This window comes from Lepisma saccharinum, chromosome 26, assembly GCF_977018435.1.
Source record: "Lepisma saccharinum chromosome 26, izLepSacc3.1, whole genome shotgun sequence".
NCBI classification, from domain to species: domain Eukaryota; kingdom Metazoa; phylum Arthropoda; class Insecta; order Zygentoma; family Lepismatidae; genus Lepisma; species Lepisma saccharinum.
The window spans coordinates 6,552,479-6,696,657 of record NC_139254.1 but is presented as its reverse complement, the minus strand read 5'-3'; the positions used below and the strand labels follow the sequence as shown (position 1 = coordinate 6,696,657).

Genomic DNA, 144,179 nt, shown 5'->3' with positions numbered 1-144,179 from the left:
CATGTAGTTCCCCCTCGTCCTTTCATCTGTATATGTCGCTGGTATCTGCAAGAAAAAAAAATAGTTGCAATGAATTTTGCCCCAACCCTCGTATTATTAATCCTGTGTTATTATTAAACCAGCCTGCCTCTTTGGAGAAAGAACTGCAACGTTATGTTTACATATTTCTCCTGCACAAGCTTTGTAAATACAGGTGAATTGCTTTATTTTCAAATCACTTCCGAGAGCCCCAGTTACAACCTGAGGTGCAGATGAAACAGCACTGCTTTGAAGAACCATTAGTTCCGTCTGCGTTTTCCGTTGTTATTTTTGCCTATCATAATTAAATGTTTCGTTCTCAGCACAGCTTCACCTTCATCGCATTCGAAATATTTAAAAATATCGCGTTATTTAAACGCGGGGTGCGGGGATTTTGCGCCGCGTAGAATTTGCGCGGGAATGGATTTTGCGTTAAGTGTTGCCAATCCCACTAACACTCCTGTATCTGTTCTACTCATTTTTTTTTCTACGAATACAATAGAACTACTACATCTTTCACTTTCCCTGCGAATAGAAAAACAGCTGTCACTTTTCCATACGAATAGAAATACACCTTTCACTTTTCCTACGAATAGAACTTTCGACAGTTATCCAAAACAATTCACTCAGTTGTACACTATTCACGTAGATGCAGTGAGTACTGACGAGGTGACTTGTGTTATACCAGCAGTGTACGCTCTTATTCCAGATAAGAAACTTTGCACTTATCTAGTCAAAGGGTGGTGTCCTGGATTTAATCCCAAGACCATAATGATGGACTTCGAATCTGCAGCATTTTCCACAGCACAGGATGCTTTGGTCTGCAGTGGATATAGAGGGATGTAATTTCCACTTCAACCAATCGCTGTGGAGGGCAGTTCAGAGAGTGGGTCTAAGCGGAGAGTACACCGAGAACGAAGATATCAAGATGTGCGCTGCATTGTCACACCTCCCAGTTACTCATGTCGAAGCTGGGTTCCTTGTAATTATGGAGGATTCGATGCAAAGCGACAAGATTACACAGTTCAACGATTCTTTAGTTGATACATGGCTTGACAAACATAAAATTCCTCTGTGGAATTGCCACAACCAACGCCACAGAACTAACAAGTGTTGAGGGGGATGGCATCAAAGGTTAAATTCTTCCATTGGTAGGAGACAGCCTAACTTCTTTCTTTTCCTCTGTAAGTTAAAAGAAGATTCATGCCGTTAGACGACTGTACTGAAGGACATTGAGTTAGGAGGAGTTCGTGGAAAGCGACGAAAGTGTGCCTCAGTTTGGATCAAAGGATATGGAACATTCTACAGGATTATGAGAAATCAGGGGTATTGAGGAGATGTCTTCGAAGCTTGGGGTATGTTCAAAGACTTGGATAATGTTTGTCATGTGTTTCATATTGTACTTTCTGTATAATGTAGAATGTAATGTACTTTCTGTAATTGTAGAATGACCAATGTTATGTAACTAAATTATGTCAACAATTATGATTTCTAATGTATGTAACTTGGAAATATAAGCAACAAGTATGATTCCGCATTGGTAGGCTATGTGTTTATTTATTATCCTCGACGATTTGGGGTATTTGATTTCAGGTTGGCAACAATGCGTCCTCAGCACAACTTCCCCATCCATAACGGTATTTCCACGGTTTTTCTTGTCAGCTGAAGTTACACCGGCGCAAGTTCCTGCGCATACTCCTCGATCGTCACGACAACTTTATAGCATATTGCTGAGCCCGGAATGCACATTTTCGTTGTGTTTAAATCTCCATGAAGTTTAGAATAAAATTCCTGTTATTTAATGACTTGCCCTCGTACAAAACCTGACACGACCAAGCTCAGCTCTGTTTACTGCGTAGCTCGTGACTTAACGAGTAGAGTAACACTCTTTGTGATTAAAAATCTAAAATTACACCAGGTTCGTACTTCTTTAAGACCAGATTCAACCTTCGGGCAAGTGAAATTCCAGAAAATGTTTATCTTTAATCAATTGTTCTTCCCGCTCAACTTGAATTTGGACCAGTTTTGCGAAGCTGCTCATAAAATATTCAGGCTACAGAGATATCTGAAGCGAGACCCGAACGGGAATTGAATACGGTATTATACACTAATTTGAATTTCAAATTCTTAGCCTGCTTCTCTGCGGGATACAGACTCTCCATTTGCTGTTGTAAAATTGAATATAAAATTCCCCTCTTTTTCCAGGTTGTAATACTGTACCGAAAAACGTCACGCCAGTATTTAACGGGTTTGTTTTGCAACCATTGTCTGTTTTTTCCACAGTTCGCAGCAATTTGCGGTTTTATCTTGTGTGAGGTTATCGGCCACACAGTTCTGTAAGCCTTCTCCAGTTCAATGGCGTTCTCTGCAAATGTGATGTTATGCCTTGTTCAGGGCATTACCACTGCTGTAGGTGGCGACTCGGGGAAATAAAATCAGTTGAATCGCAGTAAGAGCTGTGTTGCCAACAGCAGTCGTTCTTGGGATTTGTGATTTCATGTTGCTACCTGCAGTGAATTATCCTACATGCTTGTAATAGTATGTGCTTGTAAAAGTTAAGCATTATGGCGTTATCAAGTATTGCCAAGTGCCCGACCCTGTGGCCGAGTGGTTAGCACATCGCGCTGCGAACGCCAAGGGTCCCGGGTTCGAATCCCGGTCGGGCTTGGTTGTTTGTGAATGTCCATTCATCAATTTCATCATTTCATCACTCATCCCCATCTTCGCAAATTAGCCAAGAGGCACAAAACGCGAAGTAAAATAAACTAAATCAATCAATCAAAGTATTGCCAAGCAAACTGTCTACCACTAAATTGAATATCTTTCTTTTACGCAGAAAGAGTTTCAACGAATTGAAGCAAAACCTACAGAAGCTGCTAACAACCCCTGCTCAGGCATACGTAAAAATTAATTCCTTAAGATCACGGGAAAAATTAATGAAAATAGTGTGGGCAATTTGTGGTGCAATGCTTGTGCATCACACTGTACGAATGTCGCTTGCTTACCACAGATTACTCTACTCTCCTCCTGCGACGTTGTTTCAACATACTGTATGTGGTACAATTTGTCCAGCACTGAAAACAGCTACATAATTACCAAGTTTGGTTTGTTGCAAGCGGATACAATGCTGCGGCGCGATTCACGAACTGTTAGTAGTCCGATATGTAGTCTAATATGTAGCCACGTCAGGCTTGTAGTCAAATTTGTAGTCATTTCCTGAATTTGCGATTCTTGAAACTGTCTACAGCGGTCTACAGGCTACAGTCGACTACATATCGGGCTACAGTTGTAGACAGTTCTTGTAGGACCCTTTTTAACCCTCCTAGAGCGGGCTACAGCGAACTACATTCGTCATATTCTGTGTTTATGTATGACATCCAACTTCAAAGAAGAAAATAGAGCTACCAAAATGGCCCATAATCTGTGTTTTCACGTTTTCGAAAAGCAGAAGGAAATGACAGTGGGCATTTGCGTGTACTTAAAACACATCTTAGAGATATCGGAAATCCTTTTTCTGTTTCGAAAATATCTTCATAGTAATTTGTCACTGAACAGGAGGTGCCGGATTGATCAAAATTGTGGAACCTCATTTTCCCAACAAAAGGATTGTTTCTCTCAACCTCCTGTAATCGTAATCCAAGTTAGTAATAATAATAATTAACCATATCTTGCACTAATTTATATGAAAATACACTTCCACGAGCAGATTAAGTTTGGTAGGCATAATTTGTTGGCACCTCTTTGCAGGCATTCCTGCTCGTGCACAATACATTTCAAAACATAATTTATCTTGTAATTAATACTTTGTGCAACTTTAAACTGTGCTAATTAGTTTCTCCAAGTTTCTAACTTACTCCTAAATCATTTCCAGTTTTGTAAACACTTCCTAATACTCCTATAAAATTTGTGAAAAATCATGAAACATTCGGAACCGTTACCTAGGATTTCATGCGATTTAAAAACAGCAATTTCATCTTCTACAGACCATAAATAATAACCACTCATTTTGAATCTTATGCATCCCATAAGCCATGCCAAAATCGTAATTATACGGAAGTCAAGCCCCAACAGTATGCAGTTTGGTTTTGCACGAACGTGCTTGCAGGCAGACGGATGAGAAGAAGCAGCACAAACTTAAGTGAAAAAAAATGTGCATAGGTTATCGATGGCTGTAACAGGACAAAAGTAAATAGTGAAAACATTTCTGAAAAAAAATGAAAACTCTTGATAGGCTACTTAAGGTTGCTAAATCATACAAACGCATGCATCGAAAATGTTCACAGTACACACACCACTTATCATAGCAGCCTATATTTTTGCCAGGGTACTACTTTACTATACCTGAGACACCTGGGAATCATTTCTTTCGCACTTTTTTACATTGCTAACGTACTATTTTGCATTCCGGAACACTTATTTAGGTGAAATAATTGAATTTGTTAGGAAAGTAATGTATATTTCTTACATTTACGAGTACTTACTGTTGTTGTTTATTTCCACACACAACATGGCGATAGCTTACCGTTGATCGTTCCTTGAGGCAGAAAAACCATTGACGTTAGCCCAAAAATTCACGATAGCCCCACAAACCATCACGGGGATGAGGTATGCCTACTAGGTTAGGTTAGGCCTGTTAGGTTTGGTTCCATTAGCACTCCTTTCGTTCAATTTAGCATATACGGACAATACGAGAGCGTATTGTGCTCTCATGCAGGAAATAAATGGCGGCAGCAGCAATAGCACGTCGGAAATAGATTTTCGTACAAAACCACATGCATTTGCATTAAAATGAATCAAAATTACATTCCCGAACATCAACAACGCTACAGAAAATGATTTGCGTAAGTACTTTCTCCTGTAAATTTGAAGAAATCTGTCTCAGGTATAGTAAAGTGTTACCTTTGCCAGTTATGTACAATCGTTGTGATGATGTTTTTATTATTATTTATCCATGCCATTTCATTCGCCTTCTCAATTGCCAGCGATGTGGTTAGCACATCGTGCTATGATGCTAGGGGTCCTGGGTTCGAATCCTGACCTGGGCATGGCTGTTTCTGAGTGTCCATCCATCAATTTCATCATATCATCCCTCATTCCCATCTTCGCAAATTAGCCAAAAGTGAAGCAAAATAAAGCAAATCAAATCAACCTAATCATCTCAATTGTTAAAATGGGCTTCAATGAAGTCCCATGAGAGCTATTTTTCTTCTTTGTGCAGTGCGCAAGATTTGTGTGAAATAAATTTATTAAGCATTTACTTAATTTATAAATAAAATTCACAGCACAATAATTATGCATTTATTATGAAATAATTTTTATAATGTTCATGCATTAATACAAATTGTTGAAACATATGTCATTTAAAAATTAGATGTGGATAAAAATTGTACTTTACAGCAGGTTTTATTTACACATTGTATACTTAGGACATAGTGTAGATAGAGCACATATTATCTGCTAGAACAAAACAGTACACTGTACTGACACAAACACATGTAAACATTTAGAGTTTGTTGTGACGATTATGTGTTCATTACCATGTGCAAACTATATATATATTTTTTATTTTTCTCAGGTTCCAAGTTCATTCTGGCTTCCCTGGGATCCAGACTCAGGAGCATTAATGCAAGGCACGGTATGGGATTTGTGCTTGGGAAGTGTATTGTACATAAACTTCTCAGTTCAAATCCTGTATCAGCCAGCATAAAACATCTTTCGATGCATATAAAATATTAGGGATATCACTATTATAAACAAGAAGCACTATATTTCCTCTATTGGCAACCCCTCAGCACATTCATGTTTAATTATGTAACACTACTTATCTTTTAACGGTTAAAAAATTGTGGTAGCAATTATTGTAAAACAACATAACTTTCAAAATAGTTAATACATGAGAGGAAATATTTTCCTGTAGTTTACGGTTATTACAAGCATAAGAAAACAGTTTTTCTTTGTGACGTTTCAGGAGACATTTCATCAGACATTTATTTTCGTTTTGACTAAAGATACAGTTATAACAATGGTTAGTAATTTTTTAACAATGAGAGGAAATTGCATTAGAACATGATTTTTTAAAAATTAATTTGGTGCACCAAAGCATTCTAGTGTAAATAGGTAAAGAGGTTAGTGTAACAGTTCGTTATATCGGAGACACATTAAAATTGGATATTTTGTGTTTCGCATGGTTCGTACTTACCAATTGTGTATTGTGAAACATAGTTCAAGGTGCCATTATGCTTTTTACACAAAAACAAACACAATTTTTCATATAGAGAGTAGTTTTTATTATTCCTTTTTTCGCTTCCGTAGCACACAATATGGTGGGCAGAGGTTGACTACTGTTGTAGGTATGCAGGGTTTCCAACCTTCTTTACCGAAAAATACCTACTATCGTGTTCATCACGTGTGCAAATTGTACATTATGCATGGGTAGCTGACGGATAGCCCCACAAACCATTTCTGATAAGGTTAGGTTAGGTTAGGCAAGCATAGTTAAAAAAAGGGGGGTTGGAAACTGACAGGGGGTTACATCATCAAACGTATGTAGCATCCAGTTCACGTAGCGAAAGCAATGGCACTTGTGCGTCGCTGAGATGTTTCTCTTGAAAAATACATGATTTCCCGGTCAAATAGATTCCAGGATGAAAGAAAATACCTCGATGAACGTTGTAAGTAGTTTCTTGGTTGGTTGGTGTTTTAAGTCCACTTTATGCACAGTAAGGCTAATCGGGACTGGACCTACAGTTTAAAGTGGGATCCGAACCACTTGTGCCTCCACCGGGTATCGAAGCCGGGACCCCTTGCTTACAAGGCAATGACGCTACCACTGCGCCATGGGGGAGGCCCGTAAGTAGTTTCTTCTGTAAAAATGAAGAAATGTGTCTTCGAGGTTAGCAAAGTTTGCTATGATGCCAGGAGTTAAGGGTTCAAATCCTTCCCAGGACATGGATGTTATTGTGAGTGTCCTTTCGTCAATTTAAACATGTCATTCCTCATCCCCATCTTCATGATTAGCCAAAAGTAGCAGAAGACCAATGCAATAAATAAATCAATAAATAGGTTAAAAAAAATTTAAATCTATAATCCCATATGGTTGGTTCTTTCATTATTGTGTGATTTTAGGTATGACTTGAGATGACCGGACCCCTCTCCGATTTTCTTCATATTTGACATACTCACTAATTGAGGCTTCCTAAACACGAATCTGAAATTAAAATTTGTCGGTCACGTCTAGAAATTGTGAACCATTGACGCTAGCCTCACAAACCATTGGCACGTGATTAGGTTAGTTTCGGTTAGGTTAGGCAAACATAGTTAAAATTTGGTGTCGTGGTAGTATCAGGAATATATATATTTGTTTGTGAAACAAAAAAAAATCTCGAAAATCGACAGTTTCCATTCCGAAAACTAACGCCTTATTTTCGCTTATTTTTCAATTTCTAGACGTTTCCGACAAATTTTAACTTCAGATTCGTCATTAGGAGGCCTCAATTAGTGAGTATGCCAAATGTGAAGAAAATCGGAGAGGGGTCCGGTCATCTCAAGTCGTTCCGTGATTTCTAATCCAAATTGTTACAAATGTCAACATTTCTTTTTGTTAACAGGAATGCAAGGTATATTCTGGAGTGTATCAAATTGTGATCTGTGTAACTTTTAAGAATTTCTTGACATTCTCATTGAATGAAATTTCTGTAAATTTGAGGTGTAAGCAAATGTGATGTGAGTGGTTGTCTTATACATAGATATTACATGAGCAGCTAACAGCAGCTTGGTGTTACATGCTAAAAACACCAAACCTACTAGCATATGCATCTGATAGCAAAAACAAACATCTGAAAAGGTTAGGCTGGTTAAGTTTGATTTATTTCTGATCTCAGATGCAGGTGTGAGTAGGTTAGGTACGTCACGGTTTGGTGCTTTTACCATACTCCAAGTTGCTGTCACTACCTGCTTGTAGATAATGCAAATGTATGTTGTTGTTTTTTTGCCAGGTGGTGGCAGTACTAGTCCATCTTCTTGGCAACAAACAATGAATGACTGTCTGCTGAGAATTCCATACAGTATAACATGGGACATGAAAATCGTCCTTAAGGAAAAAAGAAGTAACATGTAGGCCTATCTTTTATGTTTCCGTAGTATGTGCATTCAGTCAGAAATCAAATTCATATGTACAAATGTAGCATGTAACATGACAATATTTTATTCATCAATTAAAAGTTTGGCCAAGTTCAAGGCATGAACAATTTTTGAGCACAAAAACATTCAAAAGTTTGTTCTAATAATTAGTGACATTTGTAATCCGTGAACCTTGAACTTAATTTCGCTAGTGATTCCAATTGTTCAGATTCTACTTTACTAGGTTCGATACTCAGTGGAGGTACATAGTGGCCCGATTAGCTGGGAATTTCTATTTACAACTGTTATCAATTGTACTCTACTGTTTTCTTGGAATCTACTGAAACTGAATGGTTTTCTACCAAACACCTACAGTAGATCTAATATACAGCAAAGAGAAAAATAATATGCAAATAGTTCATATCTTTTCATTTTTTCATTCCACATCATATGTTGCTTTAAAGAATGGAATTCTGTTGAAGTGAAGCACACATTGTCCTCCACTTTTTTTACATTTTCATTTAAATTTCACATTGTGTAGAACAGACCAAATAAAAACTGTTATGGACAACTCGCCTACCATTTCTTTAACATATTGGCTGTAAATATAAATTGTCATTCCTCATGATAAACGATTTGTTTTCATATCTGCTTGAAAATCTACACACAGTAGATGTTTAAAAACAGTACAGAAGAGACACTGAAAGTGTAAATCATTTCTTTAGTATTATTTTTAATGTGTATGTAATGTGCTTAGCATAAGATGATGGCTGCTCAGCAGGGCTATTTGTGCATAAAGTTGAGTAAAGAGAAACAGTTCGTACGAAACTGGCAACGTTAATCTTAATGGGTTTGAACAGGTTAAGAAAACGTAGACGTTGCTGCTACGAATAATGGCAAAGCATGAAAAATCAGCTGCCCGATCCTGTGGCCGAGTGGTTAGCACATCGCGCTGCGATGCCAAGGGTCCCGGGTTTGAATCCCGGTCGGGCTTGGTTGTTTGTGAATGTCCATTCATCTATTTCATCACTCATCCCATCTTCGCAAATTAGCCAAGAGGCACAAAACGCTTAGTAAAATAAACTGGTACTACTTTACTATACCGGAGACACCTATCAATGTTTTATTTCGCAATTTTTTACATTGCTAACAAACTATTCTGCATTGCGGAACATTTCTTTAGGTGAAATAATGAATTTCTAACGAAAATAATGTCTATTTCTTACAATAACAAGTACTTACTGTTGTTCCTTATTTCCCACAAACTTTCACTGGCAGCCCCAAAAATTCACGATAGCCTCACGAACCATCACGGGGACGAGGTATGCCTACTAGGTTAGGTTAGGCCTGTTAGGTTAGGTTCCATTAGCACTCCTTTCGTTCAATTTAGCATATACGGACAATACGAGAGCGTTTGTGCTCTCGTGCATGAAGCAAATGGCGGAAGCAGCAATAGCGCGTCGGAAATAGATTTTCGTAGAAAACCACATGCTTTCGCATTAAAATGGATCAAAACTACATTCCCGAACATCAACAACGCTACAGAAAATGATTTGCGTAAGTACTTTCTCCTGTAAATTTGAAGAAACCCGTCTCCGGTATAGTAAAGTGTTACCAATAAACTAAATCAATCAATCAATCAATCATGAAAAATCAGCTGCCTTTACATTTTGCATCATTCAATTGCAACACATAAGAAAAATAGTATTCCTTAGTTCTGCCGCATATGTTTCAACAGTGACATACAGTAGAAGGTAAGGTAAAACAAACATAGCATCTGTTATTAAATTTCGTGTATTTACACACAATTGCTTTAATTCAACGAGTATTTTCACTTTATACAAATTACTTTGCGGTTACGCGTACATTACGATTACTTCGCAGTTTTAACAAACTAAACTAGTTTTCTGTGCATTCTGCTGCGTAAACAAACAACTCTCGGAATCTCGAAGTACGACATGCATCGATAATGTCAAGGAAATAGCACAACAATCGATTAAAATATCGATTATTTCCATAGATATTGCTTAGTTTCGCCAAGTTCACCACTTTCCTTGTAGCCGTGCGCTGTAGACAATTAAAGATGTAGTCGATTCTTAGTAGACGGTTTCGTGAATCGCACTTTACTACATCTTTTACTACTAAAAACTACTACTTCGTTGTAGACTCGATTTTGTAGTCATTTTCGTGAATCGCCCCGCTGATCAGGTTAATGAGTTATGTTTCATGTTCAAATTGCAATGACTATCTGTTGTATAATTAACTCTGGATACTGATAAAAAGGAAAATGGTCGTGAATAGTTGTAAAGGTATTAGCATGATGTAACAAGGTGATATTAATTCATCAATATGAGATTTTATTCACGGTTAGGGAGCGTTAACCAGACGAGACTTGACAGTCTCGGTGTCGTCTCGTGTTGTAAATGTCTGCCTCGATCTTGTTTCGATTTTTAGTTTATAGTTTTCGTATCAAAACAGCTGTAACTGAAATCTCAGGAATAAAATTCATAAGTAAATCTTTCTATATCTGGCTAGAAACTTCAGGGCAAGTCATAAAGGGTTGATCCTCAAAGCTCCGAAACTTCTGTTGTCTGCGGTCACCGTGACAGCTAATCCAATATCCCCGAAGGCAAAAGTCATGCTTTTGGAATTGAAACACGGAAATTCCATTCTCTGCTGAATCTTTTCTCAGTCTAGCTGTCTCGAAACTTACTTCGTCTTTGAATCTTACGGTCAACAATAAAGTAGAGAAGCTATGGCTGTTTATATCACTCCGTGAGATTCTTGTGCAAACTGCGGAAAGGGATGTCAGCCAGTTTCAATTGAACTTCAAAATTAACTTAACGTGTATCTGAACGGGTTTGTTATGGGTACAGTCAGGGTTGTCTGCGAGTAGAGCATTATTTTGTTCAAAGCCTGAAGTTGCTTTGCAGCAAAGCGAAATTGTTTAGTGAAGTTCCGTTGATCTACATTTCGGTTTGAAGATTCGGTTAATAAAAAGAAGCGCCGTTATCTAGAAAAGTCACTTGCCCATCATGAAAAGGCAGAGAAGGTAGGATTCCTGCCCTCCTTCCCCCATTGATATATCAAAGGGACCAAGAGTGCCTTCTACCCCCCACAACCACTACCTCTACAATATCTTCTTAAGTCCTCAACTCAAGTTCTCTATTTCATTCGATTAACTTGCTTCCCAATTATGTCCCTGTTCATTTTTCTTGTTTCCTTTGAGTTTGCATCACATATCATTTTACGCCAGTGGCGGCGCCAGGATTAATCATCTGGGGGTGTGGAATAAAATGTAGGGGGTACGATATTGAAAAATAAAGAAATCATGAAATATGCATGCATACTTTAGCAGAGGCGCAACCACGAACATTTGTCTGCGGAGGGGGGGGGGCAAGTATCAGGATAAACGTGCCAATTTTATAATAATAATAATAATGACATTAATATTTTATTATTAGTAGTAGTAGTAATTGCAGTATTAGTGTCAAAGACGTTGTTATCCTCGTAAATCACGCAAAAAGGGGAGAAGTCGGTGTCAAGCATTTGTGTTGGACAAATGATTTGAAATATTTTTTCAACACGTTCCATTTCACATTAGCTAATAATTGAAAACAAGTACAGAAACTGTATTTTTGAAAGACAGAAAATGCATGGTGAATATAATTTTTTGGTACATATGACATGCATAACTTTCATGTAAAGCATATGTTTTACACATTTTACATATTTTAGTTAGCATATGTTTCACACATATGCAACATGGATCGATGTAAAAAATTACAAAACACATATGCAACATGTTGACACTAAACTGTGTACGTATTCGCAGTTTCTTTAATACATATTGTCACGTGCCAGTTTCGATGACACAATGAAAGTTGCAAGGAGGAATGGTTTCTCGGAATCGACGAGAGATGGCAGCACGCTATATAAAGAGGAGCAAAGGAAATTATAAATTTAGAGCGGAGAAGAGGGATTATATATATTATAGTAATTGAGAAATATATAAAAGAAGAGTTCAAATACTATAAAAGAAACAAATAGAATGTTGTATATAGTAAATTAAAATAATTAAGAATATGGCCGCATATGAAATGTTTAGGAAAGTTATTAAGTAAGCAAACGAATTCAGAAATCTATCTCTTCTTATTTTTCTGACGAGGAGAACATCGTCAGTGTTTTGGTTGTTTGTCCCCGGTGGCGCTGTTGTCAAATTAGACGCCCCGAAGCACTTTACGGTTGCGCTCCTTTTTAGTCGCACTGGGCCATTGGCAGCGCTTGTTATTAGCGATCCTGGTTATCCCCCTTTGGCGTTACATAGGAGGTGGCGCTAGTGTCAGTTTAGTCGACCCTACTCCTTTATATAAGTATAGCTTGGTTGCTGGATAATGCCAAAGAAGTGAGCAGGAAAGAGAGTAAAGGAATATGTATTAAAACGAAGAAGACAAGAGGGTGGGGAAACTATCCAACCTGTTGTTATAAGTAAATGATCCATTGGGTTTACGATATGACATTTCAAAAGAAGAAAATAACTATCATCGAAAGGTCATAGACTTACCGCCATCTAGTAAATGTAGTTATGAGAATTGCCAGGGAAGTAATGATAAAGACCCACGGGGAAAGGAAAGAAAACATATATAAAGCATAAAGAAAAGGAAGCTAGACGACGTAATTGGACTTCTTGTATATAGAAGAAATAATAAAAGAAGAAGAAGCCTTTTAAAAAGAAGAAGAAGATTTTTGATAAAAGAAGAAGAAGCCCTTTAAAAGAAGAAGAAGAAGCCTTTTGACAATAAAAGAAGAAGAAGCCTTTTGACAATAAAAGAAGGAGCCTTTTCGATAATCAAAGAAGAAGAAGAAGCTTTTTGATGATAAAAGAAAAAGAAGCCTTTTCGATAATCAAGGAAGGAGAAGCCTTTTTCCTATAGAAGAAATAGATACAAGAAAAGAATACCTTTTCGATTATATATATACATATATATTTTCTCTGTATTTTGTATTGATTATCAGAATATAGATCCGCATTTTACTATATCCTCTTGGCTATAAAACGCTTTTTTATTCGGAATTCTCGAATAAAGAACCTATCCCCCTGAGATTAAGATATCTGTAGCCGTGGTAAATAACATTTAAGTACGTACCCCCAAGGGGCGTGGCAATATATGTAACAAATTATTTAAATGCATTACATAATCAATTCATCCGCCTCATAACAAACCAACAGAAAAAAATATATAAATCTCTCAAATGTGCGCACTGCTTTTCATCCAAACAATTGTTCATGCATTTAAGACCAAATTGCTTAGCAGTAACAGTCTGAACTCTGAAGTACAAAGTTGGTCTTACACCTCTCTCTCGTAATTTACAATGCATTACAGAAAAGAATGATATTGCTCGCTTCGCTCACAAGAAAATTCTTATATCCAAGTTATTGCAAATTGAAAATAATATTAATTGAATATAGGCGCCACATTCTCTTTTATAACCTTTAATTTACGTTGTTCGCCGGTCCCTAGATACGGCTCTGAACTTTTACGTATTTACGGGGGGGAAAATACGAAATGTATTTTTATTTGCATAAAATTTTAAATCGATAATGGCAATAGCCTCTCTGTGCCCAACTCCAGCTGCCCTTGGCCGTCTGTAAGAAAATTAAAGAAATACATGAAAACGAATTCCAACTTGAGTATTATTTTGAATTGCTACTCAGATTCTGCTAGTCTTGCACTTTTTTTTACATCAATGTTTGCATCCTTGCCGCCATAGAATTTCTCACTATTTGCAAGTATGAGTTAACATTAATCTTTCCATCCAATTCATCAATTTTCTGCCACAGGTTATTTAAACTGTATAAACGGGTAACAACAATATACACATTAACTGTTTCATGCACTTTGATTCCAGTATTTTCAACTAGATTATTAATAAATATGCATCCCATCCTATTCACTACATCGTTTACAATGCAAGCGGAGATAATTTCTCTGCGAAGTTGGTGTTTTAATATGTAATCCTTGAACTCTGTTACCATTTTTTGCTGGAAGTAGTTTAGCAAGTAATTTTGGAAACGCCGCCTTCAAGACTTTTATCTATCAAATATATGGTAGACAGGTAAGTTTGCAGTTTTCTTACAACATTGATAGTTAAAGTGCCAGGAGTGATCGTGACTGAGTTTGCAAACAATGTTCCAAGATTGACCAAAGTTGGGTGGGTAATGCCCCCTGCCCCCCACTGGCTATCTTTTCTGTGCCCCAGATGCTGTGGTGTCAGGACAAAACGCAAAGTGCACGGCAACTTCACCTTCGTTAAACTCCCCTTCTGCCGTACTATCCCCCATTGTGACATTTCTTCGCGAACTTTGGGCTTCTCGACAAGTCTTACGTGGAACATAATAGAACGTAATAACAGATAAACATTGCCGGATTAAGACGAAATTGTTCCTGATGCTGCATACCGTCGATTTTTTTCTGTACAACTAACTTTCAAGATGAAAAATTTATTACCTGAAATTGGGGCTCCAAGTTTCATTTTAAGATTTATTTTCAGGTTAATGTAGCAAAAGAAAACTGTTCAGCTTTCGGAAAATTCTCGTCTGTTTTCTTCTTGGCCTATTTCAGGAATGGGCCTTATGCTGCAGCATCAATAGCACCCACTTTAATCCGACCCTGCAGGTAAACTACCCTTCACACGATACAACTCCCGTTAAATAATTTCCCGAGCACGACCTGATATTATCTTGAAGGCACTTGATTGTGTTCCGGCTAGACTTGAAGAAAAGAGGAACAACAAGTAGTCGGACAATGAAACCTTTTAACAGCAATTCCAAAAAAAGAACTCTCTGAGGTGTAGGCTTTGAGTTGCTGTTTTAAGTCCACTTTATGCACAGTAAGGCTAATCGGGACTGGACCTACAGTTTAAAACGGGATCCGAACCACTTGTGCCTTCACCTGGTATCGAACCCGGGACCCCTTGATTACAAGGCAATGACGCTACCACTGCGCCATGGGGGAGGCCCTGAGGTGTACGCAAATATCAAAGACCACAAACAGGTCACTTGAAACAAAAGATGAAACAATGAAACAACACTGACGAAGAAAAAGACAACGGCCTCTGATCTGTATGGAGACTGCCGACAGGAAAACATATGCGGCTTCTCTTTCAATGCTTGGCTGTTGTATACAATAACAGCGGTCTCACTACAATACCTAACATTCGGACGTTCAATGTGACTACGACGTATGACACTGTAAAAGTTAATGTTTTCAACATAGGTTTTGAGTAGGGGGTGCTGAAGGGGGTGCGGAAGAAATTTAGGTTATGCGCAAGCACCGCTTCGCAACCACTGGCGCGCCCCTGCTTTACGCACAGAAAGTCTAATCGAAACTGGACCTACACAGAAAAGGAAATGCATCATTTCTATTGATGCACCAGAAATGCATCGACTGATGCATTATAGCGTGTGTTTATGGTCTCTGCGAAGAAACAGGTTTACAATCTGATGCTTTTTTGTATATCGTGAAGGTAACTCCAAAGTGTATCGAGATGAACTTTAATGCATCAGTTTATGTGTTTTTTTGCACCTTCCTGCATATTTCTCGATGATGCACTTAAACATTTGGTCTGAGCTACAGACTTAATACATTTGTTTGTTTCAGCTGATGCATTTACTTTTCTGGGTGTACAGTTATAAAGTGGGATTCGAACCACTATGTGCCTCCACCGGGTAACGAACCATTTACGCCTTGATTACAAGGCGATGACTTTACTCCTACGCCATTGGGGAGGCTGTTTAATACTTATTATGCCTTTCTATTTACAGAAAGGAACTGTGGTCATATTACTATTTTACATTACGGAATTTCTCCCTTGTTCCTGTACTCCACAGATGACTTCATTTCTCTGTATATTTCACAATTTTACATCTTGATCGATTTGTCCCTGGGTCCAGTGAGCAAATTAACGCGAGGGAGGGTGTAGTGGATTTCCCCTCCACAAACAATTTTATCCCCTGCAGCATGGTGCGAAATGCCTGCAGATTGGTGGGGGGAAGGAGCAGACAGACGCACACACACACTTACACTATATATATATATATAAGTAGTGTAAGTTTATTGTTTCTACGCAGTACTTAGTACGAGCCTTTTTCTTTATGGATTTAACCTCAGTGGTAGCATATTTTGACGATGTTTTTGTTGATTTTATAGCGTTTGACGACTTTTCAGTGCAATTTTCACCGCATCTCATTCTTTTCCCACTCGTACTTGGTACGAATGCCACGATCTTACGTGATATAACTTAACCTATTCATTTTATTACGTGCTAAACTACACGAGAGCCTCTACGTGCTTTGACCTACTTTAGAGAGTAGTACAATCAACCCGGTTGAGAAACCTTAATTGAGGTTCAGTGTTGCCAACCCAAGAAAATTTCACCATATGATATTTTACAGGCGAAGCTAACCTACCAATAGGAGTTGGCAACACTGATTAGTTGCTTAACAAACCTCTTGTTCTTTAAACATATGATATTTCACAGGCGAGGCTAACCTAAGGTGGAATGGTACGTTCTGGAAGGGTCCTTTGACCTACTTTTTATTTTACGACGTTTTACGGACTAAACTAACCTACAATGAGAGAAAAATGGAGAGAAAAAGCTCTGGCATCACTTTTTAAGCTATTTTTTACCTCCTGCAATTTTGCTCTTATGCTACCTCGTCCTTTGACCTACTTTTGAAATGACTTACGACATTTTCCTATAAGTCTACTGTCTCTTCTTACTGTAAGGTCCCCTCAGTGTAATCTACTACGACCTTGCTCTCAGCGTAATCTGCCACGACCTAATACGATGTTGTTGTTTCTTTGTTTTTTTTAAAAAACTCATGTGTGATCTTCTACAATGTGTGGCCCCCTGCTACGACCTAACGGGGACCTCTCTCCTACGATGTTTTTGGGCCCCCCTGCTACGATGTTTTTCTCCTCATGATGCAAAAAATATGGTATTGTAGCGGTATTTGAAATCGACTGTGCTGCGTGAAGGGGGAAAAAAATCTCTTCATGTTCACTGAACAAATAGGAGAGTTGGAAGAGTACTTCCTGGCTTTTCATCGAAAAAACGGGGCGCGATGATAATGTTCAGTTCAGACAATTGGAATGGGGACTAATTTTCGGATGCGGATTACGACACCTCGCATCCCTTATAATCCGAAGCTCTCTGCCGTGGAAACTTCCATATCATCTAGAGCGACTGTTCTGAACGCGATATTTAAAACTGTTCCGTCACCTTCTCGTTCTTCACGTCGTACGCGAAGGACTTCTCTGCGACCAGGATGACGCTGCACACGGTATCCTCGGGCAGCGCGTCGTGGAACTCGCAGACGACCTTGATGTTGGTTCGATCGTTGACCACCACCTGCTTCCGCTTCGTCGTGTTGATGACGAACATGGGTCTGTGGGTTTTGAATTCGCTGGGTGTGTAGTACATGTCGACGTTTCCCTCTGTTACCCTCTTGTAAGCAGAGTACGCTTCGTAAAGTTTTAGATAATCATCTTTGGTCATGTCGACCTCTGTTTGTCAAAAATTCGAGATATTTGCAATTTAACGCAGGACTTGGAGAAAAATTTCGGAAAATTTTTGGTTCCATGACGACCTATGTTTATTTTGGTATGGGAGGACACAGGACACCGAGACTCGGCCGACACACTAAACCCGACCTCTCTACGCGTACTCTACGTCACCAAAAAAAAATCGACAAGGGGAGATTTTTCAATAACTCTCGCTGTTTGCAAGGTACTTAGGTTTTTGATAGACGACAACGACGGAGTCATCAATGAGTAAACATCTGAACTCGGTGAACAAGTCAACTTCTGCATGCGTGTGTGTATATGTGACGTCGACCTGTTAAGAATGTCACGTCAATAATACTAGCTTGGATATGTCATGACCTTCTCTTTTTTTATAGAGAAAAGAGAGAGAGAGAGAGAGAGGGTCATGTAACTGGTGATTTGCTTGGCTAAGGGGAATTTTCTGAGAATTCTTTCCATTCCAAATATTCTTGTATGTGTGTGTGTGTGTGGTTGTGTAGAGATTGATGAGCTTATGTATGTGTGTAAACATTAAGGCATTGACTTGTTAAGAATGTTACATCAATAATACTGTCTCGGGAATGTTATGCTCTTCCTTTTTCTCTATAAAAAAGAGAAATTTGTGTTGATTGTTTGGTTAAAAAGAATTTCCCAATTATTTGTTTTGTCACAAGAATTGTTTGCATTCCAAACATTCCTAAGTGTTTGCGTAAAGATTGATGCATTAACCTGTTAAGAATGTCACATCAATAATACCGGCTCGGAAATGTCATGTCCTCTTCCTCTATAGAAGGTCATATAAATGTGCTAATTGGTTGGCTAAGGGGGATTTCCTGATTAGTAAATTGAGGTTATAAATACGTACGTATAAAGGTTTTGCTAATATGGAATGCTAAAGCTCAGTACTTGGCTCTCTCAGGGATTCGAATTCTATTAGGTTAAACAGCATAGAAATTTCACAGCAAGAATTCTCATATTTACTGACGATATTCTTAACAACCTAAATAATAAGTTATAACCTGTGTTGTGATTCCACTATAAAAGCCAGGAAGTACTCTTCCAGCTCTCCTATTTGTTCAGTGAACATGAAGAGATTTTTTCCCCCTTCACGCAGCACAGTCGATTTCAAATACCGCTACAATACCATATTTTTTGCATCATGAGGAGAAAAACATCGTAGCAGGGGGGGCCAAAAACATCGTAGGAGAGAGGTCCCCGTTAGGTCGTAGCAGGGGGCCACACATTGTAGAAGATCACACATGAGTTTTTTTTTTAAAAAAAAACAACAACATCGTATTAGGTCGTGGCAGATTACGCTGAGAGCAAGGTCGTAGTAGATTACACTGAGGGGACCTTACAGTAAGAGGAGACAGCAGACTTATAGGAAAATGTCGTAAGTCATTTCAAAAGTAGGTCAAAGGACGAGGTAGCATAAGAGCAAAATTGCAGGAGGTAAAAAATAGCTTAAAAAGTGATGCCAGAGCTTTTTCTCTCCATTTTTCTCTCATTGTAGGTTAGTTTAGTCCGTAAAACGTCGTAAAATAAAAAGTAGGTCAAAGGACCCTTCCAGAACGTACCATTCCACCTTAGGTTAGCCTCGCCTGTGAAATATCATATGTTTAAAAAACAAGAGGTTTGTTAAGCAACTAATCAGTGTTGCCAACTCCTATTGGTAGGTTAGCTTCGCCTGTAAAATATCATATGGTGAAATTTTCTTGGGTTGGCAACACTGAACCTCAATTAAGGTTTCTCAACCGGGTTGATTGTACTACTCTCTAAAGTAGGTCAAAGCACGTAGAGGCTCTCGTGTAGTTTAGCACGTAATAAAATGAATAGGTTAAGTTATATCACGTAAGATCGTGGCATTCGTACCAAGTACGAGTGGGAAAAGAATGAGATGCGGTGAAAATTGCACTGAAAAGTCGTCAAACGCTATAAAATCAACAAAAACATCGTCAAAATATGCTACCACTGAGGTTAAATCCACAAAAAAAAGGCTCGTACTAAGTACTGCGTAGAAACAATAAACTTACACTACTTATATATATTTATATATATTTATATATATATATATATATACACGTATATATAATGTCGTTAAATATGTGTGAATTATTAAATAATGAAATTGTATTATGAAATATACAATATATTATATCGACTGTCTTTCATTCAAAATGTAATAGCAAATTGAAGATTTTGATGTACTACTGATGCTATGAACAATGATTTGCGTAAGGGTCATATGAGCGTCCGGAAGGAGGGAGCAAGGGGGGCCGTGGCCCCCCATGGAAAATGAAAGTCAACCAAAAATTATGTATTTCACACATATAATTGCATTTTAGCCACAATAATATGTGTTAATTATTTATTGCATGAACACCATAAATTCAAATTTAAGCAATGTTTTTTTAGGGAACAACACTATTTTTGTAGAAAATGTGCCTTGTTTACCCCCTGGAAGAAAAATACCTTCCTTGCCCCTCCCTGGAAAAAATCCTGCGGACGTCCATGGTAAGGGAGGAGCAAGGAGGGACAAAAATTAAGAGACATTAAGAAGATAATAGTTTCCTGTATAAAATTCACATATAAATGCTATTAGGTGTTTTATTAATATATTCATATACCTCGTGGTTGCTAACGAAAGGCGATGAGAAATGGAGAAAAAACAAGTCGGTTTAATTTCTGTGTTCTGGGGATTTCTGGATTCAGTGTCCTAAGAGATGAGATTCTTTGTTGTCCGTTCTTTTTGTATGTTATCGATATTTTTCCAGTCAAATATATCCGAATCCCATCGTTTTTAAAACAAAAACTCCCCCCCCCTCCGGAAGTGTTTGGTGGGGGAGAAATTTCAGGAGAAGATCGTTGGTGGGCATGTGCGTCCGGAAGGGGGGGCAAGGGGGGCCGTGGCCCCCCCTGGAAAATGAAAGTCAACCAAAAATGATGTATTTCACACACATAATTTCATTTTAGCCACAAAAATATGTGTTAATTATTGCATGAACATCATAAATTTAAATTTAAGCAATGTTTTTTTTAGAGAACAACACTTTTTGGAGAAAATGTGCCTTGTTTGGCCCCCCCTGGAAAAAATACCTTTCTTGCCCCTCCCTGGAAAAAATCCTGCGGACGTCCATGTTGGTGGGGGAATTCCCCCCGTCCCCCCGGGATTTCGCACCCTGCCCGGCAGAAGAATTATTTTATCCCTGCCAAAAAAGGTTTTATCCCCACTAAATAAAATGAAATTGAAATCATATAGAATACCATTTGCTAACAATGAAGCAAACACAATTGAAAAATCATTCTTGTCCATTAATGGTTCAGTCATTCCCTTACAAAACGTGAGGTAGGTGAGCTAAAGCTTGCCCGTATTCCCAACAGATGGCACTGCATTAATATTCCCAGTCCCCCTCAGGCACACCATGCAGAAAACGAACTGTTTCTGGCTGCCAGCAGCCATTTTATGTAAGTTATTGTGTCAGGGATCGAGCAGATTAGTTGTAGTCGTTATTTTCAGATAAGTAAGAAATGTGAGTTTGTACATTCGTGACATTAATGAGAAGGCCTCCTCGGTGGCGCAGTGGTAGCGTCGTCGCCATGTAATCAGTGATGTGCCGTACATTATAAGTTTACGTCTACATGCGTTGTCTACACGTAATCTACGCGTAGATTACATTGGGTTGTAGTTTACATAGACTACGTAGACAATCTAAAGTGCATTAAAATTAATTTTCAATTCGTTCATGAAATGAAAGTGACATTTCCAACTATACTGGTTCCTAACGAACTGAAAAGAATTCTATTTACAACAAAATTTCTCTTCTCTTGTATTGTCAACTATGGAAGAACATAAATAGTTTGCAAAAGAAACAACAGACGGCAGTCGTGAGGCAAAATTAGTCTTTTTTTTTCCATAAACCACTAGAATATATCCTATGGTAGGTTTTTCCTAGGTCAGAAATTGTTCGAATTTGCAAGGAATAGTATGAAATGTTCTCGTCACACGTTGCCAACTGATAGGCAGTATAATTTTCTTTAAATTCCACGGCGCCCTTTGCTAAGTTATCACCTTTAGCCATGTTGTTTACATAGATTACGTCATCTACGTGTATAAAATAATCTACGTGTAGAATGTAGACTATCGTTGTTTACAAGTAGACGCACGTCAGTGCGGGGTCCCGGGTTCGAGACCGGGTGGAGGCACATAGTTGTTCGGATTCCACTTTAAACTGTAGGTTCAGTCCCAATTAGCCTTATTGTGCATAAACTGGACTTAAAACAACAAATCAATCAATTAGTGACATTCATGAATGTTCATGTATCATACATATTTTTAGAGCTCATTTAATTATATTTTTGATCATGTATTTACATTGTAAAAATGTTTCTTGTGGTCCAGAAGCGAGTTCCTAAGGTGGCCCATGGCTGATTTCGTTTATTTACCTTCACTTTTCTGGCACTTTTGGCTAATCGGAAAGATGAGAATGAGCAGTGACGTCACTTAGCTAGTCTAGCAGAGATAGATTAATCAGTCTCACATCTCCAATTATTATCAAATCACAATATTTATTGTCTTGTTGAAGCCACAGTTCATATGCAACACTTCTTTTCCACAGATTCTCGTCCCTCGGTGCGATTCAGCGGGCAAGTTCCTGCCAGCTACTCTAACTGGCTTTTCCTCCGCCTCAGCGGTTCCAGGTAGAATCAACCCCCGTAAGAAAAGGGGAAGATTGCAACCTCTACCTCTTTCAGGTCCACCAGTCTATCTCCTATATGTTTGGTTTTGGTTTGAGTTGGTGTTTTAAGTCCACTTTATGCACAGTAAGGCTAATCGGGACTGGACCTACAGTTTACAGTTGGATCCGAACCACTTGTGCCTCCACAACCCGGGACCCCTTGATTACAAGGCAATGACGCTACCACTGCGCCATGGGGGAGGCCCTTATCTCCTATAGGAACAGATAGGGTATTGTTTTCCCTTCGATTCTTTTGTAAATCCTCCAAAGAACTCAGGGGAAAAGTTTCTGCGGATTTTTTTTTCTGTATTTACACCACAACTTTTTTACACGTTGTACAATATGTATGTATAATATGAAATGCACTTTTATTATTTCTGAAATGGGAACGTATTATGTGCAGACAAAAATGTTATGGTTTATTTTTTTATTTTCTAAATAACAAATATTTGCTCACGCTCTCTCTCGTTTTAGTAATGTTTTATTTAAATATACTAATCTCTTGGCCCCCAATGAAAACAATTGGGTAAGCTAAACAGTCTTAAATACGGATGTATTTATTTGGGCAAGAGAACGCGTGTTCTAATTGTTGTTGTTGGTTTGGTTTATTTTACTTCGCTTTTCTGCCGCATTTGATTATCGCGAAAATGAGGATGAGTGATAATATGATGAAATTGATTAAGGAAATTCACATAGTACGCGCATTCTTGTTCATATGTGTCGTACTCTCCAGTGAATAATGAAATAATTTGGAACGAAAAATGTATCCCAGAACTCAAGAAGACAAATTAATATTTTTAGCGTTGCTCTTGCATCACTTTATCTAACTTCTGCCATGACGACGAACGTTTATTAAATTAAACGGCTGAAGGGTGGATACAAAGAATACTATACAGTCATGCACAGGGCAGGGCTTCAGCCCGGACCCTTCAGTAACGAGATCATGAGTTGGAGAAATTAGGGAAGCAATGCAAAGTTTTAGAAAAAACATTAATCATATACAAAGATGCTCTTTCAAAAATCTACTTGAAAATTACCACTGACGAAAAATGCAGTTTGCTTTACCGATACCCACGTAACCGAATGGTTAGCGCTCTCCTCTCGTCTTTGTTGTCGGCCGACCTCCGCAGGGGAGTGCATGTTGTCCCGGGTTCGATACCTGGTGGAGGCACAGAGTGGTTCGGATCTCATTTTAAACTGTAGGTCCAGTCCCGATTAGCCATTCTGTGCATAAAGTGGATTTAAAACATCAAATCAACCAACCGTAGGGGAGTGGTTATCACTGCCATTTGCTTCGCTTTACCAGCGCCCGAAGTTCTCTCGCGTAGACAGGTGTGGTATAGGTGTAGTAAGTAAGTCTCCACATTGGAAGAAGAAGAAAGACAACACGCGTAGTACGTCTCCACATTTGAATAGGTAGGAAGTTCTTCATTTTTGTATGTTTTCTTTATTTTACTTTCAAGTAGGTTGGGTTAGGTTAGGTTAGGAGTGTTCAGTGAACACTGCAAATCAGACAACTGACTCAATCAGGACTTTTATACACTCCTAACCTAACCTAACCTTACCTAACATGTTAGCGGCATCTCTCCTTTGCAGCACGCAAGGAGAGATAGTGGACTCGCTCTTCTGGCTTGCATTATTATGGGCTTCAATCGCACATTATTTCCTTTCACATTTTTTGCTAGCAAGAACAACACATCACTCATGCGCCTGGGTTACTGCCGGCTCTATTTCCATATATTTTTTGTGGTACTCTTATATCCCCCCGACAGGGCCTGACATCAAGGACGCCCCGGGATCCACTTACCATTCCCCCATCCGAAGCCTCCCCTTTTCATTGCCCACGTTGACTACACATAGTCCGCCCCAGTGCCTTCTTCGGGCCTTTAGTGATTAAAAGTGCAGTCGCCGTCCGTTAAGCCTCGGATCGCCAAGATAAGCTGTTGTTTGAATAGCACACTGCATCGAATTCAATGTATAAAGCTTAGGATAGCCAAATGACCAACGAAAATCTGTAAGGACACATATCTTGAGTGGTGCCTCCACTGGAAATGTTTGGCAGTGAACACCCCCAAGCCCCATTTATCTCAGTAATATAAACTATTGCTGGGGCACCCTTCGGACACACTAATACTTATTCTAATGCTGCATTCCATAGAAATGTTGCTAACATCCACAAAAGTTTAATCCTTATCTCATTAGCGAAAAACACGCATCTCTAATGGTACATGTAGAATTTCTCATTAATGACAAATTTCAAGTTCCCCTTCCCAGAATGCATTAGTTGAGTTATTGTGGGCGTACGTGAAGGAATGTTTTGAAGCTCAAATAACGTGTTTTTAATATTTAGTCTGGTAGTGTATTTTTCAAATAAGAAGTAAAAATGTCTTTCAAGAGGGATGGTGATGATGTTTCCTTACTCAGGAATTTAAAGGTAAGAGTATTTACCTGTAAATAATAGTGGTGTATGTCGGTGTTTGTAAGGGAAGATGGATTCCATTTTCTTCAATAAAATTCCTCAAAATAGTCTGTCGGTGTGCGAGTTATTCTGTGTTGTTTAATTATCAAGGAAAATGTATCCTTGTTCCACGCTGTATTTAATTATCGATAAAAATGTTCAGTATGTATTTGTTTCCTTGTGTCCGGACATTGTAAAGGTCATGTCGAGAGCAAATAAAATTAAGGATTCTGTTTGTAGTTAACCTTGGAACGACTAAATATAACCGGACCCCTCCGATTTTCTTCATATTTGGCATACTCACTAATTGAGGCCTCGTAATCTCGAATCTGAAGTTATAAGTTGTCGGAAACGTCTAAAATAAGGCGTTAGTTTTCGGAATGGAAACCGTCAATTTTCGCGAAATTTTTTTGTTTGGTAAATTTCTTATCTCCGGAATACTTACGTATTCTGAATTGAGGAACATTGTTGAAGGTGGCATTTCGCTTAATTCACGGAAATAAGCTCTATTTGCCACATACCGAGTAAGTTTTCTTCGTTTCTTTTTGCCTTCGGTAACACGCAAAATGGCGGTCACAGTTTCACTACCTTACTCAGCATGCAGTGTTTCCACCCTACTGCACTCAAGAATACCTATGTAGCCCCACAAACCATTGACGCATATCCCCACGAACCATTCTTACATAGCCCCACGAACCATTTTCGGTAAGGTTAGTTTAGGTAGGGTCACGTTTAGGTTACAATAGTTAAAAATAGGAGTAAATTTCTCGTATTGGACAAACGGATTTCTTCAAATTTACAGGAGAAATTACTTACCGAATGTAGTTTCTTTATACTTGTGGAAGTTCGGGGAAGTGTTTTCTCGCATCGTTCATTGAATTTTGCCGGTAAATCATCTATTTTTCAATATAAATGTGTGACCAATGCACGAAAGCTCTTGCATCCATTTACTTCCAGGTGGATGTAGCCTGTGTGTGATGACATAATCCCGGTCAGTGTTTCCAAACATGTGTTTTTGTAACTAAAGAATGTACGTTTCCGCAAATGCTTTGTGGGGCTATGCGAGAATGGTGTGTGGGGCTACGCATTTTTTCTAATCCAATTTTTGACTATTCTAACCTAAACGTGACCCAACTAACCTAATCTTACCGGAAATGGTTCGTGGGGCTATGCGTCAATGGTTTGTGGGGCTACGTAGGTATTTTTGGGTGGAGTGGGGGTGGAAACACTGCATGCCGAGTAACTTAGTGAAACTGTGACCGCCATTTAGCGTGTTATCGAAGGGAAAAAGAAACGAACAAAACTTACTTCATACGTCGAAAATATAGAATATTTCCGTGAAAAAAGCGAAATGCCACCTTCAGAAATGTTTCTCAATACAGAATACGTAAGTATGAATATTCAAATTAAATGAACTAGCAAATTTCAGCCGTTTGTCCGATACGAGAAATTTACTGGAAGGCAAATAGAAACGAAGAAAACTTACTTGATATGTCGCAAATGGAGCTTATTTCCGTGAAATAAGCAAAATGCCACCTTAAGTAATGTTTCTCAATGCAGAATACGTAAGTACGAATATTCAAATTAAATGAACTAGCAAATTTCAGCCGTTTGTCCGATATGAGAAATTAACCAAAATGGGTTTAGGAAAAATATGCGTAGCCCCACACATCATTCTCGCATAACCCCACAAACCATTTGCGGAAACGTACCTTCTTCAGTTACAAAAACACGTGTTTGGAAACATCCACCTGGAAGTAAATGGATGCAAGAGCTTTCGTGCATCAGTCACACATTTATGTCGAAAAATAGATGATTTACTAGCAAAATTCAATGAACGATGCGAGAAAACACTTCTCCGAACTTCCACAACTATAAAGAAACTACATTCGGTAAGTAATTTCTCCTGTAAATTTGAAGAAATCAGTTTTCCTGATATAAGATATTTACTGTTTTAACTATGTTTGCCTAACCTAACCACACGTCAATGGTTCGTAGGGCTAGCGTCAATGGTTTGCAATTATTTTGCAATTTCTAGAAATTTCCGACAAATTTTAACTTCACATTCATCATTAGCAGGCCTCAATTAGTAAGTATGCCAAATATGAAGAAAATCTGAGAGGGGTCCGGTCATCTTCAGTCATACCTTAACGTTTAATGATATTAGTCTAGAGTGACTTAAGTTTACCCAGGCCTGAAAGAAAATGATAGAATATTTTTTTCTGCATGAGTTACTGTTCTAGTTCACTCCCTTTATTTCATTTCATCCTATCCAAATTAATTAGACTATTACTAGGTCGCCATCATTGTTTCGTGACCTTGAGATGTGCAAATGCTGGCTTAGGCCTAATTTGAAAGACAACTTATTGTTTGTAGCATAAAAAATTACAAAACTATTTCCAGTAAAAATTTAATATTCCCCGGACACCTATAACTTCATTGTTTTGTCAATTTTTGACATTGTAACATACCTATCTGCTTCGTGGAACATTGTTTAAGGTGTATTCACATTTTTTTGATCAAAGTAATTGCAATTTTTCACATTACGAGTACTTCTTTCTCGTAGTCTTTTTGCTTACCTGAGACACAATATGGCACGTACATCATCCTCCATAATTGCGCGTCGTGCTTGTGTTTTGTCGATTTTCATTCGTTATGCAGTGTTTCAACCTTCGGAACCCAAGAAATACCGTGAACAAAACTTTTTCGCATTGTTTTACGAAGAAAATTGTAATATTTCGTGGCGCTATCCGTGAATGGTTTTGGGGCTATCCGTCCCGGAATCGGTGGGAAATTTAAACAAATAAATTATTTTCGTTTGAAATTTTTGAGTCCAAATTTACCACCGATTCCGGGCTCTGCCCCTGGGTAGTAGACCTACCGCCCCCTATCGTGGCCCCGCCTCCGCTCCGATCCAGCTACCCGGCTATCTCTATAGAGTCCCTGTTAAAGGCATGTTAGAAATTGGCTGGAGTCACCTGCCCCCAAATGAGCCCCAAACTTTTAAATTTGAAGAAATCTGTTCCAAGGTACGGAAAACTTACCTGAATTTCACCATGCATCCACAACACGTCATATTAGGCATATACCCACAGCGCATTCCTTCTAAGGAGTAACTTATATTCACTGCCACATTTTCGACATTCCTTTCTTCACGATCCCGTGTTCAATTAAATTTAAAAAATCCACTGGATCTTCCACACCTGGTACGAATTTCACCACGCATCCATGACACGTCATGTTTCTAACTTTCGTTGCAAACACACAGTTCGAAACACTGGATACCCAATGAACATGAACAAAACATAATCATGACGCGTGATGATGTGCGAAGGTGTACATGCCAAAGGCTATTGTCCGCCGGAGAATTAATTTTCAACAAAGAACATGAATTTCTGCTATGAAATATTCCCACATCGCACAAAACACCTTCCAAATGTTAGACAATGCTACAGGAACTTATTACCGTAAGTGGTTTCTTCTGTAAAAATGAAGAAATGTGGGTAACGATTCCAATTGTTTTATGTTCATAGAATTTTGGAAATCATTGTCACACGAAATTTGAACCTTCCTTAAAGTAATGAGCACTGTTTGGACTCCAAAAAAGTTATTTATGTTGAAAAAAAAAAACTTGAAAATTATCGTAGAAGTGTGGGAATGAATGTAGAAGTAAATCGGAATCTTAGTAGAATGCATTCAGGGACTATTTTAATGCTAAGGGGACCAAACCTAACCTGCCTAACCTAACCATGAAAGCATATATTGAACAAAACCCTAAGTAATCGCTAAAAACTCTGCAGTATGTGTTAACAGACGTACATCAAAATCTGTACGGGGAATATCGGATTAGTACCCTATTTTCCTACAAAAAATGTTTTTTTCTTATGTTGGCATGGAGTTATAAGAAAATTCACAGTTAAAATTCTTATCTCCGGAAAACGTATTTCTTCAATTTTACAGGAGAAACTACTTACGGAACTGAGTTTCTGTAGACTTTAGGAAGGTTGTGGAAGTGTTTTTTCCCTTTGTTCAATTTATCCGACCAAGAAATCATGTATTTTTTGACGTTAATGTCTCTCCGATGCACAATAGCTCTTGCCTCCATTACCTTCGACTACGTGAATCAGATGTTCTGTGCGTTTCATGACATAACCCCCGGTTAGTGTTTCCAACCATGTGGTTTTGTAAGTAAATATGTAGAATTTTCCTGATGTTGAATAATAATTTTAACTGTGTTTGCCTTACTAAGCTAACCTATCCTTGCCGTGCATGGTTTGTGAGTTTATTGAATAGTTTTGGAGCTGTTCGTGGGTTATTGAATGGTTTTTGGGGCTATCCGTGCATGGTTCGTGGTACTAGGTATTTTTCGGTGAAGAAGGTTGGAAACCCCCCACAGATGATCGACAACGCTAGTCAACCTGTGGCTGCCATATTGCATCTTACAGAAACGTAAAAACAACGAACAATAATTATCCAATATGTCAAAAATAGATAATATTTTCATTTAAAAAGCAAAATCCCATCTTCAAAAATGTTTCGCAATGCAGAATAGGTAAGTACCAATATTAACAATTAGGGAATAAACGAGTTAGAGACATTTCTTGGAGATTGGGATATTAATAATTCATGTAATTAGAGACAACTGGGGTATGAAGCATCATGGAGATAATGCATAAAGAATTGACTTAGTGTAGCCTATTTCCCTCCCCCGACCTGCACAGAAAGATGGTTGCTTTAACTATATCAAAGCATTAATTGTGATCCTTGAATTTCAGCATCGCCGCGTGAGTGAACTTCTCTCCAATCACATTCCAGATGATGAGGCATCACTACTGAGCAATGGAAGGTATGTGTTAATTCTACATAAATTTTTCCATGATCAAGGAATGTACATAAAAACTACAATCTCTCTCCTCACTTATACAGTCTGAAACCAGATTGAACCCTCATAGCCTCCTCAAATTTTAACTTAAAAAGATATCTATTTTCTGCTTATACCTACAAAATGAGTACATGCAATTGCTAAGCCCATCATACTTCAAAGGCAGAGTTTAATGAAAACGACAAAACATTATTTCACTTACATCACTGCAAGAAGTATTTTTGTTACACACCTGTGGATGGACCATTTCACACAAAACTATCATTTGTGGAAAAAGTGAATATTGCTGTACATTATGGAAGTGATATATATGCAGACTGGTCATCGTGATAAAGTGCAAATAGCCACAATGCTGATGTACTCATAATTTTAATCATGTGGAACATTGGAGACAACTTTTTGTTTCGGATATTTTTTTTTAGTTTTAAGTGTATGAGAAACATGGAAGATCATGGTGCAATAAGAATTTGAATGAGAGAATAAGCAATAATCCTTTATGCGAAGAAAAATTACATGTTCCGATTGCTCCTGAGTGGATGATATAGTGTTTCTTCACAGAATGTGAGAGACATGTTTTGCAAGTATTTTTTTTACATTGTCATTGCAATGTCAGTGGTTTGAACCAGCTAAACAGTATTGCAGCATCATAACCAATGCATCTTGTAACTCCGTGGGGTGTTAAGAATTCCTGTATTGCCACAGACTATAATCTACAGACTGATTCATGTATGATGCAGCGCTGAGGAAGATTGACAACATAACAAATATTTGATTTTATAACAATTGTCGTTTTCATTCTACTAGCCTCCTTATCCCTTATTGAAGAAATTATTCATGTTTCTCCTTAATTGTCCTCCTCTCCATAATTATCTTCAAGTGAAATAAATTCAACCACTTCGTCAAATGAAGAACTCCTCTAAACAAACATGTTTTCCATATTTGCAATGAAAATATTACTGCATTTCTATATCAGTTGCAAATGTAAACAGAAATGGCAGGCATACTATGTTGTTCATAACTTTCTTAGAAGCAGGTGAAAAAGTAAATCAAAGTAATGTTTTCAACGTTTCAGAATAAATATGAAAAAGTAATATTTCAGCATTGTGGATGTTAAAAGAATATAAAAGCATGTTTTACCTGTTGGCTGGCTATTAGTAACGAAAAGTTTATCTACTGCAGTCTTATGAATCTACTGCTATAAATAGTCATTACGTCATGTTAACAATAATTGTGTTTCTTGAAAGACAAGTGGACCATTACTAAATTAGTTAACATAAAAAGTTAATAACAAAAAAATAGCCAGAGAGCAGGTTAAACTCCAGCTGCTTCCTTATTTAAAAAATGAAAATTAATTTTCTTCACTTCAGTAAAAGAAAAAAAGTGTTAATTGTGGCATTCATATACAGGTTTCATCGTATTATCATGTTATGAAATAACGACTTTCTTCCATTCCTGGCAATTCAGGTTGACATGCTTGGTGTGCTATCATCGTCCGATATTCGATACCATGAACATGCTAGCCAATCATCGAAAGGGAAAGAAGCACATCGCTGGTAGGTAACAGGAGAAGGGCGCCGAACTCAAGTATGACATCGACATTTCTACGTAGTGCATGTCTTTTGTTTTTCTTTCATGAAAAAAAAAAGTTCATTTTTGAATTGTTGATTGAAATCTAAATAAAGAAAAATGTAGATGCATAGAATGATGATATATTCAGTACATCGGTGTATGCAATTTTTATGGTAATTTTTTTAATCTCCTTTGCTTCATACACATAAAATGCAAAGCTAGTTCAAATATGCACAGAATTGTTCAAATTCTAGGCTGAAAGATGAACTCCATATGTAAGAGAATTTATGTAACTTACATTATTTGGATTTTTTTTACTTTGAATTGCATATGTACTTCACCTGAATATTAAAAAGTCTACTGTGGTACACCTCTCTCAATTATCTGCATCGAAAGTATGTCCATAGTATATTCTTTTTTGGCATAAACTGGCATTTGAACATGTGACATTGGAGGGGAAATTAACATGCTGGTGCTAAATTTGTGCTTGTATTGACATCAAAATTGGCTGATTAGTGCTTAACAATGAAACTATACCTTATTATATGCAAAATAAATTGCACATCACACACAAAAAGAGCTCTTGAGATCTGTCATGAATAGTTTTCTTACAGTACAATACTAATGGTCAAAACAGGTAAGTGATTACGCTTCTCGCCTTTCCTTCAAAAAGTTTTGCTTCTTGCCTTAATATGAATATGGTTCATGTCTTACAAATGTATGATTCCTACAGAGGCTGTTCCGCGTATGTGTCACCAAATTGTACTTAACAAATTGTTATGAAAATCCGTGGCGTCAGGTGCGGCAATGCTCGATGTGTCTCCCCTGGTTCCGAACGATGTTCCAGCAACATAGTTTCCATTGCAGAAGGTTTTTTGGAGAACTACAGGGGAGATCTTGTTCCATTCCTCTTGCACAGCTTTCCAGAGACCATAAACAGTTGTCACACTTCTCTTGCCTAAAGTCCTTGTAAGCGGTCCAAATCCACAAAAGTCCGTTGGACTTGCGTCTGGAGACTTCACAAGTATAGATCGACCACAAGGCAAAAAACCTCCCCCTCCCCTGCTCGCGGGGGTACAGTGCACAGCAGTCGCGGGTCTGCGCAGGTTGTTTTGCTTGTGGTTCCACTATATATAGTTGAAAGGTGTGGCCTGTATTCCAGTAGCCTCCTTCATATCTTGGTAGAATGCGAGGGATGATCTTGAGGTGTGTGATGAAGCTCTGTCTTGATGGATATGAACCTTGTTGATCTTGTTTCCGTACATTTCTGGTAGCTCCTGCTTGTAGATTGGCCTCAGGATCTCCTCCTGCTAGTACTGCGAGTTGATTTTGCAGTTCTTCTTCACTTGCGAATCTTCAGTTTGCTCAGTGACAGTATCCGGCAAACACCCTGAACCCTTTCGGGAAAGCCTCTTTGCGTGCTCGGACCCATTTTGTGAAACACTTCGTGCCTTTGTCTCTGTACGTGATGGCTCTTGAATTGCAGCAGTCGGCAAGGTACACTCACACCTCATCCAATGTAGCGACGTACTGCCACCTTCGTTTTGCCAGATGCCGCTTGTACAGCTTCCGAGCATTACCCTTGCATTCCTGTTGGTGAGCATCGGTAAGGTGATGAACACTAGCCTTGAACATCTTTTCAAGATTCAGTTGTTGGCGCAAGGTGTGGTTAACAGTTCCCAAAGACACATTTTAGACGATTCGCCATCTGTCTCTGGGTCAGCGGATCCTCTTGCGTGGCCAGTCTGCGAAGTTTCGCCTGCATACTGGTGGTGGCTTGTGTGCATGGCCATGTTCTCCTCCCCTTTGTTGGAGAATCGAACGCTGGGGCCATGGAATCCTTATTCTTGCTGATCACATTCTTCATTAAAGTCAACCCCTTGCTCTTACTACTTCCTGATCATTGACACACTGAATTTTGCGTTGTAAAGGGCTACAACATAACCCTCCCGAAACCAACTCAGTTTTGGCGGCATTTTCGGCAAAGCGTGAAAACACAAACACACTTTCACAGCTCGCACACTACACTGATAAACGTGCCCACCAAGGTTGGGCAAGTTCATTCTGCATGCGGGGGGAAGGAATTACGTTTGGTCAAACATACGTGGAACAGCCTTCTGTATATGTTGGTTGAGAAAGGACAATTTGAAGGATTGTTGACATTACCATTTTTCTCTTTATTTGCATGTCAAAACTGCAAATTGAGCTTATAATATTAAAGGTTATATACTATTTCTTTGCCAGTTAATGAATTTGTCTGGTATATCAACAATCTAGTGAAGTCAAATGCCCATAAGAGATATTGATACCGTGAACATGTCATTTTTGTGTATTCCAAAATGTTCATATTTTTTTTATGAACCTGGAATGGATGTAGTGTGAACATGGCAGAACAAGTGAGTAAGGAGGGTGTTAGAGTATTTTAAACCCACTTATGTTCAAATATAGCTTGAGACATCCATGTTAGTTTTCCAGGATGCTTGACAGTAAATATCCATTGCCAATATTCTCCAGTGTTAGTTTCATCCAAGAAAACTAGTGAAGAGAAATATTGGACAATGTTTGTGGTAGGTGATAGTTCCTTGTTTCACTAAGTACGTCATTTTTTTTTTCAGACAGCACCCCCTTCTCTAGTTTCGAATAACACTGGATTATTTTAAAACATATTCTGATGAATATTCGTTACGTAGCATTCTTCACCTGTCACATTTGTTACTGGTGTGCATTGTTTCTGCTTGTGTGCATTGTTTCTGCTTGCTGTCTTCAGAATTTATTCTTCACAGCATGCCTCTTAATTGTATTATCCGAATGTTGAGCATACAATGTCTTTGTCGTATTTTTATCATCCTGGCCCTTATTGTATGTGCCTTATCATCCACAAGAAAGGAAATCAATGTGTGTTGTGCGTAGAGAAAAAAATTATTGGTAAATAAGGTGATAGAGGAAGTTGAATTGAGCATAAGGGTAAAAGGTAATGTTCCCTGTGCATGTAGCACTGTTCCATTTAGGTGAATTTAGAGGATAAGGGTGGTAGAGCCCCACACATTCTCGATCTCGGCCATTTTGGAGGTGATGTGATCAGCACCACACTCTGGCTGCCTTTACTCCCCTGGGTTGCCCCCTGGTACCCATTGTTTGAGGCTGGGTGAGCCCCAGAGCTGGTTTGTGTCGAGACAAGACTGGGAAAATTCTGACTTTAGATAACAATCGCTCACCCTGGGTATTGAACCCGGGTCCCCCACATGGCAGTCAGGCATCCTACTGACTAGACCACATTAATTAAGCATAGAAGAATTAAATATATAAGGGTACCACAAAAAATTATGGAAAGTATATATAACTATAGAAGCTGTATGGCAAACATTCAATATATTGGAATTTGAAGTGCATGGTTGGTATCTTTTTCTCAAGCTCATTAATTATACCTTTAATAGACTTTCATTGTTCTTTCTTCTTCTGTGGCCAAGGACATTAAATGTTTGACTTGACAATCTCACTGCGGAAAGGTCCCAGGTTCAACTGATCTTGTATGGTGTCTTTATCAGAGATCCTTTATTAATTCCATCTAATTATTGATACTTGTCTTTGCGATTAGCCAAAAGCATCAGAATAACTATGCAAAATGAAAGATATCATCATTCTTTCACTATATGCAGCAGCTCAGTAGAAGTATGCAGAGCTCATTTGTGATATTATGTCTTGTATGTAGAGTTGAAAACTTCTAGTAACTACAAATAAGGAAGAAAACAGACATAAACTTCCAATATCATGAACAGGGATGGATTTTTATGTAGTAAAAATGTACATATTTACTTGTTCACCAAAATATACAGTTAAGTATGGACTTAAAATTGTAAAAATTTGCCACTTTAATAATACGAGGGTCACTATTTATATTTTGAGCCTAACAATGAAAAAACAGGAATTTGGCATTGAAAACTGCTTTATTGTTTTTCGAAGTATTCTCCTTTATGGTCAATACACTTTTGCATTTGTTCGAACCATTTGTCAAAGCAGTTTTTCCAATCTTCTTGAGACACCTCCATAATATGGTTTTTGAACGCATCAACGGCGTCTTCCGCCGACGAAAATCGTTGTCCACGCAATTTATTCTTGACATTCGGGAACAAGAAGTAGTCATTGCGTGCCAAATCAGGACTGTACGGCAGATGACCCATCGATTCGATTTTTTGACTGTTCATAAAGTCTGTTGTTAGACGAGATGTGTGACAGCTGGCATTCTCTTGATGAAGAATGGTCCGACGGCGTTTGTTTGTTTTCCGTATTTGACCGAAGACCTCTGGCAAACAAATTGTTGTGTACCATTCAGAGTTGACCGTTCTACGTTCATCTAAAGCCACAGTTGCTACATGATCAGTTTTCCCGAAAAAACAGGCGACCATTTGTTTCGATGTGCTTCGAGCGCGAACAACTTTTGTTGGATTGGGTTCATCTTGAAACACCAATACAGTCGACTGCTGTTTATGTTCCGGTTCATATGCATATATCCATGATTCGTCACGTGTTACAATCTTATATACGTCTTTTGAAGCACCACGATTGTATTTATTGAGCATTTGTTTGCACCAATTGACGCGAGCATCTTTCTGAGTTTTTGTCAAATTGTGTGGGATCCAACGAGAACATACCTTTCTCACATCTAAATGATCGTGTAATATTTTATATATGCTGATGGAACTAATGCCTATGGTTGCCTCAATCTCACAGTATCAATGTTTTCTTGAACAACAACTGATTTTGGACGACCTTCGCGAATCTCGTCGGTGAGCGAATGGCGGCCACGATTAAATTCATTATACCAGCGTTTCACAGTGGCAAAGGATGGGGCTTCATCGCCAAATGTGGAAGTAAGTTGATCGATGATAATCCACGTCGAAAATCGTAAAAAATCATCGCACGAAAATGTTCACGAGTTAATTCCATTTTATTGTTGTCGCACAATCTCCAAGGCAACATAAACAACACAAATGAAGCTATTGACAAAACATTTGAAGTACGTTATGGTCAATAATGCCAGACGATTCCGTGCAAACGTCAAATCGCACCTAACTTCAATCAGTGTTGCCAAGGCTCAAAATATAAATAGTGGCCCTCATACAGAGCATTCTCTGATATTCCCTACGAGACTCGGCAGCAAGCGGCCCGGCATCAGCACTTGTTTTTCCTGGTGAACGGGTTCTGCGACAGTCTCTATTAAAATTACAGTGTTCATATTGTGTACTAACCTTCACTACTTAAGGTGTTGAAAATGGTGTCCCTCTGCTGCAACACATTCCTGGCATCTCCGAAGGAAATTGGCATTTACACGTTCAAGTTCGTCTACTGTAATTCCCTGATTTCTCATACAATACTCTCTTTTAACTCACGGATTGTGTTTGTATACTTTATTTTTTAGATTTCCCCATTTTTCTTTCCACTTTTATTCATAACTGACCCTGTTACTCTAAACTTTTTACGAGGTTTAATATAGTGGTCCTGTGTGGAATGGGATCCCCAGGAAATTTCGTTGCAATACATCATCACACTTCTCCACAATTCCTCTTTCCGAAGTAACACTCGACAAGATAAATCCTTTGTTGTAATGTAAACTTTTGTGGTGCCATATTAAGCCACAATCTTCAACACACGGACACGACACAAGACAACTTCCGAGGGAGGATTATACTGGCGTCAGTCTGCAATGTCAACAGAGAGCGAAAAGAACAGACTGTAGCGTAGTTAAAAATATCCAAAAACGAGAAAAATCAATGTGGGAGTGTGTTTTGAGCTGTTCAAACTTGAAATTTGAACAGTGTTTTAAAATTTTACTAAGTTTACATTTGATCATCTCATAATATGCAACCGTCTTTCCTCTTTACATACGCTCCTGTATCTTAATTCGTTCCCGAGATATACTTAATTGAAAAGAGCATGTTGCTCAAAAATGACATTTTGAACAACCCTCTTATAATTCATAATAATCATATTTCAGCAAAATCCTTTCACAGGTATCAGTTTTGGAGCAAAGCAAAGCTGTGTACCAAGTATCATCAAAATCAGTGACTATGAGGGTTACTCCTGCCTGATTTGATATGGAATGACCCATATATATATATATTTGAATGGCTTATTGCAGAAAGGAACCTGAGTCACTTTTGCACAATTCCGAGAAAAACAAGAAAAATCGTATGATATTGATAGTGAAAGAAAAAAATGTACCGTTGTTGGCTCAAATATTCAGCATAATGAATAGTTAATTTTGCAACTCTCAATGCGCGCTCCTGCAGTATGCTGCTACAGACAGTGGAGATGAAAAAGTTGTGACTCCGGTACCTTTCTGCAATAAAAGTGGAAACTTTGAGAAATAAGATGAGAAATATCCTCTTCATTTTGTTAGTCTGTTCTTCACAGACACCACACGTGTCTACCTGTGGCCTCCCAAAACGAAATGCAAAATTTTCCTTAAAATACTTGTAGTAGAAACTGTATTTTATTCTAGACGTAGGGTATTTTTCTTTATACAGTTCATACATCTTTTGAATTGACAGGTTTTCATGTAGGTATTTGATGTCTGCATAATGTCCACGTTTAGTTGGAAAAGACGCGATATGTCCATGCACTGCCTGTATATCCTCAGCCTTAATCATATTCCCACTTTTGCTCTGTCCGCGCTTATGAGGTATTTTCCCTGTAACAGTAACTTCCGTAAACGCCTTATTCTTTTCTCTGACACATCATAAATTCTGCAAAACGCCTCACGACAAACTTGTATTTTGCTACTTGCCAGTAGTACGTGGTTCTTAAACAACTCTTTGTGTAACGTAGCATCTCCTTTGCGTCGACGATGTGTCTTAACATTTTCAACATGGATCATTCTCTGCAAATGTATATCCTGTTCATCTTTACTTTGCATTCTATACAATATGTCAAAAATTGCACGTTGTTCGTCTTCGTTGAATTGCTCATAACATTTTTTTGGGCGCTTACAAGGCGACTGCACTCTTATCGCAGGAGTTGTAACACCCCTGTAGTTCACATACTCCTGTCCATTCACCCTTGCACTTCTAATCACATTTCTGGTATATGTTTCAGGATGTCGAATTCCTTTCCGACGTTTTCTTGGATTGTCAATGCTCACGTCGCTAACACTACTCTCGTCCTGCATATCTGTAATACAAGCAACAAAACATCTCACAATAGTTGCCACCGCTCTGCACTAACACATATCACCCTCTACAGACAACGGCTACAGATGCACTATTCTTACGGAAATCGCTCGTCACTTGTTTCAGAGTTGCCAATTTTATTTTCCACGCGGTTATTTCTCTTTCTCTGTGAAAAGGGACCAGTGTCCGTCGCTACAGAGTAGCTAGGTTTATTGCAGGTTATTCTGCATTAAAGTACACTTTTCACTGTGCATTTTCTTGGCTATAGTTTTGTGTGACTGACGTCCTTTCTGCACTAAAAGATGTGTCTGTAACTAGGAAAATAAAAAATACCATTACCTCCGATACCTCAAAAATGTGACTCAGGTCCTTTTCTGCAATAAGCCATTCATATATATTCATTATTTTGGTCACAGGGAGACATGTAGTTATTGCTCGAGTAAGGAGTATATGTTGAGAAATGTTCTGAAATATGGAAAGAATATGTAAAAATAACTAAAATATTGTATCTAAGGATATCTGTTTGGCAGTTACGTGGAGAAAGGTAATTTACTCTGATAAGCTTACTTTTCATTTTTTCTGCGCAAATTTTCTTTGTGATCAATTTCGCCACCCATCTGGTGGCTTCGTCAGTTTCGGGTCCTGGCGAAACCACCAGATGGGTAACGAAATCGAAAGCAAAGAAAAGTAAGCTTATCAGAGTATATTAACTAAAATATGTAAAATATAAGCCAAAACCTAATATATGTACAAATATGGAGAATATAAACTGAATTTTTTCAAGTCCACGTGCCATGATGCGCAAGGATAATACAAAATATAACTGATTTCAGTTTCATACATAAATATGTATTTACATATAAATCCGTTCCCTGATCATGAATAATGAAAATAGCCTAAAATTTAAGATCTTGCATGCAGAATGTAATATTTTTTATTGGGGTTGTCGATTTATTACTCATTGACTGATCAACTTTAATATTCAATTATCCAATGAAAATGTATTTAATCAATTTGATTAGCAACTAAAGTGAGGTGGAGGGAACATCTTTGCTCTGTATATCCTTTGTAGAGCATAATCAGTACGACATTTGGTGAGGTAGATTTATTAGCGTGAACTAGTGCCTTGAATGACTCCATCACACGAAGCGAATATTATACACCAATGAAACATTCTGTGTTTTGTTCTTCATAGTGTGTGGAATTATTAGAAAAAAATACATTGTATTATCTATAAAGAATGAAATTAAAGATTATATTAATTGACTTTGCTCCTAGTTATAAATGCTGTTTAAAATGTAATAAAATTCGATTAATTGAATCTGGCTAAATTATTAAGATTTTTACTTGATTGACAAGGCTAATTTTTATAGCATTGACAAGTGTAACAATATGAATGATTTGGTGCAGTGGTAGCATCGTCACCTTGTAATCTAGGGTTGCCAGGTTCGATTCCTGATGGCACTCTTAGTGGTTCGGATTCCACTTAAACCTGTAGGTCCAGTCCCGATTAGCCTTACTGTGCATGAAGTGGACTAAACACCAACTCAGTGAATGATTTGGTGCCAATGTTGCCTAATCTACCTGTTGGAAAACCCTAACAGAAGTATACCAAAATTCTTGGAAGATTGTTTTGGCCCTCTTTTAGACACTAATGGTCAAGATAGGCAATTATAGACACTATGGGATTTATATACAGGGTGGAACCAAACTCTACCGACAAACTTTAACAGGTTGTTCAAGGATGGTTGAGCATTTTGATATGAGAAACCCATGCTCCCTGGTACCTTAAGAGTAATTTGCATTTCTTTCGGTTGTTCAAATTCTACTACGTTTGTGTATGTTTACATGGAATTTCTTTAGTTTCTCGACTTAAACTACCTCCGTGTATGTTTACTCGGCGCAGAACCATTTGACTGATTGCCACGGTATTTGCTTAGTGTGCGAGACTTCAGTCTACTCTCTCCTGGTATGCTAGAGCATGTGCAACAGTTCATGCTGCGTCGCTGTACAGTTTGTCGTGATCATGCTGGTCGACATTTTGACCAGCTGCTTAAAAGAAACAGAACGCATTGAAGAGCAAAGTGTACTGAACTGTATGTACAGTATATGAGGGTTGTTCGGACAGTTCTAAGAATCGATCAGAGATGGCGTTGCAATCGGAACAAACGCATGTGCATTAGAAGGCCACATCTGTTTTGAACGTGCAGGGAAAATTTCATCGTCATCTATCAAGATGACTCCTTTCATGTCCCAAAAAAACTGACGCCATCACCTTGCCTGCTGACGTAACCGCCTTTGCCTTCTTTGGGGGTAGGGTATTTGCATGCTTCCACTGCTTGGACTGCTCTTTTGTCTCAGGCATGTACTGATGAACCCAAGGTTCGTCCATAGTGATGTAACGCCGCAGTAACTCTTGAGGATTCCTCTGGAAAAGCACCAAACATTCAGTGGAAGTCACTGCACGAATGTGTTTTTGCGCCGGTGTGAGCAGACGTGGCACCCATCCACCAAAAGCTTCCTCATGCCCAACTCTTCATTGAGAATGTGGTGTACTCGGTCCACTGAGTTGCCCACTTCATGAGCTATCTCATGAAGTCAGCCAGCCAGCACTATATCATAAACTTTTATTGATTGTTTCTGGTGTGTTGGCGGACGTCCACTGCGGGGTTCATCTTCAATGCTGTCCCGTCCAAGCTTGAACAGCGTCGTCCATTTGCTAACAATGACAAATGATGGGGCAAAGTCTCCCATCACTGTGTCCAATTCGGCTTTGATCCCTTCTTCACCAGAAACTTGATAACCACACGAACTTCCTTTTGTTCCATGTTGTCACGTTACTTGCACTTTTGTTGTTTCACGTGCCTATGGAAACCAGACTATTGGAAGAGTGGCGATGAAATTTTCCTGAACGTTCAGAACAGATGTGGCCTTCTAATGCACATGCTTTTGTTCCAATTGCGACGCCATCTCTGACCGATTCTTAGAACTTTCCGAACCACCCTCGTAGTTATTTAACAAATAAGTATGAGTTTTGTCCTGGGTTTGTTTCTTTACACGTATTTTTTTGTATTGTTTGTATTCATGATATTACAGAAGGTGATGAGTAGTTGATAAATTTTTCTTTGCACTCTTCTAGAACTCATCTATCACTGTCCATAGGACATAATATAAGATAAACACATCACATTATTCTTGTAATAAGGTACTGCACACCATGGGTTCCTTACATCATAACACTCAGCCAACATCCCTGAACATACTGTGAAAGTTTGTCTGTGGAGTTTGGTTCCACCTTGTATAATGATTATAGTACCCAGGACATAATTCTGTATTGAAAGCCTATGAATCTATTCACGGGAATAAAGTAGGCATTTAAGGCAAAATCTGGGCTCTGGTTGTGTGTGTCTCATTGTTACATTTTAAATGTTTAAATTTGCTTCAGTTGCAAGGGTCGTGGTGCAGTACGTATAAATGGCTTGTTTACTTTCCAGAACTCAGCAAGTACTTGATGAGAACACGTGAGCTGGAAGAGAAAAGACTGAAAGCCGACCACTGGACGTACGTGAAGACTGGCGTTCTCCCTCAGAACGGCCTCACGGGGCAGGAGCAGATCGACCGGCCGAGGCAGCACGGCCTCCTCATCGCGACTCCATACAACAGCTGCAGCAGGAAGAGGAGGATGCCAGACCAGAGAAAGACATCGTTGGACATCATGGGTGAAGGTTTAGGTAAGTTTTTATTTCCCCTAATCCAAGCCACCACTCAACGCCACATAATGTCACCCCAATATAAACCCTCACCCTCTTATACCCTTCCCCTAAAACCTATACCCATTCTGGATACAGAATGATTGACCCTCCTGTACATAACATACCTTACTAACAACTAGATAACAAAAACTATCCTAAAAACTAATTCAAATTAGTCTGTACTACTAACAAGTTTAATTAATTACCAATCATACTAATACTCAGTAAATAAACAAACAAAATCTGAAAATTAAGACAACTGACACAACAATTCAAACATCAGACCATAGGAAAAAACTAGCAGGGGAAAAATACATCCATGCCAATTCAGAACATTCTCTTATAACAATGGATAATACAGTGGAACCCTGATTTTACATTCCTTGGTTTTACATTTTCCCGCATTATACATTCAATATTCATGGTCTCAATAGAGCAAATTGCTATAAAATTTTCACCGATTTAACAGAATAAACCAAATCAAATAACAAGTCACAAGAAAACTAAAGGAAGAGAGAAATTGAGACAACTATGAGAAATCTGTTGAAAAGAAATTTGATTCCATTCCATTCCACAAGGAATTCTCACTGCAAAATTTTTTAGAAGATTTAATTTCAAAATTGTTTTTAGATCACCAAGAAGTTTGGAATGTACATTTAATGAATACAAAATGAGAAATACGGAGAAACTAGTACTCGCTTCATCCGCGAAACTTTTTTTTCTTCTTTGTTCTATTAATTTCAGTGGCCACTGCCACCATCCTCGTTGGAACTTGCTGTACTGTTGCTGGAGTGCATATTTTGTTTGTAGTTCTCAGACTGCCGCTAGGTGCGCTGTTGTTAACTGTACGTCTGCGTCCGTGTCGTCTCCTATTTCTAAGTGTTAACTGTTGTAGTAGGGGAATCCAAGTGTGGTGTGCCTGTCCGCTATCGATGTTCAGCTCGTGCGGGAAGTGTGTTTCCTTGATTTTGGTGTCTACGAGTGTGTGGGCAGTGTGTTTGACTTGTACCTTTTGAATTTTAAGGCTATTTTATTTGATGTGTTTGGCAAGACCAGTAGTGGGTTGGGCTTTATTCGCATCCATTAGGTGCTGTTGGATTCTTTCATTGACAGATTTGATGGACCTGCCAATGTATTGTGCCTTGCACTCGCACTCGGCATCGTATACACCTGGGTTATCAAGGGGGGAGAGGAAGTACCGTTTGTGTTTGTTTAGCTTATCATCAGCTATTTTGGCATTGAGCTTGTGTGCTACTTGATGCCATATGGGAGAAGGGGTTTGGATGTGCGGTTGGATGTGGTGGTATGGTAGGGGAAGGCAAATTTATATTGGTTGTTGGAGGCTGATTGTGGCTGGTTAGGGTGTCTGACCTGTATTTCCACTTTACTGCACCAAGTGGAAAGTTGTGCTTCTGTATAGCCATGTTTCAGGATTTTGAATGTCTGGGAAGCTTCGTTCATTGCAGAAGAACACTGGAATAAATTAAATAATGCAAATGGTTATAACGATCAAATCTTGCTAGCTATCAGGTAAATAGATTAATCGCCGTAATAAGCAATAACAAGCATTGGATTGTGGCTGTTCAGCGAGATTTGGACTGCGGAGTACGGAGGACTAGCCGGTTTTCCAAGCGAAGAGGCCGATCCTCGGGTAAAAAAACATAAAAATACAACTTTGGAACCAATGATCGTATTCGATTGAAATTTAAGACAGCCCAGTATTAGATTCTAATCGGCAAAATCCCAAAAGCACAATATGATAGGAGGTGAATTAAAGGAGATATTAAAGGTTAAACAACGAGAGTGGATAACAATAACTACAAACTCCCAGGCGCTCTCTTCGGAGCAACCGTCCAGGATACAATGGGTCCGGTGGAAGGGTAGCCTCCCTTTGAGGAGCCGCTGGAGAGGGGTCAAGGAACTCAAATTACACGGGCGAAGATAGCAGGATAAGATTTGAGTGCGATTTAACGAGACTTAGACAGAGAGGGTATCTTAACGAACATTTTGAATAGCAGATAAATTGACAAGCGGAGAAGCAGAAGACACAGTTTATCATTGACAACCTCTCGGGAACCGCCCACGTAAAAGTACCCGCCTCGTGTGTCGGACCGATCCGTGTTGTGTATAGTTCACCCGGGATTGTTTACTAACACGATGGGGTAGAGACAGCGAAAGGCCTCGCTGGGGGTCTTTCGACCTACCCTTGCCACCCTTGAAGATGCTGAGATCCAACCATACCGCCCAGAAGCCATCTATTCAGCACGCCACCAAGTATCTACATCTCCAGCACGATTACTTCAATCAGAGCCGACAAAGGTAAGCCGTGAGTGGAAAGTGAGAATGGATAAGCTTCGTTCGCCCCGTCGTAACACCTAATGAACTCGCTTAATTACGTAAAAATTACCAAGTGACATTGCTTATTACGGTGATTAAATCGTACCAACGATAATTTTATCATGTAAAACCGTACAGCTTTCAATTATTCATTTATCCAAAGTACTTAACATTCAGATTGTACGACGCTATAAATTGTCAATACAATTATATAACAGTGATCCAAGTTAACCTCAAAAGTAACAATATAAAGATTAACATTCAATTACAACAACGTAAAGGGAGTAGTGTTTTTCGTACAGGTTTAAGCTCCTACCGGAACTTAGGTTTCCCGGAAAGGGAAAAGTAAATGTAAAATTAAGAAAAGTTTTAATCAATGTTGCTATCTTTAAACATCACGCCTAACTACTTTTGTATTAATTAACCCTGTTTTTTGGAATGCCGAGATACGAATGCGTGAGTGAATGTAAGAATGAAAGGGGCATTAATGTAAGTGTTTATGCATGTGCTCTTATATAGCAATCACATCATATATAGAACTAACCCTGTGGGGTGTAATTTGTTCTACCCTATGTAATCTCTTGGGCTCCAACTGATGGCACTTACCCTGGCACAAAAGGTAAATATGTTATTAATGATTGCCTTTTGTTTAATTGTTTCTTGTTGGTTTGCATTACCCGTGTAATGTAGAGCCAGAACGTCGTCAGGCACATTAAATAAGGTAGACGTTGTTACATGGTAACATAGAGCCACTATGGAGTTTTATTTTTCACAAGTGGAGTAAGCCACCATGTTTAAAATTGAATGTAACTGAAAACATCAAGAAACTCCTGTGAAAGCAATGACGATTTTGAATTGCCTGATGATATTCGTGATTCATAACTTTTAAATAAAAAATAATGTGATCAAAATTGTTATCTGAAATAAAAATAAAGCAGACCTGCTTGTTTTCAGTTAAGTTGCTATATTACAACAATGTAATATTGACAACAATGTAATATTGACAACACCCATTGTATAACTGATTTTTTTGGTTTGAAAAATTTTAACCATTGTTATAACTGTATCTTTAATCAAACTAAAAATAAATGTCATGAAGGGAGCGTGTGTTCTCCTGAAACGTCACAACGAAAAACTGTGTTTTATGCTTGTAATAACCGTAGACTACAAGATAAATAAATAAACAAACAATTGCAAAATTTGTTCCGGTCACCAGAACGGGTCAATGCAATAATATGAATTCAAAATTATTAAATGTACATACAGAATCTCCATCTATTGTATGTTCTTATTGTATTTGTATTTTATATATGAAAATAAAGATGAAAAGAAGGATAATAGAAAAGGCGGGGGGAACCATTTAAATTCAGGAAACTGACGTCTTGGTTTATTTTAAGGTACCAGGACATTAAGCGCATACCCTTGAATGTATGCGGTGGAAGCAGGCTTACTTTGAGAGTTTCCCCCTTTTTTTTATTTCTCCCGAAGGTTGTTTCATTGTTGTTATCAGCTCATGATCTTGCCACCAATGTTTTTGGGTTTCTGCTTGTGCGCATCCGTTTTACCAAATTACCATTTATCCTTATTAGTCTAATCAGCCGAAAGTGAAGATGGCTATCAGGTTATTGGATAATTTTCGATAAATCATTGATTTAAAGGGCGAGCATTTTTTTTCTCTCCATGAGAAACTCATTTCAGCATTTCAATGATGTGTCCCTTAGGGAGCTTTCAGACCTTTTGGTGAATGCTTGCTGCTTATAGACTGAATTATTTCTCTTTGTAGTCTACGGTTGTTACAAGCATAAAAACAACAGTTCTTTGTTGTGACGTTTCAGGAGAACACACACTCCCTTCATCAGACATTTATTTATATTTATTATTATTATTTTATTTATTTTTTTGATGAAGGGAGTGTGTTCTGAAACTTCACGACAAAAACTGTAAACTCTGATAACCCGTCTGGTGGCTTCGTCAGGGATGTACTGTCTTGCTGAGGGTGGCATGGTTCCTTCTTCTTCCGCTTGTGCTCGTGGCACCCCTTTTTTTTTTAAAAAAAATGATTTTTTTGGAGGATTTCCCCTTCCCCCCTCCATATATACGCCAAATGTGCATAAATTGATATAGTCTGAATCTGTGATTCATTCCGTGTACAACAGTGTATCATTCATACCTCTAGGGCAATTAGACTCTGAGGTACAGTCATTTCAATGTGCCGCTGCATTTTGAAGCTTGAATCAGTGGTGTGCTGACCAGTCCTTTTGGGGGTACAACTCGGGTTACATTGGTCATACAATAATAATTCAAATATTTAAATATTTTTGTGTTCATTTTGTGTACATATCAGCGATAATTTCCATATGCATGTCGACACTATCATGTACGTTTTTCTTGGGAGGGAAAAAATCCCCATTTTTCCGAAAGTTTGGAATTTTGAGTGTTGTCCCCCTCCCCCCACTACATATACACCGAATTTGCATAAATTTTATAGTCTGAATCTCTGGTTCATTCCGCGTACAACGGTATATCACTCATCTCTCTAGGACAATTAGCCTCCTATCTACACTCATTTAGTTAAAACTCTGCATTTTGCTCAAAATCTGCTATGGCATCAAGGGGGTTACATGTAAAAATGGCCTTGGGCTCCAAAAGGTTAAAGGCTGGAAGGTTTAACCTGGCACCTGTGCCACTGTGCCAAACTGCCGTCTTTTGCTGGACAACTTTCCTAGGCATCACATGGATGTTTTCATCCATGGGCAGTAGGAGGAATGTCCACAAAATCTAGATAATGTATATCTAGATAATCCAGATAGAACACAATCGAAAATGAGTATATGAATAGCCTGTAATACAGATAAACGATAAAACTCTCTGGATAATGCACATATTCAGATATCAGAATATCTGATATCCAGGTAAAAAAAAATTTCCAGATTTGGCCATCCCTAGCCAGAAGCCTTGGGGACACAGGGTGGCTACTCACCGGGAATTCCTTGAATTCCGGGAATTATGCATGAATTCTACGTGAATTTTTCTCCGTAGACGTGAAAAAATTTCAACTTTTATCAATCTAAATCACATTTTTATTTATATTTATAAATGCCCCCAAGACATTTTTTCACATTTAGCTTTTTATTTTCATCGAGGAAGGAATAGAAAAGAAAGCTGCGTGGAAAATAAATCTAAATCCTCTCAATCTGTTTGCTTCGTTAGTGTCCTTTGCCGAACAATAATTATCTGACGGAAGTTTATTGCAAGATAATATAATATCTTGAATTTGATTAGATAAATTTGATTTTGAAATTCTTATACAATGAACATTTTCGTAGATTAGTATATCCCGTAACATTTGTGACATGTTTTTCGATGTATTTTTGAGTCTGAGTATGTGAAATTCCAAATGCAAACTCTGCACCTCAAATTAAATATTTTTTTATATATATATATATATATATATATATATATATATATATATATATATATATATATATATATATACCGTTGAATTTAATTGAATCAGAACTTTTAAAACATATTCTTGTAGCCTTGAATTCTTGGAAAGTTCTCCTTGAAAACCGGGAATTATACTTGAATTTTATCATGGTCCTAGAGTGGTCACCCTGGGACAGCATGTGCTTTGTCCTGCCTACCAGGGATCACCGTTTGCTTCACGCGAGGAATCTGAGTCCTTTGTTGCCATGTTGAAATAGATGTGAATTTTCTGGTAGTGGAGAGGTCTGCACTTGAACACCAAAATGACTGCTCGGAGCACAGCCTGTCAACACATTTCCTCGCTTGCATTGAAATCATGGCAACAACAGCATGCAGATGACAGAGAAGTTTATGGGAGGAGCCGTGCCAGGTTGAATCTTCTGGCCTTTATATCCCTTGTTGCTTCTGTCTGAAAGCTCACTTGGGCAAAACTGTAGCTCATGCCCTTAACCCATTACCTGTGGAAGATCTATTTATAGACACTCTAAGAGTGGTAATTTTTTGTGGAGCATCTATATGTAGATGATATTTAAAAATTAACTGTTGTACTGCGGCAAGTCATTTTTATAGATAGCACTTGTTTGTGCTTTCATTAGTCTACATGGGCAAACAATCCACTGTGCTTTGTCGGTTCTTTTTTTTGTAATGAGTGTTTTCTTGCATTTTACAATTTCCAGCAATTTACGGGCGTAAATCAAAAAGTAAAGGCAATTTTCACATAATATCTTTATTTCGACACAAGAAGAAGAACTACACATATCACTTTTCCACATATGCCCCCTGCACGGCAATGCACTTTTGGTATTGTGCAATCAGCTTCTGGATCCTGTTCGCGAAGAAGGTTTTTGGTTGCTCACGGAGCCATGTCTGCACTGCCTGCTGGACCTCGTCATCTGACCTGAACTGACAACCACACAGCACCTCCTCCCGCTTTAAAGCGGTCCACCCACTCATACACCTTTCATTGAGTCATGGTGCTTTCTCCATACTGCGCTAACAGCCAACGGTGGACGTCTGCCGGTTTGACTCCCTCCGACCATAGGAAGTGCACTACTGCACGTTGTTCCTCGATGGTGCATTCGTAAAGTGGTGCATCCATATTTGTGACCTTTTTGCTCCCGACACTTGACAGAATGGGGTACTCCTACTTCCACGTCACTTCAAGTATACATGTGGTGATGTTAGACACACTCGGTCTTCGTTTATTCCTGCGAAAACACAAAATTGCCTTTAGTTTTTGATTTACCCTCGTAGATTGCTTTCCTAGCTTCAGTATGCAGCAAGTCTTTTCATAGTGATTATTTACGATGAAACAAATTTGCAGTTGATCTATGTGTAGATGATTTATTTTTGGAAGCACTTCCCTTCGTCCCCTCGGGGAAGGAGTTAATACATAACTGTGAAAAAATCATACTTTTCACGAAAGTCTCCCACTGTTCATAGTATCTTGGACTCATTCTTAGCTAATACTACTTTGATTTCTTTTTATGAACTCAAATTTTTACATGTAATTTTCCTCTCTTGCCAGCTTTGTCTAGGAATAACTCAAGTCTTCCACCACCGATGTGTCCACTCCCGTCTACCACAGCTCAAGTACGACATTACCTGAAGAGTCTGTGGAGAAAGAAGCCGCTCGAAAAGGTTGTCGAGCAGTGCAGGGATCAGTACGGTGCCGTGAACAAGGACACGTTCGAAGATTCCAAGGAAGTGAGATCTGTGAAAGTGGAATCCACCACTTACATCTTGTCTAATTCCCAACAAGCTGGCATTTTGGAAACTCAAAAGAAGACAGAATACTATGCAAATCTGAGGATGTAAGTAGAATCTTTCGAATGTAGGATTGATAATTGAATTTTATCCATTGGAGATATACAGCATGTCCACAAAGTCCTGCTACCATTATAATGAAACAAAGCTCCTAAACTATATGAGATAAGGATATGTGGTTTTTTGCTATGTGTTCTACAGCTCTCAAAGTTTTAATAAGTAGTGGTATTTTATTATTATTATTATAATTTTTAATGGCTTTTTTTTGTTGTTGATGCTGCTATGCTGCAGCGTGTATGGATGGAGATTGAATATAGTCTCGACGTCCTGAAGGCAACTAACGAGGTGCATGTGGAAGTGTTGTAATTGTAAATAAAACTTTGAGAGCTGTACAACACGTTGCAAAAAACCACATGTCTTTATCTCATATAGTTTAGGAGTTAAGTTTCATTGTAACGGTAGCAGGACTTTGTTGACATGCTGTATTTCAATAAACAGTTTATATACAGGACTATATTTCAAAACACTGTATATTCCAAAGTATGTGCAATACTTTGGAAATACAGTGTTTTGAGATCGAATGAATCATTTATAGTAGCCCTGTACTTTATATTAAAAAAAAAAAGTCTAGAATTCAACATTTCATCAGGAAAATTGATAACATTACTACAAAACTTGTGGTTTATTGATTACAAATTTTCAAGAAGACTAATGTTTTATTAACATCATTATCTTATCACCATTTTATCCACAAAATATATTCAAACTCTTTTATTTGTCATGTACAGGGTGGTCACAATTAAAGTTGCCCTTCTCAGAGCCCATGGAAAGCAAGGGATTACGGTGAAACTTTTTATGGAGACCACAGGGAAGAGAGTGCTGATAAGAAAAAGTGGTTAAAATTTTTACCACCACATTGAAAAGTGGCGCTCAAGTAGCAACCACCAGTATTTTGAATTTGTCTGTACAGTAGTGTTAAGGTGAGGAGTTACAGTTATGCATTTATTTCAATATCGCCCGAATGGGCACAAAGTTGGGTGTCTGCAAGAGTATGAATTTCTCTCCATGTTGCAAGTGGAAACGTTTCTTTATGTTGATCATTAAGCTAGACATGAGTTTAAAAAAATATGATGAATAAGAATATTCGTAATCCCATGTGTTCCTTATGGGGAATCAACTTCAACATCAACTTAGAGCTAATGAAATGGAAGTTTCGACTTTTCCACTGGTCAAATGCATCTTCAAACTGTCTCCTTCCCGTTAATATCTTTTTCTATTCCATCGGAAGTTTGATATTTCCAAGAGAAGAAATTAAATAATACTCCCATAAGCGCAATGCATTTCTCCTTGCCTCCGACAGCCATCCTGGCAGTGTTGCTAAACCTGATGCACATAAAAGAGCTACATTTCACCTTAAATGGAGTTAAAACTGATTTTCAAGGAGCTAGATTTACGAAGGCTCGATAAAGTGCATCCTAGGGTTATGTTAGTTGCAATTACCATTAACTCTAAATTGATCCGGTGACATCACCCATCTCAATAATCCACCAGTGATCGTATGAAATCGAAAATAAAGGATTTCCTGATAACGATATTATGTTAATTTCATGTCAAACACTGCACTAAAAAAAAAGTAGCTGTTCGAGATAAGAGGCGATGGTCCAATGCAGCCAATATAACAATTACACATCATGTGCAAAATGCATAATCATGGCAAAAGTTGGTCTATGTGGGCCGGAACCAGTGATGGCATCATAGTGGGGCATGGTGGCAGGTGCCAAATAAGTGCATGAAAGAACCAGATCTGGCTCCCAAGAGAGCTAAGTTGGTTCGCAACATTACCACGGAAGAAAGAGCCCCGTGGAAACTGTTCCGCATGCCCTTAAGACTGATCAATTGACTCATAAATCGTTACCTGTGATGTTGCTCATTGTGCACCAGATTTCAATGCCAGATTTCAACTTGTTGGTGGAAATTTGAACTTTTTTTTTCGCCAGCATTCGCTTTCCCAAGGTCTTCATAGCCGCTCTACCAAGTTTCAGCGCAATCCGTTGCTTCGAACGGGCTTCAGAGGGCTCTTGGTAGGGCAACTTAAATTATGGCTGCCCAGTGTAGGTCACTATGATGTTGATAGTTGTCAATTTTTTTAATCCCACAGGCAGGTAGATGATCTACAATGCAATAGCATTTAACCCATATATTCCCAAAATTTTAGTTATCATTTTTCATGGCAAAATGGGCTCGGTAATCAAAAGGTTAAAATTAAAGACAGTGAAACTCGACACAGCTCATATTTTCTTGGCAGTCTAACGAACATTTTTTCCTGAGCAAAGTGTTCACTCATTAATTCTAGTTGATTTCTGTATTAAAGTCGAAGTATTACACTTGAGAAAATTTACTACATTGTTGCAAAGTACAGACCTACAACATTTAATCTTTTGTGTTCGAAGATTCTGCACTGCTGCCGTTGCTTTCGTTATCTGACATGCTGATGTGACAATTACGCACTGAAAAGTTAAAACCATTTTTTGTTGAAAAGACGGGGTGTGCCCATTATGCGGTACGTACGTTCATTCCTAGGACGGAGGCAACATGTGGTGTACATCAGGAGGCAAGAGTCCTGCAACTATATCCCCAGCCATCTACACATCTGTAACAAATAAAAATTCAATCCGTATCAGCCTACCATTTTTCTAAAAATGGCAAGCACAGCATCTAATGCGCTCTTATTTCTTTCTAGGTCCGGATGGCAGAAGGACAAGGAGGGAAAGTGGATAAGAGATCCTGACGCAGAATTTGATAGCGATGAAGAGGAACCTCACGATTATCCTGATTGAAGCCCTTCGTGTGTTTTATATCCTGAGCTCTTTCTTTCCTCATAACCTTGCGACCTGATTTGAGGCGAGGATAATTTGGGGATTTCCTTTGGAAATATTTCATACCTTGTTCCTGGCATATAGCGTTATCAGGAATATTTTCTCCCTAACTATCAGGTTAAAATTAATATCAATTATTGGCGTTTTCTTTCATTTATTGGTCATTGTTGTGAAGACGGAAAGTAAATGCTTTGATTTTGTTGTATGCTCTAGGCGTAGTCCAATATATATGTAAAAATATATTGTTTTGAGATCTCTTCTTTTCATGTTTATAGTTAGTTACATTGGTCATATTGTGTGGCATAAGAGCTTCCACACAATTATACTACTTATAAGAATGGTAAAGCATTATTAGCATCATATGCTGTAGTTTGCTCATGTGCTTAAGTAAGCTATTGTAACCATAGTGTTCTTTGGCGTCAAAATATAGTTATTTCCTTATCTTTTCCTCCAATAGGGTGGGGGGGAAGCACATGTACTGAGAAAAAGACTTGCGTACAAACTGAATTGTTAGCTTTGGTTAATATTGTAAATAAAATATTGTTTCAATGCATTGTTGTACTACTTGCAGTGTGGTGAATATGTTTCAACATTTTTAAAAAAAAAAAAAAAAAACAGATCAACATCTGTAAATGTATTTATCTGTTAATTTTGAGATAAAGAAAATGAATTGTGCAGTGGACAGAAGCTTATAAGAAATTATGCTGCATATAAGTGGATTTATGGATCAATTAAGTAAAAGATTACAGCATGATTTTTTTCTTTCAAATCTGCTTTTTTTTTGCATAGTGGAATGTCATCCTGTGTATAGTGGCAATAACATTAATATTGACATTAATTTGAATTAGTTTTTTTTAATCACTAAATGCATATACGTTTTTCTTTGAATTATATATATTGTAATAACAAGAAGTTACCGGTGTATTTACTCAGATATAAAAGCTCTTTTGTACTAAAATATAACAATAAAAAACTTTGAAATCTGCTATACTTGCCATTTTTTGTTCATGTGACATTGCAGTGATTGTATTTTACTTTCTTTATAAAGAAGTATTTTAACACCAGAACGGTGAAGGATCTGATACCCCCTTCAACATGAGAAGGGGATCATTTTGACCCCTCATAAGAAATGCATTTAAAAATTCTAATTATGTTAGAATGGAACATATTTTTTAATTTATATTATTTTCTGTGCTTTATGTATAATCAAAATGTTTAGGTGGTTTATGATACATTTTGATTACAAATAGAAAATTATAATCATCAACAACTGAACACTCCTAAGAATATGCAACATTTCACCACGAGAAACTGCTACTTGATGTGACATGTTCGGAAACGTCCTTCCAGGTCCAAGAACACTCCCTACATAATGACATGTAAATTGTGACACGTGGGAACATGTTAAAGACAGGTTGACACAGGAACCGTAACCTAACGCTGATATTGCAACATGCATAAATGAAACTACAGGGGTCAAATGACCCCTCCCACTGTTCTAGGGGGTATAACATGAAATTTCACAGAAAGAAATATATTTTGTAGATTTCAATATCTAACTAACTAACTCAGATGATGTTAACTGAAAACTGGCCACGGTGGCTCAGTCAGTAATGCGTCTGACTACCATGCTCAAGGTCCCAGGTTCGATCCCCAGCCGGTTCAAATCCAGGATCTTTTCTAACGGAAGCGGCCCCGGCACCCACCCAGCGTCGAATAACATGGGTGCCTGGGGGAAACCCTGGGGGGTAAAGGCGGCCAGGGGCGTGATGCTGATCACATCACCCCCACTCATGACCGGATCAAGAAAGTGTGGGACGTTACCCCCACACCCCCTATACGCCTTCATGGCGTGGTGCTAAGCACAGGGGAGCACTTTACCTTTTTTTTTTTAACTAACCAACTCTCTAGCCTTCTTAAACCCGAAGGTTCATGGCTGCAGCAACACAGGCCTTCCATCTGTCCCTATCTTGAGCGAGATCTATATACTCTTTTTCCATCCCTATTGATTTCCTTTAGGTCCATCTCAACGTTGCCCTTCCATCTTCGTCTTGGCATTCCTACAGGTCTCTTACCATCAGGTTTCCCAACAAGAATCCTGTGAACTCCTCTTTCCTCTCCCATTTGTGCCAAATGGCCTGCCCACCTAAATCATCTTGATTTAATTATTCTAATAATATCTGGACATGAATACAAACAATTTTCAATATACCATCTTGAAATGGACAATGGACATTTTGACCCCTCCTGCCATTCTAGTGTTAATTGTGTTTTCCGTATGACAAATGTACTGATCATTGGTAAATTATACACAGTGGAATTCCGATTTTTATGTTCGCTGATTTTACATTTTCCTGCCTTGTACATTCAATTCTCATGCTCCCAATAGAGCCAACTTATAAAATTTCCCATGTCTCTTCAATCATCATCATTTTGTGTGTATGTGTGCGTGTGAACGAACATAACTACTGTTCATATTGAGGGGAATAAACAATGCAGTTGATAATACAGGGTAAGTCAAAATGATGGACTCGGTTACAGAAATTTATTCTGTGAAATCGAATAAACATACGTTATTGTGAGACATGCACTTCAAAAGGTACCTTTCAAAGTTGTTTCCACGCACTGTTTCCACTTTCTACCGCTAGGAGTCCGCAGCGAGCAGGAAAATGGCGTTGACTGGAGAACAGAGATCTTTCTGCATGCTTGATTCATGTGAACAAGTCTGTGATTAGTGTGCAACGGCATTTCCGTACCAAATTTCGGAGAGAATCACCTAAGGGGAAGGCCATTTGTAAGTGGTATGAACATTTCAGAGATTTGGCCTGCATCTGTAAACTAAAATTGACTGGCTGTCCGTCGACTGGGAAAGAGACAGTGGAACGAGTGCACACATGTTTCGTGCGGAGTCCACAGAAGTCCACCTACCGGGCAGCGAGAGAACTTCAACTTCCACAGAAAACTGTCTGGCGGGTTCTGCAGAAACCTTTACAAATGAAACCCTACCGCTTGCAACTAGTTCAAACCTTAAAATACACTGATTATGCTTTGCGTGCATCCTTCTGTGCTGATTTCCTCGCATTAATGGAAACGGATGGGTTCTCTGAGAGGTTAATTTACAGTGATGAAGCAACTTTTCACCTTCCAGTGAAAGTGAATAGACACAACGTAAGGATTTGGGGAACTTCTAACCCCCATGAATTTGTGGAACACAAACGTGATTCTCCAAAAGTGTACCATTTCCCATGAAAAGATTTATGGGCCCTTTTTCTTCCATGAACGTACTGTGACAGGACTTGTTTTCCTTGATATGCTGCAACTATGGCTCCTTCCACAGCTTGCAGAGGATAGTGCAGATTTCATTCTCCAATTGGATGGTGCCCCTGTGCATTACCGTGGCAGCATTCGGAATCATCTCAATGGGGCATTGGAACAACGTTGGATAGGCCGTGCATCTCCGGAGGATCGACCTCTCCTTCATTGGTCACCTCGTTCCCCCGACTTGACCCCATGTGATTTCTTCATGTGGGGTTTTGTCAAGGATCATGTTTGCGTACCACCACTTCCAACAACATTGGATGACCTGTGTGCCCGCATCACAGCAGCCATTGCTGATATTGACCGCAACATGCTACACAAGGTTTGGCAGGAGATAGACTATCGGCTTGATGTGTGCCGTGTTATGGGAGGTGCTCACATAGAACACTTGTGATTTGTTTGAAAAAAAACTTTAACAGTTTACCTTTCTTAGCACATGTCGCACAATAACATTTCATTTATATATTTCACAGAATAAATGTCTGAAATCAGTCCATCATTTTGACTTACCCTGTATAACGTAAGCGAGTTACTAAAGATATATCCGCGAAACTTACTTGTAAATGTTCTATTAATTTCGGTGGCCTCTGCCACCATCCACTTGGGAACATTACCGGCAGTCCACCTAACAGCAAAGCATCGAGTTCCCAAGCGGATGGTGGCAGAAGCCATCGAAATTAATAGAACATGTACAAGTAAGTTTCGCGGATATATCTTTAGTAAATCGCTTACATTGTATAACTACTGTGATGTCAGGATGATCAGGTGTGCATCAAGTATGTGATCGCTCAGCTACTTGACGGCCAAATAGGCGTTCCTCTGTGAGCGCTGCTCACTTGATCACTGAGCAAACTTGAACCTTGCTCGCCACATGTTTGAGCCACAGAATATAGCGTTTTTGTGTTTCGATCTCGTGAGGCAATGGAAAGAAGAGGAAAACTGTATGATTTGAGGATGGCAGGGTGGAGAGCCGTGAGTGGTGACCAATTAGGAAATATATGATGAACAGCTTGCAATATAGCGTAATTAGAGAGGATGTTCAAGTAACAGAAGGTGTAATATTACACTTTTTGTAATTGTATTAAAATGAAAGTTTTTTATTCCAAATATTAAATATACACCTTATAAATACGGAGAAACTAGTACTCACTTTTATCCGCGTGCACGCCAATCAACAGTACAGCAAGTTCAACGAGGATGGTGGCAGTGGCCACTGAAATTAATCGAAAAAGAAAAAACAGCTTCGCGGATAAAAGTGAGTACTAGTTTCTCCGTATTTATATACTGCCGCGTGTCTCTTTTCCCAATTATGAATATACACCTTAGTTTTTGAAAGTTGTGCAAGGGTGTGAAAATGAAAATTTCGACAGTTTTGTTCACATCAACTACTGCATTTCCATAATTAAGAGCTTTTCAAACACCGAAAACTTATCCACTTGATGCAGCCACATTGATCACAGATTATACAAAGCCACTGATATTTTGATCAATGAGCAAACAGCGTCAAGTAAATGATCTATCTGCTCAACGAGCAAAAATCTAGCTCAGCGAGTGTCGCTCAGATTTCTTGTAGTCAACCTTCGTGGTGGAGTGGTTAGCAAAGTATGCTCAAACACCAGGCGTCCAGGGTTCGAATCCCAACCTGGACATGGGTGTTCTTTGAGTCTCTCCCTTCATCATATCATTCGCTCATCATCATCCAAAAGTGTCTAGAAAAGTGAAGTAAAATAAACCAAATTAATCAATCAGATTGCTTGTATTTTCAAGTTTGATTAAATACAGCGTGGGACAGTTTTTTCATAATTGTGTGGTAGGCAACTATCTTGACATGTTGAGTATGAATGTAAAAGCAACTACCCTGTGGGATTGACGTTGATTAATGACATGAAATATATTTTTGTATTTTACATCTTGCATCTTTTTTATATCTTTTGTATATGTATATGGATGATGAACTCTGTATTTGCATCAAAGGTGATGCTAGTAGCTATTGCCATTTTCATGAATTTTCTTTAGTTTTTGGTAATCAAACTATGTGTAAACAAGTCACTGAATTTTGAAAATTCAACCTTATTGGAGCTATTCTATGTACAAATCTTTATATTTTAAAACTTTTCATTTATTTTTAATGAACCTGATTCTCTTGAATAGTGAAGTGCAATTGAGAGCTAATACTTTGTTATTAGCATGTTGAAGCGTCACACAATGTTCTGGTAAAATGTTTCTTCAAATTTAATGGAAAAGTCATGAAAATTGTTTTAATCAAATGAGTAGTAACTGCTGGTGGTTCCCCCTCCCTACCTCATTGCAAGCAGACAACACTAGACATTCTAAGTGCAGTACTCGGTGAGTTATTTTTTTTCCATTGTGGTTCCTGGTTACTACGCCTCCCTTAGGGTACGGTACTTAAATGTTATTTACCATGGCTATAGAAATATCTTCATCTCAGGGGACAGGTTCTTTATTCGAGAATTCCAGTGGCGTAGCGTTATAGTACGCCCGTACACCTGGCATTCCCAGATTTAAAATTTCAAAAATGCTTAAATGCTGTGATTATAAATTAAAACGTGACTAATTTCATATATGTTTGACCTTCATGGCATTATAATGGCTATTTTTCGCGATCCGCTTGCAACGCTCCACTCTCAACACTCATTCTAGCATCTCTTTTCAATGCCTTTCCCGGCCGGACGCCGAGCAGGTTCGGCGTACAGGACTCCTATATTCCTTGCTGCCTTTATGGAGGGAAAGCTTCCATTTCTATAGCACGTGCGTAAATAGGCTCTCATACGCCAGCGTACGAGAGGTCTACCGTGATTGGTTCATGTGACCCTTCCTGCCTTCTGAAGCAGACGACAGCGGCAGAATTCCTACCCGGTTCTTCGCTCTTCGCGCTCATGCAACTCGTGCTGTGTGATGCTACAATACGCAATATTGACTGACGTAACTTTACCAATCTCAAATATACTGCTTCTTAATAGCCACTGCATTGTATAATTTATCGCACGAACAGCGATGTGTATTAGAAACTAAAAGATCAACACAGTTTTTGTCAAATAAGTTGGTGAAGTCCTCGTGATAGAAATTCAGCCTGTGGCTGCTCTACCACTTAACCCGCAAAACTATTATTTTTTTATTGTATTTTTTCGTTATTATCTAACTACTTAATATTGTGTGAATGGAAATGTTTAGCATTCATTTGAAAACTCTTAACATCGAATGGTCTCTGGAGAAAATTATTTTAAAATGTTTATCAGCATTCTCAAGATGTAATAAACAGTGGTCTGAATTACTAATTGGCACTGTTACGTCAGTAGAGTGTACGATATTTGGATCATCCACTCTGCTTTTCACAGTGCGCCAAGACGACAGAGGTCCCTGGTTCGAATCCCGGCGTGAGCACGGGTGTTCTTTGTCAGTGTCCCTTCATCAATATCATCACTCATATTCATATTCGCAATTAACCAAAAGTGGTAGAAAAGCGAAGTAAAATAAACCAAATCAATCAGTAGTTGGATCGCCCACAACAATGACGTCTACTGTTGTGCAGAGGCGCTTGTGATTCAGGTAGGTTTTTAATGACTTTCGTCATGCAGAAAGATATAAAAAAAGGTATAGAACACCAGAGTTCAAAACATCTGTGCCATAGTGAGGCATCTAACTTTCTAGCTAAAACATGCAATGATGATGTTTTATTGAAAACCCTGCTTACCTCAGGCAAATAATACCTGTGGCGACTAATACCATAAGTAAATTATTAAGCAAGAAGGGGCCGACTCTTCCTTCGGACTTGGCGTTCCCACCCGAAATGTCCATGCTACGCCACTGGAGAATTCCAAATAAGAAAGCGTTTTATAGCCAAGAGGATATAGTTAAATGCGGATCTATATTCTGAAAATTACACAATACAGAGAAAAATATATAGCGAAGCTTGTATATATGTTGATTCCAAATTTACGTCAGTTATATTTTTCTTATATATATGTATAATTGAAAGGAAATCATCTTCAAATATAAATAGATTATTATTCCAAAAAGAAAGACTACTTCTTCTTTTATTCTCCTAATTTTGGGAAAAGGGTTCTTCTTCCTTCCTACCTTTGATTAGTGAAAAGGCTTCTTCTTCTTTTCTTCCTTCTATTTTGGGGAAAGGCTTCTTCTATCTTTGATTTGGGCAAAGGCTTCTTCTATCTTTGATTTGGGAAAAGGCTTCTTCTTTTCTATAATTGATTAGTGAAAAGGCTTCTTCTTTTCTTCCTTCTATTTCTTTTCCTTCTTCTTATTTATTTTCTTTCTTTGATTTAAGAGAAAGCTTCTTCGTTTCTTTCCTTTTATAGCATAGTCTTATTTATTACATATATGTGCTTGCTTTCCCAGCTTCTTTGGAATTATACAAACAACACAAGCTATGCTTATATAAAGATTAGGGGCGTACAAACTGACAGTAGCGCCACCTCCTATTATTAGCGCATTACTCCCACACCCCCTATACGCCTTCATGGCGTGGTGCTAAGCACAGGGGACCACTTTACCTTTTTTTTACCAGGATCGCTAACAGCAAGCACTGCCTATGGCCCAGTGCTTCTAATAAGGAGCGCAACCGTAAGTGCTTCGGGGCGTCTAATTGGATACAGCGCCACCGAGAGACGGACAACCACAAAAGCTGACGATTTTCTCCTCGTCAGAGGTATTAAATCAAATTTTGATCACTAGGATCAAAAAGGATACATTTCTGAATTAATTTGCTCACTTATTAACTTAACTAATTGTTTCATATATGAGCATATTCTTAATTATCTTAATTGGCTATTTACAACATTTTATTCACTCCTATAATTTTTATACTCTTCCTTTATGTATTTTGCATTTACTATAATATATATAATCATCCCTCTTCTCCGCTCCTAGTTTCCACAATGAACTCTACTCCTCTATATACGGAGTGCTGCAATCTATCGTCGCTCTCTGGAAACATTTCTTCCTTGCATTTCTCATTGTCTCGTCGGAACTGCCAACTGACATGGTGTAAAATGGAGTGTATTTTACCAAAAGGATCTCCTAGATATAACACCCACGTGCTTCAACATAAAAATCTCGCACAAATATCGTAACTGTGCAGTAGCAACAATTAGTTGGGAAGTTGCCCTTACACTATGACCTCCTAATGCTAGGCCATGTCTACCAAGAAAACATAACTTTTCTTGTCTTCCCTGAGATGATGACCCTTTCCCAACCCCCTCACTTCCACGTAGTACACTCTGAAATTAATTTTGCAGACTGACGAGGCTCTGGCGTCTGGACCATGTCCAGTATAATCCTCTTTTGGACTTGTGTGCTGTCTATGTGTTTGTAATTGTCCATTCACCCGTCTCACCACCATTCGTCGTCAGCCAAACGTGGCAGAAAGGTAAATGTAAATCAATGAAAATTAATCTTGCATTCAGTTTCAGCACCCAATTGTCCCCACTGTTATACCAGACAAGTTAATGTTAACATATACTTTTTTGTATTAGGTACCAAAAACTGGGAGGGGAAGGACCAGGCGCTATTGGCCCTACAGCGCACAGGAGCAGTGAACCCCCAATATGTATGGTATTCACTTCAAGAATGGACAATAAACATGTGTTTACCTTTTTGCAATTTTTCGAAAAAAATCCTAAATAATAAGTAGACCTCGGATTTCAGGTTTTTTTCCTATTTTTTTCCTTTGCAGGTATGTAAGAAATAATGAGTTATGTCAGCGTTTCCTTTAAAAAAAACCAGCAACGACTGATGAAGTTTTATAGGACCTATTTTTGGTTTATGCACCTAAATCAAGCCTTTTTTAGGTTTTTATATATTTTTAAAGGTTTTACAGGATTTTTATGTCACACATAGGCATTTGCTTTGGTCACGAAAAAATTGAACGACAAACGTGTTTCAAACGTACTCTCTGTCGATTTTCCCTTCCTTCAAGTCCATGGTGATTTTTCAGAGCTCTCAACAAAGCAAAATATCTGGTGCCACTGTTACCTGTACAGTCCAAAGTAGTCTGATCTGTGTGGTCTTGTTCACTTTCGCGTCGTTCGGTGTTTTGTGGCATGCACGTCTTGCAAACTAAGGGAGAATTCACACCGAAGAAACACGCGACACGAGTGTTTCACAATGAAGAGACAAGATGCACGCGGCAAGCGACACTTGGTTTCTTTGCTCAGTTTGCATGATGGTACCGATATACATGTGCGTCCGGAAGGGGGGAAAGGGGGGGCCGTGCCCCCCCTGGAAAATGAAAGTCAACCAAAAATTATGTATTTCACACATATAATTTCATTTTAGCCACAATAATGTGTGTTAATTATTGCATGAACACCATAAATTCAAATTTAAGCAATGTTTTTTTTAGGGAACAATGCTATTTAGGGGGAAAATGTGCCTCGTTTGCCCCCCCTGGAAAAAAATACCTTCCTTGCCCCTGCCTGGAAAAAATCCTGCGGACGTCCGATATAATTGCATTAATCAGTTTATTAGTCACCCAAAAATAACGTAACAAGAGACATTGTTACATGTAAACTGCGTTGTAAAATTTGTGCAAGTTATTGAAACTTGGGAGATGCATGTCGTGCACGAGAAAACTGAGAAATAATATGCACTGAAATCAAACTGTATACGCTAGACTTTTCAGCCTGAATAAAGCGAATACCTAAACACTAGAGAAATGGTTCTCAATCTTCTTGAAACCATGTCACGGTATTGTTTTTAAGTCAATGCCCTTAGCCCAAGAATTTTCCTTGTAAATCTTTACAGTATTGAAGATTTTATGCATGAATTAACATGTACGTATGAAATTAAATGTTGATAAATAAATTCTTGCATAATCATAAGAGTAATAATAGTTTGAGTACGTGTGTAGGATTGTTGACAAATATAAAAATATGGAAGACAAAGTGGTAACGTCGTCTCCTTGTAATTAAGCGATCCCGGGTTCGATAACCGGGCAGATCCAGTTGTGCATAAAATGGACTTAAAAAACGAAAACTCACAACTCAAATATGATATTGGGATTATGATAGTTGTCAACCAGTTTCAGCAGAACATTTCACAGCTCAGTATAGTTGATACGAGGGCACGGTATCGGGTCGCGGCCCGGTGGTTGAAAAACAATGCACTAGAGTACTTTTCCATGTTGACTAATATAGTTTGGACTAAAGTGCCTCCATAAGCTCACATTTTCAAATAAAATCAGTCAGGTAAATGGCCAAAACACGGCCTGCAATTACGTCTGTAAAACATACTGTGAAGTTGTAGCGATTATTTTCACATAAATGTTTTAAGATTAGCTCCCTTAGCATTCTTATATTAATAAACCTTAATGCTCTCGTAGTTAGGTTAGGTTCTGTTAGCATTAAAATAATATCGCTAAATGCTTTCTAAAGAAGAAGGTTCTAAATTACCTGTACATTCATTCTCACTAATCATAAAGTTTCATTTTTCTCGTCTTCATCTGTTCTTAAGATTTGTAACATCCTTTTAGCAGACGAATTACGTGGCAGGAGCAAATTTGACGCTTATTCTTACTGCTGACACGTGTGTGGCAGCAGACTCGGCCTAGTAAATTAGACATGCTTTTAACGTTATTCATTACAAGCATAACTGGAGGGGGCGGGGAGAAGAACATTTTCCATCCCATAAAAATAGCGTCCAGACCCTAGTTTCCTACATAACAGCTACATTTCTGAAATATTTTTCTCGAGAGGTAATAAATGTTATAAATACGTAAACCTGAAAATTTTAGTGGAAGGAAGTTACCCCTTGTCCCCGCTACGTTACATCATTCTGTGGTTACATCTTCCCAATAGCCGGGAAATTCAAAGCGATATTGTTTAAAAGTGTATGGAATTTCTTGGAAATGGCAGTTCTTTATTCCATCTCGAACGACGACATTGACATTGCTTTAACCAAGAGAAAAGTTTGAAACCTTCGCTCTGGTCAGCTCGTCGTGACTTCTTTGCATGATAGACGAAAAGAAAAGAAGAAAACGTAATTTTGTATCGATGCTGTGCGTTCCCGCCTAATACGTACAGTTCTTCCTGTTTGCTTGTTTTGCACTTGAAATATGTACAAGTATTTTGTGTAATTTTTAAAGAAACTGCTGCTGGTACAGCGAAGAAATCCCAATTTTTTTGTACGGAGTTTTCCCTTAAAGAGCAAACTATGAAATATCAACTGCGACCCTCAAATAAATTTCGGTGGGTAGGCGAGTGCGTACGTTCTTCACGAGGAAGGAAGAAGGAAAACATAACATTTTATCAGTAAGTTGAAGTTATTGTTCGTGTACCAAATGATAAATTAAACTAGTAATAAAAACGTATTATGTCAGGATATAAACATTAGGATGTGTTCTTTGATCTATCTACACCAGATGTAAATGCAATAAATGAAATCATGACAGTCAATTCCACCATTCACAAATTCTCCTTTGCCATTAAAGTTAGTGACAGCTGATATTTTGCCAATTCATGAACAGTAATGAAAATGAGTTCACGAAAAAAAAAAATAGGGGTAACATTATAGTATAGGGGAGACGGATTTCTTCAAATTTACAGGAGAAAGTACTTACGGAAATCATTTTCTGTAGCGCTGTGGAAGTTCGTGAATGTAGTTTTGATCCATTTTAATGCGAATACATGTTGTTTTCTGCTGAAATCTCTGTCCGACACGCTGTTTCTGCTGCCGCCATTTGCTTTCTGCACGAGAGCACAATGCTCCGTGTGTTAAGATGACGTAACCCCATAGTCAGTGTTTCATACTCGCCGTGTTTTCACTAGAACATGATGTGTCGAGTATTTTTTTTTTTTAACTATGCTTGCCTAACCTAGATTCTAGATTCGCCCTGTTTCTTGCTCATATGATTTTTGCAGATGTACTGTCCATATTATTTGCAGACATAGCCTACTTCATTTTCAAATCCCTAATCCTGTCACAGATATGATTGAGTCGTTCATTCGTTGATACTACCTCATATACCTTTCAGAGTGCTGCATGGTGTTTTTCTATGAAGTGAATTTGCACATTGCTGTTGCTATTTTGCTATCTCTTGGCATTGCAGGATTTTTGTATCATTGTGCTGCAAATGGTGTCACCAGTTCATGTGCAATACTGAATAAAAATTCCTTCCTTTTTATCTTTCTCTGGGAGTGATCCTTGTGAAAGTTGTGTTGTCCAATTCATTTGTAGCAAGTATAAGAATTATCAGCAACACTGTACACAGAGTCAGCATCATAACCACATTATTCCTCTGTAATGTCTTCTGAACCACTCTCTCTTACAGCATCATCATCCTAACAGCCAGTGGCAGCGATTGGGTTCCAAAAGTGGGGGGAGGGGGCAACTGCCCCCCCCCAATCGCCACCACTGCTAACAGCCATATTTGTCTTCATTGTAACTATGAATATTGATTCCGGTACTACTTTACTATACCGGAGACACCTATCAATGATTTATTTCGCATTTTTTTACATTGCTAACATACTATTCTGCATTGTGGAACATTTCTTTAGATGAAATAATGAATTTCTAAATAAAATAATATCTATTTCTTACATTAACGAGTACTTACTGTTGTTCCTTATTTCCCACAAACCATCCACGGGTAGCCCCAAAAACAATTGATGTTAGCCCAAAAATTCACGATAGCCCCACGAACCATCATGGGGATGAGGTATGCCTACTAGGTTAGGTTAGGCCTGTTAGGTCAGGTTCCATTAGCACTCCTTTCGTTCAATTTAGCATATACGGACAACATCGGAATTACAAATTCCACGGCATCTTCCACACCCGGCAACAACTTCACAATGCATCCTCGACACGTCATCTTGTAGCAGCAGCAATACTGCGTATTGTGCTCTTGTGCAGAAAGCAAATGGCGGCAGCAGCAATAGCGAGTCGGAAATAGATTTTCGTAGAAAACCACATGCATTCGCATTAAAATGGATCAAAACTACATTCCCGAACATCAACAATGCTACAGAAAATGATTTGCGTAAGTACTTTCTCCTGTAAATTTGAAGAAATCCGTCTCCAGTATAGTAAAGTGTTACCTCGATTCCATTTAGATATCTCCATTCGGCCATATTTATTCAGAACATGTTCAAAATGTGTAAGAATAGTATTTTATAGGTTGCTGTTGCTGTAACAACGAATCTCACAAACATATATATGAAAAATATAGTAACACACAAGGCCACCTATACAAATCTTAGCAGATAATAATATTAAATTTGACCCCACTCATGGAAATCACTAAAATGTACATAAACGGTAATCGGCAAGAGCACAAAACTATATTATAGTGACCTAATGGATAGTTGCCATGACAAAGTCATAAATTTTGGTGTCAGGGTGAGGTAACATTAAACGGTAACCAACAAAATATCATAACTGGGGTCAAATTTGACCCCAGGCTGCCTTTCTGGGGTTAATATTGTTTCATTATTAAGTAATATTCTCCATTCCCGTGTTTCTTCATCTCTTGTAGATCCAAATATTCTAAGTTCTTTATTTTCAGAAACTCTCAATTTATGTTCATCTTTTAAACTTAAGACACCAAGCTTCACAACCATATAATGCTACTGGCATAGTGAATAAATATTAGAATATTCAGACATTTTCCTGTAATTTAGCCTATTATTAATTATTGAAGCAGTAAAAAAATTATTTTACAGAGGTGTGTGATCTGTAAGATCATCAAAACACTAGTTCACAAAACTCGTGTTCAAAGTGCTGCATCTAAAAATGTCCTCTTTTTTTAAAGTTTGTCATCTTGTAACCCTAGCTACATACAAGTGTTGTAAGTGAGCAACTAACATATGCTCTGGTGAATTGGTTAAAATAAGAAATTACCAAATTATGTTGAATGATTCTTACGAGGGCCACTATTTATATTTTGAGCCTTGGCAACACTGATTGAAGATAGGTGCGATTTGACGTTTGCACGGAATCGTCTGGCATTATTGACCATAACGTACTTCAAATGTTTTGTCAATAGCTTCATTTGTGTTGTTTATGTTGCCTTGGAGATTGCGCGGCAACAATAAAATGGAATTAACTCATGAACATTTTCGTGCGATGATTTTTTACGATTTTCGACGTGGATTATCAAGACAAGAGTGCATCGATCAACTTACTTCCACATTTGGCGATGAAGCCCCATCCTTTGCCACTGTGAAATGCTGTTATAACGAATTTAATCGTGGCCGCCATTCGCTCACCGACGAGATTCGCGAAGGTCGTCCAAAATCAGTTGTTGTTCAAGAAAACATTGATGCTGTGCAAAACCTAATACTGCAAGATCGTCATGTGACATACTGTGAGATTGAGGCAACCATAGGCATTAGTTCCACCAGCATATATAAAATATTACATGATCATTTAGCTGGAGAAAGGTATGTTCTCGTTGGATCCCACACAATTTGACAGAAACTCAAAAAGACGCTCGCGTCAATTGGTGCAAACAAATGCTCAATAAATACAATCGTGGTGCTTCAAAAGACGTATATAAGATTGTAACAGGTGATGAATCATGGATATATGCATATGAGCCAGAACGTAAACAGCAGTCGACTGTATGGGTGTTTCAAGATGAACTCAATCCAACAAAAGTTGTTCGCGCTCGAAGCCCATCGAAACAAATGGTCGCCTGTTTTTTCAGGAAAACTGGTCATGTGGCAACTGTGCCTTTAGAGGAACGTAGAACGGTCAACTCTGAATGCTACACAATAATTTGTTTGCCAGAGGTCTTCGGTGAAATACGGAAAACAAACAAACGCCGTCGGATCATTCTTCATCAAGACAATGCCAGCTGTCACACATCTCGTCTAACAACCGACTTTATGAACAATCAAAAAATCGAATTGATGGGTCATCCGCCGTACAGTCCTGATTTGGCACCCAATGACTTCTTCTTGTTCCCGAATGTCAAGAATAAAGTGCGTGGACAACGATTTTCGTCGGAGGAAGATGCCGTTGATGCGTTCAAAAACCATATTATGGAGGTGTCTCAAGAAGATTGGAAAAACTGCTTTGATAAATGGTTCGAACGAATGCAAAAGTGTATTGACCATAAAGGAGAATACTTCAAAAAACAATAAAGCAGTTTTCAATGCCAAATTCCTGTTTTTTCATTGTTAGGCTCAAAATATAAATAGTGACCCTCGTATGTAGCATATTAACTTTTCTCTGCCATGCAAGTGTGTGAATAACAGAATATGTGTCATCTCAATACTATTATTTTTTTAAAAAAAATCTGTATTATAGGCTATTTTTAATTTTAAAGTTGTAAATGCTTCAAATATTAAATACACATCATCTGACATGTAGATTGTTCTAAGTGACCCTATGGACTGAAAAAATATAATTAATTTTAATAACAGGTAACTTTTTAAAAAATCAAATTTCATGAACATCATACACTATATAGTATGTTGTTTATGAATATGTGAAATACACTCTTCTTTTATTAATGCTAAGAGCCAAGAACCTGACCTTTCTAACATATCAACATGCATTTAGCAACAATATACCTCTTCACACTCCATGCACTTGAAGTATAGCGAATACCTGCCCACAAACATAGGGTCATAAAGGATTGTATGGAAGGGAAGAAAATATTCTCCTGAAAGCACACAGTAAGTAATCACCAAGACTGAGGTATGTGTTAACAGACATAATTAGAGATTGAACTGTGTAAGAAAATGCCTGTGCGTCATAATTAATTCAGAATTAAACAAATTGGAACTTGAGCCCAGTGTCATAATGTTTTCCAGATGTAATGTGATATATGCACAAAAAATAAATAATGGGGGTAGTTGCCCACCAACCCCACCTCACTCTACAATGTAGAAAATATACTTTTTGCTCAGCATTTTACATTGGTGTCATAAAGATGATCATGGTTACAAAGCTCTAAAACTCATCTTCTTTAACATTGCAGAATGAATTATGATTGATATTTCACTTGCCATATGACAAGAAATTTTAGTATTTTTAAATGTGCTTTACAATTCAGAGTAACTAGAAACTACCAAACCTGCTGGTGGTAGAATTTGTTTAATTTTGGGGGAGGGGGAGTTTATAATGTGTCAAAATTGAAAACTGCAAAGTGTAAATGCAGAAATGTGAATTTTTATCACAGTTTTAATTTTTCATATTAGGCTGATTTCAATATCTCTTTTGTAGAATCTATTTTTACAGTCTTGATAAAACAAAGCTTTTCGTTTTCATGGAAATTGTGAGGGTTTTTGTTTTATATCCACTTTATGCACAGATAGGCTAATTGGGGCTGGGCCTACAGTTTAAAGTAAGATCCAAACTAGTATGTTCCTCAGTTGGGTATCAAGCATGAGACCCCTTCGGGAAAAATATGAAGGTGTCAATAGTACTTCCTGTACTTTACCCAACATCTGTACAGCTGTATATCTTGGGACTAGGTGTTCCATTCACCTCTTTTTTCCCCATCATCCCGTTATGCCCTCTCTGAAGTTTTTGTAGGAAGTGGTGGTGTAAGGGGTAACCCTTTCCGAAGACACCCAAATATCAACCATCATTCCATGTAGTGCACCCTGGACTGCAATTTACGCACTAACAAGGGTCTGGCATCTGGAATTATGGCCAGTATATTCCTGTGTGGAGCTTGTTTTGCTGCCTTTATCTTATCACCAGTGCCCAGATTTTGACTGGTGCAACATAGACATTACTAACTAGTACAGAAATCCTGAACACCCTTCTCAGGTTGAAGAAACGTAATTTTTTTACCACTTTTTATTTTTCGGCCATTTTTTTAAATTTTGTGTCATTTTTAGGTAATTTTTTTTAAAAATTTTGTGTCATTGCATGCTGAAACATAATAAGTTCAACAATTTCTGTTTTGTCTGAATGTTATCTTGCGGTACTTACTCTGTGTTTAACTACCAGCGCAACAAAGCCTGTCTGAAAATCGCGAAATGCAACATTGTCAAGTTTCTTATTCACAGTCCGTACAAAACAGCAAGGTGAAGAAGCAATTGTTAAATTGTTTGTCTTGGAATATATATACTATTTTCAATAAGCAGATTGAGATTTGTATGAATGTTGTGGTCATTTTTCAAAGATTTTAGGTCATTTTACAGGATTTTTGTTGTCATTTTAAAGGTCATTTTACAGGATTTTTGTTGTAATTTTAAAGGTCAGTTTTCAAAGATTTTAGGTCATTTTACAGGATCTTTGTAATTTTAAAAGTCATTTTTCAAAGATTTTAGGTCATTTTACAGGATTTTTGTTGTCATTTTAAAGGTAATTTTTCAAAGATTTTAGGTCAGTTTACAGGATCTTTGTTGTCATTTTAAAGGTCATTTTTCAAAGATTTTAGGTCATTTTACAGGATCTTTGTTGTCATTTTAAAGGTCATTTTTTAAAGATTTTAGGTCAGTTTACAGGATCTTTGTTGTCATTTTAAACGTCATTTTTCAAAGATTTTAGGTCATTTTACAGGATTTTTGTTGTCATTTTAAAGGTCATTTTTCAAAGATTTTAGGTCATTTTACAGGATTTTTGTTGTCATTTTAAAGGTCATTTTTCAAAGATTTTAGGTCATTTTACAGGATTTTTGTTGTCACTTTAAACGTCATTTTTAAATATTTTTAGGTCATCAAAATTGGGGTCCTGCTTATCACCACCCATCTGCATCTTTGCGATTAGCCAAAACTGGCAGAAAAGGAAAGTAAAATAAATCAATTAATCAGTGTAGGAAAGTGAATTCTCCACCAACTGCCTTCATGCATGTCTTACAAGAACTGGCAACATTGGAAAGTCGTGCTGTGGCTACATGCCTTGTTGAGATAGTGAAGAAGAGCAAGTCTGATTTTCTTTGTGGGGAGCTGAACTGTTTGTGATCACATCTATAGCTTCTTTAGAGTGAGCATTATAAACTCTACAACATGATTATTTTTGGTAGTTATGGCCACGGTGGCTCAGTCGGTCTGACTACCATGCTAAAGGTCCCGGGTTCGATCCCCGGCCGGTTAAAATCCGGGAACTTTTCTAACGATGGAAGTGGCCCCAGCGCCCACCCAGCGTCGAATAACATGGGTGCCTGGGGAAAACCCTGGGGGGTAAAGGCGGCCAGGGGCGTGATGCTGATCACATCACCCCCACTCACGACCGGGTCAAGAAAGTGTGGGGCGTTACCCCCTATACGCCTTCATGGCGTGGTGCTATGCACAGGGGAGCACTTTACCTTTTTTTACCTTTAGTTTTGGCACAATATGAATGAAGTTATTTATTTCTTTATACGAACTTTGTCATTCTGTTAGTCCTCTCACAGGCTCAAACGTTTTATCGCCGGCCTTGGCGTAGTGGTTATCACATCACGCTATGATGTCAGGGGTTCCAGGTTTGAATACCAACCTTAGCATGGATGTTGGTGTGTGTCCATTCATCAATTTCATCAGTCCATCTTCGCAAATTAGCCTAAAGTGGCACAAAAAGCGAAGTAAAATAAAGCAATCAAACATTTTATGGCAATGATGGGCAGAATCCTCAGCACTGAGTTTGAGAACATAGCAATACTTGATGAAGTGATGATGTACTGTGGCAGTATCATCTCATACAATATTTCTGTACTTTATAGCACTACAACTCTGAACAAAGTTAAAAGAAGCTGGTCAACGTTGCCACCACATGTCCATTTCATGTTGCCAACTCTTGTGAGGAAACCATGTTGAAAGGGTAGTGTCAGTCTACAGAGATTTCCCGTATGGTGCAGTGGTAGCGTCATCGCCTTGTAATCAAATGGTCCCGGGTTCAATACCCGGTGGAGTCACATAGTGGTTCAGATTCCACTTTAAACTCTAGGCCCAGTCTCGATTAGCCTTACTGTGCATAAAGTGGACTTAAAACACCAACTCAATCGTCAATCATAGATAATTCACTTTCATATACAGTTCAGAAAAAAAGGGGGGGCAGGCTGAAACTTTAAAATCTCACAACATCGTAAACCTAGTCATGAAATATGTCTCCCTTTCCATCTGGTGAAAGAACTAGGGGAGGTATGTCGATAGTTTCAGGTCATTTCCAGGAAAGAAGACTTTACTGCTTATGGACACACATTACTGATATTATGCCCCTCTCCATGTGCACATGCCAAGTTTCTGTTGAACAATAATGAGGTTTTAAGTGTATGTAATGATATAGCATTTCATCTTCTAGGGAATTCCAGTTTGGAACTCTATATGCACAGGTGGGGGACTTTGTTCTTGTATCGAGTGCGGATGCAGCCGAACCAGACACCATAGAAGGATGTGACGTGGCTAAGCTCGTGGAGCTCTACGAGACTGGTAGGTTTTTTACTAATGTTAGTTGTCATAGAGGTGAGCAATTGCTATTGTAAACAATGTGTGTGTTTTTGTGAAATGTTTTTCCCTGTAACACAGGGTACATGAATTCCAGGATATTATGCATGAAGTTTTGACACCTTGAATTACATGTGATTTTGGCATGAGTTGTTTTCATAAACATGAAAAATTAACGAAAGTGAACTTCATAAAGATTCTAATGTACACTTTTCGCAGCTATTGTACTTTGTTTTTAATTCCTAGGAAGCACAGGACATTGCCAAACAGGTCCGTCCTTAAGTTGATTCCAGTGAAAAAACACACACACGTGTTTATTTTGCTTCAAGAGCAGTGACTTTGGAATATATTGTAGGCACAGCAGTGGAATTTTAATGCTTTGTAATGTAAACTTTAATGAATAATACAAATAGTGTTGTCTTGAAATTCCTGTGATGTTGATTTGTGTAGTTTTACATTTACATAAATCATTTATTTAATTCATGCCACCAGTTGATGGTAATTTTTTGTCTTGGAAAAAGTAACCTATCCATTTTGACATTTACTGTACAATGTGAATTGTATATTCATAAAATAATGACACAATGATGATATTATTCATAAAATTGCTGGCTATTTATACACACATTAGATAATTAAAATTATTTGTAATTTTTGGGATTTGCCAATTTTCCCATATTGGCTAATAATGATTAATTTGTTCGGGCTTCAAAATGACAAGCTACATATTATACATACAATGAAGGTATGTTTTGAAAGTACAATATGTTGCTAAGTGTTTCTTTGCCAAATCACAATTAAAATATTGATTAGTGAAGATATTGGGATTTTTGTAAAAGTTCAAGTGTTGAAAAATCGTACCTCCAGACAGGGAGAGATAAAAACTAAAAATAATTCAGGAGCCAGCCTGTTTTTTTGCATGGCTAAAATTAGTCATAAATCCAACTAAGGAAAAGCTAGATACAGTAGAGCGTCGATTATTCGAACGACCGCTTAACCGAACTGTGTACTCGCTCACTTTCAGATATCTGTAATGAAAAAAGTACGTGACTTAGCTGCTCGTAAGCGTGTAGGCTTGCTTAGACAGACCAAGATAAAGGATTTTTTTAAACGTTAATTTTGTGTACTGTGTGTATTGTTCATGCAAAATGCGTATGTAATATGTACGTACATATTTTTGTTTAATAAACTGTACCACATACTATATATTCCTACTAAAGTTGCCTTTGTACGTTACTTTGTAATACATACTTAAAGAGATGCCTGTTTTTATGAATAAATTTACTGTATAGTACTTCTTTTTGGCAAATAAACATGTACAGTTCGATTATCCGAACAAACCAGTTTTCCGAACACCCATGTCTCCCAATTACTTCGGATAATCGACGCTCTACTGTATTTTGAAACATTTAACTTATTAATTAATACAAGATTAGATTAAAAATAATTAATTCTTGCACCAGAGTGATCTTCATGAAGAACACTCATCTGGTAACAGTATGAATAACTATGCAATACATTCTCATATATGGTCGACCACCATATCGCTGCAGATTTTAAAATTTGGCTGGCAACAATCATTTATAATGGTATATTTATTATTCTGATTCAATGATACACATGATACAGAAAACAAAAACATTAAGAAACACTTACTGTACTTACATGCAGATTTGGCACAACAGGACATGTTTTTTTTACATTAAGATTAATCTCTACGGTGAGAAGGATTAAGAAATATCGATGTCTACAGTGTTTCAAAGACAACAGATCCCATTGCAGTAGACTGGTAGAGATTATTCCACACAGGTAAATTAGCAGCAGTGAAAAATCTGGCTAATCCAGGCAGGCTCTGTAGCAGCTGGTAGAGCAATGCCATGGTATGCCAAAGACCTGGGTTCGAGTCCTGGATCGAGCCTGCATTTTTTTGCTGAGAATGCTACATACTCACTGTACTTGTTTAAAAAAGGTAATGGAAATATCTATGAGCAAACTTATTTTTCAAGAAATAAAATTTAGTACATATTGAAAATTCAGGTGACAGGTGAAAATCTTCAGGTGTCATGACGACCATCTACCCTGTATTTGTCAACCCCAGCCTGCTGTTATTGAAAACTACATATATCCTTATTAATATTTTCTTTTCCTGCAGATCGAGATGAAGAGGATCCATATAGGGCTGTGGTGCAGTGGTACACTCGCCCAGACCAGTTACCAAGAACCGTCGAGAACCACGGGTTGCCATATCCAGAATTTTCCACCAAGTATGAAGTTGTTGAGGAACACAGGAAGTTTGATAATGATATTAGTTTGGAGACAATATTTAAACGATGCGTGGTAAGTATTTTCATGTCCACATACTACAGTGAAACCTGGATTTTTCATTCTTGTGTATTTTATGTTTTTCATCTTGGTTTCTTGAAAAACGTAAAATCGAGGTTCCAATGTACAGGATGATTCATAATTCTCTCTGGGGTTTCGAACAAGAACTATAACACACATACAGAAAAAAGATGCATATCAGTACATAAAGAATCTCTCCACATTTCAATGCTCAATATGTGCACCCCTGGTGATGCTGCAGACACCAATCCTGAAATCAAGTTTCTGCCAATCGTTTTGCAGATTCCCATTATGTACAGGATCAATAATAAATCCAGATTGACTAAAAATACAATTCATTTCAATATTTATTTTAGTTAAGGCAGCCAGTCTCCTTGAACCTGTTGTACCACACAAGAATTGTTTCATTTGTAGGTGCTTCTGTTTGGTACTTCGTACGGAATCTCAGCAAAAAGCTTGTTTTTATAGTTACAGAATCAATGCAAAGTAAATTGTAAGCTTAAGTGTAACCCTACTTTAATAATAATAATAATAAATAAATAAAAAATGATAAAATAAAATAAATTGTACCAATCACAACCAACTCATATTTAGTGAATTCTAAGACACAGAATGCTTTGTGTTCACCAGTGCACACCATTTTTGCGTTAACTGCATTGTACTGCCACCTAGCAGCTAAATTACCATTATGTGAGGGGGCCTATTACGAGTACAATCTTTGAGAGCTTCTCTATGCACTGATATGCACCTTTTTCCTCTGTGTTATAGCTCTGGTACTATAAAAGTTTGAAACCCCAAAAGGAATTATGAATCACCCTGTATATTATCATTTTATTGTAATGTATAAGACTTGATATTTTTTAAGATTTTTGTACCTTGAAATTGTACGCTGTCAATTACAATTTGCGGAGTGCATATACAATAAATGTAACGCAAAAAGAAATTGATGGAATATCATAAACAAAAGCATAGTAAGCCATGATTTGATGATGGGTGCGCTGCGTTAGTGGTTACTTAGTAATTCACAACATGTGTGTGGTTAATATTTACTGTATTTACACATGTAAAACTGTGGTGCGTATTATGCACAAAATAATTCAGACAGCCAACATGAAACCGTACAGGGTCATTCCATGATTTTGGGACACTTGCATTGATTTTTCATGTTTACGGAACCCTATCATGTTATATATTGTAGTAAAGCTTGAATCCTGCAGTTTCTGAATATGGAAACCGTATTCCATTCAAGATAACGACACTAATGTGAAATGCGGTTGAAATAAGTTCATCAAAAATGAAGGAACGTTCTTATTTTTATGGTACTTTGGAAAAAAGATAATAAAAGGAAAAAGGAAAAGATAGTAAAAATTAAAATGTATTACTGGCCAAATAATATAACATACATGGAGTGTGTAAATTCCTTAATGGAAGAAATCTTGTGCTGCTAAATGCTATTTGGAAGATCCTGAATGTGCCTTGTATAAATGTTACATTAGTCACGGAAAGAAAAAGTATATATTTCAAAAAAGAAGGAATGAGCAATTGAATAGGTATAACGTCATTCACTCTTGATCAACATAGGAACAGCTTTACGATCTACAACTAAGAAAGCCATTTCTTGAAACTGGATTGTACTGCGCATTATATATGAGATATAATTTTTTGTCACTTTTATGCATCCAAAACCAGTGTGCATTATACATGCACGCACACTATACACGTGTAAATACGGTAAATGATCTAAAGTTATAAATTATAAGGGAAGTTAAACTAACTTTCAGAAGTAAGAAAGGAGATCATATAAGAAGTAAAAATCATAAAATTAAAATAAATGTTAAAAATAAAAACTATTTAGAAAGCCATAAAAATGCACGTGGCTAATATTTTTAATGGAAAAACTACTTTGAGCTGTTAAATAGCATGGAGGAGATAAATCAGAAATAGTCCTCTGTGTCTCTCTTTTCCTCTCCTCCTTTTTATAAAGATAGAGAGAGAGAGAGAGAGAGAGAGGGTGCCAGAACATAACAGTACCAAAGTTAAAAACTCTGTTAAAAAGTAACCTAACATCCACCATTGATTTAGCCAGTAAGATGAGTTGATTACAGCCTAATATGAAATTCTTCAATAGTGGAGAAAATTAGTTATCTAGCAGCTCAAGATTGCATTCAGAACTGTAATACACATTGAGTATTGTGCATTTTGTCACATTTTTGTGAAGCCTTAAATTTCTAATGTTTTTAGGTGATCACCGCAGAACCCCACGAGTCACCCGCTTCAGTGGCGAAGAAACATGAAAATGGATTACCTGTGTTCGTTGTTCGTTTTAAACTCAGTGTGAAGAGGAGAAAGTATGAGATTGAAACACTGCAGAAAGAGGAGTTTGTGAAGAAGAAAGGTGCACGCCAGTCGTTGTTTATGGATAAATTGTTGAACAACTCATGCGACAAGAACAAAAATGGTTTGAATTGCGACCGGTCTCGTTCAGTATCGCCAGAAATCCCGTACACTGGTAAGTGTATGCAGTTGTTGGAATACAAGTGTGGTTTGGCTGCTGATCCCCACTTTATGCACAGAAAGGCTAATCAGGATGGGACCTACACTTTTGTTAATTGGATTATTGTACTATTCCAGATTGAGTTTTACATTTATAACAACTGTCTATATCGTGCCACAGTTGCCATATCCTGTTCTTAATCATGAGATGCATACCAATATTTTTCTTTGTACCAGTAACTGATAGAAAAATATTTTCTTCTTTTTGCTTCTTACCCCATTAAATACATGTGTTACTTTATGCATTGTTGTAACTGTAATTGCATTTTTTTTTATTTTGTATGTTATATTTTTGTTCTTGTATGTACTCTGTTGGCCTGAAGTCATGATCGGATGCTATTGATAGTGCAAGAACATATTATTCGCAAGCCAAATTGATGCAAAATGTTGTAGTAGGTTGATATTATGTGGTAATAAATTGTCTGCTTTTTCTGATAAGAGGTAAGTCCGTCCCAATAAAGTGTATAGGAGGCAGGTTTTTCAATAAGGGTGCATCCATATGATGCAGTTAATATTGTGCCATATTGTGCCGTCATGCATTATTCAGTTCAGTATAGTTGCTGGATTGATTACCTCGTTTTCTTTTACAATAATAGTAATACAGCATGTAACAAAAGTCCGGGAACACTTTAAAAAATTATTGTAGCCAAACGAGTAGCATTACAAAGTGACAAAGTACATAATTTCAAAGAGTAAAGTTGTAAGTTTTTTCCTCATTGCAGGTGTTACGTGTAGTTCCATATAACGTCGCAAGGTGGTGTCAATCAAGATGGCGCTTTCTGGAGCTGACAAGGCTTTCTGCATGCTAGAATTTGACAAAACAAAGAGTGCAACGGATAATTTTTTTTTATGAGGTTATGTAAAGGACCATGTATGTCCCTCCTCTTCCACGTGATGTTGTGGAACTCAAAAGGAGAATTGAACAAGCAACAGCCACAGTCTCGGAAGACATGTTGGGCCGTGTGTGGGAAGAGTTTGATTATCGCGTTGACATCGGGTCACACATGGTTCCCACATAGAGTGTTTGTAAAGTGAGTGTTGTTGAAAAAAACTTACAACTTTACTCTTTGAAATGATGTACTTTGTAATGCTACTCATTTGGCTACAATAATTTCTTTAAAGTGTTTCCGGACTTTTGTTACATGCTGTATATCAATATCTGATTGTGATTTTTTGGCCCACCCTGTATATATTTCTTGCATTGTAGAATTCTTCTAGTTTCAGATTCTTGATATTTGATCTAATGATATTTTGGGTATGCCTTTTTTTTTATTACAGCATGTGCATCTTGGAAATTCACTAGTACAGAAACAGTTTTTAAAAATTTATGGAAAGGAAAGATTACGAAAACAGAATTTCAGGACCACCTTCGTTAATCCCCCTCCTTTTCAGAAGAGCATCACAACAATATAAAAATAGTAAAAATAACCCATGGTGCAACAGCCCATGAGAGTCAGGGCCTGCCTACCGAATGCTTGCCTCAATTCCATCTGCCGAGGTAGGAGATCATCCGACCAGTTATGGGGTGACGTGTGATAAGCACACCAAATCCCCAGTTGTTGTTGTAGGTTTACGCTACTCATTCGTAGCTCTCCAATTTCCTCATGATGGTGAGTGCCCACCGGTTCTATACACAGGCTGAAATCTCAGGAGAAAAGTTGTTAGCTTCCCCAAGGAGACTCGAACCTGCATGCATCCTATAGTTGGAGCCCAAAGCATGACACCGCACGAACGTGGTGCGGGACATGACAACACTATACTGCATTAAACTTGTCAAAACTATGTTAATGTGCTTTTTATGAACAAAATTTTGAAACTGCCAGCTTGGTAGCAAGACCATTAAGTGGTTGACTTCCCAGTGAAGTTCATAAGTTTGAATCCTGATCTGGCCATTGCACAGTGGGCCAGAATTCTTAAAATGGGGACAAAAATTGAAATTCCTACTTGAAAGCTGAGCCTTTAAACCACTAGTTCCTCGTAGAACAATGATGGGGCTACCTCAAAACCCAAATAATTCCATCCAGATGTTAACGTAAGTGAGGATTTAAGGTGGGCAAAACCCATACATTTGACAAACGCCATTTCACAGACGTTTGGCACATCGTTTCACCCGTTGAGACTGGTCTTGAATTCTCAGATCCCTACCTGTGTTGGCTTCTGTTGCATATATTCTACATATCGTCAAGGTATGTACTTTCTGTGGGCACAGTATGAAATGATTTACTGAATTGTGGACATTGTTATACAAGCATGTTCATACGCTGTCATTTTCAGCTGAGTTGCAATGATATGTGTTTCTTCCATTTGACTTTCAAAATTTGTGGGACGAGGTAGGATGAAGACGTTTGTGCCGAATGATTGAATGGGTCTTATAAAAGCAACCAAGAGAAAACTGGCTGCGAACTCGTGCCTATTCTTAGTTACGAAATGTAAAAAGAATGTCGGTTGCTTATGATTTCACACCGGCAAATAAGCCTCAATTGTAATAGAATTGCATTAGAAAGTAGAATTTAATGCAACCTGATCAGATTCTGAATATAATGGGGACCAGATACAGAATCTCAGTCCTACCCACCTCTCACCTGGTATTCGGGAAGATCTGACAGTTTTTTTCACACCTTAATTTGCAACAAAGCGAGCGGTACTTCATCTGTTCAAGTGAGTTACATTTGTGGTGCTTGGCTGACAGAAATGGAAACAAATTTGAGAAGATCACTTAAAGAGCAGCAAATAGTCAGTTCTGACTGTCAATGCTAAGTGCATGGATTTGGTTCTTGACTTTTTCCTTGACATGTCGTATCGAATCGAATTGAAGAGGGGCAGGCTCGTGGAGAAGACAGTGCAAAAACGAAAGCTCTAAGAACCGAACGTCCAGGAGAAATTTAAACGCTTCGTGGGCATTTTTGTTGACAAGCCTAAACAAGATGGTATTTGCACTTCTAATGATGGCAAGAAAACACACTAATTCTTCCAGTGAAAATCACAGGCATCTACAAGGTGTTAATCAAACAATGCAACAATTTTGTAAAGACAATCGTCAAGTCTCCATACTAATGTTCACAGTTTTCGTGAATATGCGTTGGTAACTGTGAAATTTCTTGTAACATAATATTTCTGGTATTATATGTCCATTCCGTGCACACTATCTTGGTGCACGGTCCTGATTCCATAGCAGCAGCTGTTCTTTTAGTCGTCAGCTCTCTGAGGAGGTTCAAATAGGAAGAATCAAGAACATTAAGTGAGGGACTTTCCCGACAGAGCTCCCGAATTTCTGCCAATGAAGATCTTATGCATCATCTGCTCATTTTGTCTGATCCACTACCATCAAGCCTTTGGCTTTTGCCTGATAAGAAGTCATGTACGCTATAAGAAGACATCACTCGCTTGCTCGAGATCATAGTGTGTCGGATGAACCCCAACAATCGCCGGACCAATGGAAAATCTATCCACTACCAACAATGAAAGTGAAGGTTAAAGTTTATCTCAGTCAGTATATGAACACAGTGCACTGTAGTAAAATTTATTTCTTAGTGTAATGTTGGTGAAAATCATCATGCCCACTGCACCGTGCCATGAAGGAATATGGGGAAATGTGGAGGCTCCACATATTCATGATCTCAGTCATTTGTGGAGGCAAAGCGATCAGCACCATGTTGACCCCTCCCTCCCGGGTTGCCTCTGGGTACAGATTTATTACATGCTGTATTAACCCGAGCTGCTTTTATGCAGGAACTAGGCCAGAAAAAATTCCAACCGTAGATCACCCAACCCGAGAATCGAACCCGAGTCCTCACTTGGCAGTCCGACACTTTACCGACTGGACCCCCGTGCCTCCATTTGGTAGTGTTTCCATGTCAAGCACAGGATTTAACTGATTTTATGTTGCAAACTGCAGTTTTTTTTTTCAGTACATGAGCACAGGGCATTCTTTGTACACAACATGTTACTTTATTATTTTGCACTGCTATCATGTGAATAACTACAGAATTTGAATAATTTTATGTATTATATTATTTTATTAGAAACACTGACAGCCTAAAGTATCTCTATTCACCAATTCAGATTTTTGCCCCCATTTTTAGAATTCTGACCCACTGTGCATTGGTATTCTTTGTAGTTGTCCCTTTATCAATTTTATTGAATCATCTTACATCACACTAGCGTACGCAGTTTTTTATTTTGTAATTACCATTTATAATCTTCATTTTTAAAAGTTGTTCAAAGGCAAAAATGGAAGTAGGGATCATTTTGAGGCAGGTTGAATTTACCACTAGGTTTTCCAAGTTCTTTACTGCTCAGAATTTTATAAATGGGCTGTAGCCCCTTCAGTCCCCCCCCCCTCTTCCATGTTGCAATCAGCCAAAAGTGGCAGAATAGCAACATAACAAAAGTACAAAATTTTGAAAATAAGGTATTGAATTTCAGTTTCTGGTTTAAATGAGAATTTTACCAATGTCATTTCTGGCTCCAATATGCAATTGGGCTGATATTCATATTTGTAAGAGATTATTAATGATCATGTAGGTAAATCTCATTTGCAAGTAAAAACTTTTTATGTCTATAACAGGTCCTAGTGTGAAATATGAACTGGCCCCGGAGAATGAGTCGTCACCTGCTAGAAGCAAAGTGGGACGGAAGCCCAAAACCCAAGACAATGAAGTCAACAATGGAAGCAACAAATCATCAAAAGTGATAAGCAACAACAGATATACGGCAGTGGAGACTGTGGTGTCATCTGGTGGCAAGAAGCAGAAATTGAAATTTTTGTGCTACCGAACGGACGACAGGGACTCGAGTGAAACTAGCGATGTGGAAGTGAAGAAGAGAAGTAAATATATTCCTAAAGTTCGAGACGAAGACATCTCGGTGCTTCTAGATGATGAAAATGAAGAAGAACAAAGTGATAGCAGCGTCGAAATTTCACCAAAGAGACGTAAAAGATTACAAAATAATGATAAACCAATTCGGACAGACGTTGGTGAAAGTTACCGTGAGGATAAAAGCAGTTTGAGTTCGAGACGATCAGACAGGCGGTGTAGAGAACGGACAGCACTCAAGAAATCTACTAGTACCTCTGTTTTAGTTAATCGTCATAGTGCGCTGAACTTAGATTCACCAAGAGAGAAGCGAAAAGATAGTTCTTCCTCACAGGCATACAGTTGTAGTGATAATAAGTTCCAAAGATCTCCCAGTGCAAAGCTGAAAAGGCAAGCTCAGTCATTGACTAATATCCAGAGTAAGAGACTAGCTGAAGTAGACGATGACGATCATAGGCAAAAAGAAAGACATATAGTAGTTCAGGACAACTTAGAACTTCTCCGAAAGTGTTTACAACCTTCTGAAAAGTACTCGCAGTGTCGTAGTGTGAGGAAATCTGCCAGGGATAGGTGCAAAACGATTGGATCTTGTGATAACGATTCACCTCGCCGTCGTCTTAGCCGATCCGTGCCGAAAGTTAACTACTGGGAAGTTGAGTCCGATGTAGGGAATAGAGAGGTAAGTAGATTTTTCTTGCTTGCGTCAATATTGCAATTGTGCATGTGAATTAACTACTGTGGAAGCCCTGGATTTTATATTTTCCCGCAGTATATCTTGAGGATCCCAAGATGGCAAAATCTAATATTTTCCGACATTTGAAGGTTTTTCAGCTTGATTCCGTGAAAAATGTAAAATCGAGGTTCCACTGCTTTTGTAAAGCTAGTTTTTCAGGTAGTTGTTGACATAGATGTATCTGCACAATGTAACCAGTTTCTTTTAAGTATTTGCTTTTCTAGAAATCCAAATTGGGCCATTGCATCGTCACAGGTGGGGCACATAGACTATATATTTTTTTACATTAAAGTAGGGATGGGACCGATGAATCGGTACTCTTATCGGTATCGGCTGATATAGGCATATCGGTACGGATTATTTTACTGATCTGATATATCAATAAATATCTGATAATTTAGTGCAAAATTCTGCCATTTTGTTGTAATTCTTATGGATAATCTCCGTGCCCTTCTTTCTAAAAAAGTAAATGTCTAAATATTCAACTTCTTTTGCACTGCAGTCACCTTGAAACACATTTATTAAGGAGATCAATGATCATTTCAGGTTCTTCAAGGACCATTTCTAATTTTATATCGGATTGGTAGAATATCGGTTATTGCTATCAGTAAATTTTATATCGGTACTTTATCGGTATCAGCCAAAATTTCATATCAGCCCATCCCTACATTAAAGTAACTATTCTAACAGTTAAGGAACATTTTTCTTAGTTTGTATGCAACGAATTATTAAACTAAACACTGTTGATTAAACTTTACCACCCTAAGAGTATTTTCCCAGATTTACAGATATAGACAGTGGTGGCGCTAAGTAAAGAGCCGTCGTGCCATGGTTCTCTCCTCAAAAAAGGGACATGGTTTTCCGAAATATAATTAAGTTAATACCTTTACGAACAAGGAGATTCAAATCTCGCAAGCATTCAAGCTTATGGCCACCTCAATCTCTGCATCGCATCCCCAGCTGTTCTCTGCACTTGCGCCGGGCTATCGAAGCCGAGCACAGTGTGGCCCTAGGTTGACGCATGTGCAGATGCTTGAAAAAGTCCCGGTGGGAAACTGGATAGTAGGGTTTAGCTATGCTGGGCATAAGATACCAGCCGTGTCAATTTTTGTTCTGGCCGATGTGAGCGCTTTCGCAAACTTTGGAGAGAATTCGCTAATCTTGACCGATTTGAAATACCTACTGGAGAAGTTATTCGTGAGAAAGATACTTTTCTTCCCACTTGGGGAAAATGAACATAATATCTTCCGAAATGTATATAACCATTTAGATAAATGTGCATAAAGGGACATCCAGACTTTTTGTTATCAATTTAGTTCTTGAAGAAAAGACATATCCTTTGTTCTCATGCACACAAACACACACACGTGTTGGAACTGATGTTGACAATATTGTAGACATTTTCTGTAAAATAGAGTTGTCTAAATATCAAAGGGAACTTGCATCACCAGGCCATTTTTGACTTTTATATTTTAAAAAAATCACACAGAAAAGCTATAATTATACAGTAAAAACTGGATATCCCAGAACCTGTATAAGAAGGAAACCTGTAAATACGGAAAAAAAGTCCTCAGAACGGACCGATTTTATACCTGAAAATGACCTGCTTAAGGGGGAAACCTCCTTAACGCAGGAACGAATCACCATTTAAAGACCAACGAGATGTTTTTATTCTCATTAAGATGGAAATTTTTTCCTTTATTTTTTCGCTCGCAAGAAAACAATGCAATACTGTAAGTGGATCACGCCTCTGTTGCCACTCGCTTATCGGTAACATTGTCGATATGAAAGAATGTGCTACAATACTCATAGCTGTTACGATTCCGTTTCTTTCTTTCATCTCTTACCCTCTTCCTCCACCTTTCTTTGTCTATTTCTCCTGTTCTTTCGTCATCTTTCTATTTTTCTTGTTATCTCTCTTTGTTTCTTTCTTTTTTCTACACTTTTATCTCAGTCTTTCTTCACCTCTTATTCCATCTTTCTCTTTCCCTCTATGCACATCGTGCTACGACGCCAGGGGTCCCAGTTTCGAAAAGATACATAAGTACGTACTGTACGTTCTTACAATACTCTAAAAAGTGTACCAACATGTTGTGTAGTTACATAATTGTAATCTCTGCTATTCTTATTGTGACTGTATTGCATTTTTATTCATGTACGTACATGCATTAGTACTCTGCATTATAAGTAATGCGAAATGTAAAACTGTTTTTCCATTATTTCCTGCAGCGCTGTATAAAAAAAAGTAAAGTGCTCCCCTGTGCATAGCACCATGCCATGAAGGTGTATAGGGGGTGTGGGGGTAACGCCCCACACTTTCTTGATCCGGTCGTGAGTGGGGGTGATGTGATCAGCATCATGCCCCTGACCGCCTTTACCCTTCAGGGTTTCCCCCAGGTACCCATGTTATTCGACGCTGGGTGGGTGCCGGGGCCGCTTCCAACGTTAGAAAAGTTCCCGGATTTGAACCGGCCGGGGATCAAACCCGGGACCTTTAGCATGGTAGTCAGGCACGTTACCAACTGAGCCACCAGGACCACCCTGCAGCGCTGTATACTGTATTTAAGGTAAACCCTGTATAAGAAGGAAAACTGTTAAGACTGAAAATTTGCTCGGAACCATCATGTTCCAGTTTAGACAGGTTTTACTGTATATGAGTTTCACTCGAGATAGAATTCATTTTCTTGCATTGAATTTTACTTAACAATTTTTAGATCCACATTTTGTTTAGCAGATATTAATGGAGCTTTAGCTTTATTCATATTTTAGTTGTTGGTAACATTGGTTGTTGATGTGTCATGCTGTAGGTGCAAAATTGTAAACAAACCGAGGTGATTTTGGCAAGAACTTCCGTGTTCGACTCTGTCTCTAATTGTTCAGTGTTTTTAGTGAAGTGAAGGTGTCCTATGGTGTGTGTGAGGTAGGGTACTTAAGTGAAGATGAGTCAGATCAGTGAATTATTACATACACCGTTTTCCACAGTACTATACGATATTAAATTAAAAGTTAAACAAATTGGCCGGTCAACGTTAGATTTAAATATCAATCAATTATATTAAAAAGCCGTGGAAAAGGTGAGATACGTCAAAAGTTTAATAGTCACGCATACTTCTTACAAAATCTGGCCGACCTCCTTGGCAGAATGATCAGCACAGCATGCTACGATGCCAGGGTTGTGTGTTCGAATCCTAGCCTGGACATGGGCGTTCTTTGTGAATGTCCCTTCATCATATCATCATCACTCATCCTCATCTTCGTGATTAGCCAAAAGTAGCAGAAAAGCAAAGTCAAATCAATCTCAGGAACTCTGAATTTTTGTGTGGAATTTTACAAACGAAGTTCCATTTAAATTACCTCTTTCATTAGATTTCTACGACGTACACTAGCAAAGATTTTTTTTTTTGATTCTTGATCATGTTTGCATTACCCATCATACTAGCTGCTGACTGCCACTAGCTTTACTTAAGGACATGAGCAACAGTTTCAATGTCCAACCAGGCACAAGAACCCAAAACTGTCTTTCCCACCAACCTTTCCCCGCAGCGAGATGAAGAAAGAGATGTTTCTGCTCTGTATCGTTGTAGGAGGAGGAGAATATTAGCATTATGCTTATGGGAGTGTTACGTTATTTGTTCTCTTGAGAATACCAAACTAAAGATGATGTAGAAAAACACATGAACTGAAAGAAGACACATTGTGATACGGCTCTGTAAATTAGTGGCTTGAAGGAGCATTTTTTGCAAAAGTGTGTGAAGGTTTTGACTTTTCATGACACTGTGCATGGTAAACTGTGCTTCTGAATGTTCTTAAGTTGTTAAGGCAGTAGTACACTGCAGTATTTTTGTAGTCCATAGCGGTTGTGGTATTCATTGTAAGCGTAAAGTTACTTAGTGCTACATTATGACTTCTTTCTATGGAGCTTTGTGCATGTTTGAAACTATCGTTGGAAACGTAGCAAAGAGAAGTAGACATCAGCGAATCAGCTTTTTGTAGTCCTGGTGTTCACTGAAGTGCGTTGCCACAATAATGGAATTGAGAATTCTTGCAGGACGACAGTCGGTTGCCAGAGAGTGGTTGCGACAACTTTGATATGGGAGACGAGGACTTTAAGCCTAATTATTTTAAGTTGAGAAAACTGTGTCCGAAATCGGAACCGAGAACAAAATTAGAGAAATTGCTCTGCTTGAAGTTTAACAGGTCTCCAAGTGGCAAATACAAAGTTTCAGTATCGCCACAGTGTGTTTCCGGAACAGGGCATCCAGAAGAGCAACAGGTAAAAAACTACTAACGATAGTTACTCAGAATAAAAGTACTCTATTTACTTATGTATATTTCCTTCCAAAATTTTTGCCCCCCAAAACTGTGATGCATATTAAACACGAAATAATTTGGACAGCCAACATGAAACCATTGATAGTTTGCATGCCATTGCACACAATTTTAATCAGTTACATCTACAAAGTTCTGTGCATTACGAATGGTTGTCTCGAACAATTACAGTGTGACGCTTCCATTGAATGAAAAGTCCTTTACAGTAACGAGGCTAATGTTTCTGTTCATGGTGAAGTTAATAAACAGAATATGCGACACTTGTCATCTGATAAATAACTTTGGACAGAAACTGTCTCATAACGTTCCCATAGTGTTCTTGTGTTCCACCCTACTGAAAAAGAAACTGTACAGTCTGTGCGGAAAGTATTGACGCCAACAGCATTGACGTCAATTATTTTTGCGTTTTTACATAGGACCACCTATCTCCTAAACGACACCGTGAAAAGAGTTGTCGTTCATGGGCAGTAAACTACCACCTGTTCGTAGCTGCAAGTTTCAACTCGCTCAGTTTCGAGTGGGAGACGTTGTTGTACGTGCGCACGTGCGTGTGGTATTTCCTGTGAATTTTCGGCTGTTGTGTTGGTGTTCTGAGTTGATTTTGTGTGTGAAACGATGCCTTACAACATATTGAAGCCTGGTGATACTGAGCAGGTGATTGCCTTGTTTAGAGCAGGCATAAAAAGCACAGAAATCGCGACACAAACAGGCATGAACCTGAGAACAGTGCAACGTTTGGTGAGGACGAAGGTGGGGTCAAAATGCCTTGCCCAAAACCTAAGTCTGGTCTGCCTAGGAAAGGTCTGAAAAAACACTGCACATCATGAAAAGGCAACTAAGGAACCAACCTTCGTTAACAGCTAGGGAACTGAAAGAAAAAAGTCCTCTGTTGCTTGATAATGTGTCCCTTCGGACAATTCAGGAGAAGATCCATGATGACTTAGGGCTACACAGTTACAGAGCTCGCCCGAAACCTCGTCTTACAGAGAAGCATCGTAAGAAAAGATGGGATTTCTGTAAGAAATACAGTACCTGGACTGTTCATGAGTGGATAGAAGATTTGTGGATTGATGAAGCCACTTTCTTTGTTACTGGTAGTGGTTCCAAGCGAGTGTACCGAATCCCGGTGATGATCCCACCCTTCCTCAGTACACACATCCAACTATAAAACACCCTCCCAGGGTTCCTTTAGTTATGGTGGTGTAGGAGAGTTAGTTATTCTTCCTAAAAACCAGACCATGAATCAGTACTCCTATTTTGAGCTCTTAAATGATGTTTTGGAAGTGTCCTTTGAAAAAAGTGGAGCATCTTTTTTTATGCAGGATGGGGCTCCTTGTCACACAGCCAAAAGTGTGGTTTCGTGGCTCAAAGATGCTTGTGTCCCTTATTTTGATGATTGGCCAGGACAAAGCCCCGACCTCAACCCGATTGAAAACCTGTGGTCTATCATGAAGCGATGTTTAAGGAACAGGGACACATCTACACTCCTTAAGCTAGAAGCTGCCATAAGGGACATTTGGGTCAATCTGCCAGTTAATCTCCTCCAAAACCTGGCTTTGAGTGTTCCAAAACGACTGACAGAATGCCGGAAGCATAAAGGAGGGTCGACAAAATACTGACTACAAGGTGAGTAGTACAACATTGATTTTGTTGTTTGTTTGGTGTATACATCTGTTGTGGTTCTTGCTTTCACTGGTGTGGCGTCAATACTTTCCGCGCAGACTGTAAATAGTACCTTCTTCCTTAAGCAAGGATGATAAAACCACTTCATTGAAAAAATCCAAGTAGCCCTAAGCATTTAAGGTTCCGTCGAAGGAAAATGGACTAACCAATTGTGTTCCACACAATATGCCACACCATTAACTTAACAGCACTAATCATTCGGCTGTGATCTGTCCAAAATTGGCTTTTAGATAAAAGAAGTCGAATAATCAGTTTATGGACTTCCTTATGAGCAGAAACATTAGCCTCATTACTGCGAAGGACTTTTCATTCAATAGAAACATCACGTTGTAATTGTTCGAGACAACCATTCGTAATGTGCAGCACTTCGTAGATGTATCCGATTAAAATCGTGTGCAATGGCATGCAAACTTCTCTTCCTAGACGTCACTTCGATCTCTATGCGTTACTGATGCGCTAAAGACATTCTAATGTTAATTTCTGACACCTCGAAAAGGAGCAAATTGGTACAAGAATTCCGTCATAACTTCTTACTGGTTGAAGATACATTGAAAAACCTTCACCATTGCATTTCTCATGAAATTATAGCCTGATTTGATATACTATATCAACCCCTTCCCATTTGAAATTTTGAAGTTGAATACAAGATGGCCGCCGGAAACGTGGTATGGTCTACGACATTTTCCCCCTCGCCTATAACATGTGTAGGAACATTTCATTCCTGTCTGTCACGTATTTTTTTTATTTTATTCGACTGTCCTACGACTTTTGGCCCACCATGTATATGCCATTCACACTTCAGGGGTAAATATCAGATAGATAGAATGTCAGTATCAGAAAATGTTGTGTCAGTACTTTGTCAGTACCGTTAAAAAATTTCATATCAGTCCATCCATAATTTCGTAAAAATCTATTTTTGTCTCCTATTTTGTCACTCATTCTTATTAATATGTAAAGGCAGAAAAGCTACTTGAAATAAATAAGATATAATTATGAATGAAAGAATGTGAGTAATTTTCTCCAACAGAATATCACACTTGTCATCCTTGTTATTACTCATCTGATGAAGACTTAGAGTTGAAATACTGTTTTAAAACAAAATGTGTGCCAAGAATATTAGTAAAAGTGTACTTGTGTATTATTTACTCGTAATCATTGTGGGACAGAGGCGTAAGCTCTGCGTACTTTAATCAAAATACAATTACTTGTTCATATTTCAGAAACAAAACACAACACCAAGGGGGCGAAGAAAGCAGGATAAGTCAGAGAGCAGTGAAAGTGGTGATTTGAGGTCGTCTGCAAGGCAAAAGAAGAAGCATGTGGTTGCTCTCTTTTCAGACGAAGATGACAGTTCAGACAGGCATTCCTCGAGGCAACAGAGACTGAATTCCAGCTTGGAACCTCCTGTTTCTTCCAATACCCAATCACCATGCAGAACACCAAGGTCGTCCAAGGTTAGTGCCACTTGAGTGTCTTTCCATCAATCACGTGTGTGTTTGTATTAGATGGCCAAATCTGGATAAAATTTTAACTGGATATCAGATTATTTTCTATCTGGATATCGGATATTCTGATTTTCAGATTATCTGAAATGTCCAGAAATCTGAGTGTGTGCATTATCAGGACAATTTTATTGTTTATCCGGGGTGTAAGGGATGACCTCCCACGTAGTACACCCAATTGTCAACTTCACTTCCACATAGTACACCCAATTGTCAACTTCACTTCCACATAGTACACCCAATTGTCAACTTCACTTCCACATAGTACACCCAATTGTCAACTTCACTTCCACTTAGTACACCCAATTGTCAACTTCACTTCCACGTAGTACACCCAATTGTCAACTTCACTTCCACTTAGTACACCCTATTGTCAACTTCACTTCCACATAGTACACCCAATTGTCAACTTCACTTCCACTTAGTACACCCAATTGTCAACTTCACTTCCACGTAGTACACCCAATTGTCAACTTCACTTCCACATAGTACACCCAATTGTCAACTTCACTTCCACGTAGTACACCCAATTGTCAACCTCACTTCCATGTAGTACACCCAATTGTCAACCTCACTTCCACGTAGTACACCCTGGAATGTATTTTGCAGACGAACGAGGCTCTGGTGACTGGTACTATGGCCAGTATAATGTTGTGTGTGTTGTCCTTGTGTGTGCCGAGTGTCCCTTTACAGCCTCAGCTTTTAACAAAAGTTAGAATGTTTTGATACTTTAGTAACACAACATTGCAATTATGCTATTATAGTTATGGTAAGGGGCAGAACCCCGTATAATGTGATGGGTGCAAAATAGCCTAAGTGCTGACGCACCCAAAATTTTAGATTGAAATTCAATTTCAAATTTATTGTTTATCAGTTTTACAGGCTATCCACATATCCTTTTATTCATCATGTTTGTATTTCACTGTATCTGGATTTTCTACAAATTCATCATCAAATATGTACTATCCAGATATCCTTACTGTTCAGATTATCTGGATATTGGGATTGTCCATACTATTCAAATTATCCAGATATTGAAATTACCTGGATATCCAAGTATCTGAATGTCAAAGATATCTGAATTATCAGGATATTTAGATATCCAGATTATCCATTGCATCCAAAACTGATATCAAATAATTTGAAATCCGGATCTGCTGTGAATTTTGTAGTCATCCCTCGTCTATTCACCGATTTTCCTTCTATCGCTACCACCTGAAAACATATTATTGGGTTGGTGCGAATGAAATGTCCGCTTTGATGTCTGGTGGGAAACTCAGCACAACAACACAACACAGGGATTGACTGAGGTCACAGGTGTAACGTCATAAACTCTGTATACATCCAGCAAACAGGCTGGAGCACCCAGACAGTCAGGAGGCAGTGTGTTGCTGGGCAGGGTCGTCTGAAAGTGCACCATGGAGAACACACAATTGCGAGTGACTTTTCTTTACGAATGCAAACTGGGACATTCTGCTCAGCAAGCCGCCAAAAACATTTACAGTACATTTGGGCCAGGAATGGCAAATGAACGCACCATTTGCTGCTGGTTTGTCAAATTTTGTTCCGGTGACATAGCATTGCAAAAGGAGCCCCGTGAATATGGACCAACATCATGTTCGGATGAGCTCCTCAGGAACGCCGTGGAAACGGACCCTCGGAAAAGTGTTCGTGCCATTGCAGACGAGTTAGGCATACACCATACCACTGTCGTTCGGCGGCTCCATACGATCGGTAAAGTGAAAAAGTTTGACTCATGGGTACCACATGATTTGACACCGGCCAACGAGACTCTCTGTCTGGAGGTGTGCAGTTCTCCGAGTGTAAGGAATAACCGGGATGGTTTCCTGCATCGGATTGTCACTTCAGATGAAAAATGGATCTGCTATGACAATCGTAAAGGATCAGGACAATGGTTGGATCGTGATCAACGTCCAGGGCGGTTTCCGAAACCACCTCTCCACCCACGGAAGGTGTTGTTGCTGGTATGGTGGTCTATGGTGGTGTGATCCATCATGTCTTTCTCAGGCGAGGTGAAACCATCAATGCAGATCGTTACAGTGCTGAACTCCATGAAATGCACCGCAAATTTCTTTGCAAGCATCCAGGAATGGTCCACAGACATGGTGTCCTCATGTTGCAAGACAATGCATGTCGCTCAAAGGACGGTGCAGGCTCTCCATGAGTTGCAATATGAAACCCTTCCTCATCCAGCATATTCTCCCGACCTCTCTCCCACTGACTACGAACTCTTCCGACATCTCGATCACTTCCTGACAGGGAAGACCTTCGCTGATGATCAGGCGGTGCAACATGCCGTTGAGGAGTTATTTGCATCGCAGACTCCAGACTTCTTTCACCATGTAATCCAATTGTTGGCTGAGCGATGGAAAAAGTGTGTGGCTGCAGACGGCAATTATTTTGATTAACCACGTATTGTAGTTTTGATTTTTTTGGCCTTTGGCAATGACGCACCTGGGCCGGACATTTCATTCGCACCAATCCAATAGTTATTCATTTGCAACTTTTAGTTTGAGATGAAATGAAATTTTACGGTACCTTATGATGTTATCTGTTTTTTTGCTGTTGATGTTTTTGCACTGTTAATTATTGCTTTCGTCTGGTCTTTTGTTCATGGTTTCATTTAGAGTTATAATCATATTACAATGGTGTGTTTTACTGACTATCAATTCAAATAAAAATATGTAAATAACTTACGTGAGTGAGTAGGAATGTTTCAGAACGACATTTCGGAAGTCTGTACTACTTCTTCATCGGGTAATAAAATAAAAAACTTTAGGTGCCAAACATGGTACCGCGTTGTTAAATCATAAGTTGAGGATTCAGATAGGATTCAGATCGTAAGTTGAGGATACCTTTTCTATCCTCAACCTGAATCCTCAACTTATGATTTAACAACGCGGTACCATGTTTGGCACCTAAACTTTTTTTATTTTATTACCTGATGAAGGAAGTAGTACATACGGACTTCCGAAACGTCGTTCTGAAACATTCCTACTCACTCACGTAAGTTATTTATATATTATTATTTGAATTAGAGTTATAATAACTTACTCCATAGCACAACAGCCCTCCGAGAGCCAGTGCCTGTCAAGTTGCTACTCATTGGGTGACATGTGGTCAATGCATCAAGCCTCATTGCTGCTCATGACGCCAATTTTTTTGCAAATTTTTTACCTTTCTTGTACTATTTTGAACTTTACATCCTACCAGCCTCTGTGGCAGAGTGGCTAGTGTCATGTGCTGTGAAATCAGAAGTCGCATGTTTGAACCCTTGTCAGGCGTGGATGTATCATTATGTTTGTCTCATCACCAATTCATTACAGGGTGGGGTGTAAGGGGTGCTCCTTCCACGTAGTGCACCCAATAGTCAACCTCACTTCCACATAGTACACCTTGGACTGCAGACTAACGAGGCTCTGGCGATTGGCCCCATACCCAGTATAATTTTGTGTGTGTTGTCCTTATTTGTGCTGAGTGCTTCTTTCCAGCCTCAGCTTTAACGGAAGTCAGAATATTTTATGATTTTAGTTATGCAACGTTAGAGTTGTTCTGTGTAACGATAAGGGGCTGGACCCGGTATAATGTGATGGGTGCAAAATAGCCTTCGTGCTGACGCACCCAAAATTTTAAATTCAAATTCAAATTCATTACAGAGTTGCTACTCACTTTGAATTCTGCGTGAATTATGGCTCCAGGATTCTGCTGAATTTTTCTCCGTAAACATGAAAAATTGCAACTTTCCCATTGAATTTAAATATATTTATCAATGCCATGAGGCAGATTTTTCACATTTTAGCTTTTATTTTTATTGAGAAGGGAAAAAAAGCTGCATGGAAATAAAATAGAATTCTCTGTCTGTTTAGTTTACTTTGTTAGCATCCTTTGCAGAACAATCTATCTGACAGACGGTAGATTATTGCAAGATAAGATGTCTTGAAGTTGATTAGTTAAAATTGAGTTTGAAATTATATTCAATTAACAATTTTTCGAAGATTAGTATATCCAGTAACATTTGTGACTTGTGTTTGTACACGTTTTTCAGGTCTTAGTGTGTGAAATGGTAAATGTAAATTCCACAGCTTAAATTAAATATTTAAATTCAGGTACTCACGTTTTCCGCGAAGCTGTTTTAAGTATTTTTACATAACTTCAACTTTAAAACAGCTTCACGGAAAACATGAGTATCTCAGTTATCTATTACCGCTTCCCTCTTTCCCATAATATGAATAAATATTTTAAATATACAAGATACAGTTTAATTGAATTGAATTAGAATTTTTGGATACATTGGAATTACACAGACCGTTTATATTGTTCATATATCTGTGTGTGTATGTGTGAAGGGAGGCGGTAATACGTAAGGTTGAAGGAGAGAAAACATGTGCTTGTATGCTTGAATTTTTGGAAAATTTGCCTTTAAAACTGGGAATTATACTTGAATTTTACCATGGTTCTAGAGTGGACACCCTGTATTAACTCATCAATCATCATCCCCTCGAGTAGAAAAATTAAAAATAGATGTAAAACAGCATCCAAAAGTAACATTTTTTAAAATTTGTGATGAGATGGCATCCTGAAAATTGCCAGTTCTAATCATTTTCATTATTTTACAAGCAGAAAGCTGCATCTGCAAGCACTAAATCAACAAAGATGAAGCAGGTTGAGCAGAAAGCAGCAAGTGGTGAAAGCGATTTTGATCCTTCATCTTCCATGAGCACGGATGAAGGAAGTGATGATGAATTTTATCCAAAGCCTCGCGGAAAGAAGAAGGGGGCACAGACACCAAAGACCCCAAAGACAACTGGAACGCCTAGGACTCCACGTGTTTCCAGAACACCAAGGACCCCCAAATCCAGCCAGGTATTTGATCTGTTCTTGTCGTCTAATTATATTGTGTATTTGTTTGCTTGTATTTTGCTTGTTGGCCGCGGTGGCTCAGTCGGTAACGCGTCTGACTACCATGCTAAAGGTCCCGGGTTCGATCCCCGGCCGGTTCAAATCCGGGAACTTTTCTAAGGATGGAAGCGGCCCCGGCGCCCACCCAGCGTCTAATAACATGGCTACCTGGGGGAAACCCTGGGGGGTAAAGGTGGTCAGGGGCGTGATGCTGATCACATCACCCCCACTCACGACCGGATCAAGAAAGTGTGGGGCGTTACACCCACACCCCCTATACGCCTTCATGGCATGGTGCTAAGCACAGGGGAGCACTTTACCTTTTTTTTATTTGTTTTCTTGTATGTGGTAAATTGTATCGGTTTGCAGCTATTTGTAGAGTTTGTATGCATTTAATTTGTACAAGAATATCGAGAACAGCATAAATACGGAGAATCTAGTACTCACTTTTATCCGCGAAGCTGTTTTTACTTTTTCGATTAATTTCAGGGCCTCCTCGATGGCGCAGTAGTAGCGTCGTCACCTTGTAATCAAGGGTCCCGGGTTCGATACTCGGTGGAGGCACATAGTGGTTCAGATCCCACTTTAAACTGTAGGTCCAGTCCCGATTAGCCTTTCTGTGCATAAAGTGGACTCAAAACAACAAATCAATCAATCTATTAATTTCAGTGGCCACTGCCACCATCCTCGTTGGAACTTGCTGTACTGTTGCTTGGCGTGCGTCTCAAGTAACAGTACAGCAAGTCAACGAGGATGGGTGGAGTGGCCACTGAAATTAATCGAAAAAAAAATAAAAACAGCTTCGCGGATAAAAGTGAGAACTAATTTCTTCGTATTTATATACTTTATGAAAAACAGCATGTTATGAAATCAAGGTACCCAGGTTCCAGCCCTGGGTTAGGCATGAAAATTGAATTTCTTCCTTCAGTTATTTAATCATTTCACCATTCAGGTTCATGAAGATTAACCAGCAGAGGTAGAAAGATGATGTAAAATAACCTTAATTGAAATTTAGACACATAAAGGGTGCATCCTGGAGTAAATTTAAGGTGCCAGTGCACATAAGAACATACAAGGGTTGATCAAATGAAAAGGTACGAAACGTCGTAACAACGGAATCGTTTATATAATACCGATGCCGCGATGGGAGAACGTAGCGTGATATGTAGGGGTGCGATTGGAGTCGCCACGCGGCATCGGAGCATGCAGGGGAACGCTCATGCGCAGGAGAGAGCAGAGGCTCCGATACAGAGCGCCGTCCAAGTAACGCGGCAGTACGTGTTCGGACAGGATGGCGTTAACATTTGCAAATTCGACTGTTGAGGAGCAGCGAGGCGTTATCCGTTTTCTGACAGCGGAAGGTGTTAAACCGGCCGATATTCATCGCCGGATGGTGAACGTTTACGGGGAAGACTGTGTGTCTGACAAATCAGTGAGGAAATGGAGTGCCCGTTTTCGTGCAGGCCGTGAGAGTTTGCTTGATGACCCGAGACCAGGCCAGGGTCACACACGCGGAACTGGCCAGGTTCAAGTGGGAGCAGCTAGACCATCCGCCCTACAGTCTGGACTTATCCCCCTGTGACTTCCATGTGTTTGGTCCCCTGAAAGGAAAGTGCTTCACCTCAGACGATGAACTCAAGGACGCTGTGAAGGACTGGGTCGCTTCACGGCCAAAGGAATTCTGGGAAAAAGGAATCATTCGGCTCGTTCATCAATGGGATCAATGTGCTCAGGCCTATGGAGGATACTTTGAATGAAGTATTCATTTACACCGACAGTGTCGTTTTGTACCTTTTCATTTAACCCTTGTACCTCCATATGTATACACGTAGAGGAAGGGCATCCCATCCTGCTTTTTAATTATTATCAAGATGTTATAGGTCCACAGAATGGTCTGGAAATGTATTTTAAAATTGTCTGCAAAACTTGATAGCATGATTAAATTTGTATTCGGTTGGAACCCTCCCAATTGAAATCAGGGTGATCATTTTGGGACACCCTGTACAGTCTTTGAGGCATAAATTATTGTTTCTTATTCAGTTCTCCGGGAGGAAGAAAGTCATTACACCGTCGCTGCCGTCTCGTCAGAGTTCAGTTGCAACGCCGAGAGGGCCGCTGGAAGAAGCCAGAGCGAGACTCCACGTGTCCGCTGTGCCAGACTCGTTGCCGTGCAGAGAAAATGAATTTGCCAACATCTACTCCTTCGTGGAGGGAAAGATCTTGGATGGAGCAGGAGGGTGAGTTTGGTCATTTATGTTTGTTTTCGCAACATAACCATAAGTTTTTGTAAAGTTAGTGCACATAGACCGATATGAAACCTTTGTCTGCCAATGAGACCTGGAAAATACAGTGAACATTCATTGAATTATATATAAAGAAAATGTACACGTATGTTAAAAGTTACCTTTTTGATAAGTTCAATAATTCTACTAGGTTTGATTGATTGATTGAGTTGGTATTTTAAGTCCGCTTTATGCACAGTAAGGCTAATCGGGACTGGACCTACAGTTTAAAGTGGGATCCGAACCACTATGTGCCTCCACCGGGCATCGAACCCGGGACCAATTCTACTAGTGATGGCCCAAAATCCTAATAACGGATATCCAGATTTCAAATTATCCGGTATCCATGGATAATTTGGATATACGGATAACCTGAATATCCAGAGAATTCAGATATCTGGATAGAACAGACTTGGATAAAGGATTTGTGGAAAAATACATAGAGCGAAACACGGAAATGACTAATGAAAGAGTATGTGGATAGTCCATAAAATGGATAAATGATAAAACTGTCCAGATAATGCACACATTTGGATATCTGGATAATTCGAATAGCTGGACAATTTGAATATGTTGATGATTTGGATAATCTGAATATCAGATATCTGGATAATGCCAGAGGATTCGGAATGTATCTGGATAATTTGGATAGCAGAATATCCAATATCCTCATATTCGAAATATGGATGGAAAATTATCCAATATCCATAGTGTTGTATAAAAGCCTTAGGTTTTGGGGATCGTTACTTACGGCTAAGACAGCCTGAAGCAACTCGCTTGCTTAGCAAGAGGGACACAAAGGTGATGGGATGACATCCCAGAGAAATAACGTTAACATGTACATAACAAAGTGGTGCTTGCCCCTGTGAAATAAGAACAACACTTGAACATTCAATATTAATACTTCGGATTTGACTGGTCTGGCAGGGTTGTGAGAATAATATAATGGGGATAAAGGAATGTTTGTTTACCACTGGTGTCCTGTAGAGTGATGGTCTCGTTGAATCCATAGACAACACCCGGTCTTGAAATAAACTTCTTTTGGTAGCGCAACTCTCGTCGTAACTCTGGACGTATCGATTGATAACTTGGAGGCAACAACTGTTTACGCGATAGATTTCTGAGTACAACTGTGGCTGAGCAATGTTTTCTCGAATTATTTATGGGGAATTCGAATTTCTCTTTGTTAAAGCCGTTGGCAAGTTCCGTTTTGTCGTTAACTGTCTTTTCTTGCCTAAAGCTGATGTTGCTTTATTTCTACTCTTCTGTGGAATTCTGTTAGAATCCCGTGTCAGCGGAGACTTCAGATCCACTGAAGATCGCTCGTGTAATTTGCTTTTAAGAAGCAACTTTTCCAGCACTTCAGAAGGTGTGATTAGACTATCGAGTTATGATGCCAGAGTTTCCGGGTTCGAGTCACACCATCGGCATGATACGGTGTCTACCAGTCTGGAAAAATCAGGGAATTTACTTTTCTTGGAAATGTCATGCAAATTTACTGTTTCTAAAAATCAAAACTTTTTGTAGTGCACTAAAAGTAGGTTTATTAACAAAGAAAAATGACAAGCAAGGAAACTGTACTTGAGTTTGGTATGCTGAGTATTACCGGTAGTTGTAGTGTATATTTCAGAAATGGGGTCATGTTTTGAACTATTTTCAGGTAGAAATATACTGCAGCGAGTGGCTATTGGCATTTACCATTTTCTTGTTGCAATGTTTGTGTTGTGTTCAGTTGATATTAGGATTAATGTACATGTTACTAAATTTTACTATAATTATGTGTTATTTATGCTGTAATTGTTATGATTTTTTTGTTCAAACATGGCAAGTAATATATAAAAGCTCATCCCGGATGCCCCTATCTGACAGGCAGTTTCTGTTCAGTCTTCCTTCTCTTTATAATTTTTCCCCAACAAGTTTCCAAAATACGCTTCCGAAAGGCCACTTTTTTAGTTGCTCATGGTGCTGTAACCGGAGCTCCAATGCCGAAACCCGTTACCTGGCATTAAAGTACTCAGTCTAAAGTATCTTGTTAGCATATGCAGATGATGTAGACTTACTGGGGGATGATGTGAATACAATTAAGAATAATGCTAAAATATTTTTCAAAACTGCTAAAGAAATAGGTTTGGAAGTTAACCAAGAGAAAACTAAATATATGCTTACAGGCCGAAACCAAGTGTTAGGTAATAATCAAAATCTAATTATTGATAACAACTCGTTTGAACCAGTTTCCAAATTCAAATACTTAGGAGTAATATTAACAAATGAAAATTATATTAAAGAGGAAATAAAAAGTAGGCTTAATTCAGGAAATGCATGTTACTTCTCTCTTCATAAACTTTTGTCTTCTCGTTTAATATCTAAGAAACTAAAAGTTAAAATATACAAAACAGTAATTTTGCCTGTAGTATTATATGGGTGTGAAACTTGGTCCCTTACATTGAAAGAGGAACATAAATTGAGAGTATTTGAAAATAAGATCCTTAGGAAAATATTTGGACCTAAAAGGGATGAGGAGACAGGTGAGTGGAGAAGGTTACATAATTTAGAACTACATAATTTGTACTCATGTCCAGATATCATTAGAATAATTAAATCAAGAAGACTTAGGTGGGCAGGCCATGTGGCACGAATGGGAGAGGAAAGAGGAGTTTACAGGATTCTTGTTGGGAAACCAGATGGTAAGAGACCTGTAGGAAGGCCAAGACGAAGATGGAGGGACAACGTTGAGATGGACCTAAAGGAAATCGGTAGAGATGGAAAAGAGTATATAGATCTTGCTCAAGATAGGGACAGATGGAAGGCCTGTGTTGCTGCAGCCATGAACCTTCGGGTTTAAGAAGGCTAGAGAGTTAGTTAGTTAGTCTAAAGTATCTGAATATCGACCCAAAACCAGTTTTCATACAAAATCCTAGCCGTGAAAAATTGCCCAAAATTCGGACCCCGGAGAGTTTCGAGCTTTAAAATACCTCTATTGTTGCTATTCTGGCACCCAAGATGGCTATCTCAGTTTTTCGTATTTAGCATGGTTTCATCTTCTCTTGTACAGCAAATCAAGGGGTTCCAAGTTTGATACCCTGTGGAAGTACATAGTGGTTCGGATCCCACTTTAAACTGTAGGTCTAGTTCCGATTAGCCTTACTGTGCATAAAGTGGACTTAAAACCAAATCAATCAATCAATCTTGTACAGCATTAATATAATTAATATAATTTACAAAAATGGCGGTGATCGAAAGGGTATCTGTCCCAAGTGCCAAAACTGCAGTAAAACCCAATTCGGCCCAGGGGCGTGGTGGCTGCAGGGTCCCAAAAAATTCCTTCCAGGTTCGATACCCAGTGCAGGCACAAAGTGCTTCGGATCCCACTTTAAACTGTAGGTCCCAAATAAACCTTACTGTGCATAAAGTGGACTTAAAACACCAAATCAACCAACCCAAAAAGTCCTTATTTACAAACATGTTGAAATACATGAATTGCCATAATGACTTGAGCTGGAAAATTTTGGTTCTTAGCCTGGAATACCTGGAATAATCAGGGAATTTTGTTTTAACAAAATTGTAGACACGTAGCCTTTGATTTATTTTATTCTTATGCTATAATTTAGGTTCCTGACAGTAAAGGGTTGTTTATACTAAATTAATTTCCCAGCCCAAATATATGTGTGCATGTGTTATATTCTTTATCTCGGAGCCTTTCTTTATCTTCCTTTAGCTGCATGTATGTCAGTGGTGTGCCCGGAACAGGAAAGACTGCAACAGTACAAGAAGTGGTGAAGAATTTGCAGAACAGTTATGAACAAGGAGATTTACCAGAGTTCACTGTGAGTGATCATTTACATAAATCTATGTAAATTTGTTATATTTTTTGTTTTGTCTATGAGGCATGTCCAGAATGTAGTATCTGTTTGGTAATAAGAAAGAAAAGGATGAACGAAACCTTTTTACTCTGAAAGTACATACTTTGAACTATTTTCCTGCATAGGCACCCATGACATTGAGGAGCTAATCGTACTGGGAGACAATTTATTGGAATACCCTCGTCTTCTGCCGCTAGTCCATTCACAGAAGGATATGTTAGGTTACCCAGCATGAGCCAGTTGTGTGTGAGATTTCCTGCAAGTCACATTGTGCTAGTGGTTATATGCGTGTTTCTGTAGCAGTCAAGATGAACCAGAAAATCGAGAATCTTGCCAAGTATGAAGTTTTTTGCTCCCACCCTGATTTTGCAGCTTTCAATTACATTTGAATCTGAGTTATACATATGTCAAGGTGAAGAGTAAATACAGTAATACGTATACCTGAGGATTACTTGCAAATCAGATTTAGATACCATTTCATATCGTTATTAAAATATGAGCAACAAAATACACGTAATACAGATTATTTCTGTCACAAAGTGGTAAATTAACAAATCTAAAAGCTAGATTCTGCATTAGTGTCCACTTCCAGTATAAATTTTACTTTTTGGTCAAGCGTGTAACATTTCCTCTTTCTGTTTTCCATGGCCGACCACTAGCTACTGAAAATGTTCACTAAAGGAACCGCCGTTCTGTTTTTATGATGGGACACTGAAAAATGTCAGCTTTCAGCATCTTTTTAATGTGTGTACTTTTGTACCACAAAAGATGTTCTCTTTCCTCTCATGACGAGTGTGTGGGCTGAAAATAGCCACTTAGAAAGGCAGAATAAAATAAAAAATACGTACACCACAATAGACAAGGATCATCTACGTGTTATTAATTTTCATAGTTGCACACTTATTGAATTGAATTTTTGTATTTTATTGCATGTTTTGCCGGCTGAGTGCTTTAGGTTGTCGACTTTCGATCTTGCTGCTTATGCTACCGGGTTCAATTCCCAGCAAGGGTGTTCTTTGAGAGTGTCCCTTCGTCAGTTTCATCTCATCGTCATCATGATGATTAGCCAAAAGTGTCAGAGCTACCAAAAATACACACACGTTGCATTTTTATAATTTTGTGCCACTTTTTTCTTTTTGTTACTTTTCAGTGATGATTGATGAATGGACACTCACAAAACAAGATATTACCATGTACAATGTACTGTGGACAGAGATAAAGTAGTGAAAAAAGTGTGCTAAGATAAGGTATGTAGTGTCTGCAATTGGGTTTACAAGGTGCCTACCCAGCAGGAATTCCTTTAGTTCCGGGAATTATGCTTGATTTCTGCAAGCATTTTTCTCCCTTGACGTGAAAAATGGCAACTTTTATTATTCCAAATCCCATTCAATTTGTACATATTAATAAATGTCTTGAGGCAAGATTTTCATAGTTTAGCTTTTATTTTAATCGAGGAGGGTAAAAAAAGATGCATGGAAAATAAAACAGAATTCTCTCAATCCGTTTACTTTGTTAGTATCCTTAGCAGAACAATCTATCTGACAGACGGAAGATTATTGCAAGATATCTTGAAGTTGATTAGTAGGGACCGCAAAATGTGAAAAAAGATGCAATTTTGAACATTCTGCACGTAAATACACCCCCAATGATGAAATATGCATGAGTTTTATTCGCAAAGTAATGCGAAATGTGTGCTTTTCCACGAAATGAACACTTTTTCGCGAAATAACCATGAAATATGATCAAATTAAGTAGAAAACATGCAAAAACCGGCAATCGAGGTTGTGCGCGCAAACTGTCGATTTGTTACGAAACGTTTGCCTAAAGTTCCTACCACTTGCAGCTGAAGAACGTTTTATCTTCGATCACATCAGGAAGACGCTGCAAATTGGGATTTCCCATGCACATAATCTCAGTTCGAAAACTTCGCTCCCTGTCAAGCTGCATTCCTTTCTTCCCCGAATGTCTACTCAACTTCCAGTTTCATTGAACTTGCTAGCTTTCTTTGCCCCTGCACTATGGCCTCTAAATACTAAGCCTTGTGTAGCAAGAAAAGTAAACTATCCTTGCCCCACCCAATCGCCGCTACTGGCAATTGCAGTTGAAATCTAAGTACTTGTGTATGTGTACAGTATATAAAAATGAAGTAGTTTATCAATTTATAGCTCTTTTGTATGTTGTTTCCTCTCATGATGAAAAAGTGTGTGCCAGTTTAATTTTTTTCCACCGCTGGTATATACCGCTGATCTAACATTTTATTTACCGCTCTCCTCAGTTTTTATTTACCATAAATTTGTGTCCCTATTGATTAGGTAAATTTCAAATTCTTATACAATTAACAATTTTTCGTAGATTAGTATATCCCGTAACATTTGTGACTTGTGTTTGTAGATATATTTTGCATCTGAGTATGTGAAATGGCAAATGCAAACTCCGCTCCTTAAATTAAATATTTAAATATACATTTATAGTTTGCATTGAATTAAAATATTTGGATACATTGGAATCACACACATCCTCAATATTGTTAATATACATATTTGTGTGGGTGATGAGAGGTTGAAATAAAAACAAAACAAAAAAAAACATCTGTTTGTATCCTTGAATTTTTAGAATGTTCGCCTTGAAAACCGGGAACTATACTTGAATTTTACCATGTTCCTAGGGTGGCCACCCTGGTTTATTTCTTCCAGAAAGTTTGGTCTTCCACTGGATGCCGTCTGGAAATTTCCATAAACAATACACTACAACTTACGCTTTCGGCTCTTTTGTTCCTAAAGTTGGTAAAATTAGACTAATGAATAAGGGAACCTATTTTTGGTAAATAAAAAAGCAAAATTTCGGTACAAAAACAGAGTCGATTTCGGGTTCAAAAGCGGTAAATAATATAAAATTTCGGTGTTATAGCGGTGAATAATCACATCAAAAGTGCTATATAAAATTACATTTTGGTTTTAAAATTGTGAATATAATCCTAAATTTGATTTAAAACTGCACTTATTACACAAGATACACATATCTCTTCTAATAGCACACTTATGTAGTTACCAGGATATTAAGTTTATTCCTGTGTAAAGGGGTCCATTTTTGCTTCTCAAATATTTACAGCAGAATTAATCAATTTTCCATGAATCGCATAACTCACAGGATACTTCAGAAAGTGTCACGTTGGTATATAAACGGTAAATTTCATGTTTAAGAGTATACTTTGCATTTTGCAGTTCATTTTGCATTATTTCGTGACAAAACAGGGTAGAAAAAGCACCTCACACAGAAACATGAGAAATGAACATTACAGCATGTTATTTCATATTTCGTGTTTTTGTCAAATACGAAATTTGCATGCCTCTAGTAATGAAAGTTCACAGGGTCGGTTATGTTTGTGTGAATCGTGCATTTTGTTTTGACTTGAGCAAAATGACCTTAACGAGTGCAGAAATGTCCACCAAATAAAATTAGTGATGTAATAACGAATCATTTCAGTTCGTGGAAATAAACGGCATGCGTCTCACTGAACCGAGGCAGGCGTACGTTCAGATACTGATGGCACTGACAGGGAAGAAGGCAACTGCTGATCAGGCTCAACAGCTTCTGGAAACTAGATTCAGCCGACCTGCTCCTCGTAGGATCTCTACGCTTCTGTTGGTTGATGAGGTAGAGTAGATTTATTTGGCATACTCCTTTTTTTCAAGATTTGTTACCGGGTCTAATTGTTTGTGTTCATAACATGTTCTTCTCTCTAGGGCTGAGCAAATACCACTTTGAACCAATACCCTCTACTGATATTCTTATTGATTCCCACCAATAGTGATGCTTGAAATTTGTAACAATTAGAAGTCGTTCAAAGTATTGATCAATTTTAGTGGATGGGTTTTCCACTCCAGTTACGTGGTTTGGAGATTTAAGTAGCAACTATTTATTCTCACATGATACAAAAAAAAAAAGAGATACCTCTGTGAAACTTTTACAGCCCTTTTATGTAGTCACCAGCATTGTGTACAACCCGTTGCAAGCGATGTGGAAATCGTAGTATTTCCATACCAGTGCCTGTTCTGTTGATGGTTTGAATGCAGCGGTCTATTGCCTGAAGAATCTCGGAAACAGTTCGGAAGCGAATGACACAAAGTCGTTCCTTCATCTTAGGGATAAAATTAAAGCTCCAGGGGTTTCAGTCTGGGGAGTAGGGGGGATGGTAGAGCACAAGCCAGTTCCATCGAGTTAACAAATCAGTCACGTGCGCCCGAGTATTGTCCTGCAAAATGATGGGAGGATTCAGCAGAAAGTGTCCCCTCTTCTTTCGCAATGAAGGTCGCAGGTTATGTTCCAAAGATGAACAGTAATACTGCACGTTGACGGTCTGTCCTTGAGGTACGGTATGCATTAAGATAACACAATCACAGTTGTACACGAGAATCACCATAACTTTCACGTTAGTGTGGTTCTGACTACACAACTTTAGACCGCCGACTCCAGCAATATTATATTCCTCTCGTCATTGCGCATGCGCGTAGTGTTGGAAGGAAGAGTCCATTTACTGGGAGGTAGCTTAGGTGGAAGAGTCCATTTACTGGGAGGTAGCTTAGGTGGAAGAGTCCATTTACTGGGAGGTAGCTTAGGTGGAAGAGTCCATTTACTGGGAGGTAGCTTAGGTGGAAGAGTCCATTTACTGGGAGGTAGCTTAGGTGGAAGAGTCCATTTACTGGGAGGTAGCTTAGGTGGAAGAGTCCATTTACTGGGAGGTAGCTTAGGTGGAAGAGTTCATTTACTGGGAGGTAGCTTAGGTGGAAGAGTTCATTTACTGGGAGGTAGCTTAGGTGGAAGAGTCCATTTACTGGGAGGTAGCTTAGGTGGAAGAGTCCATTTACTGGGAGGTAGCTTAGGTGGAAGAGTCCATTTACTGGGAGGTAGCTTAGGTGGAAGAGTCCATTTACTGGGAGGTAGCTTAGGTATCAAACTAACGTGTGGTATAAGCAAGAAGCACCGATTCTGTTTCATGGTGTATATACAGCAGTGTTGCCACTATTAAATCTCCAACCCACATATAAGCATCAGTGTAAAGTACTGTTCAAATCTAAACTGAAGGGAATGTGGCAAAGAGTCACAGTACACACCATACACAAGAGCCAGTGGCATAAATTTTCAGGCAAGTGGGTTACATATTTAGTCCAAGCTGGGTGTAATATTTTCAGTATATTAAAAAAAATGAAACTGCTTGTGAATGTGAGATTATTCTGTCATGTATAATGATTTTTTTAATTTATTTTTCATTGCAGCTCGACTTGCTGTGGACAAAACGGCAGGACGTTGTGTACAATTTACTGGATTGGCCAAGTAAAGTTAACTCCAGGTTGATCGTGATCACAATTGCCAACACGATGGATCTGCCTGAGAGACTGCTAATGGGGAGGGTCACTAGCAGATTGGTAAGTGCCTGGCTGTTTTGGTTATTTGAGTACTGTAATGGTTAATTTTGTTTATTATTTATTAGTAGGTACATGCATATTTCGTTTTTGACAGAAGCAATATGGAAGTTTACAACCTTAATATTTTGATTGTTTTTTTCTTATTGTACTGGTGTAAAATCTGTTAAATTCCGACTTTTACATAATTTCCAGTTAATTCAGATTGCATATTCATCACATGGTATCATGAGATACCTAGATTCCAGAAATGTATCTGCTGGTATTGGCAATTTAATTTCAACACATACTTTCTGATGGTCACCCTGTACATTGCATTGCACCCTGAAGGCATGTAGAGATTGTCAAGGTAGGGCTCCACATTTCCATGATATCAGCAGTAGTAAAGCTGATCTTGCATCTATTGGTGGCAACTCGGTGATTTCAAGTTTGAAAGTTAAAAAACTGGCATCATAAACTTCATGATCCATTTAAAGGAATCTGTAGAAATGGAAGAAATTGTATTGAAGTTTGTGCAATATTTTTGGAAATTGAAAAGCCATGGAAATTAAATATTTTATTTTGCTAGCCAGAAGTGGAAACTCGCATACAAGGCCAACCAGAGCTGTGTGAAGACACCAGTGGGAAGAACGGGGTGGTTCAGTATAAGTAATAGACTAAAACAGGGAAGTGCTCCTTCCCCACTGCTCTTCATCATTTCAATGGATGCAATTCATGAAGAGGTGGGGAAGAAGATAGGAGAGGAAGAGATGAAGGCCCTGTTGTTTGCTGATGACTTAGTAATATGGGGGAACAGGGAAGAAGTAGTACAGAGACAGCTTGATAGTTGGAATGAGGAAATCAGAAGAGCAGGAATGAAATTCAGTGCAGAAAAGAGTGAGGTGCTAATAACAACAAGAGACAGACCCAGAAATGAACCAAGAATAAAGATGGACACGGAAGAGTTGAGGGTAGTGGAGAGCTTCAAATATCTAGGAAGCATAATTGATAGAAGTGGAAGAATAGATGAAGAGGTAAACAGAAGAGGACAAATGGGTGGTGGACTATATGAAAGCGTTCAAAGATTAATATGGAAGAGGGATGTACCTATAAAATGCAAGAAGGTAATATATAACACTTACTATGTGCCAATAATTATGTATGGAGCAGAGACTTGGACAATGACAGAGAGAGAGAGAAAAAAAAGATGCAGGCACGGGAGACGAAATTTTTAAGGAGTATATTGGGGAAGACTAGAAGGGATAGAATAAGGAATAAGGAGATCAGACAGACGATGGGTGTGGTGAAGCTTCAGGACAGGATAGATCAGTCACATGAAGAGGATGGATGCAGAAAGACTACCAGTAAGAGCTTACAATGCACAAGGAGTGGGAATAAGGCCAAGGGGGAGACCAAGATGTCGGTGGAAAGAGCAGATAGCGGAGAGTGTTAGGAGAAGAGGACAAGATTGGAACACCGTGGAAAGAGAGGAATGGTGGAAGACCAGGAAAATGGAGAGGCTTGACTTCTATGCCGACCCAGCCAGAGGGAGGAAATGGTAATGATGAAATGGAAACTTTTTCCAGTTTTTCCTCCAAACTTTTTTTGAGGGAGGGGAGGGGTATTTCACATACATATATTCTTGTATTTCATTCTTTATTTATTTTCAGTAGGGATGGGACCGATTAATCGGTAGGCTATTTTTATGGATAATCTCGATGCCCTACTTTCTAAAAAAAAGTATTTGTCTAAATATTCAACTTCTTTTGCACTGCTGTCACCTCGAAACACACATTTGTTAAGGATATCAATGAACATTTCAGGTTCTTCAAGGACCATTTCTAACTTTATATCTTATCAGTAGAATATCGTTATCAGTAAATTTCGGTATCGGCCAAAATTTCATATCGGTATCGGCCAAAATTTCGTATCGGCATCGGCCAAAATTTCATATCGGCCCATCCCTAATTTTCAGCAATGTTTAATATACTTGATTCATTGGATTAACATGTACAGTTGAAGATATAACATCATGTTTGTATTGTATCTAAAAATATCTGTTTGGTGATAATTTACTCTGATAAGCTTACTTTTCATTTTTTGAAAAATGAAATTTACTCTGATAAGCTTACTTTTATTTTTTTTAAAAAAAACGAAATGTAAGCTTATCAGAGTAAATTATGTTAGTATGTTAAATTACTTTATCGTGGTCTATAAACTTATTTAAAGTTACCTGGAGAAGTCAGAGAATTTAGTTTTGCAGAACAAGTTGGAACCAGCTAGATATCAAATTATCATAATTGTATTTTTATTCTTTAATCATTATTCTCTCTGTATGATTATTTTCATTATTCTTGCAGGGATTGACGAGGTTGACATTTCAACCATACACATACAAACAGTTGCAAGAAATTGTTACAGCTCGCATTGTTGGTCTACAGGCTTTTGATCCTGATGCTATTCAGTTAGTGGCAAGGTAAGGGCTGTCCATTTCCCCCAACCCCCTTCTCGTTCTCTCTTCTTACATTGCTTTTAAAAAATAACTGGATTTTGTACTCAAATTAATATTAGAAAGCATGCAATTACACTACGTTTGTAATTATTGAGTCTTAAGAACATAAGTTGCAATTCAATTTAGTCTGAATATATATATATATATATATATATTGTTTAATGGATCTATTGAGTACTGTCATACAAATACAGCGGGACCTGCAGTTTAAGTATTTTTCACCTGTTCCCTGGAAAACATGAAATTGAGGTTCCACTATTCTGGCACTCCATCCTGTCTGAGATTTTGTTGTAAGTACACTTTATGCATATATGGGCTAATAGCGACTGGACCTACAGTGTAAAGTGGGATCCGAACCATTGTGTGTCTTCACTAGGTATCAGACACGGTACACCTTGATTAGAAGGCAACAGCATTACCAATATGCCATCTGGGAGGCACCCTCCTTCCTTGCATTCACTAATACGGGAAACACAATATTTTGACTACTTCAAACTGTTTTGTTGTTGCTCACCAGATGATGAGTGCTGGAAACAATCAAAATATTTTGCCAGAAACAGAAATAGAATGCAATAAGTGTTCTATTATTATTTATAAAAATCATGTTGGCATAAGTCTTGGTTTGAAAAAAAATATTATTTTTTTCTTGTACACCGTACAGGGTTCGGCAATATACATCTACCATTTTAATATACTATTTCCTACAGTAATGCAATACAGCCAATGTAAAGCAAGATAGTGGTAATTGATAAATATCATAATGCCATTTGTAACTAACTAACTCTCTAGCCTTCTTAAACCTGAAGGTTCATGGCTGCAGCAACACAGGCCTTCCATCTGTCCCTATCTTGAGCAAGATCTATATACTCTTTTCCATCCCTACCGATTTCCTTTAGGTCCATGTCAACTTTGTCCCTCCATCTTCGTCTTGGCCTTCCTGCAGGTCTCTTACCATCAGGTTTCCCAACAAGAATCCTGTAAACTCCTCTTTCCTCTCCCATTCGTGCCACATGGCCTGCCCACCTAAGTCTTCTTGATTTAATTATTCTAATAATATCTGGACATGAATACAAATTATGTAGTTCTAAATTATGTAACCTTCTCCACTCACCTGTCTCCTCATCCCTTTTAGGTCCAAATAATTTTCTAAGGATCTTATTTTCAAATACTCTCAATTTATGTTCTTCTTTCAATGTAAGGGACCAAGATTCACATCCATATAATACTACAAGCAAAATTACTGTTTTGTATATTTTAACTTTTAGTTTCTTAGACTCACGGAGTCAACGAACAAAATTATCTATTGCGATTGGAATTATCTTGACTTCTTCCCTTCACGGTCTCTAAGTTAGGGATACGTGTTCATATACTCGGTTCTTGCGGTACCAAACAGAGGAAGAAATCACAGGCAGTCAGAATGGGTGATCTTGGAGGCATGGTATGTTACTGATACATTAGATGATTCTGCCTGCAAGCACATTATTGCCATCATTTCTCAAGCAGTATGTGCAGTTGTTCCATCTTATTGGAAATGAACTACAGACCTCCATTTTGTGCGTAATTTTGGTACTCCTCCATATCTCTCAGTGTTAAACTGCTGTTCAAATTTACACTACCGTACAATGATTACTTTTAAAATATGCCTCTACCACAAAAGCATGTTGTTCAGAGGTCCAACGCTCCATTGCTACAGAAATGGCATCCCCATGCTCTTACTTAGCATGCTTAGTTTCTTCCCTAGTGCGAGACAGTAGATATATATGTTGCCACACCCTGTACGTGTTGCTTGCATTGCAGAATTACTCCTCTTGTAGTTTACTTCTTACAAGCATTTAAACACTCTTTTCGATATGATGTTACGGGACGACACATGCACCTTTCATCAGACATTCATTTATAGTTTGATTCTAACTAGATGTGTGGCGAAGGGACTGTGTTCTCCCGAAACATTACGTCAGAAAGTGTGTTTAAATGCTTGTAAGAACCGTAAACTACAAAACGAAGAAAAATATTTTTATTTATATTTGAATTTTTGAGTTTGAACATATTATGATTATTAATTCTTTTTTAAAAAAAATTATATTTGAAATGTAATAAATAGTTGTGCAAAGAAATAGTTGTAATTCCAAACAAATGAAATGAAATCAGAGTCTGTGTACATTTTCCAGAAAAGTTGCAGCTGTGTCTGGGGATGCCAGAAGGGCCCTGGACATTTGCCGCAGAGCCACGGAGATTGCTGAGCTGGACATGAGAAGCGGAAGAACTCCGTCTAAGTCACCCAAAAAGCCCAAGCAGCTGGTGTCAATGGTGCATGTCGACCAAGCGCTAAACGAGATGATCTCCTCCTTCAAAGTCAGGGCCATAAGGTGAGCCCTCTTGCAAAAATTGTAAAAGTCCTCAGGTTTGACATGAGTAACTTGAATCTGTTAGGATACACTGTGATGAAAAATGTGCCGCTGAAAGCATTAATATTTTCAAATCTAACAACTCCACATCTATAAGTGGTGTGGTTTAGAAATCGACATTTAAATATAATAGGAAAGTAAACACTTTATCTGTGCAGTTTATTTTATTGTAGGTTGGGTTGATCCAATACCAATAGCAATGTCAAGTCTTGGAAATTGAAGTATGTAGTTCAGAATATTTTAAAGTATGGTTTTTAATTGGCACTATACCATATCAAAGTAAGAATGTTTTGTTTTAACTGGTTCAACCACAAAATCCATTTCTCCCCACTGTGCTTATACCAAAATAATTAAAGTTATCCATTTTGCATAATTTACAGGATATTTTAATGGCTTGGGTTGGGGGTAAAACATGGTAAGTGTAGTCATTATTGGGTTTATTAAGAAGAAAGGTTATTAGAAGCTAAACTGCAGATAAATTGTTTTCGTGTTGTGTTGACCAATTTCAAAGAGTTCAGCGAGTCCAATGCAAATCACATGACATGACAATTACTTTTTTATTTTTTTTAATTCAGTATTGACCAAAATGTCAGTTACCATGTTTTAACCCCGACCCCTTCATTTATACTCTGCAAAAACTAGCATGAGGAATTTTTTGCAGACTCCCAAAAATTTTTGGTTGGTATTCATGATAGATTCCAGCTTGTACTCTAATATATTGGTATCAACTTCGACATAGTTTTCACAAATTCCAGGTTGATGGGAATTGTTCTTATTTCTTATTTTTATTCTTGTTACGGGACTTTAGATGCGGGACACACGAAACCTGCTTAAGTAACCTGTTACGAACACAGATACTTTATTTTTACTTTTGTATTGTAACTTTTTTCTGTATTGTTAATATACAACCTCTGACAATAAAGTTCGGTGAATGATCCTGAATATCGAAAGTAGACGAATTCTTAATGAAACCTACCTTACTGTCCTTCGAAGTAGTCCCCTCCCATGGCTATGCACCGTTGAGAACGGCTGTACATGTCCTGGAAACTTTTAGAAAAGTCTTCTTTCGGGATGGTGTTCAAGACCCTCGTCACGTTCCGTTGGATGTCCGGAATATCCTCAAATCTCTGACCTTTCAAAGCGATTTTGAGGCGTGGGAAGAGAAAGAAATCTGGAGGATTGAGATCCAAATTTCTGGCAATGCATTGCTACAGAGGATGAGAGCTGGTGTGTGAGGTACGACCCTGAAACGAAACGCCAAAGCATGGAATGGCATTCTCCTGCATCACCCCGTCGGAAGAAGGCCAAGGCGGAAAAATTGTTGTTCCCTCCGGCAGGAATTCCTTGTGGATCATGCCATCACTGTCAAAGAAAGTGATAAGCATCGTCTTGATGCGTGATTTTTACGCCTTGACCTTCTTCCGACGGGGTGATGCAGGAGAATGCCATTCCATGCTTTGGCATTTCGTTTCAGGGTCGTACCTCACACACCAGCTCTCATCCTCTGTAGCAATGCATTGCCAGAAATTTGGATCTGAATCCTCCAGATTTCTTTCTCTTCCCACGCCTCAAAATCGCTTTGAAAGGTCAGAGATTTGAGGATATTCCGGACATGCAACGGAACGTGACGAGGGTCTTGAACACCATCCCGAAAGAAGACTTCTCTAAAAGTTTCCAGGACATGTACAGCCGTTCTCAACGGTGCATAGCCATGGGAAGGGACTACTTCGAAGGACAGTAAGGTAGGTTTCATTAAGAATTTGTCTACTTTCGATATTCAGGATCATTCACCGAACTTTATTGTCAGAGGTTGTACATTGTTGTTTACACTAATCCTGTTCTATTTGTTCCATATTAGATCCTGTAGCAGAATGGAACAGCTTTTCCTTCAAGCTGTGATGGGTGAGGTCCAAAGGACAGGAGTTGAGGAGACTGTGTTCGACAGAGTGTACCAACAGATGGTCGGGCTTTGTGTGTTTGATGGTAATTGTTTATGTTTTTTCTATCAGTAGGTTGACATTGTTCCTCTTGTAGTTTACGGTTCTTAACCCTCCGTCACCCACATCCTCATAGTAGCTACAAAAACCAACGTTATTTACATGAATTATCGATGCAAATCGCCAGAAAATTAGGTGAAACATATATATGAACACAATTTTTCCAAAATTTGTGTTAGCTATAAAGAAAAAAGGCCACATAATGAAGGAACTGAAAAAGGAACTCACTGTTCACAAATTTTCAAAGTACATTTTTCAATACAAATTGAAGCCATACAGGGACAGGCAGAAAAAACTGATGGATTTGAAATGTGTTTATAAAGAAAACAATTAATGTAATGCAAGGTTTAATAATCAAAGTTGCTACAAAAATTATTGCCATTTTCAGTGCTTACATTAATTTTTCTTTGTTTTTAAAATTGTGTCCAATAAATGATGACCTCCATTCCTTACACATTCATGTAGCCTTGCCTTTAAGTTGGATGTTGCCCTCACGAGCATTTCATTCGGAATTGCTGCTATTTCGTTGCGAATAGCTAACTTGAGATCACCAATTGTTTGAGGTCTTTCAACATACACTTTTGATTTGAGGTAGCCCCAGAGGAAATAATCCCACATCATCAGATCCGGGGAGCGAGGAGTCCAGGGAACTGCTCCATCTTAACTGAAATGGCATTGAGCGACGAAGCCAATGAGCACTCTGCCGTTGAAAGACCTCGCACAACAATCCAATTGTGTCCAAGGTAAACACCACTTTCGAACATTTGAACCATTCGAACAACAATTGGTGATCTCAAGTTAGCTATTCGCAATGAAATAGCAGCAATTCCGAATGAAATGCTCGTGAGGGTGACGTCCAACTTAAAGGCTACATGAAAAGAAGCAGTGGACTTCCAACGTCAAAAGGCAGAAAATAACAGTGATGGGACTCAGTGTGCTGACCATGCGTCACCCAATGAAAATGTCACTCTTGCAGCCCCTGGAGGGCTGTTTGCACATCGGAGTATAGTTTCTATAATTTTCAAGCCCCACGTTAACCTATCGAAGGAGATTAATGATACCTAGGTCTTCCACAATGGCATAGTGGTAATGGTATTGTCTTGTAATCAAAGGTTCTTGCGTTCAATCCGCAGTGTGCTTTGAATCCCACTTTAAACTGTACGGTATGTCCGAGAAGTTTCCATACCCCTACTTGCATGCATCCTGTTGTCACTGTGTTGAAAATTGGCCACTATTCGGTTGCTTGGCAACAATTTCGTTTTTGTGGTTGGCATCCCTGCTCTGAAGGTCACATGGAACACGTGCTCGAATTTGTGTCAGTTGTTGCACAATGGCTGATGTGAGCAGACACAGTAACAGTGCTGAGGAACAGCTAGTGACGTGCGTGTGGATGTATGGATGACAATGCATGGGGTATGCATGTACTGTAATGTAAAGTTCTGAAGTATGTTATAATGTAATTTAAAGATGCATATGTTATAGTTAGGCACATATTTTTGGTAAATAAAAAGCAAAATTTCGGTATAAAAACAGAGTCAATTTCGGGTTCAAAAGCAGTAAATAAAATGAAATTTCGCTGTTATAGCAGTGAAAAAGCGGTATATAAAATGGAATTTTGGTTTTAAAAATGTGATTATAATCCCAAATTTTATTTAAAAAGTGCACTATTACACAAAATAAACATCCCTTCTAATAGCACAGTAAATCATTACCAGAATATTAAATTTATTCCTGAATAAAGGGATCCATTTTTTCTTCTCAAGTATTTACAGCAGAATTAATCAATTTTACGTGCATTGCATAACTCGCAGGATACTTCAGATTTCAGAAAGTGTCGTATCGGTATATAAACTGTAAATTTCGTGTTTAATAGTCTATTTCGCATTTTGCAGTTCATTTCGCATCATTTCCTGACAAAACAGGGTAGGAAAATGCACTTCACACCTTTCAGAAACATGAAAAATTAACATTGCAATGTGTTATTTCACATTTCGTGTTTTCTTAAAAAACGAAATATGCATGCCTCTAGTTATAGTAAATAAATGTGTCATGTATATATATATCTAGGGGTACTGGGACTTCTCGGACACCCTGTAGCTCCAGTCTCAATTAGCCTATCTGAGCATAAAGTGGACTTAAAAGAGGCAAAATAGCTATATCAGGGTATCTACCAGCCAAGAAATCAACAGGTACTTCAAGAAAGTCAAGAAAATGTCGAGAAATTATGCTTGTGGTCAAGAATTTTTGCTACTTTTTTTACAATGTAGTAGGGATGGGCTGATATGAAATTTTGGCTGATACCGATAAAGTAACGATATAAAATTTACCGATACCGATAACCGATATTCTACCGATCCGATATAAAATTAGAAATGGTCCTTGAAGAACCTGCAAGGTTCATTGACCTCCTTAATAAATGTGTGTTTCAAGGTAACTGCAGTGAAAAAGAAATTGCATATTTAGACATTTACTTTTTTAGAAATTAGGGCATGGAGATTATCCATAAAAATTACAACAAAATGGCAGAATTTTGCACTAAATTATCAGATATTTATCGATATATCGGATCGGTAAAATAATCTGTAATTTTACCGATAAACCGATACACTGATATGCCTATATCAGCCGATACTGATAGAGTACCGATTAATCGGTCCCATCCCTACAATGTAGTGAATTTACATTGTTGCATACCTGTACTGGGATTTGATAAAATTGAATATTTGGAAACCTAAAATTGTATTGAACTGTGGTCAAGAGTTTTTCAATTCGTTTCTTTAGAATTACAGTCTTGTGTGTATGAAGTTTTCTAAATATATTAAAGTAATGTGGCCATTCCCCATCCAGGATGAGTATGAAGCATTAATTTTTACTTGCATTAATATAATTAAAGCAATTCTAAACTGTTGTTAAAGTACAGCTTCAGTTTTCATCTTAATCAGCCTTGTGGTAGGGGTTTATCATTGAATAACAATATCTACGAGGCGCATCCAGAAAGTAAGTTTCCCTATTTTTTTAAAAAAAAACCAACACAGTTTCAGGAAACCATTTATTGGCAACAGGTACAGCAAAGGTTCAGCTATTTTTCAACATAGCAACCACCAGAATTGAGACACTTGTCGTATCGTGGTATCAACTTTTGGATCCCACTGTCGTAGAACTCTGCCGCCTGTGAATGGAACCAGCGTGTGACAGACGTCTTCAGCTCTTCGTCGTTGCCAAAATGCTCACCGGAGGACAGGAATTTCTTGAGGTGCAAGAAAACGTGAAAATCGCTGGGAGCCAGATCGGGACTGTAAGGTGGATGATCAAACAACTCCCTGCCAAATTCCGTTAAAACAGCTGCTGTGCGCCGAGCCGTATGTGGACGAGCATTGTCATGGAGGAGCACAACACCTGCAGTAAGCATGCCACGCCTCTTGTTTTGAATGGCACGACGCAATTTGCTTAGTGTTTCACAGTAATGGTCAGCGTTCACCGTTTCACCTCTGGGTTGTGCCCTTCCTGTCCCAAAACACGGTGCACATCACTTTCTGTACCGACAGCGTCTGTTTGAATTTCTTCTTGACCGGAGATCCACTATGCCGCCAATGCATTGACTGCTGCTTGGTTTCCGGGGTGAAGTGCGAAATCCACGTCTCATCGCCCGTGACGATCCTGTCGAGGAAATCATCGCCATCATCATGGTACCGTTGCAGGAATGTCAGTGCTGCTCCTGAACGTTTCATTTTGTGTTCGGGTGTCAGGTTTTTCGGCACCCACCTGGCACACAATTATTTGAACAGCAGGCGCTGCGTGACAATCTCATGCAACACGGATCGCGATATCTGCGGAAAAAGGCTACTCAACTCCGTAATCGTGAAGCGACGGTTCTCTCTCTGCCGCACCAGCTCAACCAGATCATCAGTGATGAGGGACGGACGCCCACTGCGCTCTTCATCATGAACACTTTGACGACCTTCCGAAAACTGCCGACACCAGCGACGCACCTTCTGCTTACTCATAATGTTCGGCCCATAGACCTCACAGAGCTGACGATGAATGTCAATTGGCGCAATCCTTTGTGCATTCAGGAACTTTATCACCAACCGAACCTCGCATGCGGCAGGAGAAGGAATACGAGCTTCCATTTCGGACCACTGCTGCCTCGCTACTGGCATGCGGCGGGAGAAGGAATACGAGCTTCCACTTCGGACCACTGCTGCCTCGCTACTGGCGCCGGGCGGGATCTGTCCGCCTGGCATATGATTGATACGTCTTAGCTCTGCTGCGCATGCACAATTTACATGGCTCATTATGTTTACTTTCACGGGAAAAAAAATAGGGAAACTTACTTTCTGGATGCACCTCGTATTTTCATAATTTCCAATTATACCTAAGTAGGGGTCGATTAAATAACTGTTTAGAAGAAGGAGAAAAAGTCAAGAATTTGGGATTTGTTATTGTGGTAGACACCCTGTATATTGATCAAAGTTATGTTTTGTGATGTAATAATCTAAAAACTACTCTCAAAGTTATTTAGTTCTTATCTGAGGCACAAAAGTATTTCTGGTGTTGTGAGAATTGTGAGAAAAAAAATCGAATTTCAGCCATATTGTAAGCTCTTTTTTTTTTTGTTTTCTTTTGTTTGTCCAAGTTATTTTGTCACACCCTGAATATTTCGCAGGGTACAGAACACCCAACACTTCAGAAGCTTTAAAGATCTGTGCAAGACTTGGGAGTTGCCGTCTTTTGATAACAGAAGATTTCTCCACCAGCATCCATCAAAGGATTCTGCTCAACGTCAGTGCAGATGATTTGCATTACGCCTTGCAGAAAATAGCAGATGTTGGGAATGGTGATTGATAAGTGAATTTTTTCAGATTATTGGCATTCATACGGTATGCTTGGCATACTTGCAACGTGTGCCATATTCAGGAAATTTGTTTTGAGCATGTGTGGAAATAATATATTTTATGTACACTTTCAATGTTCATAAGAGTGACAACAGTTCACTGTCTTGATGAAAATTGCACGTAAAGCCTTTGCGAAGAAGAATGATTTGCTTTGATAATGGTGAGTGTTATTTTTCTATAAGGACAGTACAGTGATACTTCCATATCCCAGAACAAATTTTAATGTATGAATTAATCATATTTTTACACACACAAACAATTTTGTACAATAATGCACTAAGCTACTGACTTACAAGTGCAAAGTTTATTTATTTTGAGAAAGATTTTGCACGATTGTTATTGAACTTACTTTTTTGTGTAACTTTAAGTATTTTTAGGTTTGCATTGTGAAGTAGAGACTTCTGGTTATATATTTTATTCCCTAAAATGCATGTGAAACTGACTGAAGAGTCTTTCTTTCTTCATGTTATGTACATTCTTTATTTTAAAAAAGCAATTGGATATGATAAACAAAAGCAATTTTTAAGTATTTATTTAACAGCCCTGTGAAAGTACAGTCATTCATTGGACTGGGCAAACCATATATTTATATACATTTTGTTTATCTGTATTAAAGAAAATATTAAGGTGGAGGATTTACACAGTACTTCAAAAATTATATTGATAATATTTATAGAATATCTAACAAGTTTTACTAAGTATCTTGTAATCTTTTTCTAGAAACAGACTCTTTAAAAGTAAGCTTTAGATGTGTGTTTTTGTCAATATTTTTATGTGATTTTTTTATATGAGTCGTGAGTGTTTGCATGTAATTGAAATTTATCACAACCATGGAAGGAATTTTGTCATGATAGTCACAAAGAATTTGGTAAAGTTTGGAGTGCTTTGGAAATAAAGAAATGTTTGTCATTTTTATCTGAAATGGCTGCAAACTCTGGTGTGGTAAAAGGCTGTAAGTTCTTGGTGTAATGTGGGCTCTAAATTTGGCAATACCTTCTGATATCATGGAGGATAAAAGATTGTTTTCGAGACAATGAAATTAATCTACTATATATACCTGTCAACATAAAAATTCATTTTCGAAGTTGCCTGTTTTTTATAAATAAACAATTCATTGTAGCGATCATCAGAAATTGAAGAGTCGTCAATATTTGCTCTTAATTTTATTCCATTGTTTTCCTGTTTCATGATTTGGATAAAAATATGCATAACTTGTATTCTTGCCAGCATGAAAACATGCTAATTTTGTGTACCTATCTTGTTCATAAATGATTAAGTCAAGTTTTGTAAACATCCTTGAATTATAAATGTGTACAGTAGCTTTTACAGGTCATTTATTTCATTTATAAACCATTGTAATATAATTGTGTACATGTAAGGTGACAATAAAGTTTTGCCATTTTGTATACATTAAGCATTTATGAACTTGCAACACTGTTTGTGTCACTATTCTTGTCAGCTGTAGTATGGTAATTAGAGTGCTGCATCCAGGCTTTTTTGCTCGATCATCTAATATTTCGCACGGATGACACTTGATGGCTTACGGAATCGAAAGATTCTCCACTCGAACAGGCAAACCACTCATTCCTAGTCTGTGAGGCAAACGTATATAGACGCTATAGAGCATCTCAACCTTAAAAGTCAGTATGGGTTAAATGGAGTGCAGCGTTGCCAGATCAACAAACAGAGTCGCATCGAGTCGCTGTTAATCGCTAATGATTGCAACAAATTTACTTCCTTAATTCCGTATAGGAAATCTTCAAAATCTATGTATTTGATGCATTTTGGGAAAACCGATAGTTACCTCAAGATTTGCATGTAAAAGTTTATATTTTGACGCAACTATTTACTATTTAACATTTGCATTATATGTGTATTATACGCAACTATTGTTACTTCCTTCGTTGAATGTTGTATTCGTTACATAAACAAAATTAAATAAATGCAAAAAAAACAAAAACATTAAGATATATTCGGTAACGAACTGTCATCATTTACCCTCCTCAAAATTAAATTCAGAATGAGTGGAATGTTCTCGAAAAGCAAGGAATGAACTATGCGAAGCAATCCACTTTGCACTATGCCATCGTATTTTCTCGTTCTGGCATTATTCTGTTTCCCCTTCTTTCTTGCCGGTGTTCCGAGAGAACCTTCGGTTTCTTCCTTTCGTATTCTGTATACAAGACGTTCAGAACCCTCGGAAACAGAAGCTGCTGTCTTAACTGCCTTGCTGAAATGTTTGTCATTTTTATCTGAAATGGCTGCAAACTCTGGTGTGGTAAAAGGCTGTAAGTTCTTGGTGTAATGTGGGCTCTAAATTTGGCAATACCTTCTGATATCATGGAGGATAAAAGATTGTTTTCGAGACAATGAAATTAATCTACTATATATACCTGTCAACATAAAAATTCATTGACTTTAAAAAGTGATTTAACATGCACATAACTATTATGCATTCTTTACCTCGAACTTTACTAATACTGCATCTTTTTTCAGCTTCTCTATCCATTATTAAATGAAATATGCAATTCACAATTATCACACAGCACACTGCACTTCCTACGAACCGGGACACCTGCCTGCAACTGAATTGTAACATCAGTGGCATGCAATGAATTTCATACGCTAGACAGCCTGCATAAACAAACTACAATTTTACAATCCATAAGGGTGCTGTAGAGTAACAATGCATTCTAAAAATAACTTCACAAAGTGTTCAACACTTTTCTCGCTTGGTCTGCACGTGTATTGTGACAAACCGAAAAGTTTCTCGCTAACAACCTTTTTCATGTTATGGTCTGATGATTTATACAAAATATATATAAATATAACTCTCTTCGTAAGCAAATTAATTTAATCAGGCGAAGAATATCATATATACAAACACCATAGATCCCATAGAAAAAAACTGGTGAAGTTGTTCAAGCAGTTTTTATGGCTTTCGAAGTATTTACTAGAAAAAAAAATAAGCGTTTTGCAAAATTGCATAATTATGTAAATTTCAGATCACATCAATTTATGATAGGTAAATGGAGCATCAAAAACTCTACAGGATAATTATTTCAGTTTGAAATTTATGAATTTTACATTTTGTAAATTTTGTAACATCTGGTAACGCAGCGGTGGTAGAGAAGGACAGAGCTATTGGGAAAACGCATGTATTAGAGAGAGAGGGAAGTACTCCATTTACTTCCATACTGACTTTTAAGGTTGAGACACACTATATAAGCCCAGTAGTTCATGAACAACAGTATTTTGTCTGTGGTAGTGGGCCTTCAAATATGCTTCGTGAAGTGAAAGATGCAGAGAAATTGAAATTAAAGTGAACATAGTCATGATCTCTATGTTAAAATGTAATTTAGTCTATCCTACCAACACAAGAAAAGGAATAGATGATTATGGGCTGAAATTACCAGCAGGAATTTTACACATATATTTGTACGAGTATTGTCACATTGAAATGATATTTGATATTCTATATATTCGAGCAAATCTCACTCGAGCGTGGGAGATTCGATCGAGTTTGAGCGAGCGAAAGTGGTCCAGTGCAGTACTCGAATGGTAATACAATTTTATTTATTCTGGAATTGTTTGAGTTTCTGTTTTTGAGGCCACTTTATGCACAGATAGGCTAATCAAGAAGGACCTACAGTTTAAAGTGGGATCCAAACCACTTGTGCCTTCACCAGGTATTGAACCTGGGACCACTTGATTACAAGGCGACGACGCTACCACAAAGCAGTGACGTAATACCATCTGTACCAGATGCCGCCGTAATCTCTGTTAGCAGCAGTCCTTCGAAATTAAGATGAAAAACTATTCAATTTGCAATGTGGAAATGCAAAACACCACTTGTGCAATATTAAAGCCATGTTCACCGCCATTTGCAACAACATTTACAGTTAATCCACCATGAGTATAATGATTAAGATGAAACTTGGTCAACAAATGTGTGCATAAAATTTACTGTTCTGTGTTTAAAAAATAACAGGATTCAAAATTAATTTATTACGGACTACCAATGTTCCTTCATCAATTTTCATCATATCATCATTTATCTTCATCTTTGCAATTTGTCAAAAGTGGCAGAAAAGCGAATTAAGACAACCAAATCAATCAATCAACCAAAGCTGTGGCTGAGAGGTTAATGCAGTGCACTGCGACACCAAGGGTCCCAGATTCGAATCCTGGCTTGGGCATTGGTGTTCTTCGTGAGTGTCCCTTCATTATATCATCGCTCATCCTCATGATTAAACAAAAGTGATATAAAAGCAAAGCTGGATATACCCAATTAATCAATAATTTCATTTTCATATTAATAATAATCTCTTTATTATATTGTATATAAAACAAAACAGAAAACATGAATTAACTCTTTTATCTGTTCATGTAAGTACGAACGACGTGTAGAAATATTACACACTATAATTTACATCCTCTTCGTGTATGTTTGTTACTCCACAGAGCATAACATATTTTCAACGAGCATTTTTTGTACATTAACTGCTACACATCTCTTTTTGACAAATATATAAAAAGTAGCAATTTTTAAATACAATTTAGGATTGTGCAAAAATAAAACACACAATGAAGGGTAAAACATAACACACACTCAAACTCTTGGCATGAAACAGAATACGCACACGAAGCTATTTGCCATAGACGTTACACCAATTTGCCATTAAAGGAGAGAAGACATGGCACTTAATGCCTCTGGTATACGAATTAACAAAGTGAAGTAGGGTGATAGTCTTCCATATTTTCTCTACTATTATGCACAACAGTTGAATTTTACCAAGCAAAACAAGTTTTCTTTCACACTAATGTAAATTTTTATTGACATTTTTCACGTTCAATCTGATTGAGATGTCTGGTGGTAAGACAGCCAGCCATGTTATGTTGCTGACCTCTGGATAAAGGATGGATATATTTAACTGCCTTGCTAACGTCACATGGAAAAACTTAAAATTGCAGTAACCTTTAGTTCTTTGTCAACCCAGACTTGACTGCACTGTGAAAAACTGGTCCTGAACATGATTCAGTTGCCATTGAAACAGCATGATCCAAGAAAATCTACGATTGAAATCCGTTGAACAATGACCTTATTGGAAATTTTGAGAGGTTAAAATTGTACACAATCGTAGAAAAAGTTGACAATTTCACATTTTACCTAAAGGTAGCAATGTGTACAGCAAGAAAAAGAAACAAAGATGATAATTTTCTATACAAAGGAAGATGTACACTGGAAACTAAAAAAAAAAAGTAATTATTTCTTGGTATTGTAAATGTAACATGAGACACCAGAGAAACTATGTGATCATAATGACGTGAAATAATTTCATGAAATACAGGGTGTATCTAAATTCCCATTACAGACTTTGAGGGTTTATAGTGGAGACCAAAACGTTTAAGTTTTGCATAGGAACAAGCAAAAAACCACCATAAATTTGGGCACAATTGGATAGGTCATGGTGGCCCAAATCCTTGGCCTGCACATTCGTCGGACTTGACTCCGCTCAATTATTTCCTGTGTGATCGCATGAAGAGGCTGATTTATGAGACCCCATTGAAATCGGTGGAGGAGCTGCTGGTGCGGGTTATGGCAGCAGCGGATATTGGGCTAGCAGATGTTTGTGATCGTTTGTACCAGAACATGATACGTAGGTACGGTGTTTGTGTTGGAAGTCAATGGTCGCCACATCAAGCCCTTCTTGTAAGCTAACGCTGCAGCTATGCAAAAACAACATACAGTAAGCAGCAGAAGTGAGAGAGTTCAACGTGTGTTGTGGTGGTGTTTTACTTGTAGCAGGGAAATGGTACGTTTCCAGACGTGGGTTCCTATGCAAAACTTAACCGTTTTGGTTCCCACTACAAGCCCTCAATGTCTGTGATGGGAATTTAGATACACCCTGTATATTTAACAGTAATTTATCACATAATACAGTGCTGTAGACATATACACATTCTATGTTGTATTATTACGTTGAAATAGATACAGACAAGAATGTACCACCACTTCCCCTTTTCTTACAAGTCACAACCACGATTTTACATTTGCCACTTTGATTTCTCTTCATCAAGGAGTAGAAATAAAAAGCATTTTCTATCTTGATGCATTTTTTGAATCAATTTTAATAGCATGTCCTCAGATTGATGAACAGTCTGTCTTTAAAGGCTTTATTTAGAACTGTTCCTAAATAGAAATTCTTGAATGTTAACCATGAATTCGAGAAGAAACATGGCATGTGCTGCGACATCACTTCCTGTAAGCATGAAATTCAATGTGTTTGTGGTTCATTTGAATGTATACAGACAACTACTTTACTTAGGTTAACAAGCACTCACTCTGAAAAATATTCAGCTTTTGGCAACACTGCCACAGTGCAGGCTGAGGTAATGCGTCAGGGAAAAATTGAAAAAAAATAATCTAGTACCGAATTCATGGTTCTAACAAGGGAAGAAGTTGTACCAGGATTTTTTCTGTATTCATGGAAGTTTTCTGTTTAATGCCACTGTTCAAGTTGCCATCGGTACTTCAAAAAATGTTTTCTGAGCAATATGTGATTTACCTACAACAGGGATGTCTCAACATCATAATACAAGGTGCATTCAATTAATACCCGGAAAAGCCGTATAAAAAATCTAAAGTATGACCGTGATTGTTATATGTTATTTTGTGAAGGCATCTGTAAGCTATTCATAGCTGGGGCTGGCACGCCTGCCTTGTGCACGGGATGCTGGGAAACATTTACACAAGGTGACGGCACCCTTACATGAGTGCTCCAAGCTGGAGCAGCGAAATGTCGTGAGATTTTTGTTGAGTGAAGCCGTGAAACCTATAGAAATTCATCGCCGCATGACAGTTCAGTACGGTGACAACTGTATGAGTCGATCACAAGTGCACGAGTGGACTGAGAAGTTCAAACAGGGCCAGTGTTGAAGATTTTCCACATCCGGGTCGCTCTGTCATGGCAAGCAACATTACATTGCTCAAGTGGAGGACTAGATACGGGAGAACAGGCGTATTACTGTCAGTGTAATTGCTTCTCATATGGAAGCATAATGTAAACAGTATCACCTACTCCAATCTTTTGTGCGAGAAACTGAAACCAGCCATTGTGCAGAGACGACGTGGTCTGGTGTCCACTGGTATGCTCTTGCTGCATGACAACACGAGACCACACACCGCCAATGTCACATTGTCTACCATCGAGGACCTAAAGTTTGAGTGCTTACCCATCCTCCATATTTGCTTGATCTTGCACCTTCCGATTTGCACACCTTTGGCCCACTGAAAGATGGACTAAGTGGATCGAGGTTCCAGAATGACGACGAAGTCCAGTCAGCGGTGCATGAGTGCTTGCACACGTGTCCAAAAGATGTTTTTCCCCTGTGGAATCAGTGCCCTTATCAAGTGCTGGCGTAGGTGCATTGAGCTAGGGGGGACTATGTTGAAACATAGTACTCTAGTTCTTTTTGGTGCTTGTAATAAATATTTGTTACAACATATTTCCGGTTATATATTGAATGAGCCTTGTATAACTATAGTGTGACTAACATGTAGCTCTTCGTTAGTTTTCAACGATAATACATTACAATAACATCTAGACTGTAAGCACTAGAACAGTTTAATTACTGAAAAATGTAGTGTAAAGTCAGCAGCAATTAAATTAGGACACCTAGATCCTGAAATACTTGCTACCCTACAAGGTGTTATGTGTGTTGCCTAACTTTACGGCAAAAAGTGGATTTTAAAAGCAAATTTCCAATGGCAAGTTCTTTACCTCCGTACAGTTGGGCAACATGCATAATGCCTTGCAGGGTAGCGCGTACTTCAGTATCTAAGTGTGTCATTTTTATTGCTCGTGACTGTACATATGTTTACCAGTTCCCACACCAAATTTGCAGAGGTTCATGATGTCAGAATATTAGAGTAAAAAATTGTTTTTACGAAAGTTTCTTCTTTTTCTTGCCATGCAAAACAAATTGACAACACAGAGTACAGCCATATCAAAGTACATCCATCTTGTTACACATCTCAATAAACACTGGAACTTTTTTTATTAAAACTTTGGTGTTTCAATGTTCCACATTGAAGTAACATCTAGGTTGTTTTTCCACTTGTTCATCACGTCACTGTACAGTACTTAGAAGGTAAGAAGCGAAGAGGACGAGTACCCAGAGGCCTCTTAGTGCCACGGAGCGTCCCGATGAGCATGGGTTGTCGTCGTTGGCAGCGCACTCCGATTCGTAGGTACGCACGCTGGACAAGGTGTCCGCTAAACTCTGAAGGAACCTGGCCGCGTCGTGGTGACACTTCAGGACACTCGTCTCGTAGACGCACGTCAGAAGTTTATGTTTAGCACTGAAAAGACACAAACAAACTTTCACAATGTAAATATCTACACTGAACATTTGGGAACTTTCCACAAACTACCATTCCATTTGAACACATTATAGGATGATACCAACACGAGACAAGACTTTACGTGGATGAAGAAGCCTGTATCTTTCGCAAACTAGAGTCGTTTTCACGTTCAGAAGACACAATGGGCTCTTATGGACAATGCTTTTCTTATGGGAAAATACGACGCGCTGTTGTGAAATTTCTCGATTTACAAATTTAGTTTACGTAAAATCGGTACCTGCAGTTTTGCAGGAAATTTTGTAGAGAATACGATGGTGTACACAAAAAGCTGGTAACTTGCTTACATATTTTTAGATAAATTAAAAACGCAAATTTTCTGTGAAAACAAAATTTTTACATTGTTTTCATTCCTAACGTTGAAACATGCCGTAAAATTGAAGCATTCATTATGAAAAAAATTGACACTATTTTTTAATTGTCATAGGTGATGGTGGTGCTCAGAATTTATCAATACTTTAAAGCATATTCGCATTAAAAAATATTCAAATAAAGTATGTGGAGATTTTTTATATTCGTGCAGTAGAAAATGTCGTCGCTGGCCATTTTTTGTTCTGTAATTCCAAGTAAAAACTTCCAGCAACAAAGTTGTGAAGAAAATAATGAAATTATTTTTTATAACCACTCAAAGGTTCAAAGAAATATTACTTCCATGTATTTGGAGTTTCTTTTTAAGCCGCACCGCGCGCGAAGTAAGGGGACGTTGTCTGGCCATCTTGAGCCGATTCACCGCAGTATTCCGGCTAATCACCACCACGTTTTCGAGTTACTTTATTTCCATTCAGTAAAAATATTACCTTCATGCAGTTTGTTATAATAGAATTGCAATTACTTTAATTTAATAATTGGCAATTATTTCCAACGCTGCTGTTGTGAGCAACATTAGTGCTGTCGCAAATACACGTTGTTTTTGTTTACATTACTGTCGACATTAATACTGAAATGAAGATCACCTTTCAGTTTCCAACGTACACATAAATCCATAGGCAATAATGAATTTATATATATATGTAACACATTACCATATCTCAATGTTATTCTATGAAATAATTACAGAGAAAGGCGAATGAATATTAAATGTGCCTGTGTATTAAATTAAATCTAATGGGAAAATGACATGCTAATGAACTGTAATGTTCACAGTATAATATTAATATTAATAATTACATATAATTATCATTATATATACAAAATATGTAACACCTTCATTGTGAAGGAAGCTCGTCATTTCCCTGCGACATGAGCTAGCGCTGTATTGGCAACACTGTGCGGTTTCTCCATAAGCGCCGTTGTGTCTTCTGAACGTGAAAACGACTCTAGTCTTGTTCCGTAAGGGTCTCGAAGATCAAGTCTCAGTCTTGTCTCTAAATACATAGCATATTCAACATACACAGAATGTAAGCACCAGGCGCGGTTGGCTGTATAGCGCAAATGTGCAGTGAACCCCCAGTAATATACAAAATAAACAATAACTGAGAAGTTCATAAGCGTAGAGTGGCAAATTCTCTTAGTGAGAAGGAGAAACCGCGGGCCAGAGCCACTCAGCTCCCCTCTAGTTCCGTTTCGTGCAAAGTCTCCGCTGAACCTCCGCAAGCCAACCCCTACCATGCTAAAAGCTTAGGACGGCTAGCAGAAGCTCGACGCGTACATATGGCGAAAATACATGCAGTCTGAGACTGGAGGAAGGCCGTCTCGTCAAAACGGACATGCGCAGTTCGTAGGATCACCAGCGAGCTGGAGTCAACCACGCTCTTCTCTCTTCCAGTGTTGCACTGTGTGTTTCAATTTGAATTCATTTGGCATTCTCTTTGTATTATTTATATTTTACAAGACTTATTAGATTAATGAAGAGGGTGTAATATAAATGTAGAGGTGACCCCAAACGAAAGCTAGATGTAAAGATGATGGGACAAATAAGATAAATATGATAGAAAACAACTTGCCTACACATTCAGAGTTTTCATCTTTAAGATGGAAACACTTCAGGTGGAAGGAGCCGAAAAGTCAAAAATAGCGCGAGGGCGAGGGGTTGCTTATCGGACAAGACTTAAACAACCTTTTGGTTTTCTTACGTCAGACTAAATGCTTTCGTTGACCTGTTAGGCTTTTTAGGTTTAATTGTCTTAGAATATATACACTCAATTTTCGGGGCTTACCGTGCTTGACCAAAAATGTAATATTTGCTATTTATTCAAGCCTAACCTAACAATAAAGGCATTTCGCACTTACGTCAGAAGACGACCAAAACGTTGTTTGGGTTTCGTGCGATCAGTTATACTCTAGCGCGAGAGGGTGTTCGAAGGGACGCGCGCATTTAACTTTGTTACGTGTCATTGTCTCCATACTTGTTAGTTTGTTTTGAAGTGCATGGCTGGTGATTGAAATATATATGGCATGGTGATACGTTGAGTGAAGTGAGGTGGATTGTGTATTGGAAGGAGTGTAGTTGTTGCTGTGCGAGAAGTTAACATATTGCATAAAATAGAATCTAATCGCTTTGATTTAGCGATATACTTTCGAATAGTTATATAATTGATTGATTGATTGATGAATGATGAAATTGATGAATGGACATTCACAAACAACCAAGTCCGACCGGGATTCGAACCCGGGACCCTTGGCGTCGCGTATAGTTATATAAGAATTATCTTGTAATCAAGGGGTCTTGGGTTCGATTACTGATACATACTCATTTTAGCAGGCAGAGATTTGTATTTTTTAACTGTAGGTTCAGAATCCAGTTCCAATAATATAGTCTATTTGACAGTGGTGGGACCAGAAAAGAGTTGGCAAGAGTGGAAGAGGCAAAATTGAGGCGAGAATATTTTCTGAATTCTGAGATACCCCTAAATACAATACCATACGAAAATCTTACATTAAAATGATCGCCCCCTACACACACACTCCTTGGTGCTGTCACTGTTATCTGAACATAAAGCAAATTAACTTTGTCAGTAATCTACCGGCCAAAATTTGATAATTTTCCCAGTACTATCTCTACGAACAAAAGCGTGTAGTGTCTCAAAAGGTTTAGATAATTCCACTTTGCATAATTTTGGTGAACCCCCAGGAAAATTATGCACGAGCCGCGCCTGGTAAGCACCCACTTCACATGCCTAGAAGCAGGGTATGATATTGTTCTAGACTGGTGGGGGGTGGAAGATCTTAATTTACACACACATACAGATATACATGTACATAATACTAAATATTTAAATATATATTATTAAATATATGTAAGTAAATTCATTCGTTACTTTTACATATATGATATATTTCTAATTAGCAAACTAATTCCTTTACTACTGGTTTAAAAATATCAATAAATTCCAAAATTGTTGAAATTGTTTTATTATGTTTCAAATTTTGGCTTTTTATTCATGTAAATCAATTAGTTTTAACTTGTTTTGCATTGTTGTTTTACTTTTATTGTGCATATTTTGTTATTGGCGTAGATCTGTTAATAGTCTCTTGAAAGAAGGTGAGAAAGAGCATGCAAGACAAACACACACAGAGATAGACACAATTCTTCGTTCTTTCTACGTATTGTTGATAACTTCTTAGTAAAGTGCATGTGAAGTTAAGACTAATTGCTTATCTTCGTTCTTGTAACAAAAACTCGCTCCCGGAAATTTTTGGTGGGGGGAAAATCCCCCGTCCCCCCAGGATTTTGTACCCTGCTTAGAAGCCTTTAGGACAAACAGCCTTTGCTTAATCACTTGCCTCCAAGGTCCTCCCGAATAAGCAGTGGTCGCCTTGTTCGATACTCAGTGGAGGCACATAAGGTTCGGATCCAACTTTAAACTGTAGGTTCAGTCCCGATCAGCCTATCTGCATAAAATGGACTTGAACCAAAAACCCCAAAAAGTTCTGTTTGCCTCCTATCGGCGCTATGTAGCCCTGAAAAGAAATTCCAGTATTTTATCCTGAATATATGCAACCAGGTACATTTTCCCAGCAATGGTTTAAATTGCAATAACAATGAGCAAGATATTTTCATATTTGTTCCGACTTCTAGAACAAGACGAGGTCTGGATGTGTACCTTTCTCGTCTAGAATTTCGAGACGAGCCGGACACTTAACTCGTCTTGGCACCAACCATAGGTAAATTATGTTGCGTTATTCATCAGACTTGTGTTTTAGGCATAACATGTACAGTCGGATGCACAAATATTATCAGGAAAATGAACCACCGATGCTGGTGGACTTAATGCCGGTCTTTTGTTTCGATTCTGGAACTTTTCATTCACTTTGGCAAACAAAGGTGAATTAGCACGGCAATGATAAATTGTGTGGTAATAGTTATGAATCCGACTGTACGTGCACGAAATGAACAAACATTGCGAAACATAGGAGGTCTTGAAAGTGACGGTGGATACTAAGGACGTTTCATCGAGGTAGCGATAGGGGCATCTCTGATGGCGCAGTGGTAGTGTCGTCGCCTTGTAACCAAGGGGTCACGGGTTCGATACCCGGTGGAGGCGCATAGTGGTTCGATTTCCACTTTAAACTGTGGGTCCAGTCACAATTAGACTATCTGTACATAGTGTGGACTTACAAAAAGAATTAAAAAAACAAACGAGGTAGCGATATTCAAATCTTTGCATTTTGGCCCATAACTCGAGCAAACTCTTTCAGCTTCAGGCCAGTGATGGATCTACAAGCCGCAAAACCCCGCAGTGTGGGGGGCGGAGGCAAGGAAGCCTTTAGGGAGCCCTCAGCCATTAACATAGTAGAGGGTTCGAATATGCATATGTAAAAAAGATTACTTAGTTACTAAGGGGCAGAGAAACGAATACAATATATACACGTAAAGGTAAAGTTCCCTGTGCATGTCACCGTGCCATTAAGCCACATTAAGGGTATGTGGGGGTAAGGCCCCACATATTTTTGATGTCGACCATCTTGGAGGTGATGTGATCAGCACCACGTTGCGGCCGCCTTTACCCTCCCCCGTACCATTTTATTTGAGGCTGGGTGGCCTCACTCCGGGGGTTTTCCGCGTGGCAGTCAGGCTAGAACAAATTTGGCTAGAATTTCTAGAGAAATGCAGCGGTGAAGGTTTCTTGAACCTATCTTTCATCAGGAAAACGTTATGACTGCTTGATTGTAACAAATGCATTATCTTCCAGGTGTGAGAAAACAGTGTCATTTATATGTATCACATCACCCCGTTCCAGCGGTGGCGATTGGGTTCCAAACCTGGGGGGGAGGTGCCAAAACTAGGGGTGCAAAGACAGTTTACTTTCCCTTGGTACATAATGTTTAGTATAGTATGGGAGCAAAGGGGGGCAAACGCGCCCCCCTCGCCCCCTTCCCATTTAAAGATTTTGAGTTGAATTCAATATGGCGGACGTCCGCTTGGAACACACCAATGTGGTCCCCTCTAAGCCTAACCTATTTTTCTCATGACCATTTGTACCCAGACTAACTCCTTTATTTTTTATATGCAGTGTTAAGGGACTTTTAAATCATCCTCTAGGCCCTTATACTTAACTTTGTCAACATGAGATCAAGAATTACACACACACACATAAATTATATATATATATATATATATATATATATATATATATATATATATATATATATATTTGTGTGCAGTGGCGGCTCGTGGTGAACCAAAGTGGAGGGGTGACAGCTCACACAAATTTGCTCTACTTGTAATGTGAGTCTAATTGATTAATTTCGTATATAACAGCCAACATGATAAGAAATTGATATATTCGTCTTTACCGAATATCATGTTTTGCACGTTTGCACATATTATGATAAATTAATAATTATTTAACAGTAATGCGAAGATTACGAAAGATGGAAGAAGAAATAGAGTTCTAACAGATTTAGTTGTTTGTTTTTTAACTTAACAGAGGGGAAAATTGATAAGCACAATGACGAATATTTACGTGCATTGAACGTGAAAATCACTAGTAAAAATGTTACACAAAAAACGTTTCCTGTCCAACATGACTAATTGATATATGAAATAGGGCAGCAAAGTAAATATCTCACTGGAAAGGTGATATCTGCGTTACCAGAAGCTCAAGCTCTACAGTAAAAACTTCAAACTTACCGGAAATCTTCTTCAGACATGCTTGTTCTAGATTCAAATTCGGTCTAGGCCGGCCTAGGTTTTTTATGTTTATTTTATTCATCCAGACTTCTGGTAGAAAAACTTCGCACCAACAAGTTCTCCACATAGCTCATCGCAACAAACGCACAACTACAGCACACTACCGAAAAAGCTTCACTTTTCCATGGAAAACGAAGAAACAACAAGCAAAGAGAATCGAGTATTCTCTTTGCAACAAGTGTCAACGCTATCGTCTTCCCATGCGGTCATTTTATTGCCTCGGGGTTGCCAGACAATTTTGCCAAATTTTCAGAAATTCGTAGTACACAGGTTCCTGTAGCGGCTCTTGGTGAGTTTAGATGACTAGTTTCTAATTTATTTAACAGACGGCTTGAAAAGAAATTGTGAAACTTTGTCACACTATCAGGGTTTTTTCAAAACGTGCTAATCAAAACATGTGATTAAATCTAATTTTGTGAGTAAGACGAAGCTGTAGCCGACTTCCGTGGCTAGCATACAGCATTGCAAAGCCATGGATCCTGGGTTCGAATCCCGGCCTGGACATGGGTGTTCTTTGTGAGTGCCCTTCCATCATTTAATTATCACTTATCCTCCATCGTCGTGATTACCGAAAAGTAGCAGAAAGCGACGGTAAATAACAAATATCAAGCACCTGTCTGTACTTTTTCAGTTACCGATATTTTCTTTCCTCATTGGAAATTACATTATTTATTGCTCTATGGAATACAGAATGATTTCTTTCGACGGTTGGTAATTTTCCTTCTTGTGTTAACTTCATTGCTGCTGGCAACTCTTCATTGTTTACCGTTCTCCGGAGAGAGGGCCAGTTTCGCCTAGCAGGTTGGTTTCGGACGACAAACCCTCCGTCCTCCCAGCCACAGATCCCGCGCTTGTTATTCCCCCAGTTCCCTCGCCTCTTACCCCTCGCGGTCGCGCCTGAGAATGCTCTACGTCTCGTAAGGTGGGAGGACGGCGCCCCGCCACATTTCTCTCGAAGTTCCGTATTCCCCCGCACGGTGGCCTGCAAACTTCGCAATTGTCGCGGAAGAATGAATACAGAACCGACTAACCAACGATCTATAAGCAACGGAATATTTGTAATTCAGACAATGTAAAAGATAATATATAAATGTTAAAGTAATGTTTGTGCACTTGTGATTACACACGGCAGTGCGGCGTCCGTATCGTCCTTATGAGCGGCCGCCCCTGTTTGTGTGTGTGTGTGTGTAAAGGTAGAGGGGGCCTTTGGTAGATCCGGCACTGCTTCAGGCTCTTGCTTTTCTGCCTCCTTAGGGTATGGTGACGATGGAGATGAGTCCGACAGTCGCACGAGTTTAACGCGTTGAACAAGTTATGGCCATTGGTCGTTCCGTAAGTCCTGGTGTGAACTTGGTGAAGTTCGTTATAGCGTTCCGTAAGTCGATTTTCGTAAAACGAACTGACCGGGAGGCTGGTTTGTTCAGTTAAAATCATCTGCTATTTGCAGACAATCCATGTGCACGATATCTTCAAACTGCACTAGTTCGGAAAATTCAATTTAATTTGAAGAGGGAGAGAGATAAAGGCGAACGAACTCAACGGCGAAAGAAACAGTAGGCGAATTGTCCACCACCATTTTTATTCGGTCTGTATTACACAATGTGATGACAATGAATTGAAATAATGACGTCAATAAGCAGAGAACAATGTCTGCTTCGAACCAACATAGTTTCATTCCTTAACAAAACACAGGATATTAAAAAGGAATGAAAATTGTGGTGGGCAATTTGCCTACCATTATCTTTGCCATTGACTACAAGATGAGTGTGCCTTAATTCTTAAAATGTGATTAAAATAAGTAACAATATCCGCAGTAGAGTTTATTTTCTGCCACAAGGAGAGGCCTTCCGCTGGATGACTGTGGAAACTTTCTATAATCTAAACGCTGTGCCTGCGCTTTCGCCTATACCTAGAGCGTTCCTTAAGTACGTAAAGTAACTGATTTCACCAGGTTCACGAGGCCAGTTATCTTCGTTGGATTCGTTCGTTTCGTAACATTCGTTTACGCAGTTGTATGTTTTTTTTATTGGTGGCGGCTGATATTGATCATACTTTTCAATTTTCACCCCCACCCCTTTCAACATGAACCCTCCAAGAATACATTTCCGACAAAATTTATACAGATTAAAAATGGATCATTTTTCCGGTGTATGGAAACTATTGTCATCGTCTTTTTAAAAATGTATAAGAATCTACTTATTCGAGAAATTTACTGTATCCCATCTTCTTTCGCCATTTCTACCGAACTACAGTCTTCAATCAACCCTACATGTACCGAAAACACATCTAAGGTCACGTTAAAACGTTAGCATAAAGTTTAGAAGAACGCAGTGCGCATAAAAACCTTCCCACGATCGTTCCACTTGCCCGAGGAGACAAAATACAGCGTAATAAATTTCCGAAGCGAAAGAACTCCTTTCAACTTTCCCCCAAATGCTTCGTTCTTGCGCTTTCTACCACGAAACTGCAAGAAGCCCCACTGGCTCACTGTGTATCCGATTTGCAGTCCATAAACATGACGCCTTTATAGTCTCCGCAGCTAGTTTATAAGACCTTAACAACGGAGGGAAATTGTTTTGTTGAGGGAACGTATCAAGCAGGGTCGAGTTTCTTGTCTTGTTTTAGATCCTCCCACCAGATGGGGTGAGGGAGCTACATTCCTAGAAATAACAACTCTTGTTTTGATCGACTTGCACATATCCGATTATGCAACATTTTCTTGTCTGTAATGTGGTAAGAGTTGAGTTCGAAGATTTATTGATAGGTCTTGTGATATAAATGTGAGCAGGGGTGTCTGTCAACCGAAAATAATGGCCTGAACAATATCGTCGTGACCAGCAATAGCTACTCTTAGGATTTTGCAATTTCCTTAGCTACTGATCGCCTCATATAAAGCATATATTCACGTACCCGACTGTTTTAAAGGAAAACTGGGCCAATAGGGAGATATAATCTCAGCTCGAGAGCCCGAAGAACTAAGCTGCTGACAACACGTGGGATAAAAGAGAAACATTAAATGGAAAATAGTCATGGACAATTTGCCGAGCATTAATTGTGCATCCTACTGCACTAGCAAATTGGCCATGGGATCCGTGAGTATCATCGTGCAAATTGTCCATCACCATGTTCGTGCAAAGAAAACTCAAAACAAGCTGTTGACAACTTCTGCAACCAGCATACATAAAAGCCATCGCCTAAAACCACATGGTAAGATAAAATTAATGAAAATAGTCATGGACAATTTGCATGGTAATACTCATGAATCCCACTGTACGCTGATGTCGAGGTTGTCCGCAGCTTCTTTCTTTCAATCTTGAGCCTCTTATTGCGACAAACAAAGAGAATAAACACGGTGATGGACAATTTGATTGGTAATACGCATGCATCCCACTGTACAATTTCATTCCTTGATAACACGTTCGATGCAATAGTAATGGTCAATTTGCCTGGCTACAGCAACACTTCACATCTAAACTCATAACCGTTATTTCGAATGGGAACGATAGGTTTGTATTTTAATAATGCACAAGTGTTTGCAACAATGGGAGTACAATGGGATCCATGAATATTATCGTGCAAATTGTCCATCACCATGTTTGCGCACTTTAATTTACCCAATAAGAGCTTCAAGAATTCAACGAAAACTTAAAACAAGCTGCAGACAACTTCTGCACCAGCATACATAAAAATCCATCGCTTACAAACACATGCGATGGAAGAAGAAATTTAATGAAAATAGTCATTGACAATTTGCACGGTAATACTCATGGATTCCACTGTACGATTGCAATCACCTCACCTGGATCTCAATTAATAGACTAACCTTGGGGAACGTGCACAGGGAAATTGCGTAACGGACCGATGAGGCGACGAACCGTGCTTTTTATTTCCCCTCACCTTGTTTGTTTTTCCTCAGTAAAACAATGTTGCTTTTACCTCGGTTTACACTGTGTAATGGCAAGGGACGCAACACGGCGTTATTTTGTGCCTTTGTTTGCTATTTTACATCGTCCTCTACCGCTGGACAAATTTCACTAACGGACAGGACAGACTGACGCATGAACATGTCGGATTTACGCCATTGAATATTTTATCTGCCCTTTACATACAAATACATTTGCTTTCAGACATAATAAACATGTAGACCTGTATTTGTTTGTGTTTGGCGTATGGCTTAATCGCTACGATGAGAGTGAATGTCGATTAGGCTAAGGTCACACTGGATGAGATTTTACACTATAATAATTTTAAAAAATCCAAATCTCCGTTCACCCTATCCAATAATATTTTCAATAAATGGTTTCCCAACAGTAACATTTCGCCGGTCTTTTCTATACATTCTGCACATCAAACTCTTATTAGCACATTGATGATTTTCCTGACAGGGGGGGGGGCACAGGAGGGGGATTATGGCGCAGGTTTGGCCATCGAGGTTTTTTGGGGGCATTTTTTCACTTCAAATAATATAAAATTCAACACTTATATCTTTTTCCAAAATATATGTAAAAATTTCACACCTTAAATGTACCATATTTAATCCATTAGATGAAGAAAAGAAAGTGTTTAAGGGTATTATCGAAGGGGGAGGGGGAGAAATATCTTACATATTAGGCCTTAATTGACACGTGGGTTCTGGGGGGATTCTGAATTAAACTTTGGGTGAAACAGTATCCAACTCTAGGTCTTAGATTATTGCGGGTATTTTAGTTAGATGGGAATTGAGCTTTAAATTGAAGGGGTATCCAATTATTGTGTATTACTATTGGAAGCAATATCCAGTCTTCAATATCAACAGTAAGTCCAAAATTGGCCTGGAAACTTTGGTGGTAGGATTGAGTATTAAATTTAAAAGGGGAGATAGAAAGCTCTAATCTTAGATTGTCAAGGGATTTCTGCAGTGGAGAGAGAGTTCGAGTTAGTTTGAGTTGCTGTTTTAAGTCCACTTTATGTACAGTAAGGATAATCGGGACTGGACCTACAGTTTAATGTGGGATCCGAACCACTTGTGCCTCCACCGGGTATCGAACCCGGGACCCCTTGATTACAAGGCAATGACGATACCACTGCGCCATGGGGAGGCCCGAGAGAGAGTTCGAAAATTAAAGTTTGGATACTGTATATAGCGATATGGCATCCACACGTTTTCGACCCCGAACGTGCCAAAAGAGAAGCTGGAAAAGACAAAATATCTCGGGATCTTAAGAAAGTATTGACATCCCATTAAATTAATATTCTTGAAAGCCTGCAAAGAAATGGACGTAAAAATTTTCTTGCTCGCTTCGATCGCAATGATGTGTTGCTAGGATGCGTGTTTGCAGCTTTAATGAGGTGAATGTGAAGTTTATATACTATAGCTATATGACAATACAAGCTATATTCTCAATTATGATGAACGATTTTAGGGGTGGTCTTGAGTGATAGGCACCCCTGTTTAGGGAATAAGGACAGATGAAGTATGGTGTTCTGTAAAGCTAAGGAAAAGGTTACTTTCGGTAGACACGCTGTCGTAATTAAATACGTTGTGGGGATTACGATATGGTTTGAGGGCGCGAATGATATGATTTGTGGGGGACGCATGACATTTATTTTGGGGGAATGCGCCATTGGCCTTGGGGGGGATGGGCATCCCTGTCTCCTGATGTAATGTGGCTAGTGGCGTGTCCGGGATTATGTACATTTTTGCTAGTAGTCAATCCTCATTTTGCCATATTTTCCTGCCTTTGACGTTCTTTTTTAGTAACATTGGATCAAATTGATCCCCCTCCCCCCCGGAGGAAACGCCACTACATCTCCAGAACGTCCGACGCAGGATCCAAATTACGTGATTAGATGAAGCATATAAGAAACAAAGGAACGGCCATGCCATGCTTCATCTTTGTGATTAATCAGTGTAAGAAGAAAAGCGAAGTTAAACAAAGCAAATAAATCGAAAACTTTATATACATTAATGAATTTGTGATCTTAAAATTAAATATTAATAAATAAATTATGGCATAAACATAAAGAGATAGGCTTGTTGCCAAATCTAAAATTAGGTTTCAATTAGTTGTCAACCACTGGATGTAATAACATCTTGTAGTTTCCTCAGGTCAGCGTCATTGAATGATTTCCATTGACATGTTGCGTTTTGAGTAACGAAAATTCTACTACAATATTTGTTAAATGATTAGATTGATTTAGTTTATTTTACTTCGCCTTTCTGCAACTTTTGGCTAATCGTGACGATGAGGATGAGTGACGATATGATGAAATTGACGCAGGGACACTCACAAATAACATCCATGCCCAGGCCGGGAATCGAACCCGGGACTCCTGGCGTCATAGCGCGCTGCAGGTCGGCATTTGTTAATGACAATTGCTACATACCTAAAATGACAGATTTCAGGAGAAGCTCTCGTGCTCTGGTATAATTGTTGAAAGGGCCCGGTACCGGCCCGCGGTCCGGAGGTTGAGAAACACTATACTATCATACCCAATTTAATGTTCAGTTTAGTAAGGGGAGTATACTAATGGTAATGTACTATAGTATGAATATAACGAGATATAATAATAATAATATTATTATCTGGTATGAATATAAATTATCTCTCATATGTCTCTCCCGAATTTAAAATTATATATATACGCGCGCGCGGGTACGTAAGTACATGCTTACATACATACTTCAAATACAGGGGTGGATAGTTGGTGTTTTGTAGCTTCCGGTACCCCTTTCACGAAGGAATTGTTCGCCAGTTGGCGTAAATGTGTTTGCGTTACATCACACTCCCCTTCATTTATGGACTCTTGGCTAAACTGTCAAGCTTAATTTACGCGAAGAACTCTGTTTTGCTGGGCAAAGAAGCACTTGACCTTGATATCGACACTCGCTACCAGCTAGCTACAGGATCAGTGAAATAGGAAGTGATACGTATTAAGGCACAATTGTTCAGATATTCAAGGAACGCGGCTGGATGACGTACACAAGTTTCTGTAGTTTAATAATATCGCTATGCGAACAGTTCTATTCATTGAACTTCCAAACTGAACACAGAAGTTCTAGAATTGAAATTCGTGTGGAATATGTACGTTTCAAACATAATCTTTCGCACAAAAAGTGTCTACCGGATCCACCTCTACAGACTCTACATTCAGTGTGCAAGGTTTGTGCATTCACCGCTGTGGGGCGTTGCTGTTGTCTAACGCGATACCTGTTAGCATAGAGTCGAGTGTGGGGTATACACGTCCTGTGCTTGCTTGTAACATCCTGATGCAGTGAAAGAACGTGCGAGTATATTGTTTTTTTTTTGTTCTTACACTGCCATTTAAGTGTGTCTTGTTGAAAGTGTTATAGTATAACTAGTGCTACGTGACATATTGTCGGTGTTTAAAATAAATGCAGTGAGTGGAGGGGCAACTGTAGCAGACGGAATGAAATCATCTGAAAGTGAGTGCAAGTGTGTGCCCCTCTAGTGTTGAAAGTGTTATAGTATTTCTAGCACTACGTGACAGATTAGCAGTGTTTAAAGTAAATGCAGTGAACAGGGTTGTTAAAGGTCCAGGAATTTTAAATAAATTCAATTCCGGTCCAGAAGAGAAATTCAGCATGCGTAAATGGTTTCTGGACCGTAAAGAACTTTATCTGTAACTTATTTCAATTCGGTCCAGGAACCTTTCTTCCGGATCAATTTAAATACGGTCCAGGAACCTTTTTTCTGTATCAATTTAAATGCGGTCCAGGAACCCTTTTTTCTGAATCAATTTAAATGCGGTTAAGGAACCTTTTTTACCCGAATCAGTTTAAATAGGGTCCAAGTTCCGTATTGAAATGAAACAATACGCAACTTGGATCGATTACGGACCTGACGATAAACAATTAACCACTTGTGAGCATGAAAGACTAATCCAGGTGCTAGCTGTCTCGAGAATATAAGGTACAAGTTAGAAATTGGCGAAACGCAAACGCTGCAGTTCCCTCTTCATTTAGCCCCATTCTCTCGCGCGTGTTCCTTCACTTGGTTATAGCAACACCTCTGGCAACACTACCTGTCCCTGTTGTGATATCTGCTGTGCGGCTCCTATTGGCTGCAGTTCCTGGATCGGATGCCGGAGCAACACGTGACGGGTTTGTCTGAGCTCAATGTGATACCACGCTAATATAGTCTATTGCGTTATGTACAGTAACTCTTCGACAAGGGAGTTTTTGAACCTGGCCCACGAGAGAACAACAGCGTTATTATTTATTCCCTGTGCTACGCTTTCTACAACAGCAGCGTGACATTCCAATGTAAAACGTACTAGTTTACTATCCTTCGGACAGATTTCTTCGTTTCTACAGAAGAAACTACTTACCGTAATAAGTTCCTGTAGTATTGTCTATTATCTGGAAGGTGTTTTGTGTGATGTGGGAATGTTTCATAGCGGAAATTCAACCATTGACGCATAGCCCCACGAACCATTTCCGGTAACGTTAGGTTAGGTAGGGTCACAATAGGTTACAATAGTTAAAAATTGGTTTCGAAAAGAATATGCGTAGCCCCACACACCATTCTCGCATAGCCCCACACACCATTCTCGCATAGCCCCACGAACCATTGACACATAGCCCCACAAACCATTTGCGGAAACGTACGTTCTTCAGTTACAAAAACACTTTTTTTTTAAAAAAAAATTGATCAAAAAAACGTGAATACACGTTAAAAAATGATCCGCGAAGCAGATAGGTAAGTAGAAATGTCAATAATTGACGAAACTCAGAAGTTATAGGTGTCCGAAGGATAGTAAACATTTACCAAACGTACTCGCGGACATTTTTAGAAGGCAACTTTTAATCGGTCAGCCCTGGTCCAGGAATTGTAAATAAGTTCAATCCCGGACTGGGAGAGAAAATCAGCAAACGTAAATGAGTTCTAGACGGTGTATAACCTTTTCATATTTAAAGCATTTTAATTTTGTCCAGGAACCTTTTTTACGGATGAATTTCAATTCGGTCCAGGAACTTTTTCCGGAAGAATTTCAATTCGGTCCAGGGACATTTTTTCCGGATGAATTTCAATTCGGTCCAGGAACCTTTTTTTCCGGAAGAATTTCAATTCGGTCCAGGAACCTTTCTTTCCCACATGAATTTAAATACAGTCCAGGAAACTTTTTCAGGAACAATTAAAATACGGTCCAGGAACCTTATTCAATGTAACAATACGCAACTTGGACCGAATTTAAATTGTGCGAGAAAAAAGGTTCCGGTCCTGCAGCAGAACCCAATTGAAACCATTAGAATTTATGGGTTTCTGGACCTTGTCAAGTAGTTCGGATCCCACTTTAAACTGTAGGTCCAGTCCCGATTAGCCTTACTGTGAATAAAGTGGACTTAAACTCAACAACTCCTGGGAACATGACCCTTTTGACGGAAATGTCGGAATATCGTGATCCTAAGGTAAGTGTGCAGAAGGTAAGTACATTATATCTTAATCCTTCCAGCAAGAGTAGCGTTTAGTGTTATTCGTCGGGAGTGGCTGGCTTCTTCGGTGCTCTGCGTTCGCTTGACCTAGCGACCAGGCGAGCCGGCAGCGCGTGGATTGGTGGGGACAAACCCACGAGTAAAATGACGCCGCCGAAAACCGAACCATTTGACGATGCACCACGGGGACATTCCTGGACGGACATGGACCGGATACGGTGAGTACCTTTCTTTGTGCTTGTTGTTTTGCTTTCTTTGCCTCGTTATTCCGGCTCGCGAAAAGGTACGAATAACACGTATCGGGCACGTCTTTATATTTTTATATTCTCGGCATTATTCCAGCTTACCAGACAACGGCTTTCATTGCACTTACGAGAGAATAGAAGTTGAATTGAACCAGCAATTGAGAAGCATTAACAACCATGTGAACAGAAAAAATACAAAAGGTGAGTGTATGTTGCATATTTTGGCTGTTTCTCTTGCATGCATTTATTACCTTAACATTGTTTGAAGTGTTATTTCCTTGCAGAATGATAGTGATACAGCGTGGAGAGAAAACCGGAAACCAATACGAAAGAGGAGCTGCAAAAGGTATTGTAGAATACGTGTAAGTGTAACCTTTGTTATTCTTTATGTAAGCTGCACTCCTTCTTTCTTGCACTTTTTCCTCACACCTGTTGTTAGTTTTAAACATCAGGGAGAGGGTCGTTTATTCTAGTGGCTGATTTACGTGGGGGAAGGGTGGCGATGCTTTTTTTTAACGTGATAGGTTAACTGTGGTTGACCTACTTATGGTTAATTGAAGATAAATATTATGATTTAAACCTTTCTCTAACTGAAGATTATCGCCATATATTCACGTGCTAAATATAGATTTATTGTTTGTTTTACATGCCTTATCCTGGCCGTTCACTCTTGTTTTAATTGGAAATGTATTGCCTTTTTATTGTTCTATGAGGGGAAGGGGGTAGGAGAGGTGTTGTTTTATTTACTCTAAGGTAAATTGATTAACTATCTTTCTATTTGCAGAAGTCCAGATTGTGGATGTGTCTGATTGGGTAAATTGAAAGCTTGTTACTGTGTAAAAAGATTGATAGGGCCACCATTTTGATCACTTTGATGACTATATTTTCTAGCATTGGTGATACTTGTAATTTTTATACTCTGTTTTTCTTTTCTCTTTGTAGATGGCGCAATATTAACATAACAAAGATCAGCTTATTTACATATTTACCAAAAGAGTGATGTACAACTTTTGATGGTAACAAATATGAACAATTGGCTTCTTCAACAATTAATAACCCCATAAAGAAAGATGGGCGATAAAAGATGGATTAGATCAGTACTTTCATCTTCCTTTTTACATGTAAATGTGTTTAATAAATTTGTATCCTTATCAAGCTTCGCCTAGCTTTATGTACGAGAAGGATTAATGCTAAAACTCCACTACCCAAAATGATGACCTTGTCACACAATTGCCTTATATTTCTCCTGGGCACACTCCTGTTCCTATCGAACTGC

At 38.5% G+C, this 144,179-nt stretch overlaps 3 protein-coding genes across 6 annotated transcripts in view; 2 read left to right on the top strand and 1 right to left on the bottom strand.

The window, feature by feature from the left end:
* The first annotated feature begins 24,747 nt into the window (after positions 1–24,747).
* On the top strand, positions 24,748–53,740 carry LOC145979825 (sodium channel modifier 1-like). Its single transcript, XM_083112851.1, has 6 exons — positions 24,748–24,893; positions 29,693–29,763; positions 31,264–31,352; positions 42,029–42,265; positions 49,641–49,926; positions 52,620–53,740. The coding sequence occupies exons 1-6, from the start codon at positions 24,843–24,845 to the stop codon at positions 52,714–52,716; spliced, it is 831 nt and encodes a 276-aa protein (XP_082968977.1). The 5' UTR covers positions 24,748–24,842; the 3' UTR covers positions 52,717–53,740.
* A 10,381-nt stretch (positions 53,741–64,121) lies between these two features.
* On the top strand, positions 64,122–119,712 carry Orc1 (origin recognition complex subunit 1). 3 transcript variants are annotated; one of them, XM_083112300.1, is made up of 16 exons: positions 64,122–64,361; positions 72,292–72,419; positions 74,587–74,771; positions 77,019–77,286; positions 81,898–82,826; positions 86,929–87,153; positions 90,113–90,346; positions 95,036–95,278; positions 97,355–97,551; positions 101,312–101,420; positions 104,940–105,110; positions 106,730–106,879; positions 109,216–109,331; positions 111,536–111,733; positions 113,631–113,755; positions 118,436–119,712. In XM_083112300.1, exons 1-16 carry the CDS (start codon positions 64,264–64,266, stop codon positions 118,612–118,614), a joined length of 3,555 nt encoding a protein of 1,184 aa, XP_082968426.1. In that variant the 5' UTR covers positions 64,122–64,263; the 3' UTR covers positions 118,615–119,712. The 3 variants fall into 3 exon arrangements, with proteins under 3 accessions (XP_082968426.1, XP_082968425.1, XP_082968427.1); XM_083112299.1 differs by having other exon boundaries at positions 95,033–95,278; XM_083112301.1 differs by lacking the exon at positions 86,929–87,153 and having other exon boundaries at positions 95,033–95,278.
* A 6,579-nt stretch (positions 119,713–126,291) lies between these two features.
* LOC145979421 (uncharacterized) overlaps positions 126,292–144,179 on the bottom strand; it is a 471,036-nt gene continuing 453,148 nt past the window's right edge. For both annotated transcript variants that reach the window (XM_083112306.1, XM_083112305.1), the window contains exon 5: positions 126,292–127,029. In XM_083112306.1, the coding sequence (XP_082968432.1) occupies positions 126,798–127,029 (232 nt within the window). In that variant the 3' untranslated portion in view covers positions 126,292–126,797. The remainder of the gene's footprint in view (positions 127,030–144,179) is intronic.

What these genes read in the sequence shown, in the direction of transcription:
- LOC145979825 (XM_083112851.1), top strand. Translation starts at nt 24,843, where the DNA reads ATGTCTTTCAAGAGGGATGGTGATGATGTTTCCTTACTCAGGAATTTA. An exon ending in TCACTACTGAGCAATGGAAG is followed by an intron (nt 29,764 to 31,263) that starts GTATGTGTTAAT and finishes CTGGCAATTCAG; the next exon opens with GTTGACATGCTTGGTGTGCT. An exon ending in GGGAAAGAAGCACATCGCTG is followed by an intron (nt 31,353 to 42,028) that starts GTAGGTAACAGG and finishes TTTACTTTCCAG; the next exon opens with AACTCAGCAAGTACTTGATG.
- Orc1 (XM_083112299.1), top strand. Translation starts at nt 64,264, where the DNA reads ATGAAATATCAACTGCGACCCTCAAATAAATTTCGGTGGGTAGGCGAG. An exon ending in CGTGGAGCTCTACGAGACTG is followed by an intron (nt 72,420 to 74,586) that starts GTAGGTTTTTTA and finishes CTTTTCCTGCAG; the next exon opens with ATCGAGATGAAGAGGATCCA. An exon ending in GGACCCCCAAATCCAGCCAG is followed by an intron (nt 95,279 to 97,354) that starts GTATTTGATCTG and finishes TTTCTTATTCAG; the next exon opens with TTCTCCGGGAGGAAGAAAGT.